General features: G+C 43.8%; 4 protein-coding genes across 4 annotated transcripts; 1 reads left to right on the top strand and 3 right to left on the bottom strand.

Moving 5' to 3' along the window:
* Positions 1 to 1,244: 1,244 nt before the first annotated feature.
* On the bottom strand, positions 1,245 to 14,766 carry LOC128055399 (glutathione S-transferase A4). Its single transcript, XM_052647941.1, has 7 exons — positions 14,718 to 14,766; positions 13,656 to 13,761; positions 8,128 to 8,179; positions 6,426 to 6,558; positions 5,438 to 5,579; positions 3,312 to 3,443; positions 1,245 to 1,803 (listed from the first exon to the last, which is right to left on the bottom strand). Exons 2-7 carry the CDS (start codon positions 13,740 to 13,742, stop codon positions 1,681 to 1,683), a joined length of 669 nt encoding a protein of 222 aa, XP_052503901.1. The 5' UTR covers positions 13,743 to 13,761; positions 14,718 to 14,766; the 3' UTR covers positions 1,245 to 1,680.
* Positions 14,767 to 19,720: 4,954 nt separating this feature from the next.
* CILK1 (ciliogenesis associated kinase 1) lies at positions 19,721 to 64,735 on the bottom strand. Its single transcript, XM_052649004.1, has 15 exons — positions 64,689 to 64,735; positions 48,390 to 48,662; positions 46,420 to 46,474; positions 41,631 to 41,752; positions 40,553 to 40,632; positions 33,838 to 33,970; positions 32,840 to 33,011; positions 32,258 to 32,425; positions 29,712 to 30,023; positions 28,455 to 28,645; positions 28,194 to 28,342; positions 25,886 to 26,014; positions 22,755 to 22,877; positions 21,849 to 21,984; positions 19,721 to 19,742 (listed from the first exon to the last, which is right to left on the bottom strand). Exons 2-15 carry the CDS (start codon positions 48,488 to 48,490, stop codon positions 19,721 to 19,723), a joined length of 1,893 nt encoding a protein of 630 aa, XP_052504964.1. The 5' UTR covers positions 48,491 to 48,662; positions 64,689 to 64,735.
* Positions 64,736 to 68,151: 3,416 nt separating this feature from the next.
* On the top strand, positions 68,152 to 88,772 carry FBXO9 (F-box protein 9). The gene is made up of 13 exons (XM_052648742.1): positions 68,152 to 68,367; positions 71,781 to 71,870; positions 73,064 to 73,219; positions 75,407 to 75,464; positions 76,889 to 76,988; positions 79,002 to 79,132; positions 79,917 to 80,031; positions 82,248 to 82,366; positions 82,565 to 82,655; positions 83,323 to 83,418; positions 83,901 to 83,994; positions 86,291 to 86,442; positions 88,153 to 88,772. The coding sequence occupies exons 1-13, from the start codon at positions 68,365 to 68,367 to the stop codon at positions 88,259 to 88,261; spliced, it is 1,314 nt and encodes a 437-aa protein (XP_052504702.1). The 5' UTR covers positions 68,152 to 68,364; the 3' UTR covers positions 88,262 to 88,772.
* Positions 88,773 to 104,415: 15,643 nt separating this feature from the next.
* Positions 104,416 to 121,808, bottom strand: GCM1 (glial cells missing transcription factor 1). The gene is made up of 5 exons (XM_052649568.1): positions 121,737 to 121,808; positions 110,154 to 110,406; positions 108,990 to 109,102; positions 107,261 to 107,389; positions 104,416 to 105,150 (listed from the first exon to the last, which is right to left on the bottom strand). The coding sequence occupies exons 1-5, from the start codon at positions 121,806 to 121,808 to the stop codon at positions 104,416 to 104,418; spliced, it is 1,302 nt and encodes a 433-aa protein (XP_052505528.1).
* Between the last annotated feature and the right edge of the window lie 607 nt (positions 121,809 to 122,415).

Here is a 122,415-nt window from a genome sequence, read left to right as displayed (position 1 = left end):
GATTCTTTCCGCACCCCCATCCCCACACCTATTCAGTTTCTTCTTTTTGTTCCTTTGCTCCCAGGAGGCTGGTGGGAGCATCAGCCTGGACACCAGTGCTGCCCAGGCCTGCCCGGTGAGGCACGTGCTGCCAGCCCTTGCTCCTTCAGCAGTCGTAAGTATCTAGTGATGACTGAGTGTTCAAATTGTGAAAATGTGAAGGCAGAAAACCATCTCCACATCTGTGTTGGATTTTCCTCTAATAAAACTCCAAGGGGCTTACATTGATTGTGACAGGCATGAAGGGTCATCTTGGGACTGTTTTTTCACATCTGGGCAGAAATCCTTCTTGCAGTAAGAAATGAGTGTGTTTTCTTTATGAGACATGGATCAAATACTTGCCTTTCTCCAGTTTTTAAATTCCCAAGTATTAGCTCCTCTCGAGCGGCAATTTTTTCTTTCATAAAATTACTTCTGCTATTGATGTATCTATCTTGCCTACTGCGTGGTGGCTTTTTTCTAAAGCAGGGCTCTGTTTTAAGGTTCTGCCTTCTGGCACCCTGCCTGGCACATAATAGGAGCTCAATTAATATTTAAGACACAAGTCAACACATGTTTAAAACAGTACTAATAAGTCATACTTTTAGTTCTGAAGTGCAAAAAAACTAGAAGCCTCTAAATAACCATTTGGGTAATAACAGGATAAAAGTTATATATATATTCATATTTTCTTACAGTTATGTCAAATATAACTGGAAGGATATACAAATGAGAATGATGTTTACCTGCAGGGAGCAGAACTGAAAACAACTGGGAGGCAGGGCTGGAAACACTTCCAACAATATAAGTTTATTTATTTTTGGCTGTGCTGGGTCTTTGTTGTGGCGCATGGGATTTCTCTAGCTGCAGCGAGCAGGGCCTACTCTCTAGCTGCGGTGTGTGAGATTCTCACTGAGGTGGCTTCTCTTGTTGTGGAGCATGGGCTCTAGAGCACGTAGGCTTCAGTACTTGTGGTGAGTGGGCTTAGTTGCTCCATGGCATGTGGGATTTTAGGTCCGGGACCAGGGATCAAACCTGTGCCTTCATTGGTAGGCAGATTCTTAACTACTAGGCCACCAGGGAAGTTCTTGTACAGTCTTTTGTATATTTTTGATTTTTGAACTATGTGAATGCATTATATATTCTAAATAATTTAACTTAAAAATTCTAGCAGCAGGGCAAAGATTTGTAAATCCTTTATTTTAGTGAATATCAAAGTCGTTCATCACTACCACAGATCTATTATAGCTCAGAGGAGAGTTACTCGCTATCTAGTAAAAACTCCATTGTTATTAGACACTAAAAACAGGAAGATACTGGAGGGGGTTGAGAATGGGATAAGGAGAGGACAAAAGCTCAGAGGACAGACGATACAAGGTCCTACCTATCCTTGTACCAGGAAATGAACAGACAGAGCAGATCTAACTTAAAGGCTGACCTCTCCAAAAATTTTTCAGAAGAGGTCCTGTAACACTCACTCACTGGACAAAAAAACCAGGTGGATGTTTCTCAAAGAGATATCAGGACATGAAAGACCAACTTAGGAACAATATACACAGCACCACGACAGAGCTGGATCACGGCAGCCTGGCTTCAATTAAGACACTACTGCAGACACAGCAGTCTCCGGGGGCAGTGCTCACTCACAGCTGTACTGCTGTCCTACGGCATGAAGATGTTGTACACGGTTCTCACGTAGATGTCATCGGGGGGAGGCTTCTTCTTGCTGCCAGGCTCAAGGAACTTCTTAATTGTAGGGATATTACTGATTTTCACTGTGTACTCCTGAAAAGAGAAAACGCAAAAGTTCAAGGATAAAAGCAAAGGCGTTTGTTTCTATGAAAATTGAACTTGAACTTGAAAGTTGCTCAGTCATGTCTGACTCTTTGCGATCCCATGGACTACACAGTCCATGGAATTCTCCAGGCCAGAATACTGGAGTGGGTAGCTATTCCCTTCTCCAGGGTATCTTCCCAACCCAGGTATCAAACCCAGGTCTCCTGCACTGTAGGTGGATTCTTTACTGGCTGAGCCATTCTATGAAAATATGGTGCTGCAAAATGGCCCATCAAAATGTCTGCAATAAATATTTGTTACAGGCATCCAAACAGAACCATAATCCAACATCTGCTGAGGGGCTGATCTGTTGGTATGATTATTTACAATTTCTGCCACAGTGGTTGGGATCTAAACCAGGCTTTATGCAAATTGACACCACGATGTCAACTCTCTTCAGAGACAGCAAAATAAAAAAGATACTTAGGATGGGATTATACTTGCTTAAAGAGAAAAAGAAGAAGCACAAAAAAAGACATGAGAAGTACCTCAAATGTATTGCTTAAGAAAAAAGTTTAAATAAAAATACTTTTAAAATTCATCAGACATTACAAGTTACATTTTAAGGTTCAGCTTCCTTGGACATTTTTACTCCTATTAACAAATGAATTCTCTTTCCAGCTATGTGTGGAAGAAGGCCAGTTGCATTTTTGTAGCCTAGGGTTCAGACACCAGATATTCATGTAAATGGCAATGGAAGAAAAAAAAATCTGTTTTCATTCATAGAGTCAAATCTTAACAATTTTCAGTAATTGAGAGGAAAAATCCATTTGATCTGGTAAAAATTCTAAATTATATGGGAACTGAACATCCATTGTCTTTAATTATTCTAATAAAATCTTTCAAAATAAAGAGGTCATTTATTTAAAAAGCTACTATTTACCAAATGTCTCCTGTGTACAAAGCACAGCCTTAATTAAGCATGTTTACAGAAGTATTCACACATGTCACTGATATTAACAAAAATTCTAGTATGGAATTTGTTCCAAGAGTGTAGTCATGCAGCAAAATCAAGAGACAACTTGCTTCATGTGTAACAAACTGCTCAGCTCTAAGGGCCTGGGAGCCAGAAAACCAATTTCAAGTCTGTACTTTCGCTTCATTTTAGTAACTAGAATCTAGCTTCCCCGATGGCTCGGTGGTAAAGAACCTGCCTTCCATTGCAAGAGAAGCAGGTTTGATACCCGGATCTGGAAGATCCCCTGGAGAAGGAAAGGAAATAGCAACCCACTCCAGTATTCTTGCCTGGGAAATCCCATGGACAGAGAAACCTGGCGGGGTACAGTTTATGGGGTCACAAAACAGTTGGACCTAACTTCGAGACTGCACAACACCACCACCATAATGAGAACCAAAAAAATCACATACACATACAAATACAGAGCCAGTCAATCAACAGACATTGAAGGACGGCCCAAGAGTTGTGGGTCAATCTTCTAAAACATTAGTTTATTTACCTGGAGGTGAGGGAAGGCAGACAGGATATTAGGAATTTTCTCTTCTAGAGCCAAAATGGTCTGGAGTAGAATTATGTCTGCAAGACTCAGCTGATTACCAACAAGAAACCTTTGTCCATGACCCCGTAAAACCTGCAGGGTATAAATGTTTTATATCGGTTACAATAGTCGACATGGGGAACCTAATATAGCTATGGAATCAGTGCAGCATCTGAGAAGAGCTGAAACCATGGCCTTTTTCTTTTATCTTTTTACAAATAACATCAATTAAGAGGAAGTTCCCTAAGAGAGAATCAGCAAAAAAAAAGGTGTAGAAATGACAGCATCCATAGGTCTCTACTTTATAACAGAATGAGACCCTGAAAAGCAGAAGGAAGTATTAATTCTGGATTTAGCATCTGGTGCTTTAAAAGGATACAGCTGTAAACGTGTCTACAGAAAAGAATTAGTCCTCATGCATTCAGGAGATGGTGGGAAGGATGTAAGAAGTAAGCCACTGGTCCTGTCCAAGGAGTCTAATCTCATTTCCCAGTTCTGTGTTTCTACGACTGTCAGGACTCACAGTTGTAAACTAGACACGACAGTAAATAAAAAAAGCAGGCTTCCTTTAACATCTTCTAAGATCCCCTGGAGAAGGGAATGGCTGCCTACTCCGGTATTCTTGTCTGGAGAATCCCATGGACAGAGGCTAGTCTGTGGAGTTGCTAAGAGTCAAACACGATGGAGCGACTAACATTTTCACTTCACTTTCAAGACCAAGAAAATAAAAAGAATGAGAATTTATCCTGACTCCCATACTGAGGGTTAGGTGCAGAGATTCATAGGAATAGATGGCAATTAGAAAGAAGCAAGGAACGGGGGGAGACTAGGGGAGAGCCCCTTTGCAGATATGTGTATGTGCGTGCCTGCGTGTGTATGAGAGAGAGAGAGGGACTCTAAGATGATTCCAAATCAAACAGAGTGACTGGAGCCAGACTGGAGAAACACAGAGAGTCTGGAACTGTAGTCAGAGGCCAGAGTTCCAGTCCTGGCTCCCACCTTAGGCATGTCACCCAGTCTCTCTGTGTTTCTATTTCATTACGTGTAAAAAGAAGGTAACAGGACCAGTGGGTAAGAATCTGCCTGTTAATGAAGGGGACACGAGTTTGATCCCTGGTCTGGGAAGTTTCCACATGCTGCGGAGCAACTGAGGCCTCGTATCTCAACTGCTGAAGCCCACGCACCCTAGAGCTCCTGCTCGGCAACGTGAGAAACCACCATGATGATAAGCCCCCACGCTACACCTAGAGAGTAGCCCTCATTCACCGCAACCCGAGAAAGCTGGTGTGCAGCCACAAATACCCAGTGCAGCCATAAATAACTAAATAAATAAGAAAGTAATAACTTTTAGCTCGTATGTTTGGCAGAGTTCTGACGTAGTCTGACTCACAGGGAGACAGAAGCTGGCAGTGCCTTTATCCGAGACACCTGTTCCTCCCTCACCACAGCCCATTTCTGCATCATCATATTTACATTCACAAAGCTCCTGCAGGCAAGAGACCATGAAACCAAGGACAGAAACGCTCAGAAAGTACCTCTCTTCCTTCTTATCTACTTCCACGTCAATGGCCAGAGGAAATCTGCCAATTCCCGGCTTTTACGTGCTCTTGTTTTTTAACTGAGGCATTTAAAATAATCTTTCTCCACTGAGGAAAAGAGAGGAGGAGTTGAAGCTCAGAAAAACAGAAACGAGACAAGGAAGATAACAAAAGAGAACAAAAGGGAAGAGAAATAAGACAGCCACGGTTCTTCTCTTCATATGCAACTACCAAGGAGGATGGAACGAAAGAAGGGATGAAGGAGCTGGTTTCTGCTCTTCTGTGTGTGTCCTGTACAGGGTGGCACCTGGCGAAGGCAAGCAATGACAGTGCACACAGGGGTGAGCCTGCATCTTTGCCAGAGAGCGTGGAAGACTCTGGAAGAGTTGGGGAGGCTCCAGGACATGCTGGCTTTGTGCTGATGCAACTGTCAGCTCTTTGGAACCCAGGAGGCTGGTCTAGCAGGGCTCAGCTTTTACTCTGCCTGAGCAGAAGAGGGGTGTTTTGTGGTCTAGTGATGCTGTCTTCACAGGCTTCGCTGTCACCTACCTTTTCAAACACAGGAAAGTATCTAATTATAGCCTTCTGGGCCATATTAGCCACTTCCTTTTGCTGATCGTCTGGTTTGAGGAAAGGATGCATGATAAGCAGTTCCAGAAGATCCAGGGTCCCCTCCACATACATGTCAATCCTTCAAAACACACACAAGAAGCATTTTCTCAGTGGCCCCTCATTGGCCCCCACAGCTAAATATCCAGAGTGCTTTGCTCTTACAGCTCGGGCTACTTAAGTATCAAGAAACATTCATCTCCACCTGTCCCTTAACAGCAAAGATGCAAAGTCAACTCTAGTTATAAATCAGAAAACTTCTTCAGAGAAACCCATCACAAATCTTGAAGTACCAGAGTTATGGATGTCCTTTCTCCTGGCCCCTCACTCCAGCACCCATGCTCAGTATGTGTACAACTTCACATTTGTAAAAATACTGGGTACCATTTACAGAATACTTGGTGTGTACAAGGAGTGGTGCTAAATACCCTACATCTAACATTTCATTGAATCCTACAGCATTATGAGGAATATACTATTAGTAACCCCATCAGGACACTGGAGCCTAACACTTTGCCCAGGGGCATGATCCAGGAGGTACAAAGACCAGGCTCTGAGTTCAAATTATAAGCCAGTGCACAGTATTCTGGGCCTTGAATGTCACAACAGCTTCCGATTCCTAATACTCAGTGATAATAGATTTGCAAGAATGGTAAAAAAAAAAAAATAATATCAAAGCATTTAAGGATGTTGAAACCTGCACCACACCCCAGACACAATCTCTAATATCCGAACTCAATCCTTTCCTCTCATTTCACTCAGACTCTCTGTACTGACTTTCCAAGTGGTCTTGACCTTTCTGGAGGTTTGTTCCCTGTTCGCACTAATGATATAGGCCATGCGGTGGACCAGGGGGCTGTGGAGGATGGCTAATGAGCTAAGCATTGGTAGAGGTACAATTGAGGACACTCTGGAGGAGCCACAGTACAGGGTTCTCTCCTTGAGGTCTTTGCCGAAGAGATGGTGCTTGTCTGCGATGTAGTGGAGGATGCTCCGGGTCTGCACCAGCTTCATCCCGTCAATTTCAACCATTGGCACTTGCTGAAACAGCAGGTGGTTACCTGGGAACAGAAGCCTGGAGTTAGAAGTGCTCTCTCCCCTTTCCCCCATCCCTCGAAAAATGTTCTGCTGAATGGGGCCACAGCCTTAAGAAATAGTGTAAAGCTCCCTCAACTTCATTCAGGGGTGCTGATTTAGCCATAAAACAAGGCTTAAAACTAGCATGGACATAAACCTTTCATTTTCATCCCAGGAAAAACACTTAGTCTCAGTGTAAAGGGTGAGGGGTAACACAGTGAAGACATCTCTTTACAGAGCTGTGCTGGCCAATACGGTAGCCAGTAGTGACATGTGTATAGTTAAGCCTAAATTTAAATTGAACTTTTTATTTTCTATTTTTTTGTGGCTGAGGCATGCAGCTTGCAGGATCTTAGTTCCCTGATTAGGGATTGAACCTGGGCCCACAACAGTGAAAGCCTAGAATCCTAACCACTAAGCCACCAGGGAACTCTACAGCAATTAAAAATTTTTAAAGCTTAATATTTTTTTGACTGTGCCTGTGCCATGGGGCATGCAGAATCTTAGTTCCCTGAGTGGGGATTGATTCCAAGCCCCACTGCAGTGGAAGTGCAGAGTCTTAACCACTGAGTCACCAGCAAAGTCCTAAAACTTTTGAAAAATTTACAAGTCACTTCCTTCGTCCCCATGGACACAAGTGCTCAGGAGTCACATGTGGCTGGCGGCTCCTGCAATGGCCAGTGCAAAACAAAAGAACCCATCCGTGTAGAATGTCTATGACTGTGTCACTTTGTCAGTCTGATGACAAAGCCCAAGACACCGACTGATATGTATAGGCATCCACTGCCACAGCCCAGCTACTGCCAAATATGCAGTCACTGGTCAAAAAGTCACCCCTTACTTTCTTCAAGAAGACTGTCTCAAACACTTTACCTACAGCAAACCCCAGGAACAGTCACAAGTATAGCACACAGCCCAGTCCTGGAGGGCTTGAGGCGGGTTGAGGGAAGATGAATACTCAGCACATGCGCAGTGTCACTCATGATGGAGACATCACAGCCCTGCCGACCTGGTACCTCTCCAGGGATCCTTGAGTTGGACCTCAGGACCCTTCTGATGGCAAGGAAGGAGGCTGCTTACAGGGGTCTGGATGTGGAGGGAGGGTGTGACCAGGAGTTAAAGGCAGGCCTTTCACTGCTGTCTCATCTGTTTGGTACTTACTTGAGAAAGCAGCCCAGTGTAAACGGGGACTTTTATCTGCACACTTCAAGCAGATGCCTCAGGTAATATGTAGGAGGTGGAAATTGAGGAGAGAAGGGATGAGGAAGTGGAAGAAAGAGGGGTAAAGGTGGAGGAAGGTCGGGGAGGAGAGAGAGATGGAGAAGGGCTGCCCAGTGCACAGAGGGAAGAACTACTCCCCCTTTGATTGGCTTTTATAGAACTACTGAAAATCAAGTGACTTTCTAGCAATTTTGGCCACTGTTCCCCCTTGCTTGTCTGGTTTTAGGATACTGTTCTGGATGTTTAGTGTCAGCTGGATCTTTGTCCTTCCACTTAAACATCGTTTCTTTAAAAAATCAGCATTATCGACAGTAATACATTTTTATACTCACCATCCTGCAACTTCTGCAACTGTTCTTTTGTTTCTAAAAATTCTTCATCGAACTAAATTTAAAAAGACACCCCCCCAAAAAAAGAAGGGAAATGTCATTACGGTTTTAGGACCAAAAATACCAAGTTAAACTGCCCAAAACACAGACAGGAGAACATACTCAGTACCCATATCTTGGTTTCTAAATATCCTTGGGCTCCCAGGAGTAAAAGTTGATTCTGTTATGTCAAAAAGTGAGGAAGTACTCAAAGACTAACAGATATATGTCAAAGGCAAAGACACGTGGGATCCTACCCAAGAGGGCTTCCCTAGCCACATTTGGGACAATTCAAGTGATATCAGGCACAGATGAGAATATCATCAACCAAAAAAATCCTTGTGTCCATAAACGATGATTCAAAAAAAGGAAGAAAGAAGGCTCTCTCTTCCAGAATGAGCACTAATTAATGCAGAATTGTTCCTAATTAACAATAAAATTAGAAAATCACCAATTTTCACCCTATAATGTAATAACTGACTCTGATAAGGATCAAGATGCTGAAATCGTTGGGTCATTGGGCATAGAATATTCACACAAAGCATCATCCCGCAGGTTACTTATTATGACCAAGAAAAAATGTCTCTGCAGATGTGGGAATCCCACCACCCACCTACCCAAGTGGTCAAGCTCAGTTCCCCACTGGGGCCACCTTGAGGCATCTCACAGTCCCTGCTGTGACAGTGAAGACACAGCGACACTGCAGAAACAGCATCCCAACCAATTCAACCTGGACGGAGGTGCAAGGTGAAACGGGGGCGTATCCAGAACATGCGACACTCTGCAGTATACAAATGGTCTGCACTCTTTCCAACCTACAGAACTGTTGTTTTTGAGCTCCTCCAGGATGGGCAGGTTTGGAAGCCAGTTGGGGGGACAGACTTTCTGCCTTTGTGGCTCCTGCTCCGTGGTCTTCATCACTTGTCTGGCTCCCGCTTCCTAGACATCCATCCACTTCCCGACTGAAAGCATGAGCCCGGCTCTCAAGGGCAAATCTTTATTTACAAGGGATTCGGCTGTAGCCAGGTAAACCGCCTCTGAAAATTCTCCAGGCCATTTGGCCTCCAAGTCACATTACTGACTATTTCTCTTGGCAGAAATTCATGCAAGAGATTCAATCCCTCCTTCACACACTCCTTCTCTGTTAAGTGAAGAGTATGAAAGAAAAGAACAAAATGTAGATTCTGTTCTAGATGAAAAGAGACTAGAGACATAACCACCAAGCGTCTAAATCTTGATTAGATCTTGGATGGGGGAGTGGTAGTTATAACTACTAAAGAGATACATTTAACAGTTATATAGACATTTGCAGCACAAGAGGCAACTTCTGAATTTGGATTGTATATAAGATGTTGTAAAACTGATGTTATTTCCTTAGTTGTGACAATGTTATTACTGTTATGGGGACAATTTTATTTTTTTCTTAACAGGAAGACACACGCTGATGTCTGCAACTTACTTTCAAATGATTAAGAATTAAAAAAGCAGAGACAGAAGAAGGAAGGAGGCAAACAGCAAAATGTTAGCACCTGGTGAGTTTAGTTGAAAGGTATCCATTTTACTACTACAACTTTTCTGTAGGTTTTAAAGTTTCCAAACTAAAAGTTTGGGAGGAAAAGAAACACTGGAAAGTCCCTTTTCTTGTGACATATACAGCTCGCTCGAATACACTGATGTCCTTCTCATGCCCACCGAGGCCCCAAGTCCCTGGGTGGTTCCCAGTTGAGCCTGTGCCCTGCGCTGCCCCTCACCCCATGTCATCCCAGGAAGGTCAGAGGCATAGCACAGACCTGGCCATTCTTTCCTCTACTTCACCTAGTCGACCAGACGGGCATCAAGATGACGGGGTGAAGGCATGGCTTCTCCTATTCCCAGCCCTCCTGTGTGAGGAGAGGGCCTCGGTGCCCCTAGAGGCACTCCATCTGGGGCCCAGGAAGCAGTAGCCTCAGGGTAAGAATGTACTGGGCGTTTGTCCAAACGCCCAGCCGGTCAGCTGTGAGGCCAAGGTGTTTCTATTGCACCACTGCTCTCACACTTTTATGACCCTGATCATGTATGAAGCACATGAGAAAGCGTGTGAATGTGCCAGACCCCAGGCCCATCCCTCAAAGATCCACCTCCAGTAGCTGGGAGAGACCAGGAATGTACATTAAAGGAAAACAAGCCTTTCCAAGCAACATGGATGGACCTAGAGATTAACATACTAAATGAAGTAAGTCAAAGAAAAATATCATATGACATCATTTATATGTGAAATCTTGAAAAAAAATGCCACAAATGAACCTGTTTATAAAATAGAAACAGACTTTCAGACATAGTACACAAACTTATAGTTACCAGCGTGGAGGAAGAGGGCGCAGGAGGGACACATTAGGAATTTGGGATTAGCAGATATACAAAATATTAGTAGTATTAGCAGATATACAAAATAGATAAACAACAAGGATCTAATGTATAGTGCAGAGAACTACATTCAGTATCTTGTAATAACCTATATTGGAAAAGAATCTCAAAAATATAACTGAATCACTTTGCTGTACACCTGAAATAGTATAAATCAACTATACTTCAATAAAAATTTTTTTAAAATTCCTTCCAAATGGTTCCAATTCTGAGTTCTGACTCCTGGAAACATGTAACAAAATGCATGCTCTCTCTCACTAGAGAAACTCTCTCATGTCAAACTTTATAAAACTATTGGTCTGTAAGAAGAAACTGGCACCAGAACAGGAGATGAGACGGTGGGAGATGAAGGAAGGTAAAAAGCGCACGAGGCGGAGCTTGGAGGAGCTGGCGACTGTCTGGGGGCTGCCCCGGGGCTGTAAGGACAGACACTGTGCAGTTTCTGTCCACACAATCAGCGGTCTCTGTTCCCTGACGGGGTGCTGGTCCCCCAGGGGACCCTCTGGAGAAGTGCCCCCATCCACGTCATGCACTCCCTCCCTCTCCACACACCCTCTTCTTCTGAGCGAACTGCCCAGAAGTCCTGAATGAGGAGTGTGTGGCCTTCATGTTTTCTCTCTCTCTTTTTTTGTTATTTTTTAAATGTAAATTTATTTATTTTAATTGGAGGCTAATTACTTTACAATATTGTATTGGTTTTGCCATATATCAACATGAATCCGCCACAGGTGTACACATGCTCCCCATCCTGAACCCCCCTCCCACCTCCCTCCCCATGCCATCTCTCTGGGTCATCCCAGTGCACCAGCCCCAAGCATCCTGTATCATGCATGGAACCTGGACTGGTGATTAGTTTCACATATGATATTATACGTGTTTCCATGCCATTCTCCCAAATCATCCCACCCTCGCCCTCTCCCACAGAGTCCAAAGGGCTGTTTTATGCATCTGTGTCTCTTTATGTCTTCTCTTTTACACTGTTCATTCCTCCTCTTCACAAGGAGGATCTGACCAGGTGTGGGGGGTCTTTGGGCAAATGAAGCTCCAAGCAGCCAAGATGCAGCATCCAGCACACAGCAGGGTCTGAGGACTCAAACCAAGTATGAGTCGGAAGATGCTGACGCCTGCAATTAGGCCAGGCTGCCTCTCAGCAGGTGTGAGGCTCCTGGTTACTGGGATGTGCGTGCTTTACATGTCAGGCTCTACCTGACACTGTGACCCTGGAAATCACGAACTCACCCAGCTGCTGTAGCCCAGCTCTCCCGCCTATTGAAGATCTGACTGAACACAGATGTGGCTGAAAATGCCTTTGGGCGCAGACATGGGAGGGATCCCCGGTACCAACTCTGGGGCATTGCTCATGTAAACCACGTGGTCAGCCCTCATGAGGGAGGCCAGTCTTTCTCCTGGTTAGAGAACCTGGTCAGAGTGGACTTGAGACCCACGCCCCACGCTGGGCTAAGTAAGTACTCTCCAGAGTACTTACTACCTGCCTGCCTGGTCCGGGGGAGGTGGATCATAGGACCCATGTTCCCTTCTGTTTAACTTACTTAGGGTTGGGTTGCTATGACTGTAACCAAGAATCCTGACCCACAGCTGAGTAGGAAGCACAGAATGAAGCTAGGGAGGAAGGGATTCGGACAAGGGCTTCCAGTATCTACACACACAAGACAACAACTGCAAGCTCAGAAGCCCACAGGGTTAGACAGGTGACATAAACAAGCTGAACAGACGCAAGTCAAGGGATCAAGAACTGTTGCACTCTCTTCTTAACACAACTAGAGAAAGTGTTCTGAGATCATAGGGAATGGTGGAGACTACGTAAACTAGAAAGGTCCATCTGTAGGGGCTGACCCTCTTAGAGTCAGCAACGGCTGCCCTATGAAAATGAGGCCCCAGGAGCATCAGACCTTCCAACTTCTCAAGTCAGAAATCAGAAACTGTATATAAAAATGGTATTAACTAACTTAGAAAACTGTAAAATGCTATGTGGTGAAATATAATGACAGGCAAGGAAAGCAAAGCCTAACCAAACAAATAAAAAACAAAACCCCAAACCCAACTATCTTCATTTATCACCTTTGGAGGTTGGTAGGGTAATGACTCATTATTCTGAAAATTGACAGAGAGAAAGAATCAAGCATTTATCCTGCTTTTCTTAAGTGAACTGTAATGTGCTTCAAGGTAATTAAGAACATAACCAGTGAACAAATACTCATAATTATAAGAGAATCACAGTTAAACTTAGGTGAAATAACAGAAATAGAAAAATCACCATTTTGTAACCCCTAACAACGGTGATGATCAAGGCTGCAAAGACAGTCGCTGAAAGGTTAACAGAGCAAAACTTCATACTGTGGGAACAGACTGATGTCACGGAAACACAATGATCACACTCAGCAACGCTGAAAATGAGACAGGCTGACGTCAGGTGCCTGTGATGTCTCATAAGAGAAATATGTCCATACTACCACCTTTGCTGCAGTCTGGCAAGGAAATAAAAAAAGAGACAGAAGGAGGAAAAGGAGCCTGGATTTGATCAGACTTCTGGATCAAATTAGTAGTTTACAGGAAACAGAGAAGAGGGGAACAGGTTAAAATGAGAGTAAATCCATCAAATTCAGAATGAGGGGCATTCGACAAGCAGTTACTTCCACAAAGGGCCCCAGGCACAACCACAGACACGCACCCAAATCGTGACTACTAATACCTATTTTATGTTTCTATCAAGAAGCAGCTCCAAGAAGGGAGCAAAAACAAGACCAAAACCACTGTGGGCCAAAGCATAGGGGCATGCAGGGGCTTCAAGCCTGAAACCACTCAAGTAAATAGGAAACAAACTTGGCAAATTGCAGGTTCATGCCTGTTTTCCTCATTATAAATATTTACTGGTGCTAGGTCAGAAGCAAATGATTAAGGCTGAAAGTAAAACAGAATTTCATCAACTACACTCCATTTAGAAAAAGAAAAATTCTTGAGAGGAAGGACTCTTCTGACTCACTGAAGCAGGTCTGTAATATTACTGGGAGAGGACAGAGCTCAACATTATAAGACAAATCTGTGCAGAAACACCAGTATAGCTAGGGTACCTCGACTCCGGCAGCAGCTAACACCCATCGCACAGATTCCATCCGGCCTCGTCCGTTGGGATAGTGGAGCTTGGGTTTCGTGGCCATCACGGCCTTTTCAGGTTTTCTGAAATACAAACGCAGCACTCCTCGCAAAAGAACAGCCCCAATTTCGCGTTCTCAGCCCAGTATTCAGGGGCTAACTGAATATTCAGGGTTTTGACAAACTGGGGGGTTCTGTGGGGGTTGGGGGAGGAGGGATTTTGTGGGGGTTTTGTTTTTAAACTGCGTTTTCCCTCAATCAGTAAAAACAGACCACCATTTTAAAACCTTAAAAAACAACCACCACATTTGCCTTTCAAATAGTTTCATAGCTTTATGATTTATTATTCTGGATCTTGGAAAGCGTGGGGGGGGGGGGGGCGGGCTATTTCCTGTTAAAGACATTTGGGCTAGCAGCACAGGACTTCACAGAATCAGAACATCATATACTTTGACCTTGAAAATCTGAGATTTCCCAAATTCGGCCTGTACAGGCCAGACTAAGGACCGCGGAGGAGACGTCCACACCCATGGAACCTCTGCAAAAATTCACTTTCACACGCATCAGATTCGAGCCTCACAGCAACAGAAGGAGGGGTCAATTATTACTATTGTCTGCAAGACGTGCGTCTGCGGGCAGGCCCGAGGTGGTGGCCCCGGGCCCTGCACACCCCCGCCCCGCCCGGACAGAAGCCCCCAGGCCCTTGTTGCGCCCAGGCCACCGCTCGGCACCGGAGACAGGCTCTTACAGCTCCGCGCGGCCGCTCAGTCCGCGCTGGGAGACCGTCAGAGCCTTCCACCCAGGGCTCTGAACTGCACAGGGCGGGTTAATAAGGATACGCACGCCGACCAAGCAAGACCCCCAACCCCAACCCAGGGGGTTCCTCTCTGCTCCAACAGGGACAGGGCCGCAGGAGGGAGACAGGGATAGGATGAATGCAGGGGTGATTCCAGGATGGGGAAGGAGCGTGAGAGACTAGGAGCCGGGAGAAACAAGAAGAGCGCGGAAGGGGAGGTGGGAGTGACAAGAGGGAGACAGACCTGGCTCCACTTGGAGTGACCAGAACCGCACAAAGGCGCCCAGCGAGCGGTCTGCAGCCCGGGGACCAGTGGGCGGTCCGAGGCGCCCTCGGTAGGCGAGGCTCCAGAATATTTCACCAATAGAGACGGCAATATTTAGCATGCTCCACCCATCTGCAAGGCATGCGGGATAATACGCAAACAACTCCAAATCAAGCCCTTTTTAATAGCAATTTTTGCAATTTAAGGGAATAATTTTTAAGTGTTAGTTAGGTTTGAACCTTAGTTTAAGATATAAGTTAGAGATCCGGCATTTAGAAAGCAAAGAGAAAGTCGACATATGCAGAAAGATCGAAATTTCTTGTAGTTTATATACTGCGTGCACTACCAGAGTCTCTCGGATGTGAGGGCGATCTGGTTGCGACATCTGTCACCCCATTGATCGCCAGGGTTGATTCGGCTGATCTGGCTGGCTAGGCGGGTGTCCCCTTCCTCCCTCACCGCTCCATGTGCGTCCCTCCCGAAGCTGCGCGCTCGGTCGAAGAGGACGACCATCCCCGATAGAGGAGGACCGGTCTTCGGTCAAGGGTATACGAGTAGCTGCGCTCCCCTGCTAGAACCTCCAAACAAGCTCTCAAGGTCCATTTGTAGGAGAACGTAGGGTAGTCAAGCTTCCAAGACTCCAGACACATCCAAATGAGGCGCTGCACGTGGCAGTCTGCCTTTCTTTTGACAATTCTACAATTTTTATTATTATAATACTTATACATTATATACATACACATCTTCTTGAGCCTCTTCATTTCCTACACTTTCGACAAAACTGGTTTAATCCACAGGCTAGGAAGTGCGGGCCTTGGGATAGGGGTGTCAGTGGGGCGAAAACTATAATCTGGGTGGTAATTAAGCTGGAACCTTAAAAATTATTTTAAGACTATCAAAATTATTATAGAAAAATTCACACAAACTTTAAGGTTAAAAATATATGCCTCCAAAAGGACTATTTCTTGTTTCCTGAGGCAGCCTCTCCTATTTCGCAGGCTATGCTGCTGCTGCTAAGTTGCTCCAGTCGTGTCCCTCTGTGCGACCCCATAAACGGCAGCCCACCAGGCTCCTCTGTCCCTGGGATTCTCCAGGCAAGAACACTGGAGTGGGGTGCCATTTCCTTCTCCAATGCATGAAAGTGAAAAGTGAGAGTGAAGTCGCTCAGTCGTGTCCGACTCTCAGCGACCCCATGGACAGAAGCCTACCAGGCTCCTCCTCCGTCCATGGGATTTTCCAGGCAAGAGTACAGGAGTGGGTCGCCATTGCCTTCGCAGACTATGAATGTTGATTATTGTTTTCACCCAGGAGGGGTTCTTGAAAATACCTGGCTTGAGAAGCCTGTGCTGCTGATCAATTACAGCAACTGACAAGATCAGATTCATTTTCTGTAGATTTCTCTGGCAAAAACAGGGAGAGTGTTCAGGGTGGTGAAAGAGAAACCTGGAAATATCCGTGTGTATTACAGTAGCATCATAAATTAGAAGAAGATAGGTAAGAAAAGGTAAGATATTAAGGGGGTGGATGGGAGGAAGAGAAGTCTAAACTGATGCCCTCTCCCTAAGCACACACGCTTTTCCATCCTTCTTGTTTGCTTTTTGTAACATTTATTGTCATATAATATACTATATATTTATCTTGTTATCTATCTGGAATTTTGATAGAATGTAAATTCCAACAGGTTAGAGGGTTTTCATATTTCCTAAAATGTACCTTTGTATACCCTGATCCTAGAATAATGCTTAGGGCAGAGAAGACATTCAGAGAACACTTGTGGAAAGAAACAATGAATGATGCTTTGGTTTCTAGCTCCATAAAGATTTGGAGGACATAATAATGAATGGGTTTGTCTTTTATTCTCAAAAGCCACACACTTGTAAATGTCACCAGACAGTTAAAAGGCCAGTGGGAGGTTAGGGTTAGCAGATAGAAGCTATTACATATAGAATCGATAAACAACGAGGTCCTATTGTACAGCAGAGAACTATATTCAATATCCTGTGATAAACCATAAGGGAAAAGAATAGTAAATAAGAATTATGTGTAACTGAAGTACTTTGCTGTATAGCAGAAATTAACATAACACTGTGAATCAACTATACTTTAACTAAAAAAATAAAATTCCTTTTTTTTTTACATTTAAAGAAACAGGCCAGTGACAACTCAGAAGAGAGGACTGAGATGGATTAATCTGGCAGTAAAAGAAAGTATCCAGAAAAAGTATGTAAATAAGAAGAAAAGCAAATAAGAACAGCTGGGCACCCCTAGAACTGGAAGTCATTCTCACACAGGGATAATAGTATATATTCAATTTCATCTTTCTAATTCTGACTTAACACAGACATTACTCAGTTTGACATAGGTAGGCAAGCCATATTTTTCAGACCTGCTGGAGGTGGTGATCTTTATCAGTTTTTTCCTGCTCACCTTTCTGGAAAGATTCACTTTCATTGAACTAAACAGGAAAAACACTATTATCAACTTTGTTGATCAGTTAAACTTCTATATCTGCTTCTTCTAATTGGTTGAACCATATCAAATTGCTGGTATTTTACTATTTTCTTCTAACCAAAAAAAAAGAAAAAGGACACTTATATGTCCAACTTAATAAATTAGAGGTTACATCATCCTAGCAATCTTGTTTACCTGAAAGAGAAACTAAGGCAGTGTCATAAGACTCTCATTAAACAGGTTTGTGGAGAAATAAAAAAAATCCTGTTATAATTCTGCCATTCTATGAAAGTACCCTTAGGTCATTCTGCTCCTTGGAAGCCCCTGAAATTATTCTGTTCTTGGAGACCCTTGGAGTTGTTCTCAACCTGGGACAGTCTTATTCATGGTGTCTTTCTACCTATTGGATATACATATTTATATTCAGAGACCATGGGAACTTGTCTCAGCCTTTGACCCTTCCCCCCAGTAGCAGGTAACATTGCCTTAACAAAAATCAAAAGCTTTAAAAATCAGTTTAAGAGGAGCTTTTGTAAGTAAACAATAGAAAGAGTCACAATGGTTTAAATTCCGTCTCAGCTGTTCTAACAGCAGGCTTTGATAGCAGGAAGGATGACTGAGAGCTTGAATCTATGGGGCATCTGAAAAGGTGGAGGGAGGGCTGAGGGGAGATGGGGGGATCACTAGACAAATGGGGTGATGACACACTCAGGTTGGGGGTGTTCTGATAGGCTAGGGCACATCTATGGGTTCACCAATACAAGGTTGATTGGTAAATCATTTTCCCTCAAAATTCTTTCAAGGACTCAAAGAATGTTTGGCAAATGAATTTCCTGTAGAATCCTGTATGGAATTCATGAAGGTATGAGCTTCTTTTGAAGGTCTATACTGTACATGTTTATACTGTACATGTGAGTGTATTGTGAAAACTAGAAAAATACAAGGTAGGTATTTATCATGATGAAATCAGTAACAAGCAATTGTTTTGATGTGCTTTTTGTTTTGTTAAAATATTCCTAGTCACCTAATCTGCTAAAAGCTAAATTTAAATAGTCTCCTCATTGCAAAATACCGCTTCCTACTGCTGGTCTAAGCATATGCTACCAATTTCATAGCAGTAAACACGCTAATAGGTGTTAATAAGTTATAAAATATGAAAATTTCAAATTAGGAAATAGTACTGTTATTGTTTGATGGAAGAACATAACAAGAAAAACAGAACACTCAAATCAATTTTTCTTAAACTGTAACTTTATTTGGAGCAGAATTTTCCTTAAGTAAAGTTAACGTTTTTAAACACCTTAGGACAAACTATTCAAAAAGGAACATTTTATTTCAGAAGGGGCTTGAGTAAATAGTTTCCGGTCCTCCTATCTTCTCATCATTATGAATATTTGCTTTATAATTAAATATATTCTTAGTTGCTCCCTTGTAATCAAGTCAAGTGACGAAATTGCTGTCAGTACTGAAATGTCCAAGATCAGAAGACTAGTCAGGCCATTTAAAATTCACATTAGCAGTGTCTGTAAGAAACTGATAATACAGATTAATGTGATATTTGCCCCCCAGTTTGTCTTCGGTTGGTTTCCATGAGAAGGTCCTCACAATAAATTATATAAAATACAGTACTTTGGTTGGAAATTGTAAAAATAATTCTAAAAATTAACCACATATCTTAAGTTGCTACAGTATGCTTTAAATGATAGAAAATAATTAGTACATCAAACATTTTCTTATAAACATATTGCTTTGGATCACACACTGAGCTAAAACATACAGCCTGTATTCTTTTTCTCTCCTAAATGGCACAAAACAATGGCTTGCTGCCACTTCGTAAGAAAACGTGGTGCCTGTGAACTCCAACCGTTCTGGTGATTTGTACTTAAAAACAATTCTGTTTTACATGGCTTGTCTGGAGTCAAGTGTTTTTTATCATTCCAGAATATGACACAGCATCCGTTTACTAGATGTTTATGGTCCTTGAAGCAAGAGATCTGTAAGAAACTGCTTGAGAAAATTGGTTTTCTTCCTATTTAAATCATATATGAGCTGGGTGAGGGCTTAGTAATTAATGGCAGCTTACTGTGAAATGAACAATCACATGAAGAATAGCTTTTAGCTCATGCAACTTTCCCTGCAGTTCACACACGTACCCTTTGGCATAACCACTGTCACCGAACCCTTGGGCCCTATACCGTCTCCTGACGTCCCATAAAACTTTATGCCTGACATGAGGTACAGTCGTGGATAGGTATAGTTAAACTTACCATTCCTCTTGGTGTCTTGTAGTAGATTTTATAATCTTATAATAACTAAAAATACAGGCAACAGGCAGTATTTTCTTTTTACTTAACAAAGTATTGGTGACTTTTCCCTTTCTACAGTAAACAGCTTGTATGCTCAATGCATCCTTTACCCATTTCAGGGTGAGAATCAAAGAGAACTTTAGAGGATTTTGCTAGTTCTTTAGAACTGACCTTGTTGTTTTTCAGCCTTCTAGTTTACTCAATGCAGTGTCAGCTTCTTGACTTTCAAATGAATAAGGGAAATTGTCTGCTGATAAACAAAGGAAAGAGGAAGAGGACGAAAGGAGAAATATTTTCTGCATTGAGGCCCTACAAAAGTAATAGAAAAAAACTGTATAATGTATAGTAACCAGGTAAGTAGGTTTTTCAATTAAAATGTAATGACCTTAACATAAGCTAGAGGACCAAGAATATGGCATTCATAATTCATCTGGTTCTCTAGAGGGTATTTACGATTTTAAACCAGCTTTCTAGCAAGGTGGGTAAGCTTTCAGATTAATTTACTTTTTATTCCTAATACAGAAAGGGGAAATAAATATTAACCACATAGTAAAGGACTCATCTCTGAAAACACATTCTCTGTTGATTGAGATAATGAGAATATAATACAGAAATAAATTCAGCTTCAAGTTGTGCTTACATATACATATTTATTTCCTGAAGCTTTGCTGCCAGTTTGTTAACAGGAAAATATGACCTCTCAAATCCACATCCATCATTTGCTTTTTGCATGCCCCCAGCAATCATGGTGCTTGGTCAAGTACCTTTTTGAGTCAGATTCTTGAAAACACAAATTGCTCCCTGATTTTAGGTGAGGGCCCTTTGGGAACCATGGGCTGCAACATATTATTAATACATCAACACAAAAATTTACCCACTTATTAGGCTGAACCCTATCAAAGTACCAATATTCATTTTCACCTTACATTTTAACTTACAAAAATGACAATTTCATTGACTCCACTTGCTATATCCTAGAACCAAACAAAAGTGACTTGAGCCCTGGGAGAAAGTGAGTCTATGCACTCTAGAGATGACGTCACATTCACTGGCTGTGACCTTCTTTCTTGTCTTTCAGATAATCACGAGTGGAGGCGAGTGTGCCTGACAGAGGTGGATCAGAGTGGACTTCCTTTTTCTGTCTCCAGACTAGCTTTGTCATTTTCAAAATTGCTGTAAACATTCCTCTCAATGGAACAGCCTCTGCCCAATGGAGTTCTCACTGTTGAAAGAAACTACACAAGGGTTTAGAGTTCTTTAAATGCGGCACGTGATGGACACTTGACATATGGTAACTGTGGCTTCACAGACCAGTGGGACCTCTGCCATCTATTTTTTCTTGCTCCCCAAATTGCCCTGATAATTGGACCAGAGGACAGACAATGATTATTCATCGTCTATCTCTGGCCAGGCCTGGAGAACTGAGCTAAATGCAAATTCTAAGGGTTGTGCTACTTTGAAACTTTACTTTTGGGTCATGCATCTTGGCAGGGATGTAAGTTTAAGTCACTGTGTTAACCTTTATGTGGAGAACCTTTTGGCTTCAAAAGCTTCCCTTTTATGGGTACTTATAGAAAGTGACTTCAAAAATGGAAGAAAATAGAATGTGATGGCATAGCTTGGTTTCAGCTGGATTATCACCAGCCACCAAAAAACGTGTTGTAAACATTTCTAAAAATATTTACTTAGAGTTCTTTCATCTGGGGAGTAAAAAGAAAACAAAGTGAATTATGTAATAGTACGTTCAGAACATCACAGCGGTATTTAAAAGTCAAACCAATAACACGGTATTGAGAAACGGCAGATGGTCAGTTTTCTAGCACTGACGTCAGTCCAGAAAAGCTTAAAGTACCGAATGTGCCACATTTAAAATTTAACCACTTCACAAATATCCACACACGTTGAGGAAATAACCCTTTATCGCATAGCTGTAAATTGCACCCCTGTTGCAATACTGCATCAATATTATTATATTTTTAAAAATCTGTATAAAATATTATCTGGAACCCCAAAGGAAAATCAATTAATCTTTAAAAAGTTCCTTACAAAGTTGACTGTATAAAATGCTACAACATAATCCATATATACAAAATGCTGCTGTTTAAGAAAATAATGGGACCCAGTTTTAGAATAAAATAACTTTGTACAAAAAAAAAGTACTGCATTCAAATCAATATTAAAAAAAAACTTTAAAAAAGAATATTGAAATGTCTCAGTTCAGAAGAATAACTATAAAGTGTTTGCTTTTCCACCAACTGAAAGTCTCTTGCAGGTGGAATACCAGCTGGCCAAGGGACAGGGTCCTACTGTTCCCTACAAAAGGTTTCGTGACAGTCATCGCCGAGACGCATACTTAGCGATCCAGTCCGTCCTGCCATGTACAGGCTGGGCGGCTGGAGGCCGGGGCAGCAACCCAGGAGTGCTTCTAGGCTGGGTGTGGAAAAATGGTCGCCCAGGGTGAGGTCTCACAGCCTTCAAGGAAGAATAGCCTGTAGGGAAAGAGAAAGGTGGGTCTGACTGATTGGGTCCACATAAAGTATAGCAAAGAGCATCTCGGTGACATAAATATCAGAAAAGCAGAGCTCAAGAGAAGCCACGTTCTTGCAGTTGGCCCTCCCAATTAAGGACAACCTCGTCCTATAGCAGTCAGGCCAGAAACACCAGTGTCATTCCTGCGTGTGCTCAGTTGCACAGTCATGTCCAGCTCTTTGCAGCTCAATGGACGGTAGCTCCCCAGGCTCCTCTCCCATGGAATTTGTGGTGGTTTAGTCGCTGAGTTGTGTCCAACTCTTGCAAACCCTTGGACTGCAGACCCTCAGGCTCCTCTGCCCAAGGAATTTTCCAGGCAAGAATACTGTAAGTGGGTTGCCATTTCCTTGCATCTGCCAGGCCCGTTCTGCCTGCAGGCCCATGCACTAACAGCCCAAAATACAGAGTTTGCTTGTTCACCTCCTGTAGATTTTTACCCGATGGCTCCTCTGCAGTGAGGTCTCCCTCAGCCGCCCTGTGTAAAATGCCCGTCTGCACCCTACACTCCTGCCCCGTGCTCCCTGCTCCCCACTTTCTTTTCCCCTTAGCACTGTGGAGCATCTTATTTGGTTTACTTGCTGTCTGTGGAGTACAGGTTCCAGGAGGACAAGGAATTTTGTTGTCTCCTTCATTTGTGGGCCCTAGGCCTACCATGTTTGGCACAAAGCACTTGTTTAGTAACTATTTTTGAATAAATTCACAAATAATAATAATCCCAAATAGAACTTACCCGGGGAAGGGTCGGGAATAGGTGCCAAGTGGACCCTCTGCAGAGCAGAACTGATTTCTTTTTTCAGAAAGGAAGGGATATAGTTTCCAGCCAGTCCACTAGAACTTGTAGAGCTGGAACCAACTGATTTGCAAAAGAAAACGCTCATTACTGCAAAGACATGCACAGGACACCAACAAGGGTAAAGGACAAGGGCACAGGGCAACAGAGAACTGGGTTTTGATTTTCAAGGGGAAAAGCATTAGGATAAAGAGTAAATTCGCAGCAGAACATTCTACCACACCACACTGTTAGAAAGACAGGGGGATGGGGTGTGAGGTGTACAGACAGTGTTGAGACCATAGCCTGTACCCACAAGGAGGCTGGTGGGTTGGTTTGTTAAAAAAAAGGAGACATTTAGAATTTTCTTGCTGTTTGTAATAATCAGTTTAACCTGTTCTGGAATTTTCTTTTTTCCACTCAATAATATAGAAGAGTTAGCCTTCCATGTTAGTATGGACGAATTTCAGAGTATGGTTAAACCATAACTCATTTAACCGTTCTCTTATTGATCAGCATATAGGTTTCTCTTATTGATTAGCATACAGGTTATGTTAATTGTTTAGCCACTATAAGTAATTCTAACCAGAGATATTCTTGTCCAGAACCAGAAAATTAGTCATTATTAAAATTCACTAAATACATTCACTTTTAATGTCATTTCTGCCTTGAGAGTGTTTTAAGGGCAGGAACTGAGTCCTACTCATCTTAGTGTTCCAGGCGGTCCATGGAAAGCCTTATTCATAGCAAGTAAACAATACATGTTGTATGGGTGAGTATCTATAATGAGCCTTATTACGAAGGCTTAAAGGTGCATGTGGAATAATGAAGGATGTTATACAAATAACACAGATCCATTAGGAAGTTAGACCCGATAGGAAGAGCACATGAGAGGAAGAGTTGTTCTGTGTCTTCCCAACACAGAGCATTCTTGGCAACTACTTAAGGCAGAGTGGAAAAAACAGTCTGGAGCTCATGTATCGGAAGCTGTGTTGTCAGCTGAAGCACCTTTTGCAACTCTGGTGACTAAATAAGAAAAACGGAAAGAGGGTCAGAACAAGGAAATCACAGACAGAAAAAAGGTAGAGTCAGTAAACACAAGAGAAAATGCTCAACGCTCGTTAGTCAATGGGGCATGCGGGTTGACGCCATGGTAAGATGCCATTGCACACCCTCAGATGAGCACACATCTGCAATCTTGACGGTATCAAGAGGCATCAAGGACCCGGCACAACTCCTGCACCCTGCCAGACAGCAGTTGGGCAAAATCTGTGAAGTCAAAGATGAGCACAGCCTTTAACCTAACGTGATCGTGTCACAAGTGCACACCTATAGGGGGCGACAGGGTTCACTCCAGCACTCTTTCTAACTGTAAAAATGATCAACAGCCTTCATGTTCACCAAGAAGAGACCGGATGAGTAAATTATGTTCTAAGTGTCCATCAACAGATGAAAGGATAAAGATATGGTACATATAATACCATAGAATATTCAGTTCAGTTCAGTTCAAACGCTCAGAACAAAATCTTGCCATTTGTGGCAACATGGATGGACTTGGAGGGCATTATGCTAAGTCAGAGAAAGACAAATACTTTATGATTATCACTTACACATGGAATATAAAAAATACAGCAAACCAGTGAATATAACAAAAAAGCAGACTGACAGATATAGAGACCTAATCATTGCCAATGGGGAGAGGGAAGAGGAAAGGGACAAGAGAGGGGCAGGAGATTAAGCAGTATAAATTAAGTATAAAATAAGTCACAAGGATATATTGTACATGACAGAGAATATAGGCAATATTTCATAATTATAAAAGGAACATAACCTTTAAAAATTGTGAATCACTATAACACACACCTGTAACTTACATAATATTGATCAGCAACTATACCTGAACTTTAAAAAAAGTTATATTCTAGTATAAATAATAAATGGTATCATACACATATACATTGCATGTCATCTTACACAAATGTGAAATATATTCTATATGTGTATAATTTCTGTATATATCATTAATGTATATATGCATTATAATGCATTATTAACATGAGTGGAGATCCAGGATTATATGCATATAAATTTTAAAACATGTAAAACCATGCTAGGTATTTCTTGTATTCTAAAAAAAAAAAGTCATGGAAATAATAAATACCCAATTTGGACAGGGTTGGGGTTGGAGGGGAAGGCCACAAAGGAAGGAAAGGCAATCGTGTGTTTGCAGAGTCTGACTTTACACGCTGGGTGGTGAGTACGTGGGTATGGATATGTTCTTTCTTTCCCTTTCAAACTCCTTAAAATACATGAACACGGAATGGACAAAGGCAGAGAGAAGAGAAGCCCAGGGGTTTACTTGGCATGTGAAAGGGGAAGCCGCACATGGTAGGGGCTGCCTGTGTGAGGTGCATCCGAAATTCCTTCATCTACTGAAAAAGCGTGGGCAGCGCCTTCCAAACTGTCTACCTTCCAATGATGCCCTGGGCTGAGGCTGAGCCGTGAGATGGAAGGGACAAGAACAAGGCAGACCCTGTGATACCCAGAGGTCGCAGACCACAGAGCAGGGCCTCAGAAACCAGACTCTGTGCATGCGTGTGTGCATGTAAGTCACTTCAGTCACCTTCGACTCTTTGTGACCCCATCGACTATAGCCCACCAGGCTCCTCTGTCCATGGGGATTCTCCAAGCAAGAGTGCTGGAGTGGGTTGCCATGCCCTCCTCCAGGGGATCTTCCTGACCCAGGGATCAGACCCAAGTCTCTTATGTCTCCTGCATGGGTAGGTGGGTTCTTTACCACTAGTGCCACCTGGTAAGCCCACCAGACTCTGTAAGACTGTTTTTCCCTCAAGCCAGGGAATTCTGCTGTCCTCCCCTGCTACTCCCAATGGCAGAGCCCGAGGGAGCTGGTCAAGCCCCCAGGGCCTGCTACCACGTGAGAGAAAGGGGCACAGGCCTGGAAAAAAGGTCAGGGTTTCCACACAGAGAGGCCCTCATGGTTCCACAGCTTGTCATCCTGTCTCTCTGCATTCACCCAGCCACACCGGGAGAACCTGATTCTTATCATTTAGGGAGTAAACGTCATTACTCACCTGAAGTTATTTTGCTGATCACTGATACGGTCCCTGAAGATTTTCCAGACAAACCAGAACTGGACCACGGATTAGGTGGAATAAAATCCTTGCCTGGATTCGGGAGTACACCGTTTCTTATATTTATTCCTAATAGGGCAAAAATGTTTTTTCAAATGCAAAATTTATATTCAGTCTTGTACTACATGTCAGAGATGAGATGAATGCAGAGTCCAATTTGTCAAAGACCTCCTATGGTTCAACAATCAAAAACTAACCATGATGATGCCACTGGATAGGTGGCAGAGGAAAGATGCTGTCTCTGGGGTGAGTGGGTTGTCTCACTGGTGGGTGGCCTGACAGAAGTGTCTTCACCATCTACCAACAGATCTGTCCACTTCTGCTGTCTTGACCTCCTGGTGCCTTCCTGGGCTTCAGTGCCCCATGGCCTTCCTACTCACCTACCTTCGCAGACCACTGCCTTTCCATCAGCTGCCCAAGTTCTTCTCTGTCCCTCCAGAACCCCACGCCTAGCTCTGCAGACCTCTGCTCGCCTCTTTCTGAATTCTGAGATTCCACCCCTCACCTCACATGAACCATCATCACTGTGCTGATTCTGGTCTCTACCAGCAACCATCACTGACTCCCTCACTTCTCAGGCTGCCTTGATCTCAGCTGCAAGACAAACCGCTGCCCCGCCCCGCCCCCGACCACCCACTTCCCATGGCCATCGGGCATCACAGCCATCTTTCAGAACAGAAAGACTGAATCCGTCCTTTATCCTTCTTCTTCCTCTAGAGTCAAGAAGAAATAGGTCTCCCTTCAGGCCAGTCTCCTAAAGCCACAGTGTCATCCCTGACGAGGTCTGGCAATATTTAGGAGGCCTGTTCCCAATCAAGGCAGAAGGCGGGGGGAAGCAGTGAGTCAGCCAGGCCTCCATCCCCTGTCCTGGGACTCCACGCTCTCAACCTGAGCACCACTGCGCCAACCTGGATGACAGTGACAACCTTTGGGTCCCTCGCCCACAAAGCACACAGACGTTGCTAACACCGTGTCACTCCTCCAGTTACAACCCTTCAAGAGCTTCCTGTTGCTCATGAAATAAAATCCAAATTTCTTACAAGACCCCAAAAATGCCTCCTATGTCCTAACACATCCTCCACCTGACAGTGATCGGGCCATGCGGCCTCTCACAAGCCAAGCCCTTTCCTGCCCCCTGGCCTTTGCACTGGCTGTTCCCTCGGCCAGGCATGCTGTTCTCACATCCCTCTGCACATGGAGTTCCCTCCTAATCTCTGAGGCCCAGCTCCTGCCACCATTACATCACCCTTAACAACCGCTGTCACCATCTGCAACTACTGTGTACCCACTTATTTAGGGTCTGTCTCTCACCACTAGAATATTTGAGGATGAGGATACTGTCTACAGGTTGCTGGCTAAAGTCACTGCATAGACTGTGATGTGAACAGAGACCCTGGAAGAGGGGCAACCCAGTGGCCCCAGTTGGCTGTTTTGTCCACCCTATTCTCAGCGCCCGGCACAAAATGATGTCAATACAGATTGACTGATGGGATGAATCTGTGAATGAACAGTGGGCTAATGCTATATGTTTAGAATACAGAGAACCTGGAGAGAGGCTTGGGCACTCTCCAACTAGAGTGTCTTCACTTAACCCCTGTGGTACATAAAGCCAGATGGGGGCGCTAAGCTCCCATCTGGTTTCCTGAGAGCACTCAGGGCTGGAGAGACCCCAGGCGAGCTGCCTGGCTCTCCCTGGTTCCTCACTTGCTCCGACTGGACCCCATTTTCTCTACCGAATTTCTCATCTTAGGCAAGAAAAGAAGGGGAAGCCTGGGACTTCCCTGGCGGTCTAGTGGTTAGGACTCTGAGTTTCCACTGCAGAGGACACGGATTCCATCCCTGGTCAGGGAACTAAGATCCCACATGCAGCGAGGTGCAGCCAAAAAGAAAAAGAAAATATAAAGCCTGTGTGTACTAAGTGGCTTCGGTTGTGTCCATCTCTTTGTGGCCCTATGGACTATAGCCTGCCAGGCCCCTCTGTCCATGGGGTCCTCCAGGCCTGAATACTGACGCCAGGTTGACTGTGCCCTCCTCCAAGGGATCTTTTCCATTCCAGGGACTGAACCCGGGTCTCTTACATCTCCTGCACTGGCAAGCGGATTCTTTACTACTAGCACCACCTGGGAAGCCCAGCAAATATTTCTACGGTGGTGCCACCACCGTTCAAAACAGAAGCTTTGCAAAACTCGAGATTCCGGGGACACGATTTCTCATCAGTGACCAGAGCACAGGCAGGAAGTGTTATTACCAGGCAGGTACCGAGAGTGCTTCAGGTAGTGTTGCTTGGCCGCCGACCTCAGGGTGGGAGTGTCACGCCGGGGATAGGACGTCTGGGTGGGGGCGCTGTTTCCGGTGCCCACAGGCTCCGAGGGCTTCAGGTCCAGAATGCTCTCAAATCTGAACGGGGAGAAGAAGGTTCTGGTCAGCATAAGCTGGGCAGTGCATGGGATGTGAAGACAACCTCACAAACCCAGAGACAGTCAGTGTACAGATGGGAGCCCACACTTGCCTGCACAGTGTCTCGTCGCTCTGTCTCTTCTTGTTTTTCAGGTCAATCCTGGTGAAGGATGGACTGAAGTCCGAGTCATCCAAGTCAGCCCAGTCATCGGAATCCTTCGTTGACCTGGAAACGAGACCCCACCTTCTCCTACTCTTTGGCTTGATCTCACCATTTTTGTGCTCCAGGCCAGTGAGAATTTTCTGTGTATACAAGGGGGTGGGGAGGTGGGGAGGAGAAGCGATACTTGGCATTAGTGAAGCTCACCCATGAGTAAGCCCCATTGTGAACTTCCTCGGTTGTGTAGAGGAGGGTCTTGGGGTGTAGTCTTCCCCAATATGCACTGCTTATTGGCAAAGGCAATGGTGGAAAACAGTCCCTGACCTCTCTCACTTATTCTGCACAGGTTACATCAGTTTCCATTCAATGGGGACACTAGGCTGTGTAAGTAAGGCTTTAAAAAAGGACATTTAGGGTACTTCTTGCATACGAGGAAGGTAGCTGGATTCTCATCCAGGGCTCATCTCTGAAAGAGTTAGCATGATTGACACTGTCCTAAATAGAATATAAGAGAATGTAACTAAAGTGTCAATCACCTGCTCTTTTATAGAAAACAATGCAATTAATACCTTATTTGCCTTCTCAGCAGACCTGGATCCTATTTCACTACCGAATTAGCTACAATAGGAAATTTATAAACACACAATGCTGTTTTAGGTGGGTTGGGGTCAAGTGGACAGTCTGGAGACACCACCCCCATAATTCACAAGCAGAGCTAGAACCTGAATTTAGACCCTTAACTACAAAGCCAAGGCTCTTTCCACAGTTCCATGATATCAAAAAGACCAATCTATTATAATTAGACCTTACATGCTGAAAAGAAAATACTGCATGCAAGAAGTACGGTCAGGGCCTTCCCTGGGAGCTCGATGATGAAGAATCCGCCTGCCAATGCAGGAGACGTGGGTTGGGTCTCTGATCTGGGAAGATCCCACATGCCACAGAGCAGCTAAGCCGTGCGCCACAACTACTGAGCCTGAGCTCTAGAGCCTGGGAGCTGCAACTACTGAGCCGACGTGCCTAGAGACTGTGCTCTGCCAGAGAAGCGACTGCAGTGAGAAGCCCATGCGCAGCAACTAGAGAAAAGCCCACCCAAGCAGTGAAGACCCAGTACAGTCAAAATGAATCAACAAAATTATTAAAAGAAGAAGAAGTGGGGTCAGCAAAGGAACAGCCAGACAGGGCTCCTGAGGGAACTGCCCTGCTTACTGCCTGAGGATGCTTGGGGTGGAGTGACGGCAAGAGCAAAGGGCTGGGCTTGTCCTCTGGTAGGTGGTCCGTCCTGGGAGCCTCGGCTTTATAGGGATACACGAGATGCTGAGGGGGCTGGCTGGCTTGATGCTGTCTGGAAGAAATGCGTGTGTGTGGCTTGGCTGGGGGCTGGGCAGGAGGGACCGGCTTTACGTGAGGCGGTGCGGCTGCCTTTTCCAGAACGTCCTTCTGAGATTTTCCTGACTCCTGGAGGCTGTGCGCGGTGCTGCCCAGGGGATGCCCCACCTGGAAGTAAGGATATCGAAGAGCCTGGAATGACACATGAGGCTGTTTCAGAAGAATAATCTGACTGGGAAGGTTGATACCATTCAGGGTCACAGGCTAGCTTTCACATTAACCAGTCTGCTGCAGTAGTTTGCCCAAACCAACTAGAAAACAGCATCCTGAATCTGTCACACCCCTTGCGATTCTCCTTGTCCTAAATAGTGTAAAATGCATGGACTGGTTGCCACACTCAAAATTATCTGGGTAAAGCAGCCAGGTTCACTGCTATGCCCTCTGCTACTTCTGCCAATATTCTGGCTTTGTAACTTATTTGCTCTGTGTCTTAAATACAATATTTCACCATTATAAGTCCATTTCTTCATTCCATAGAAAGAAGATAAATAAGATGGAGAGAGCCAACATAATGATCCAAGAGGACTCTGAAAAATCAAATATAAAATAAGAAGATACAGCAGACCACAAGGGTTTGCTGTGTATCACAGGGAACTGTCTCCAGTATCTTGTAACAACCTGTCATGGAAAAGAATTGAGAAAAAAAATATGCTAAACTATCACTTTGCTGTATACCTGAAATTAACACAATACTGTAAATCAGCTATACTTTAATAAAAATAAAAATAAGCAGGTACATCCGCTTTAACATCAGAAATGCCACGAGTGTCAAACATACTATAGTTAAACCTTGTCCATCAAGATAACTGTGCTTTCTGCATCACCAAGGAATAAATCGTAAAGTGCTGGGGTTTGCAATTCTCTCTGAAATATTCCCTAGTCTTTTTGAGTGGAAGTCACTGAATATAACGTAACCTTTCTCAGTGACTCTGGGACCTAGCCATAACCACCTGTAATGATGATAAGGAAGTACAGATATAGATGCGAATAACATGGACACTCCCACAGAGGTCCTGGACTCTGACGTCTAGCTCAGGAAGTCTTCTCTTTAGTCCCAGGTATTTTTTGCAAGTCTCAACTGAATTCAGGGTATTTTTAGCTTTTCTGATACTATTCCTAAAAAGTAAACATTCTCTCTTGGTTCCTTGTTACTGAATCTTTTTATTTTCATAGCCCCTGTGTATTCTTTGGAAAGCTGGGTTCATCAGACAGCTTCCTTCCGTGGCCTGAAAACACTTGTGAGTTTCATCACCGGAAGTGCATTTCTGAGCACTCTCTAACCTTCTTGAGCCATCTAGAGTTCTTGGCTCTTTCTTCTTTGAACCATTGGAAAGCTGCTTTCCCCCCATACCTCAATCCCCGTCAGCTGTCAGCTCTCAGCTCTCGCAAATTCTAACATCACATGGGCCCTGTCCTCAAGTGACTCCGTCCGTCACTTTTGCTCAGCCAAGTCGTTGAACCTGATTACAACTGGTCTCCTTTTTCATCCTCTGGGTAATGGATTTATCAATAAGACAAGCTGAGAAGGGGCCAGGTACAACACAAAAAGAGGCTGGCAGGGGGTCTAGGAGTGGCTGAAGTCCACAGCACCACATGCTTCCTTTGGGTGTGCTTTATACTCTAAGCCAAAATGGCCTGAAGGAGGACAGGTTGGAAAAACAGGAGCCAGAGGCATGTCAGCCGCATGATGGAACTGTTGTTGATGGTACACTGTCTGTACTAGCTACTGGTGGAGTTAATAAGGCAAATCACATTAACTTCCTTTTTTTTTTTTTGCAAATCACTTAAACTTTCTGAGATTTAATTTTCTCTTTTATAGAATGAAACCAGTAACACCTATCTCATGGAGCCTTCAAGGGATTAGTATCACAGAAAAACAAACAAAAGCATCTGCAAACTGTCGAGTGCTATAAAATGCTAATTACAGTTATTTTCCTAGCTCTCTCCCTCTGTCATCTATAAAATGAGTGATATGGATCTTACAAGACATTTTCAAACTACCTTTCAACAACCAGTACTGCCTTATAAACACACTGTTACATATCACCTTAACTCAGAATATATTTGAAAACATTTGCCAAAGACAGGTGGATATATCTGTTTTCATTTCCACGTTTATTGACATATGATGTGAACTGTACAGCAATTTTCAAAGGAACTATGTTGTTTAAACCTTTACTGCTTTAGACATAAAGAGTTTCAAAGTATTTTGAATTTTTACACCTTATATAGTTCACGATTACTGGTATTCAGTACTATTTTTCACCTATATTACCTAATAAAGTGCTTCCCATAATCTATATAGGAATCATTCACAATTAGACATGAACTTCATGCGAATGCATCAGAAGAAAATGGAAGGAAACCTGACTAGCTGTTGGCCGTTTCTTGGGATCCCACTGTAGCATGTCTCTCAGGAGCTGAACTGCTTCGCTGCTGGCATTTGGAATGAGGGTTTTCAAGTTATTGGGCACACACTGGGGCCAGCGGAAGTTCATCGCATTTGACAGTTGGTAGCCTTCAGGCCAGTCAGTCTGAAAGAAAGAAAAGGTAGAGAGCGTTCCCCAGCCAACTGCTGAAATAAGGACTTTATATTCCGGCACATGTGCCCATAACAGAAAGGTGACTTGTCATTACCACATCCCTACTCACTATGGTGGGCCATCCCAGAGGCAGGTGTAAATTTGTGACTGGGGTTATAAAGGAGCGGAGGAGGGCTATGGATCACATTAGGGGACTTCTGCATGGATAAGAGATGTGGCCATGAGCACACAGCAGGGAGCAGAGGTGTGGGGAGAAAAGCAGAGGGAGCCAGGAAGTTTGCCACTGCGGGGTAGGAGGAGGGGGCGGAAGACTACCAGGGTGAGGAAGACTCCAGAATGAGCCCGTGCTGCCCAGGGAGGCGGCCGGGAGCACGGGAAGCTGCTGCTTTGGCCCACATCATTTACCTTTTTGGGTGTCCCCAGTACTTGGCAGATTTTGAAGATAGTATCGATCTCACTGGCCCCGGGGAAGAGTGGCCGGAGGGTGTACACCTCTGCCATGATACAGCCCACGGCCCAGATGTCGATGGGCGAGCTGTAGCTGGTGGACCGCAGGAGCACCTCCGGAGCCCGGTACCTGCAGGACGGAGGAGAAGCTAGCTCCCATCCAATAGCCAGGAGAAAACTAAACACACAACGAGCTTTCCAGGAGAGCATTTGTGTATTTCTGTTGTCTGTTTTGTTCAGGGCGGTGCGTTAACTTGTAAAGCCAACAGCTGTGGCTGCAGCATAAAGCTGGGCTCTTCTGTATCACAGAATTTTCTGTTGAGCATTTCTTAACAGGTCTCTTCACTACAGCATCTTTGAGAAATACAGATAGTGAGAGAGAGCAGGCCGAGAGCGGGCGAGAGAGAATATAGAGCTCGTCATCTGTAGGCTCTTCTTGGTCATGGCCAACTGCTTAAATCAGATGCTTAGGGTCTGAAAGTTTTAATAACACCAGTTAGCTAATTTTCCAACAGGCCTTTGCAGAATCTTTTACACAACTCTTTTAGGAAACAGTCTTTAGGATGCTCTATATACAGACTATTTAGATTATAGAAAAGCATAATGGATTTCCTATAATATTTTTTATTGAAGTATAGTTTATTTACAATGTTGTGTTAGTCTCTGGTATACAGCAAAGTGATTCAGATACATATACATTCTTTTTCAGATTCTTTTCTATTATAGTTTACTACAAGATACTGAATATAGTTCCCTGTTGGACTTGCTTCTAAAATTATTTACAACACAAGCTTTTAAAGCTTGTACAATACCAACATTCCTACACATAGGTGTTTTCAAATGTGCTCTTGGTGGAAAGTTAGTATCTGTGACATTAATACTCTCCTCAGTATAATCGCATGGTCTTTAAATATAAGAAATGCAATTAAATCCTCTTTGAGGAAGAGTGTACTCACCATCTGGTAGATACATAGTCTGTGTATGGAGGTCTTGATCGGATTTCTCGGGCCAATCCAAAGTCTGCGATTTTCACAAGTTCGGGTCCCATACAAAGGAGGTTCTCTGGCTTTAAGTCCCGATGGAAAAAGCCTGCAGAGGTAGTAGAAAAGGAATTCAGAGGCAAGATCGTGTCTGCATCACTCTTTGCAGCTTTATTGCTCTTTTCATGACAGTGATAGTTTGATATGACACCGAAGGCTCAGTACATTCATCCCAGTGATAATGATAATACAAAGCCCTTTGGGCCATTCATTTTCCTTGGATGAATTCAAAATGTCAAGTCCTTCAAAGTTGTCTTCATAATTTTTTTTTTTCCCCCAAGAGAACAAACTTCTTTTAAAATACCAAAACTCCATTATGGGCTGAGATAACCCAGCAAAAAGAAATTGTCACTCTAGGGAAACACAACATGCGTACGTTGCCCAAGTCAGCCGGAAAGAATCTGAGATTAAACCCATTAAAACCATGGTACTGGGATACTAGGAGTTTACACTGCTGCAGAAACACAATCACAGTTTTTGTTTAAGAAACAAGGGATTTATGAATATGACCTACTCATATCTGAGATCATGATGTGTATTGCAAATATGTTTAAATGTCAAATACTGATTACTTTGCCCAGTGAAAAAGCACAGTGTGGATCTGTAATCCACAGTGTAAAAGGCAGAGATAACTCATCAAGTGCGAAGCCCGTCTTAGCTACAGCAGGGCTTCAGGGGTACAGGCAGGAGAGACCCAAACACCCACTGATCAGCATCACATGCCTTCCTCCTGCGGAGAGTATCACTGGCAGACATCATTCTGCATGAGTCTAAACCTGAATGGGTCACCAAAACAGGGAATACAACTCTGTCAGCGCTGCTGATGGGGTTATTTGTCATCTACTATCACAACCAATGCTGAGAAGCTGGATTCGAAGTAGCAGATTATGGGAGGAAGTAAGAGCCATCCCTGACATGCTGACTGTTCCTCAACCACCTCCGTGTTCACGTGCTCACGTCTCCATCTCTAATGTGCCTGCTGCCCCTCTTCAGACTCCTATCTCTGATAGGAGGGACAACAGCTGATGTCACCCCCATATTAACCTGTCCCAAACCACTCTTCTCCTCTCCCAAATCATCTCTCATTCTCAAACTTTTGATACGACATCCAGGTAGCTTATAGTCATGTTGGATCGATCTTTCCCCAGACAGTAACAGACTTGGGTCACAGTTTTCATCAGAATACTTCCTTTGGGTCCTTTCTGCCCTTTCTCTGACTTAAAAATGTGTAAATATGCATGCAGTTATGAGAATGGGATCTTTTGCCCAGTGCACCCAGGAAGCCTCCACGACCCCTGAAACATACGATCTATACATGATGGTTTCTCTTCCTAAACACTCAGAGCATCAAAAGCATGAAAAAAAGAGACCACAAACATCATTTTCTTACCGAACAGATGGGGAAAGTGAGTCACAAGGGGATGAGGGCTGAATTAGTCACAATCCCACCAAGCAGTGTGTCAGAGCTCTTGTACTATCTGGCTCTGTTCTGTCCCTCTCAATCCAGATGGCAAAACCTTGATTTGTGGGGCTGGTCCTTTCAAGTCCAGATTAACCCTGTTTCTGCTCTTAGACTGCCCTTTTCTCCTCTAGTTGGGCTACATTGTTATTTCCAAACTTAAGTGGCATTTCTCTGACACTGAAATGTCCTCCACATCCAGGTGCCACTGCCACCTTCCCTGCCACCAACCATAACACTCACTCAACAATCCTGCTTCTTCTCTTATCCAGTGCATCCTATCATATCAACTGTACTCAGATACAAGCATCATTCCTGCACTCCAGACCCTGTAACTTGCTTCCACCCAGGTCATGCTCCGGTACACACTGACAAACTGCTCCCATCAGGCAAGCTTTACCCTTTCCTGCTAACTGGTCTTTAATCCTACTTCCACAGAGAAGGTGAGCACTAATGAAATGAGGAGGGGTAAGATTCTGGTTCCTCATATCTCCCTCTAAGCAGCTTTCCTTTGATCCTGAAGGATCAAACTTCAGACCCCAAATAAAGTATCAGAGAAAAAATGGCTAGGGAAAAAGTTTAATTGCAAACAGACTCTTAAAAATGACTAATGAAAACTGTATTTGTCAGTTGACATATGTCATCTGTCATACGGTATTTGAAGATAAGCCTTTATAACTAGGAAGCATTTGTGAATATGTCTGTAGAATATCTGGCCTGAGTAATATCAACAACTATGATCAACCTTAAACTCATGAGTTCTATTCATTAAAGGTCTAAGGCCCTCTTGTCAGGTACCTTTACTTTTCATCTCTATTTTAACAAAGCATCACTATTTGATCACTATGAGAGGCAATGCTTCGTAATAGTGTGATTGGGTTGCCTGATTTCAAATCCCAGTAGTGTTCACTGGCTGGCAAATGAGTTGCCCCCTATAAAATGGGGACATAACAGCATCTACTTTGTGGGGTTGTTTTGCAGGATTCATGTGTTAATATTTTGCAGAGCGTTTAGTGCAGTGCTTGGCACATCAGCACCTTGCAGGAGCTTGTCATTGTTTGTGGTACCTCTCCTCTCATTTTATAGTCTCAACAACCTGGCAAAGGGGGCAGGCAGACACCCTAGCTCCATTTTTTTGCTAAAAGAATTAAAGTTCATGAAGCTGGTGATGTGCCGCACCATCCCCGCCCCCCACCACCACCTGTGAGGAGGTGGCGCTAAGCTCTGATCTGATTCTTGGCCCAATCCATGTTCTGCTGATGTGTGCACTCAGGCTTGTAACAATGAGCCCACGTCTTCCTCTGCGCTTCTGATTCACAATGAAAACACTTATAGCTGGGTTGTTCACAGATCATGAAACAGCAAAGTGCTATTCACACAGAATCTTCCTGTTTGAAATTGTTTGGCTTTCAGAACACAGGAACAGACCTTCAATTTAATTTCAGGGTACCCCATGTCAGTTGAATAACAGAGGGATTTTCTCTTTCATCCTGGCAGAAAATGTGTCGTGCTTTCTTTTTCACTAACAACCCTTGGGCAAGAAAAACATCAAGCCACAAAGAAGGCTTTCTCCTCTCCACATTCTGTTCATGAGGAATCTGATAGGAATACACGAAAATAACCGGAGAATACTTAAACACTATGGATTTCTATAGTGCACTTTCCTACTGGGGAAGTTGTAATTTCACAGATATTACTGAATTTAAACCAGCAGTGCTTTTATCAAGAAGGCCGGGAGGGATACCAACACACAGAAAGGCCAACGGCTGACTCAAGGCCATGTACAGAGACAGGGGTGAAAAACGAAGCAGAGAACCACCTCTTTGGGCCAAACATTTTCCTTTACGCCACCTAAGGCACTTCAGATTTCCTGCAGGGATATTTTTAAGTACAGGGCAAGGATGAAACTCACTTTGCATTCATTATTTAACTTCTGCAAAGTACATATGCCTTGGCATTGCTCTCAGCACCAATGGAACTGTGTTTTCATTCCCAGTAGGGGGAGGTAGTCACTGACACGGCCATAGCAACCACCTGCGGCTCTGTGCTATGCTCCCCAAGGAGTCTGCTCCCAGGGACAGACAGCACCTTCATACAGTGAAGAGCCTGGAACTCACAGAACAAATCTGTGAAGTGCTTTCAATTATTTTTTTTTCCATGACTGGGTGAAAGGAACAGTATAAAGCTCCAAAGTTCAGTCAACACCACACAAAACCATTCAAAAGTTTTCAAAAATCATTTATGAATGAAAATGAGATAGAACCCGCAAAATAAGTATCTATGCCACCTCCAATTATTTTTAATTAATTTAAAAAATCAATTAATTGATTTTATTATTTATTTTTGGCTGCACTGGGTCTTCATTGCTGCGCGTGGGCTTTCTCCAATTGCAGCGAGCAGGGGCTACTCTCTAGCTGCCGTGCTTGCGCTTCTCACTGCGGTGACTTCTCTGGTTCTAGACAGCCAGCTCAGCAGACACATGGTCTTAGCTGCCCCGTGGCATATGGAATCTTTCCAAGTCAGGGATTGAACTGTGTCCCCTGCATCGGCAGATGGATTCTTTACCACAGGACCCCTGGGGAAGTTCCCCCACCTCAATTATCATCATGACTTCCTTCACCTCCGATTCTCTGCTCTCTGTGAAAGCAGGCAGGTTTTTCTAGAGAAGCATGGCAAATGGACACAGATATGGGAACTAGTCTCCACTCTATTGCTCTAAGGCAGTGGGGCCTTTAGCAGGTCTTTAAACCTCTCTGAACCTCTTCCTCTTCTTTGAAAGGAAAAGACGCCATTTGTTCTCTCTACCTCAGAACCTGGCAAGGAAACACAATAGGCAATGGATGAAATAACATTAAGCTCAAACCAGAACTGGCAGGTAGCTGAGGGAGAGTGTCCACGAGAATCTGAGGAAGAAGCATGGTGCTGGGATTGGAAGAGCAAAGGAGGTCTGACCACCATAAACTGAACCTTCCCTTGCACCATTTCCGAGTACAATCCAAGTGTGTAAGGCATGCAAGGGAGACTGATAATGCAAGGTTCCAAAGAGCTGTTTTCACACAATCATTTATGGATGCTAAATTACTGGATATGAATATGCATTGTGCGTATGTGCATATATGTGCCCTGGTGGGTGTTGGGGAGAGTATATATGTAGATGCATGTGTGCTCACAGATGTGTGCATGTGTGTGCACATATGGGTGCATGTATGTGTGAGCATATGCATGTTGATTTGATGGGATTTGGTAGAGACCTGAATAAAAGGATGTAAGTTCTTCCTGGCAACAACCAAGCCTCACAAAAAGCAACAAAAAGGAAAGGAAGAGAAAGCCAACACATGTTAACTTTCTTACAGACCCACCACGCAGTCCTCTGAGCAAAGAGCCCCAGTAACTGAGACACTATGATGGGTCCCTATTGGAACATGTCTAGTTGACCCTTCTCTTTGGAGATTCCCTTTGATTTCTCACCATTTCTTTCTCCTGAACTCTCAAATCTAGTAAGTACTCCTTCTCCTCCTATCTGTCTGTAAGACACCACACCAGAAGTTTTCAGCATTTTGCAAACTCATACCATCCCTTGGGAATTCTTCTCTCAAAAGTGTTCCTTCAACCTGTGTCAGTGGAATCAGAGATGATACCTTTTAGCAAAGAGTTTTTATAGATTTGGTTCATGGGCTTGCATATCACTCTTGAATTATTCAGCACATACCCATGGCTTCCACAGATGGACAGCCTCTGTCTGTCTGTTTGTGTTTCGTTTGACCTCAAGTGTGAGGTGCTGTTTAGGGGTCATAGAGAAGACTGGGAAGGGTCCCAGACTTACTATGTGGCACAATGTCTTTTCCCCTCGCTGCCAATTTGCGTCAAATCTGAACTGGCTATCATCATCGGGCTTCTGCCCAGCTTCCTTGTTGGGTAATGAATCGGTAATATTGCATTTGCTGGTACAGTATCTGCAATGGCAGTGATACCTTTAGACTGGGAGGGAACAGATTTCTGCCTGTGTAACATCAGCCTGTCCATCTGTCTGGACGTCAAAGCCACCCCAAATGGCCTCCTGAGGGACTCCTTACTCCCCTGGTAGACACATATGTCCATCCCAAGGCTCTGTGTTCATAAGGTATCAACCCAACTTCAGCTGGGTCTGTGGCCAGTTAATAACCCAGACTAGTAACGCCTACTAATGACTACTAATCCTACTCAATACTGTGCAAAAGCCCAGCTAAGAACAGCAGTGATAGAGGATTTCCTGACGGGTGTGTGACCATCCATTCCTCTGGATGCTCTAAATCTCTCCCTGGACTAACCAGACCATCACTAGAGTGAATCATACCGGGCCCCACTAGGACCATTTTCTCTGATCAGGTGATGTAATTGGCCTATGTTGAGGGAGATGACCTGGAACTATCTCATGCAACCCATTGCTGCGTTTACTGTGAGGGTAACGTTGTGTAAAGATCCATGAGAGAAACCTCTCTCATGGATCAGCACCAGGAATAGCTCTGCTTCTCTTGGGCAACTGAACCGTTTATACCTTGGAGAGACCAAGTAGGTTGCAGTTGGTCATGTTTCATGTTCTGCCTTGTCTAACAAACACAGACTCACATCTGTAGCCTGTTTCTTCTACTTAAATAAGACTTGCTGACATGTATTTCATGGAGTAACCTCACCCCTGGCTATATGCATGCCTTGCTTTGCTTTTTCTTTGCTTATTTTAAGTGTATTTTATTTTCCTGGATTGCATAAATCTTATTAGACCACTTTGCACCCTTCTGAACAAGCTGAAATTAAATATACTAAGAAAATGAGAAACCACAGTAAAGCAGTGCTAGGTAAGGGGGGTTAAACATCATATGTGGACGGAGCTTGTCTGAATTCTAAATGAGGCTTCTCATTAATACGCCCGTTCATGGTCAGGAATAATTCTTCAACATATAACTAACAAGCTTGATGTTAAAGCCTAGAGAATAAGAACATGCAGAAATGATAAATAATGAGGGAAATTCAGAAATCAAGCTACAGAAGATAACATATTCCAAAATCCATTATCAGCCTCACAACTCTTCAGCTTCTTCTGGGAGTCAGTTACAAAAGACACTGATGCATCCTACACCTTCTACCTGAGGACAGCATTTCACTGCTATTCAAAAGCACAATACTCCAATCACCTACCGTGTTTGTGAATAAATGCAAGTCCTTGCAGTATCTGATACATGATATTTCTTATAGCAGACTCAGGAAACAACTTATTTCTGTGTGGGGCAGAGGAAAAAAAGTTATAAATCTCGATTTATGAAATTTGTTTATCAAAACAAATCCCCTGTCCTCAAATTCTTAGCATAACCAAAAGAATATAAGAAAACACTTGCTCACATGCTAATTTGATCAGATCCCTGGATCATAAAGACCAAAGAAAAGCAAATGTTTATCCATGTAACAGAGCATACCTTATAAGTACCAAATATATTCAGTTATGTTACGAAGAAGAAACGATTAAACATTTAATATTAAACCTAGAATTCCTTCCAATATATCTTACAAAAAATCGCCTCTCTCCATAATATAATTAAAGTGTAACAAATTTTTGATGGGGAAGATCTGAGGTCTTTCACTTGAAGGTCTTAGGAGATGCAGTGAATAGTGACATTTTCCCTTGGTTGTGTAAGCCATACAGCTTCACTGCTATTCCTGACAATGAAAATGATATTTGTTCACTGAAATTACTCAGAGGGATGCTCCAAATGGCATTCACCTGCTACCAAGAATATGTGCCCAACAGGTTCCACACGGTTCACTTTCAAAGTTCAAAATGACCATTGCAGGTAAATTTTTTATTTGTTTCTTTGTCTTCCCAGCATGCGAGCCCTGAGCATTGTAGCAAGACAGGCACTGAAAGGGGCCTGGAAGTATCCGACGGATGGCTCAGAACGCATGAATGTGCTGCACTTATCACCTGTAGTCACTCAGCCCACACTATCCCGTGGAAAGGAGACCCGCAGAGTTAGCTGCAAAACCTCTGAGTCTGTTTGGATAAATCACCCATTAAGACATTCATAATGACTACTCTGAAAGCAGTTTTCTCCCCAGCTATCCCAGGGCCTCCCAAGCGGGATTGCAGGTGGGGGCCCCTCATCTCCTGGCAGCTTTAAACAGCCAAGCTCAAGCAGCATGCCCACGATAAACAAAAGAAGAAGGAAAACACATGCACATTGCAACATTTGTTTCTAAGAATATGATGACCACCCTGTACCTTTCTTTAATGAGCTGGTAAAGATTCTCCTTCATGTACTCAAAGATAAAATAAAGATGATCATTTTCCCTGATAACTTCTTTTAATTTTACTACATTTGCATGGTTGAGCTTCTTTAAAGACTGAAAGGCAATAAAAAAAAAATAAACATTAGAGTTAATTTTTGAATTTTAATGTTGTTGAAAAAAGAAAAGCAATCCCACAAATCAAATCCAGAGTTGGACTATAAAGAAAGCTGAGCACCAAAGAATTGATGCTTTTGAACTGTGGTGTTGGAGAAGACTCTTGAGAGTCCCTTGGACTGCAAGGAGATCCAACCAGTCCATCCTAAAGGAGATCAGTCCTGGGTGTTCAATGGAAGGACTTATGTTGAAGCTGAAACTCTAATACTTTGGCTACCTGATGCGAAGACCTGACTCATTGGAAAAGACCCTGATGCTGGGCAAGATTGAAGGCAGGAGGAGAAGGGGACGACAGAGGATGAGATGGTTGGATGGCATCATCGATTCGATGGACATGGGTTTGGGTGGACTCCGAGAGTTGGTGATGGACAGGGAGGCCTGGTGTGCTGCGGTTCATGGGGTCGCAAAGAGTCAGACATGACTGAGCAACTGAACTGAATCCCACAAACAGGAAGAAGCACCTAATTCTAGAACTGCAGCAAAGTGGCACAATTCATATTATACTGACAATATTTTAATAAATGGTATTTCTCTGAATTGGTAGTAACTTTACATAGAAAAACTTTCAATTGATGAACCAGGAGATGAGAACGTGAGAATAACTGGAGCTGCTGGCTTCCTCTAGTACAAGGTACAGGGCCAGGGCTATTTTAGGTATACTCCCTCCAGGTGATGGAACTCACGCCATGAAAGTGACCAGAGAGGAAACCACTGAGGCTGTGATTGATATTGGAGAGGCAGCTGCTGGGAACTGAGGTCACCAGCCAGCAGTCTGCAGACATGCTGAGCAGGAAATTGCTCAAATAGACAGAGGCTGACAGCCCAGTTTTCTCAACTTTATTCTGACTCATGTGTGTCCCTGGGACGTATAGCTCTTCTTACAAGGTAAGTGTTAAAGAAGAAGGCAAAGAAGGAGGGGAGAAGGAGGAGAAATTTCACTGGCAAGACCGTGAAGTGAGATGAGAGAGACCTTTGCTTCCAAGAACAGCAAAGGCAAAAAAGTCAAGCGAGGGATGAGGAACGGAGTGAGTAGCTCAGAAAACGATGAGTGACCTTCTGATTATTCCCCATGCACGTGTGTGGTTTCCTCTTCCTGGAACATACATGTGAGAGCAGCCATGTGCAAGCTGCTTTCTGTTTGCATCACTAGCTCTGTCTACAGTGAACAAATACACTTTCATAACGGTGAGCAGCAGTCCAGTTCATGTGCGATGACCAGACACCCAATTGCAGGTTTGCTCACCAGCTGATCTGAATTTGACAGACCGTCTCTTTCAAGAATGCCTCACGGAGTCACTGTGGCAATGGGTTAAGCCCTTTAACTCAAAAACCCTTTTCCTCATGGAGACGTGAGTCTGACAATAATAAATTGTAAAGCCCTCTTTATCTCTGAACTTCCTTCAAAAGAACATTCCTTCTATAAAACAAACAACCAGGATGTTTGAAGATGAAAGTGTTAACGTGAGTGTCCAAACCTGGAAGGGCACTCAATAACAAGGCACCCAAGGGGAATGTGTAATGTGACCGAGTTACTTAAGCAGCTGGGAAGAGGGAGGAAATATGGCCAGTGAACTAGGAACAAAATAAGACGTCTGGAACCTCTTCCCTGAAAGACAAGCTTTTGCCAAGCGCCTCTCTGGCAGGAAATCCCAGCTGTTTTGGCCAAATGGCCAGATCCTGATTACTGCTTCTAGTTGTGTTGGATTTCTGGTTCTCCGTGAGTAGCAAACATTGCTAACTCGTAAGCATTCACCAGACTCTCATGGACTGCAGTGGCCTTTCCTGTCCCTTTGCTTAAAATGCACCACCAGCCATGGCTGAGGCCTCTGATGGACGAGCAGCAGGATGAACTGGGCAGATTCATTCAGAGGAAGACGAAGTCGGTTTTAGAGCTTTGAGAGAAGAGACTTCCAGGCAAGGAGTAGGGTACCTTCTGCTTTTAGCCAGATGTTTGTTTGAGCGTGAATTACCAGTCCAAGTCTAAGAGTGGCTGCAGCTCTCCCATCTAAGTGAGGTTCAGGGGCCAATTAAAGTCTCTATCAGTTTAACAGAAAAAGAAGTAATATAAAAAAAGGACCAATTTTGTGGAGGACCTCACGTGACTCATTTTCGAGAGACATACTTCCAGAAAGAAGGCATCTTGTTTTGGCTTGGCAAAGGCTTCCAAAGAGAGAGAGGCAGGTCAGCTGCATCAGGCAGAGAAGAAGGAGCACAACAGAGATGCTTCAGGGAGGGGTAACCTGCAGGCTCTGAGTGGTCGGTGTGTCTCATCCACATCACTTAAAGAAAGAGTCAGGCCCAGATAAGCTAGGTAGGGGACAACGATGTGTCAGGAGGGAGACCCTCAGAGGTTGGGTGAGGGAGCAAGTGGCCACCCAGTGTCTGACGGAAGAGAACTGCCTGGATGCCAGACCCTGGGCTTGAGACCAAGCCTCGCTGCCAAGAGCTGTGTTTCCCTCCAGCAAATGACTGAGTCTCTGGGTCTCAGGTCTTGTCATCATGAAACTCAAGATGCTAAGACCTTCCTCATCAAGTCGTTGTGGGGATGAAATAAGACCGAGTGTGTAAAGCATCTAAGATGCTGCCTGGCCCATAACAGCTACTCAGTAAATGGTAGATGGTGTGTGAATAGCTGAGTGCTGGGGAGACGAGATGTGTGGGGAGTGGGGTCACACAGGCCATGCCATGAGCTGTGGTTTCCGAGTGGAGGAGTGAATGGTAATTACGACAGAAGAGGGAGCAATGATGAGCCCTGGGGGAGGCAGACAATCTAGAAATTCAGGCACTCGTGTCCACTAAGCAGTTGGATATACGGACCTGAAGCAGGGGTCGGCAAACTTTTCTGTCAAGGGACAGACAGTATATATCTTAGGCTTTCCTGGTCATATATAGTCCCCACTGCAACTACTCAGCTTGGCCAGTGTAGCATGAAATCAGCCATTGATAATATGCAAACAAATGGACATGGCTGCATCCTAACGATTTTTTAAAATAAAAACAGGCAGTAGGCTATTTATTGACCCCTGATCTAAACGCATAAGTAAGATAAAAGATGTGAAGGGGCTGCTGAAGGAAGGGGAATGAATAAAATCCCTTGGGAGGAGAAGTCAAAGCAAAGGAAAAAGAATTGCTGAGAAGAGAGTGTGAGAAATTATCATTATTTAAAGGGTGAGCCCATACAACCATTGGTGAAAGGCAAGAAAGAAGGAGAAGAGGTGGGTCAAAGCAGAGTCCACAGACATGGGAGAGGAGGGGAGGAGAGGAAGTGGTCCACAGACAAGAAAATGCCTGAGAAAATGATCCTGGACTTGGCAGCTAGGAGAGCAGCTTGTGGCTGTTAGGAGAGCAGCTTCAGCAGAAGGCCTGATTCAGTGAAGTGGAAAGTCAGTGGTGGGGGGTAGTAATGGCAGAAGGGGAGCCTGGAAAGTGAGGTCAGGAAGAGGGATGGGTGGGAGGTCCAGGGGAGGGAGGGTTGAGTCTGGTTAGAGAGAACAATGGGCACATTGATGGATGGAAGACAAGGAGCCAGTGGAAAGGAGTTTAAAGATACAGGAAGGTTCACAATAGCCAAAGGAGTCTCAGTGTCCATCGATGGATGAATGGATAAACAATATATAACAGATCCACACGATGGGCTGTTAATCAGCCTTAAAAAGGAAGGAGATCCGGACACGGGGATGAATCTTGAAGACATTCTAAGACATTCTGAAATAAGCCAGTCACAAAAAAGACAAATACTGTATGATTGCACTTATATGAGGGACCTAGTGTAGTTGAATTCACATAGATAGAATGTAGAATGGTGCTGGCCAGAGGCTGGGGGGAGGGATTCATGGGGAATTTTTGTTTAATGGATGAAGAGTTTCAGCTTTGCAAGATTAAAAGAGTCCCGGAGATGGATGCTGCTGATGGCAGTACAATAATGTATATACTTAATGCCACTGAACTGTACCATTTTTAGGTCAAATACACAATTCTGAATCTATTTTGAGCCCTCTGGGTTCTAGCATGGGACACCTTTGTCATTCCAATAGTGTCCGCTATTTCTCTGACTATATACCTGGCAACCTGCCATTTTCCTTTGAGTTTCTGTTAACCTTAATGCACAGGCTTTGTTTGTGGAAAATGTGCAAAAAAGCTTTCCTCTGAGACGACTATACAATATGATTACTGCATATTTCAATTTCTGGATGGTACGACAGATTTTCTAATACTGTTTAGTTTTTACTATGTAAACAAAGTGGTGCAAATGTTTTAAAAAGTGTTTAAAAAGGAAAATATTATGTTATGTACATTTCATCATAACTTGAAAGAAAAGGGACATTAGTGAGAAACTAGTGAAAGCTGAATAAATCTGTGGTTAACAGTCTATTACCAAGATTTAAACAAAGTACATGAATACACACGAAAAAAAAGTTTTACAAAAAGTACACGCACTAATAGAATACCACAATCTTCTTCTCTTAGCTGTTAACTGTATTGTTATCATCTGCCTCCTTTTTCAGCTTCAGTGAAACAATTCTAACTGTATCAACTATAAATCTACTGTGTATAAAGCAATTTTAATCAACCATATGTAAATTATTCCCTTATGTGTTAATAAATACCTTGACCTCCCGAAGGTTCATGCATTCTTCCCAGGAATAAAACTTTCTTTTCATTCTAAAAGAGAAGAGAGAAACAAACAGCATGCTTACTCCCAGTAACAGGCTATGCTTTATCTTAAAAAAAAAAAAAAAAGTTTTCATTCTGGACCTAATGAACAGTGCTTAAAGTGGGTTCCAATTTCTACCAAATAGTATACTATCCAAAACAGCACTTTAACTTAGAAACCTGGCAGTGCAATCAATTTTGCAGCAGAAAAGTTCCCCAGGAGAGTTAGTAGAGGGTACTGCAAAGAGGTCTGGACTGATGTCTTGCTCTGTCACTAATTAGCTGACCATGGGAAAATTCCATGGGCTTATTTTATCTAGACCAGAGCCGTCCAATCAAACTTTCTGTATTGGTGGGAATGTTCTGTGCTGTCCAGTATGGGAGCCATTAGACGCACGTGACTACTGAGCAGTTGGAGTGAGGCTAGTTAAACACAGAAACTGAATTCTTAATTTAAATTTTAAATTTAAATGACACATGATTACTTGCCGCCATGTTGGACTGCACAAGGACAGGCCCTCTGGTACAGGGGTTGGCAAACTATGACCCATGAGCCAGCTCCCCCTGACCATCTGATTTGATACAGCCCACAAGACAAGAAGGGCACTCATCTTTTGTTTTATTTTATAGTAAAAATATGTATTTATTTGGGTCTTAGTTGCTGCACATGGGACCTTCACTCTTCACTGTGGAATGTAGGACCTAGTTCCCTGACCAGGGATTGAACTTGCATTGGGAGCAGGGAGTCTTAGCCACTGACCCACCAGGGAAGTCCCTCACCGATGTTTCTAAATGGTTGTAGAAAACAAAAGAAAACTAGAAAATCATGACATGTGAAAGTGATCTGAAATTAAGCTTCAGTTTCCACAAATGAAGTTTTGCTGGAACACAATCACACCCGTTTGTTTCTATATGATCTGTGGCTGCCTTCCCACTATGACAGCAGAGCTGGGTTGTGACGGAGACCGTATGGCCTACAAAGCCCAAAATATTTACTGCTTGGCCCTTTGCAGGAAAAGTGTGCCAACCCCTGGCCCAGAGCCTGAGGAGAGAGACAGAGAGCCCAGTGAGCTGGCCAGAAAGCTAAGGGTTCCTGCTTTCACAGCACTTCAACCACATCCTCTCATTTGAATCTTATGGCAGCCCCATGAGACAGATGGGATGGGAAGAAACTAAGAAAGAGAAGCTATGCCATTTCCCCAAGGTCTCGTTGCTGGCTACTGAAAGACCAACTCTCATCTCTCCTTCTCACTCTGACAAGTCTGTCCCCAATGTCACATTGCTCCTCAGTTGAGTGACCAGTCCCTTTATTCATGCCCTAGGTATTTTTTTAGCCCCTACTACGTGGCAGAGGCCCAGGAACTAGAGAGACATTCCTCATGGCACCGACCTCGGAGCAGGAAGGCAGGTGATCAACCATCTTCTGTGTTGAGTGCTATGGAGGAGAGGGTCAGGGCATCGTGAAACTGGGCCCCAAAGTGACCTAACCTTGTCTAAGGTATCAGGGAACAGTTGTCCAGGGAAGCGGTATTAAACCAAGACCTGAAGCATCAGGGGAATTTGGCCCAGTTGGTGCATGGGGTAGGGAGTTGCATAGGAAGGCACAGGGCAGAAAGGGATCTGCTGAGTTCAAGAAGCCAAAGGCCAGAGTGGCTGCGATGAAGCAGACAAAGTGGTTAGTGGGAGGAGATGCACCAAGGAAAATAGGGAAGGGCAGATTTGTAAAACTGGGGGTTTGATCCTACAACTGATAGGAAGAGATTAAAAGCTCCTAGTTTGGGTTCTTTGAAAGCACAGTCTGAGGCAAGGACTTGGATGCAGGGAGTTTACTGGGAAGTTAATTCCAGGAAACCAGGGCAGGGAGCAGGGAATCTAAGAACAGACATCTGGGGTAAGAACCTCGAGCATGAAGGATAAAACTCACTTTTTAATAGCAATCAGTTCCCCAGACTCGATGCTTCTTCCCAGCAGGACGGAACCATAGGTTCCATCCCCGAGTTGCTTGATGGTTGTGTATCTATTCATGGTGTGCCCGCTCAGGCCGGACACTCATCTCAGGGCCAAGGTGGATCAGTCCTGCAGCCGCAGCCGACCTCCCCAGAGTGTAACCAGATTTTTCTATGGCAGCACCAGCACAAGGTATTCAATAGAACGTGACTATCTTCCAAATACATATTTTCCAAGATGAGTCTTCTGCCTGTAGAGAATGATAAGAGACAAGGATAAACGTTAATGGACATTTCTGAGTCTGTCTAAATCAGGAACCGGCTGTAACCCCCCAGCTCACCATCCGTTATTTGTAAATAAAGTTTTATTGGCACACAGTCATGCCCACTGCATATTACTGGCAGCTGTTTTCATGCTGCACAGCCAAGTAGCATGTGACATGGATTGTATAGTCCACAAAGCCTAAGGGACGTATTACTATGCCCTTTACAAAAAAAAGTTTGTCCACTTCTGGTCTAAATAATGCTCTTTTCTAACTTTTTATAAAACAAGAAATAGAATTCTTGGAAAGTGATTTCACCACTGACTCAGAAATTAATCAGCTGCAATTTAATATCTTTCTGCTGACTAACCACTGTAAGCAAACACTACATGGTAACTACAGCCGATGGAAATTGCTGATCTACAAAACTCCATGCTAAATATGCTGTGTTCTGTGTAATTCAGCTACAATTAACAATGTAAACACACAAAAGCCAAGAAATGCTTAAATTAAGGTTCTCCTGATATAGAACTTACATGTGCTCCATGAACTGTTTGTGGCTAGGCAAAGATAGTATTTTAATATTTTTATTACTAGACATTCGGAAGCTGAACAAAGAACTAGTAATTTTTTTAAGGCCTGCATGCTGGGTGTGTCTCTTTTAAAGTCATTCATTTGTGTTTTTTTAAAAAGATAAGTCATTGATTTGTTCATTTATAAAACTAAGTGTCATTCAGTCTGCCTATAATGAAGAAAATGTAGTACATAACTTAAGTGATTGCAATGTCTTTAATAATAAAATGTAAATACTTTAAGAGTACTAAAGGCATTAAAAATACATCTGTCAAACTAATAATCTGAAAATTCAAAAGATCAGAAAAGAATGGTTAGAAGTACGTGACATTCTGCAACTAAATCCAGTCAATGCAACTTCTCCTTCCAAAAGAATTCCAATCAATAAATGTAGAAGGAAAGAGGGAATTAAGAAATTCACAATTTGTTATAGACAAGATTCGCAGATGGATGCAAATATTGGTCGATGAATGTTTGGGGAGAAACAGGGGACATAAAATCAGGTGAAATAAGTCCAAGAAAGATAAAGACTGTATGATATCACTTAAGGTGAATCAGGGAAAAGGTGTCTAGGTATTCTTTGTATTGTTCCAGCAACTGTGTAGTATGTTTGAATTATTATAGACTAAAAGTTGAAAAAAATTCTCAAAATGGTAGAGGAATGAAATCTTTAAAAAGATAATATGTATCTTAAGCATTTTTTTGGCCTAAAATATTTTAATGTAGATTTACTTAATAAAACCTAATATGAACTTGTTCGTAAGACAGAACACATCATACGTCATGGCTTCTCCTCGTCATGATTAGTGCACTATGGACTATTTTGGATTCAAGCTGTGTCTCAACATAGAAACAGCATTTGGGCCACAACATAAGCAATTTGGGGCTCTGTATTTTTCCTTCTTGTTTATATTTATCTCCATCTATTTTTTATATGGGGTTTCCCAGGTGGCTCAGGGGTAAAGAGTCTGCCTGTCAAAGCAGGAGACACACGAGATTCTAGTTCAGTCCCTGGGTTGGGAAGATCCACTGGAGAAGGGAATGGCAACCCGCTCCAGTACTGTTGCCTGACTGGCAGGCTACAGTCCACGGGGTCACAAAGAGTCAGATATGACTTAGAGACTAGACAACATTTTTGATATGACAATATGGTTTTCGCATTATTCATAATTTCATTTTCCAAATTAAAATTCCCAAACCATTGTTGTATGTCATCTTCCTTAAAAAAAAAAATCACTGGAACTTTGATCTGTCACAAATCAGCTAACTAACAAATTACATGCTTTTTTTTTTTAAAGTAGCCTTTGACCGAGAACAGTGGGAAACCATTTTTTTAACAAGAAAATAATATGATCAGATTTGCATTTAGTAATCCAGTTAGTTAGAATATTCTTCTTAATGTCCAACTTAAACTTGACTATTCCAATTTCTTCATGCTGCATTTTTTGTGGACATAAAAAAAAAACTGTCATGAAAATGTGTATGATCATCAAATTAGTAATCAGATGTGTACCTCTCAACCTCCTCTTGCTGTAATTACACAACCTTTCCTCATAGGACCCATTTTTGCACTCCTTTAATTATCTTTGGCATCCATCTCTGAATCCTCACACATTTTTCCATCTCCTTGATGAACTATGGTGACCAAAATTTAATAACGATCTACATTCCAGTAGCATGTGGGCTTTCCCTTTTTTGGGGGGTGGGGGGACAATGGGCATTATACTATAATAATTCATATATATTATTAATCATAGAAGCCTTTCTTTGATAGTTACTTCCTCATCGACTAAAATTGTATAATTGGGAAAATGTCTTCCTAGATTACCATTGAGAAAGCTCTGGAAAAAATTGAGAGCTTTATCAAAATCATGATAGAGTGGGTCATTCATTCAGTATACAGTTCCCCTATGATTCCTCCTTGCTACCATCAGTCACATTATCATAGAACAAAACTCAATTACTCTGGCAAGGTTTGACCCTCAACACACCATAGCAGTTGCTTTTTAATTTTATTTCAAGTAATCACATACTGTTGTAAAATGGATCCGACTAGAGTCTCTTCGGGCACTGAAGTCAGGTTGACAGAGTCTAATTTTATTCATACCGAGATGTCAAGCACTATGCAAGGCTTCTAGGGTACATTATGGATAAGGGAAGGTCCTTCCTTTAAATGACTCACAACTGTCACGTACGTGGAAGTTGCCGGAAACACTGTGAGCCCGCAGTAGAGAGAGCAGCCAATTCTTGGGAGGAGGGAGAGACCTGACAACCCTTCAGAGCAAAAGCAGTATTGAGGTTTGAAGAATGAGGGAAGTTTTATTATACAGAAGAGAGAGAAAGGAATTACAGATGGAAAAAAAAAAAACTCTGCCAAAGGTTAGTATGCTCACAAGGCGGCAAATGCCTAGTCGTTCCTACCCTGTGTAAACTGTAGAATCACTTGGGAAATTTTTAACAGATATTGATGCCCAAGTCCCATTTCTAAGGGAAGGTCAAGGGTAGGGGCTGAGTTCTGGTAGTTTAGAAAGCCCTCCAGGGGATTCCAATGTGCAACCCAACTGTGAAGTACAAGGCTAGGGCATAAAAGCCACGGAGGGCAGTAAGGAAATGCAGGCTACTTTGAGTGGGGTCTAGTTGTGAAAAGGTGTATTTGTCATGCAGGAATTTGGTCTTTACCCTGCACAGGGGAACTCTCTGGGGGTTTTTAAGCAGGGAAATCACATGAGGAAGATCCCCCCTTGACTATTCAAACTGATGTTAGAATAGAGAGACTTGAGGCAGACAGACAAGTTTGAGAGTACTGCAATAGTTAGGTGAACTATGTGGAAGGTCTGAACAAAGGTACTGGACAGGATGAAAGTTAGAGTAGGAGATACTATGGGATCTATTTTCTATGGTGTTGAATTTGAAGTGTGCACAAAACCTCTCACTGGAGATGCTCTTAGGCTGTTCTATTTTTTTCCCCCAAAGATAGTGTATTACTGGAGTTCTTAGGAGGACAGCATTCAGACAAGGCTAATATATTGCAAAACCTGGGGTATCATAGAGCACTACATGAATGGTGTCCACTGGAGTTTTGCAACATGGCAGCCGTGGGTCCAGAATAAGGGACATGTGACAGTCTCAACATACACCTGAATTACTGTTCAACTCTGGGTGACAAACTTCAAGAAAGATATTAAAGAACATACTAAAGGTCTAAGTGAAAGCATAAGAAGAGTAGCTGGAAAAACAACAGAATACAGAAGAAAAGGAGACTTAGGCAGCCATGCTGATTATTTCAAGTATACAGAGGGGTACTGGAGAGAAGGATTAGTTGCATTATATATGAATCCAGAGGACAGAACCATGACAGCTATCTGAGTTGTCTATGCTCTAGTAAATTATTTCCTATCCTAAAAAAAAAAAGAAGTGGCATTATGCAACTTAACATTAGACAAAAAGTATCACTTGACCACAGTCAATTCTGAACATAACCTAGCAAGAAGTGGTTAATGACATTTGAGATCAGTATTGCTCAGTTGTTCATCATTTTTGTGGTGGCCTGAATGTAATGACTCACGTTATGCTCTAAAAGGAAACGATAAAAACTCACTGCCGCTCTGGGAAAGCAACAGGGTGATGGACAACACTCTAGGAGAAAGAAGGACCGTATGAGATGCCAACACCCGACAGCCATGCTCCTCTTGCTGCTTAATTTATAGAGCTCTGATTTTATTCAAGATTCAGTATAATCAGGGATGGCAGCCACCTACTACAGCCTCAAGGCATGAACTAGGATCAGTCGAAGCCAAGCCAAGCAATTCTACTTGCTACTGAATGCTGTTTAGGAGTGGGACGATGGGAAGGGAAAAGTGAGCTGGTGAGGGAAGAGAAAGTCTTCTGAGGGGGAATCTACTCCCTGATAGACACAGCTGGGGCTTCCCTGGTGGCTCAGCGGTAAAGAATCTGCTTTAGAACTGGGTTTGATCCCTGGGTCAGGAAGATCCCCTGGAGGAGGGCATGGCAACCCACTCCAGTATTCTTGCCTGGAGAATCTCGATGGACAGAGGAGCCTGGCGGGTTACAGTCCACGGGGTCGCACAGAGTTGGACACGACTGAAGTGACTAAGCAGCAGCAGCAGCAGAGACAGTTGACTAAGAGGTTGCCCTGTGTTTCTGCCTTGAACATGGTTGTATAAAGCTGTGATGTTTAGAGCTGAGACAGTCTTCTGGTGACGATGAAATGCCAGCTCTCAAGATGAGAATCCCAACTGCTGAGGATGGATGCAAAGAAAGAAGCTGAGTCCTGGACGACACCACTGGGCTGCTGCATGATCCCTGAAAACATCTGCTTTACATTCCTTGTTCTATGACCTAATCAAGTCTTGGTGCTGAAGCCACCATCAGGTATTCCATCAAGGACAAATGAAAGCATTCCTGTGGAACGCGTACAGTGACAGGGGCACGGCAGCTGGGGTAAGTTCCTGGCGGGGTGGAGACAACCACGGTGCTACAGCTGCACAAGGAAGAAGTCACCGTGTGGACCACTGGCCAGGAACCTCAAGGAAGGCACAAGGCCACTGATTTCTAAATAATGGCTCATTTCTTTTGTCAAGGACATGTCAGTTACTGATCCTTGCATGACTGACAAAAACCAATTTTTAAAAATTTTCCTTACCAATGATATTAGTTTCCCACAGCGGCTGTTCACAAATTACCATAAATTTGGTGACTTAAAACATCAGAAATGTATTCTCTCACGTTTCTGGAGGCCAAAGCCTGCAACCATGATCACTGGACTGAGGTCAAGGTATTGGAACTTTCTCCAGAGGCTCAAGGAGGAATTCATTCGTTGTCTCTTCCAGCAACTGGCGGCTGCCGGTGCTCCTCAGCGCACGGCCACATCACCCCAATCCCTGCCTCTGTGGCCACACTACCTTCACTCTCTGTGTCAAATCTCCCTCTGCTTCTCTCTTATGAAGACTGCTGCTGCTGCTGAGTCACCCCAGTCATGTCTGACTCTGTGCGACCCCATAGATGGCAGCCCACCAGGCTCCCCTGTCCCTGGGATTCTCCAGGCAAGAATACTGGAGTGGGGTGCCATTTCCTTCTCCAATGCATGAAAGTGAAAAGTGAAAGTGAAGTCGCTCAGTTGTGTCCGACCCTCAGCGAATCCCATGGGCTGCAGCCTGACAGGTCCTCCGCCCATGGGATTCTCCAGGCAAGAACACTGGAGTGGGGTGCCATTTCCTTCTCCAATGCATGAAAGTGAAAAGTGAAAGTGAAGTCGCTCAGTTGTGTCCAACCCTCAGCGAATCCCATGGACTGCAGCCTGACAGGTCCTCCATCCCTGGGATTTTCCAGACAAGAGCACTGGAGTGGGGCGCCATTGCCCTCTCCACTTACGAAGACTAGTGTTTGCATTCAGGGCTCACTCTGATAGGGCTTCTTCGGTGGCTCAGTGGTAACGAATCTGCCTGCCAGTGCAGGAGACACAGGAGAGGCGGGTTCGATCCCTGGGTCAGGAAGGTCCCCTGGAGGAGGGCTTGGCAACCCGCTCCACAGTATTTTTGCCTGGAGAATCCCACAGTCAGAGGAGCCTGGCGGGCTACAGTCCATAGGGTCGCAAAGAGTCGGACATGACTGAAGCAACTAAGCACACACACTCACCCACTCAGACAACCGAGGCTTATCTCCCCATCTCAAATAATTTAATCACATCTACAAATAAGCCAAAAGGTTGGTAATGATAATTCTAGAACTTACTATATACACAGTAGTATGATAAGTGCTTTTATATATTATTCAGTCCTCACAATGGTGCCAGGTAGGTACTATTATTATTGCCCTATTTTACAGATAAGGAACCGGAGACACAGCTACTTGTTCAAGGTTATGCAACTAATCAGCGATGGCATTGAGACAGGAACCCAGGCCGACTGCACCAAACTCAAGGGAGCGATTGCAAAAGATCCAAAGGTCATGAAATCTTTTGAAGATCTGAAAACGAGAGGAATTAAAAGGAGCACTTTGTAGCTCAAAGTTCAAATACGGAAAGCACTGATGTGGCCATGCTCCAGTTGGCCTCATTCTACAATCAAGCTTCGGCGGACCCAGCGGGGATCTTGCCAGCACCCACTGCTTATAGCAGAAGTGACTGATTGTGGACAAAGAGGGACTGAGTTCCAGTTTCCACTTGGCTCAGACCCCCTGTGCCTCAGAGCATCTCTCGGTTCTCGGGTTAATTTCCGTGAAGTTAGGAAGAGAGACTTGATGAAGTGAGGTTGTTTCCTGCTCTAATGCTCTGTGGTCCTATGACTCTCTGGGTCAGGAATCAAGCTAGCACTTGACTAGGGGGAAAAAAAAAGGATCGACATTTCCACTTTTCCAATCACACACACAAAAAGCTAGCGAAGGGCAGATGATTCCCCAGAGGAAACCCATGTCATCTCCCGTCCAGAGCGGGACAAGAGTCCCACTGCCTCAGACAGACCCCAAAGCTCCGAATCTACTCCTTCTCCCCCTCCGAGTCCTGAGACTCCTGTCATATGCTACGACGTGAATGAACTTTGAGATGTTTGTGCTCAGTAGCTCAGTTATGTCTGACTCTTTGCGACCCCATGGACTGTAGCCTGCCAGGGTCCTCTGTCCATGGGATTCTCCAGGCAAGAATGCTGCAGTGGATTGCCATTTCCTCCTCCAGAGGATCTTCCCGACCCAGGGATCAAACCCACGTCTACTGAGTCTTCTGCATCGCAGGTGGACTGTTTACATCACCTCCTCAGGGCCTCCTGTCCCAGCCCACACAGACACAGCCAACAGCTCCACGAGAGGTCACAGCACCCTGTCCCCCACGTCCTCAGTGGTCAGTAACACACAACCCCACCCCAGACACTCACCATACTTCCTTCATCTCTGTTCTCACACCTCCTGATTTGCTTTCACCAGCAGGTTCTCATGGTTTGAATGGTCAGAATATGAATTTCAGTTGTTGCTAGGTATGTCTTATACCACCCTTGATAAGTACCTCAAAACACAGTGCTTCTATTTCTTCATGTGCAAAGTCATGGCAACCAGAGGGTCTGCCCTGAGCAGAAATGTTCTGAAGTTCTGAGACAGGAGCATAGTAAATACTGCAGAAAGATTGGAGAAGGCAATGGCAACCCACTCCAGTGCTCTTGCCTGGAGAATCCCATGAGTGAAGGAGCCTGGTGGGCTGCAGTCCTTCAGGTCGCAAAGAGTCGGGCACGACTGAGTGACTTCACTTTCGCTTTTCACTTTCATGCATTGGAGAAGGAAATGGCAACCCACTCCAGTATTCTTGCTTGGAGAATCCCAGGGATGGGGGAGCCTGGTGAGTGGCCGTCTATGGGGTCACACAGAGTCGGACACGACTGAAGCGACTTAGCAGCAGCAGAAAGATTAAAGTAGGCAGGCTGCCTGAGACCTCCCATCACAGTGCTGGAATTACTGGGTCACAGAGAGTCACAGCAAAGTCCCTGCAGGGTAGTCAGGTCAGGCCTGTGGCCTCTGGGCTAGGCTGTACCCAACTCACAGAGTGATACAGCTATATTTTGATTTCAAAGGGTTCCAGTCAAACTTTGAAATGAATGCTATGGATTTGGGGGCTAGGTGACTTTGGGGAAACCTCCCTGCAGTCTGTCCCAATTGCCCCTCACCCCCGGTTCCATCCTCAGAGGGACACTCCATCTGCTCATGGCCAGCAGTGCATGCCGGGTGCCCTGCTCATCCCCAGCCTGGGACACCGTCTGGACACAGGGTGGTCCACTCTTTATTTTTGAAAACTTGAGAACCACTGAGTAAATGACACAATTACTCATTTTTTAAAGATAGGAGGCAACAAATTGTGTGCACAAGTGGGCATCTCTGGAAATTGCAGTTTACCAGCCCCTCTTCCCCCATTCAGACTTGTATGGCATGCTTTTCTCTCTGAGCCTTGATTGTTTTCCACTGAAAAGATGCCACTGCTTTCACCTGTCCTCACAGGAAAACTGGATCATGTGCAAAATAACTCAAGGGCCCTCCTCCTGGAACCTCTGAGTTCCGTTTTACCTCAAGTGGCATGAAGTCTAGGTTCACACGAGTCCTAACTTTACAAGAGTAAAGTTAATACTGTTACATTTCTTTTAAAAAGGTACTAAAAGTAGTACATCTATTTCTTTTTTTTCCCCCTGGGACCTAATTCTGCTCCTCATATATATTTCAGCAAAAATGTCCTTTGGGTATTTTGCCTCTTGGACTAGTGCTTTTTTCTGCACTGGGGGCAGCAGCTACAAGGCCAAAAGTGGGTCTTGCTGTCCCATTTCTGTGCCAAGGAGCATATCAGAGATGCTTCCGGGTACTGTCTTGAGCCTCCCTGGTGGCTCAGTGGTAAAGAATCCACCTACAGTGCAGGAGATGTGGGTTCGATCTCTGGGTTGGGAAGATCCCCTGGAGAAGGAAATGGGAACCTGCTCCAGTATTCTTGCCTGGAAATATCCCATGGCCAGAGAAGCTTTGTGGGCTACAGTCCATGAGGTTGCAGAAGTCAGACACGATTGAGTGCCCAACCATGCACGCACTGCCTTTAGCTGGAAGGATGGAAGAAGAAAACCGTTACCTGGGTTGCCCTCTGCTGTTCCACAGAGGCTGTTTCATACCCTGACCTCCCTTTCCTCCTTCAACCTGAGCTCCTGAGAGAAGAACTCACACACCAGGTCTTGGGTCCCAGGAGAAAGTTCTAGAACCTTCTATCACTTCTCCTGTAAAGGGCCAGATGCCTTGATCCCAAAGGAAAGTCTTCCACTGCTTGTGGATTCTTTCTAGATTAGGACCCGTAGAAGCTCCAATACTTTGGCCACTGGATGCAAAGAGTCAACTCATTGGAAAAGACCCTGATGCTGGGAAAGATTGAAGGCAAAAGGAGAAGAGGGCGACAGAGGATGGGATGGTTGTTTGGCATCACCTACTCAATGGACATGAAACTAAGCAAACTCTGGAAGACAGTGAAAGAAAAAGGAGCTTGGTGTGATGCAGTCCATAGGGTTGCAAAGAGTCGGACATGACTTAGCAACTGAACAACAACAGGAACCTTCATTCTATGTAGGTTGTGGGCTGTGAAGAACCAAAGAGAAAGGAAATATTGAAGACCCAGAGGAAGAATAACTTGCCCCTGACTAATGGGAAATTGTGTATGAGCCCGGGTGACAGTCTCCCAGCTTCATGGAGGTGGTAGTCGTGGTCTGGGCCTTAGCTGCTCACGTGTTGACCACCCTCTGTTCTAAGGGTGGGCAAGAGAGGTTGAGGTGAAGATGAGGGAGGGAGTCATAACATGTCTCATATTCAAGCTATACTCAAATATCACAGCACGTTTAAATCATAGCAGAGCTCATGCAACATTAAGATGCTTCACAATCATGCATAATAACAAAACAAATCAATGACACGTGTTAAGGAAGAAAACGCTTAACATAAAAATAAAACAGAGCAGTGGTCTGCAAATGTTTTCTGTGAAGGGCCAGTAAACACGTTGGGCTGTGAGGGTGACATGTCTCTGTCACAAGTCCTCTGCTGTAGCACAAAAGCCATCACAGGTGACACGCAAACCAATGGGCATGGCTGCATCCAGCACAAGTCTGTTTTCAAAAACAGGCGGCAGGCAGGACATGGTGTGCGGACCCTTTAAACACAGGGAAACCCTGCAAGGAGGCAGAGGCACTTGACCCTTTTCTGCATAACCCGCGTTTACCCCTGAGTCACAGGGTTACATATTTAGACTGTGTGTATCTTGGGAATATAAGCTCCCTAAGGGCAGAGGTTTTGTTCCTTTCACAACTGTATTCCTAGCACCCAAATAGATACCTGGCATCCAGTTGGCCTGAATAGGTACTCATAATAAAGATGTGTTGAATGGATTAATGAATGAGTGAGTAACTTGCGGGTTTGTAAAGGGTCATTCTGACTGTTGTAAATTTGGGGGCGCTAGTGGTTTCCCTGGTGGCTCAGATGGTAAAGAATCTGCCTGCAATGTGGGAGACCTGGTTTGATCCTTGGGTTGGGAAGATGCCCTGGAGGACAGCATGGCAACCCACTCCAGTATTCTTGCCTGGAAAATCCCCATAGACAGAGGAACCTTGAGGGGTACAATCCATGGGGTCGCAAAGAGTCGGACACAATGACTGACCAAGCACAGGTCACAGTGGTAAAGAACCCTCCAGCCCCTGCAGGAGACGTAAGAGATGCGGGTTCAATCCCCGGGTCAGGAAGATTCCCCTGGAGGAGGAAATGGCAACCCACTCCAGTATTCTTGCCTGGAGAATCCTATGGACAGAGGAGCCTGGTGGGCTACAGTCCATAAGAGTCTCGAAAAGCTGGCTCTCAAAGAGTTGGACACGACTGAAGTGACTTAACACAATTTTCCTATACCATCAACCCCACTTCTGCTGCCATCCCTCATATATAATTTGCAAAACTGAACAGCTCTGTAGAGACCAGGGCATAAAAATTATGAATCCTTCTCAAAAGTTTCACAACAATTTAGGAAAACATGTGCTTTCTAACAGCCAAGGTAATATGTATGTATATATGGCTTACTTTTTCCTCACTCTTGTGAGTTAAATCGATCATTAATAAATTCACTTTCAAAGCAAAGGGTGTCCAGGAGGACACCTGGACACTGTTTCCATAGGCGATTAAAAATGCCTACTTCCTCTTTTGTAAAAAGTATAGGAAGGCTGCTGCTGCTGCTAAGTCACGTCAGTCATGTCTGACTCTGTGCAGCTCCATGGACTGAGGCCTACCAGGGTCCTCCATCCATGGGATTTCCCAAGGAAGAGTACTGGAGTGGGTTGCCATTGCCTTCTCCGATAGGAAGGCTGCTGCTGCTACTGCTGAAAAGTCAATTCAGTAGTGTCCAACTCTGTGTGACCCCATAGACGGCAGCCAACCAGGCTCCCCCGTCCTTGGGATTCTCCAGGCAAGAATACTGGAGTGGGTTGCCATTTCCTTTTCCAATACATGAAAGTGAAAAGTGAAAGTGAAGTCGCTCAGTCGTGTCCGATCCTCAGTGACCCCATGGACTGCAGCCTTCCAGACTCCTCTGTCCATGGGATTTTCCAGGCAAGAGTACTGGAGTGGGTTGCCATTGCCTTCTCCAGTTAGGAAGGCTACTAACCCTGAAATGACATACAAAAAAAGTGACAGCTCCCCAAAGATGTGTTTTTTTTCAAACTCTGAGTTGGCTTCACAAGTCAGCGCTCCCAGGATCTGAAGCCAGCTGCACACATGAGTTCAAACCCAGGCACCCTTTCTATGAAAGTTTCAACTTTCAAAGCATAGTGAGCCAGGTACTTAATGCGCAAGGATGCTTGTTTTCTTTCAAGGAATCAAGAAAGGAAGCTCTCTGCTTGGACTGAGAATTTCCCTTGGGTTCTAGTAAGCAGCAGAATTTTCCTAGCATTGGACAGCACCTCACAAAGAGCAGAGACAGTGAGTGTGAATTTTTCATCAGCCTTGGTTACCATCTCGAAAGGACTCTCTGCTGCAACTTCTACTTCTTGGCTACCGGTAAAGCTGTTTCTGATTTCTACCTGCCATAACACTTCGCATTTCAATGTAATTTGCCCCTGAAATTGATTTGCTTCAGTAAATTGTTTTCACCAGGTAATTTTCTCAAACACTCTGTACACATAAAGATGTTAAAACTGTTTCAAGGTAAGCACAGTCAGTCTAGGACCCAGTTACACTGTGTAAGTCACCTGGCACACATCTCTGTTTGTAAATTTTCCCAGTCACCCACAGAAACCACAAGCACTGAGGTCCCCAGATAGGAGGTTTCTGATGCTCTAGTTACAGGCCTTTCTCAGAAGGCCATGGTCATCCAAGAGAGCTGATGAAACAATTTATGGTTAAGTAAGACCCTATCCACAGGCTGACAGATCAACATGCACAGAAAGGTCACTTTGCCCAAAATCCTGCCCAGAAACCGCTAGGCAACTCGCCCTTCCATAAATACACACACTCACACATACCCCCACGATCAGAAAGACAGAAACGCTATGTACAACTCCAACTCAGCAAGATCCTGCAAAATGAAATGGAGGAGCTTGCTGCAAAGAAGCAGTGAAAAAGAAGAAAAAAATTTAAAGGAGTCCTTGTTCCTGGCAAGGTTCACATGGAAAAACAGCAGCAGATCCCAGAAACAGAGCTGTAGCCAGGAATAACCTAAGCTCAAGCCATTTTAAGTAAGGGCAGGATAACACTTACTAAGGATTCTACATGGTTGTCATCATCTAGGCCTCCAAGCCGAGCCATGACTTGACTCCAAGTCAGTCGATAAACATCTACCAAATACCTGCTACCTGTTCAGGGCTCTTCGAGTCACTGTGGAGGGATGAGCAGATTTTTTGTCAGGTGTGTTCCAGGCACTGTTCAGATACCTAGACCATCTCCACACTGCAGCCAGATGGGGAGGCATCTCCCCTATCTTACATACGACGACTGGCTTCCCAGGTAGCTCAGTGATAAAGAATCTGCCTGCCAAAGCAGGAGATGCAGGAGACCCGGGTTTGATCCCTGTGTCCAAAAGATCCCCTGGAGGAGGAAATGGCAACCTGCTCCTGTATTCTTGCCAGGAAAATCCCAGGAACAGGGGAGCCTGGAGGGCTACAGCCCATGGAGACACAGAGTCCAACACAACTTAGCAATTGAGCATGAACATCCAACCCAATACTTGAAGAATCCATAAGGCCACATGAGTACAGAGGATGAGCCCCAATCTCAATTTTGCTTGAGTTCAAAGCCCACAACCCCACCTTACCATGCAGAAAAATACCACTCCAACCCTAACGAGACTTTCCTGGTGGCTCAGATGGTAAAGCATCTGCCTACATGGGAGACCTGGATTCGATCCCTGGGTCGGGAAGATCCTCTGGAGAAAGAAATGGCAACCCACTCCAGTATTCTTGCCTGGAAAATCCCATGGACGGAGGAGCCTGATAGGCTACAGTCCATGGGGTCGCAAAGAGTCGGACACGATGGAGTGACTAAACTAAAACTAACCCTAAAGAGGCTTAAAATAACCTAAATCAATTAGAGATCAATACAGTCAAAATAACGAAGGCCTAACAAACAAACATCTGGAAATTTGCTAGAGAAATGAACAGAGAAGATGTTATAAAAGAAGTGAGGACTTAGGTTCTTTCCCCAAAGAAGGGTAAGATTTGCACAGGAGAGAGGGGAGAAGTGTGGGGGTTTCTAGGTTAGTGATCTGAGCAGGGACCACCCTGGCTGCCTTTAGTAGAACAGGCCAGTAAGAAGACTGTGCCCACAGAGTGCAAAGATGTATGCTGACCTGAAAATCACTTAGATGGGAAGGGTGAGGCCTGGTTATGAAAGGGTTCAAAAAATCAGGCAAATTATTTTAGACTTGGGATTGTTGAGAAGGGAGAGAACCTGAGGGTTGCAAGGCAAGAAGAGACATGAGGAAGTGATAGTTTTAAGAGACTAGATGGACAAGAAGCTGAAGAGACCAGAATGGGGGTGGTGTGTCTCATTCATTCATTGATTCATTCACTCATTTATCCATCCACCCACCTATCCATCCACTCACTCAGCAAACATTTAATGAGGACTTACTAAGAGCTGGGCTTCCCTTGTGGCTCCACTGCCTGCAATGTGGGAGACCTGGGTTCAATCCCTGGGTTGGGAAGATCCTGCGGAGAAGGGAAAGGCTACCCACTCCAGTATTCTGGCCTGGAAAATTCCATGGTCCATGGGGTTGCAAAGAGTCAAGTGACTCTTACTTTTACTTTACTGAGCCAGCTAGGGAGGCTGCCTCCATCTGCTGGGGAGGAAGGGTGAGGCTCTGGATTAGAATATGGAGGAAGGGTTCTATATAAACCACAGGTCAAAGGTCTTGATGACTCATTGATAGGATGAAGGAAATGAAGGAAAAGATGGCTAAAGATAATTCCAAATGTTCAAGACTGACAGGATTTCCACCATTACTAGGAACCTCAAAACACAACTAGAAGAAAACAACGGGAATAGAAAAAAGAGCTTTGATGATGTGAAATAGTCAACAAATAAAACCCCCAAAGGCTGGTTTTTTTTAGCTTCTTTACACACAGTCTATAGGTAAGAAGTCTCAGTGAGAAAAATCATTTCTCTGTGACTAAATATTGAGTTCCCTTGACTAGGACAGACCTCTGCCCACTCAGACAGGCTCCACCAACCCTCCAACATATCCTTCCATCATCTGAAATTAAATTGGTCTCACTTAGAAATGTGGCTGCCCATTCCTGCTCTGCCACTAGTTTTAACTTTGGAGAAGGGGACAAGGCAAAATGGACAGGCAGGGTCACTGTAGAGGGCTGGACCTTAGGGAGCAAGCAGTGGTATATTATTTTAAATAAAGAATCCCAACACGGCTCTTATTTCTACACCCACAATTACTTGTTCTCAAACAGACAGGAAGGCCAAATTCTTTACCAAATTGCAGTGCTTTGTTCAGAAACTATTTCAAATGTGCATATTTATGAATACATTAACTTCTAGCACAGCTAACATATGGTTCAGGCACAAATTCTTCTTAATAATTTATATGTTAACTACACAAATTTAAAACTCGGTTTAATTTTATATTCGGCAATAGTACAATTCACTTTGGAGGCACATCCTGAAAACCCACTCACTGGAAAATGTGAGAAATGAAAACTATAGCTATCAAACTGTACAAAAAGTGCTCCAGGCTAAAATAAAAAACACAAGTGCCAATACCTTAGAGAAATCTAGCCCTGGATGCAAAATTCAGGGTGATATTTTCTCTCTATAATCCAGCTTCAGCAAGAGCAGTTCTTTATTTAGTTATAAGTGGAAACGAATACTCTTTTCCGAAAAATAAGGCATTCAGCTACTTTTTTATTTAAAAGTAAAAGCCCTCAATGCTACTGTCAAACTTTAAAAGGTGCATTACAAAAGAAACGGCGGTTCTGAAAAATCCTTCAACATCTCTCTCATAAACATCTACTCAGATTAGTAAGAAAGAAATCAGAGCAGAAAGAAACCCAGTGAAAAATGGTTGCACAGAAATATGTGAAGATTTGCTCAGACCCCTTGCGGGACAGCCATAGGCCTAGTCGGGTAAATTCCAAAAGCAAGTCCCTCCACCTTCTACTAAAGGGGCTTCAAATCCGGCCGGGATCTTTCCCCTCCTTTAACGCTAAAAGGTAAACACCCAGCAAAATCTTCCAGACTCGGAGGAAATGGGAGTTTTTCTACCAAGAAGGAGAGACCCACAGGACCGCGGAGAAAAACTACAACCCGAGAGCCTCCCTCTCGCCCTCCATTCCCTCGTGGGGCCACCGCAGGGGGTGGGGTGGGGACCCTCGCGGCTCGGGTCCCTCACCCCAGTGACAGGTCACCCGGCGGAAGCCCCTCATCCCCGACCCCACTTACCGGCGCCGCGGCACAGGCGAGGGCCCGCCCCTGCGGGGAGCGCGGTTCCTCGGAGGGGCAGGCGCGGGGCCGGCCGGGGAGCTGAAGCCTGTCAGGGCGACCCCCGCTAGGACGGGCCGAGGGGTCCGCGCAGGGACGCCCGGGGGCGCCGGCGAGGGGCGCGGGCCGCCCGGCGCATGGTGAGCAGCGGGGATCCGGCCGCTCTCCAGCCTCCGGCAGGAAAACAAACAAAAGGCTGAGAGGCTTGTGGTGGGGACGACCGGTCGCTTTCCCTGGGAAAAGTTACCCTGCAGCTCCCCTCGCTGGCCCCGCGCGTCCCTGCACCGCGGCCGGACCGCCTGGGGCGCCGAGCCGCGCGCTCCGCTCTCCACCCGGGCCCGCGGTAGCCCAGGGGCCCTGTGTCCCGCCCACCGCCGAGGAGCTCTCCAGCTCCACACGGCCGCCTAGGGCATCAGGATGGAGAGATGCAGGCCGAGGATGCACGTTCGGACATCCCATTACAGATGATCATGGTGGACACGCTTTCCTGGCTTTAAAAAACATATCTGTAATGCCACCGAAACGTGGTTAAAGATGGCAAATGGCACCATACTTAACCATAATAAAAAATATTTAAAATAAAAACCAGACTGCGTGTTAGCATCCATTGGAACTTCAAGAGTTTTTATGTTGTGAGCAACTTTAGTTTGGAAAACTGGATTGTTACTCAGGTGGAAAACACACTAGGTAACGCTCTACAGATTGGTCTCAGAGTGTAACTAGTTATTTGAAATTTAACACTGCTTAAACGCCATCACTTGTGTCGTTAGTTATATTGCAAAGGCAAATCATCCCTGTGAAGACTGGCTCTGAACCACTTTGAAAAAAGAAATTGCTTTGAGGTCCTCGATTTAAATTCACATAATTGCCCCAAGCCAAGGGGTCTCACACTTTTAACTGGAGGCATCAGAATCACCCCCAAGAGCTTGTGAAAACAGATTGCTGGGTCCTCTCCCCAGATCAGGAGAAACGCACTGCCCTAAGTAACACAATTTAAATTAATAAAGCAGTAATCCTTTCTCTGAGTTTAGATCTCCCAGCTCATATCAGTTTTCTCTCACTTTGTTTTTAAATTCTAAGAACTGAAAAAATTATTTCCAAAAAGAATCTGTGCAAAAGGCCCAAATCCCTCTTTTCTCTTGCTTCTGTTGAAGAAACAAGATACAAGACTGCTAAGCTTCCTTAGACTTCCTGTCCCAAATGGGAAAGGGTCATCTGTCCACTTGGCAGTTGTATAACATTTATCTACACTCATGTTTACCTACATAACACCCAAAACATATGGCAAATGAGAACTGAAAGTCATTATCAATGAAAAGATATGGAGACAGGAGGCAGCCTAACAAATCATATAAGCATCCCTATGAAAAGTGATTTTTGAAGTATTTAAAATGATCAGTTTTAGTCAAACTCAGTTGATCAAGCAATTGGCAAATGGACTGTCCTGATTTACCTTTAACAAGGGTCCACTGGGCTAGTAAGTGGCTTAGGTCAGTAGTCCTAGCCTAGGGAAAATTATAACCATGTGAGTATTACATAATATGATGAAATAATACAACCCTGTAAAAAGGTCCAGTGGATAGAGTGGATACTTATCTAAAATGTTAAGATAACAACAGCATTTTAATAAAGTAGATGCTCAATTTATTGTTACAAATACTAATTATTTTATTAAACTTTATTATTTACTAGAATAATAGAAATAATGTCATGAGCCTTCAGTTTAATGAAATAGACTAGTTCTGAAAATATTTCAATATCCCATTCCTCATTTGCAAAACCGATCTTTTGTATTCATGAATCACATATAGCATTTCCTTCTACTTCTTGACTACATCTAGTCTTTCTCCCATTTTAATTTCAAAATATGATTTAGAAGAGGTCATGGGGTGGAAAATCATCATTAAAAGACCTAAGCCCTAGAGTCTCCTTTAAAAACTACAAACTGGTAAATTTTTAGACTCCCTTAAGTAAGAATGTACTTTTTACAGGTAGCTGACTTAGGCAAATGAAAACATACCCAGCAGAACGATGGATCCTAATATTAAAAGATAGTAGTTGGGGCTTCCATAATGTAGCTCACCATTCTGCACCCCTCACTTTCTTTTGCCTCTGTTTTTCTGCAGAAAAATGTACTGCATTACTAAGATCTAAATAAACAGAATAAAATAACGGATAAGAGATTTAAACTTGTGAATTCGTGCCATCACGAGTAGGGTCTTGGAAACCTGGTGACTGCTAGTAACCCACACCTAGTAGACACCTCAGAAACTCCATAAATATTCGCTGAAAGAAGGTAAGACGCTCCAAGGCTAGGTTTACACATAGCATGCCAAAGTCAGTATTTAAAACAATGTCAAGTGTTGGAAAGTAATATACCGCCGGCCAAACCGGAATGCCTTCTGCGGAAGTGAAATCCCCTGTTTGGGCTTTAAGAGGCGGAGCCAGAATAGCGTGTGACTACAGGCGCTCTACGTGGAACGGCTGACTACAAACCCCAGTGTGCCACGGGAGCCGTCGCCTCAGTCTATCGGGACTGTAGAGCCCCGGCGTCCTCCTCGCCTTGCATGATGGGGTTTGCAGTGCGACGTGCGTTGCGAGGGGTGGGGGCTAAGTTTTCTCTCCTGCTTTTTTCCTGAGCGCCTCTTTTTCTCAACCTCCAGAACCGTGTTTTTGAGAAGCTTAGTAATTATGACAGCCTTACGATAGCGGAATTCCACTGTTTCCTTGCAGTTCTGGATTGGGATTCTAGCCACTGTCGCCGAGAACCATGTAGCGACCATCCCGAACACCCAATTCGATGCCTTAGGACCGCTTGCCTGAGGGTCTTAACTCGAAGTTTGAGCACCCCACTCCAGTACTCTTGCCTGGAAAATCCCATGGATGGAGGAGCCTGATGGGTTACAATCCATGGGGTCGCTAAGAGTCGGACACGACTGAGCGACTTCACTTTCACGCATTGGAGAAGGAAATGGCAACCCACTCCAGTCTTATTGCCTGGAGAATCCCAGGGACGGGGGAGCATGCTGGGCTGCCGTCTATGGGGTCGCATAGAGTCGGACACGACTGAAGCGACTTAGCAGCAGCAGCAGCAAGTTTACATAAGTTCTCTGAACCGAACACTAGGTCGAGTTTGGCCTTCGGACACCCGATGACCTAACCCGGGCTGTGCCTCGCGCGCAAACCAAGCGAATGTCCCTCACCCTCCACCGGGCAGCGAGCGGGCCTCGGAGCCCTGCGACGGCGGATCGGCAGTGCGCATGCTCGCCGCGCCGGCGCAGGTTTCCGCAGCAGACGAGCAGCTCCGCTGCGGCGTCCCGGGTTTCCAGCAGGGCCGGCACTCCGGTTCGCGCAGAGTCCTTGGCCTCGGCGGGCCCCCGGCGTCCCTGCGCTCCGCGAGTCCCCGGCCGCCGCCCAGCGCGCCACGATCTGGCCCTCTGCCCCGCGAAGATGGCTGCCGTACGCCGGGCCCGCAGTTACTGCCGATGCCTGGTGCGCTTCTCCGACCGAGAACTCTGCTAAGCCCCGCTGCAGCAGACGGCAGGAGTAGACACCGGACTCCCAGCGCACCTCCTCGCGGGGGCGGTGCCGAGGGGGCGCCGAGAGCCCCTCGGCCGCGGCCGGCCGGCCAGCCAGCATGGTAAAGCGCCAAGGGGCTCGGGCGGGCGGCGGACGGGAGGACCCGGGCCTGTGGGGAGCCCCAGGGAAGTGGGGAGGAGGAACCTGCGATGGGTGGGGTCTGCAAGGCTGCCACCATCCTAGGGTCCTGGCCTGAGGGAGAGGGAGAGGATGGTGCCAGCCTTGCTGGATCCCCGGAGTTACTTCTGCAGAGACCCCCCCTCCCCCCGCCACACACACACCGGTGGGGGCTCCAGGTTAGCAGAGAGGGATTGCTGGACGGCGGAGAAAAATGCCTCTCTTCGGCCTGATGAGGACATTGAACCAATCTCATGCCTTTATTAAAAGCAGCGAACATAGATTGAGGTGAGCCGTCGCAGTATCTGAAATCTGGAGGGAGCTTTGGCAAGTGGAGAACACTTGTTGATCGCCGCCCCTCCCCGCAAAACACCAGAAACAAAACCTGCCCAGGGAGCCGCCGTTCTAGCCTTTTAAGGCGTCTTGAGTTCAGGACGCACTTGTCCCAGGACGCGGCGGTGCCTGGGGCAGGGTTTTGGCTGGCGGTTTGAGGGATTCTGTCGCATTTCAGGGCCATGGAAGCCCGAGTGGTCCAAGTGGAGAGACTGAAAAGCTCCAGAAATTGACAAAGCAGGTTCCATGGAGCTATTGCGTGCTGGCACAGGTAGTCTCTGCCCCATGCTACTTTGCTTTGGCTTCCAATAAATTGTCGATGCGAGAAACAAATCTCTGGCCAAGTTGAATCTTCAAGAGTGAAATGATGCCAAACTCATTAGTTTATAGTAAACACCCAAGTGTTTATGAATGTATGAATGGTTGAATGAGTTTATGAAGTCAATTTGGAGAGTAAAAAACACTAATTAACTCTGCTTCTAAACTTTTAGAGAGTTCCCTGACCAGGATTAAGCACTTAACTTTGGGTATTAACCCCATCTGTGAAACAGTAAAATGATGAACACATGAGCTACTCTGGTGAAAAGTGGTGTTAGGTCAAACTCAATTATGTAAAACAAAGTGAAAATTTCTGCGTGATAGCCGAAGACCTACTTATTTCAAGTGGTATTTGAGTTGAAAAATGCAGTAAAACCCCAAATTTGATTTGGTTTTGTCATCGTACTGTCAAAATCAAAGTCACAGTGGATTAGAGCTCTATTATAACACAACTCAGGGAAGAAGATGCTGTCTGTATTATCCATTTCCTGTCTCTTTACCTCATCCTTGAGATATGCATTATATATTTTCATGGCATTTTATTTGTTAATTCAGCCAATATTTCGAGCACTTATCAGCATGGCATAGTGCTAGACCCCAGATCTTGTTGCCAGTGCACTAATTCTAGTGAAAGAGATGAAATCTCAACAAAATCTTCAGTGCTGTGATACCAGCACAAGTGTAATGGGAAAACAAAAGAGGCAAGTAAAGGGATCAGAAAATGTTTCCTACTGGGATAGTCCTTGAAGGATGAGCAGCAGTCGCCAAGTGGGAGGAAGAGGACACTGGCATTCCAGATGCTGAGAGAAGTAACGTGCAAAAATTGGGTGAGGAGTGGCAGGAGAGAGAGCAGGTGGAGCTCTTGAGGGCAGTTTGGGAGGACTGTTGGCTTGGAGGTAGAGGCTGAATTACTGAGATACACCAGGGACTAAGGTCCCCTTCCATTAGCTGTCCTTAAAGTTTACAGTAATAAAGCAGACCCTTATTTGGGAGAGAAATACACTTGTTAGATCTATAAATTCAAACTCTTTTATTGTGTAATTTGCATTAGCGATGTTCTTAGTAAGGGGCTTGCCTGGTGGCTCAGAGGGTAAAGTGTCTGCCTGCAATGCAGGAAACCTGGGTTTGATCCCTGGGTCAGAAAGATCCCCTGGAGAATGAAATGGCAACCCACTCTAGTACTCTTGCCTGGAAAATCCCATGGACAGAGAATCCTGGTAGACTACAGTCCATGGGATCGCGAAGAGTCGGACACGACTGAGCAAGTTCTCAGCTTAAAGAGACCAAAAAAAAAAAAAGTATTTGACAATACTTATATTTTCCAGTTTTCTGGAAGTTCATCTGAGTCTCTAGCCTTTCTCGTTTATTTCTTCACCAACTCAGCCTTCCCAGAGTGCCAAACGCTTTAGCATATATTAACTAGTTCACCTCTTACAGGCCCCTCTGTGGTAAGTTCTGCTTGCAAGAGATAAGATGGGAAGCCAGGCTTGTTTGTGTTGTGCTGTGAAGTAGTGCAAGTGTATCTCGTTGCTGTGCTTAAAGATAGGTGCTAATACAAACATCGTAGTCCCAGGAGCAAATTAGAACCCAAACTGTCAACTGTAAAACTTACTGTGTTTGAAATGAGTAACATTAAGTAGATTGTATTATTTTTATTTATAACTTTGTAGATCACTTCCCTGATTGCGGCATTTCTTTATAGGATTGAACACTTAAAGTGTTGAGCAAGTCTCATTTGCTAAGAGGTGTGTTAGGTAACAGACTGCCCCTGGGCAGCATTTCATTTTCAGTGGAAGGTAGGATTCAGTTTTATTTAGCAAACATTTATAGAGACTAAAAGGATAAAATGGAAGGATACTGACCTGGGGCCTCTATTAAGTCCTAAGCCAGGCACAGTAATTCCAGCCCTTTATTCCACTTTAAGTCAATCCAATATATAATAAACCTGGATTAATTTTTTAAAAAAGGAAGGGTCTTCTTTATAAAAAACCTTCACTGTTAACATGTCTTTGATTTTAATGAGTTTTTCTAGTACATTTAAGATATTAACAAAGTCATTCACACATTAATAACATTCCTGTTTATATAAAGAAAGGACAATCATATATGGGCTATATGTTGTTGTGCAGTCACCCAGTGGTGTCTGACTCTTCGCTTCCCCATGGACTGCAGCATGCCAGGCCTCCCTGTCCTTCACCATCTCCTGGAGTTTGCCCAAGTTCGTGTCCATTGCGTCAGTGATGCCATCCAGCCGTCTCATCCTCTAATGCCCTCTTCTCCTTCTGCCCTCAATCTTTCCCAGCATCAGGGTCTTTTCCAATGAGTTGGCTCTTTGCCTCAGATGATCAAAATATTGGAGGGCTGTATATCCTCTTTTAAATGATCCAGGAAACAAAAGCTGTTTGTTGAACTCTGCACTGCCACTAACTGTTACTTTCTGAAACAAATCTGAAACAAAGTGTTCTTTCTAACCAACTACCTAACATTTTAAGCTGGAGACCAGTGAAGTAGTTTATTCTACAGTATTGAAAAGTTAGAGTACCAGATTTTTCCAACTGGAATCATTTTCCTCATCTGTGAAGAATTTATCTAGAGAGAGACATCTATGTGTTTCACTGGGCAGGTAGCTCAGTAGGCAGTGTAGGTTACCCAGGGAAACTGGTGTCTTGCATGTTCTTCAGCTTTGTTTGTTTCCCTTCTCCTTAGGCAGAAGCTGAGGAAGATTGTCCTTCCGAAGCTGTCAGGGAAGGAGATGATGATGATGAAAACGAAAGCCCTGCTGAGACGGATTTGCAGGTATGTTTCTTCATTTGTGCTTCAGTTCTTATTCTGTTGGTTTCCATACATAAGCAGGAGTTGGTCATAATTACGAAGATTCTTAGGTCCTTATTTGCATTGACTGTAGCTGTATTTTCTTACTGGTTTTTGAAATGCTTCAATTATAACTATGTTATGGATTTCTTTTCCTGTAAAAAGGAATATCAGTGGCTACTATGTCATTCAGTATATAGATTTAAAGTGTTCAAGGCATAAGCATGAGTAACACCCATCACCTTAAAAAAACTGACAGATTTGACCATCTAAAAGTTTGAGACCTAGATATAGCAAAAGATCTTATAAATCAAGAGAAATAATTAGCTGGAAAAACTATTTACCATGTAGAGAGAGAGGGTTGATATCTCTCATGTAGATATAATATCCTTAAAAATTAGTAAGAACATAAGATAGATGAAAATGGACAACTAATGGACAAACTATATAATTAATTTATAATATATATAATATATAATTAATATATTAAACATTTATTAATTAAACATTTGAAGAGATAATCAGCCACAAAAAGAATTTTATCAGTCACTGATCACTTTTATTGATTAGTCCTTGGGTGGGGCCCACCTGGGAAGAAGGTGTGGTCTTGCTGAGGCCTTAACCACAGGGCAGACAGCTGAGGGCTGTTTTCTGGTAGCATAGCCAACAGTTCCAGATGTGGAGGTGGGTATCTAGGCAGCACACCAGAGCCCACCACACTAGAAGGCTTGACTTATTCTATATTAAAAAAAAATTTTAATGATGCATATTTAGAAAACAATAATTTCTTAAAAAAAGAATGGTTATTACAGAGTTGAGGCTTACCCACAGAATTTTGAGATGATGTATTCCAAGTAGAAAGCTTGAAAACATCTAAGTTTAGACTCTAAGTGATGGCTTATATTTTCAATTCCAGTTAAAATTTGATTTCCCTGTACCATTAGATTTCTCCTGTATAGAAAATCTTATTTTAGCAAACTTTCACTATTTTTTCAAAGTCTTAAGCAAAAATTATCTTGGAAGAGAACAAGTATTTAGTGGTAGTAATTTAAAGACCGTGTTTTCTCATCCAAGAATATGTATGTGTGTGGACATTGGTGTTGGACTATTGACAGATTGTTCCAGAGGTGAGCTCCTCTTCCTCGGCAGGTCCTAAGGCATCCTTCTCCCTGTCCCAGGCACAACTCCAGAGGTTCCGAGCTCAGTGGATGTTTGAACTTGCCCCAGGTGGAGGCTCAGGCAATTTAGAATCTCGACCGTGCAGAGCAGCGCGAGGCTCTTTGCTGAGAGCAGCGGACACCAGAGGAAAGCAGGAGCTGGCGAAAGAAGAAAAGGTGAGTGTTATGGGCGTTGTACATGGAAAGACGTCGACACATGTGCCAGTGTCTCCATCCCTCAGGACTTCTTGTAGGTCTTTGGATGATATGTTACTCCTCCTTTGCTACAGGTACACAGTCTTGCTGGGACTCTTTAGTAATGCATACACCCCTGAGATTCATCTGGTCTCTAAAAGATAGATTCCTTTGAATTTATTCATAGAAGCCCCAAAGAGGAAAACTTTGTACAAATGCTAACACCTTCCCAAAGGCCTTAATGTAGTATTTGGTTATATTTTGAATTGAATAAATTTAGTGATGCAATGATCACTTCCTTATCCTGGAAAATTTCAGATGCTTTCTAGTGTTTCACCTCTTTCTCATACTTGATCACACAAAGCACACACAGCCCACCGTTTCAGATTTCACCACGTTGGTCCCCCTGTGTCCTTGATTGCTCACCTTCCTTGTATGATACAGTGTAGTGTTTGTGTGTAAGCTTGTAAATCCTCTAGTATATGTTAAATCCTTTCTAGCTTACTTGTAATACCCAGTGCAATGTAAATGCTCTGTAAATAGTTACAAGTACAATGTCAGTGCTACATAAATAGTTGCTAGTGCGCAGCAAATTCAAGTCTTGCTTTTCAAAACTTTCTGGAATTCTTTTCAAACATTTCTGATCTGCAGATGGTTGAGCCTGAGAATGCTGAGCCCAGGGATGTGGGGGGATTACTATATCCTGGTACTCCACAGGGGCTGTCATCGTTACACCCTTAGACCCAAGTTTTCATTTACAAAAATTTGCTGTTAAATAATCAGCATTAATGTGACAAGAGGTCCATATTTGCTTTATTTCAGTTTAGTTTGGACATACTCACAGGTTCATGACCCAGGAGAGTCTTGGGCACGCCTCCCATCCTCCCTTGACGATGATGCCTTCCTCAGCTAGACTTATTGGAAGTAGGCAGAACCTTGGTACAATCCAGAGCTTATTCAGATTTCCAGGCACTTGACTGTGGGAGTGTATATATAGTTCTCTGCAACTTTTATTACACATGTTGCTTTATGTAGCTACCATCAAAATCAAGATACAGAACTGCTTTGTCACCACAAGGCCCCCTTTCCCTTCCTCCTTAGTTATATGCTGTCTTCCTCACCTCCCCCACAGCCCTTCCTAACCCCTGGCAACCTCTACTCTGGCCTCTATTTCTGTAATAGTCATATGATATTCAAGAAAATGTGTAGTTCCTTTGCGGTCCCTCCCAGTTGTTGTGTGTGTCAGTAGCTTGCCACTTTGTTACTGCTCAGTCGTGTTGCATGGTGTGTACATACCCCACTTTGAGGGACCCCTTCACCTGTTGAGGGACCCGTGGGTTTCCAGCCAGGGGCTGCTCTTCCTGGAGCCACTATGAATATTCATGGGCGGGTTTTTGCATGAACATACGTTTTCACCTCTCTGGCCTACGTAAGTGCAGTTGCTGAGTTTTGCGGAAAGTGCCTATTTGGTGAAAAGAAGCTGCACTCTGTTTTCCTGGGCTTCTGCACCGTTTTGTGTTCCCTCCAGCTGTGTATGAGTGACTCAGTGTCTCCGCATCCCCATCACCCTTGGTGGTGTCATTACTTTTTAATATTAGCCTTTCTGATAGGTCCTTGTGTCTCCCTAATGGCTAATGATGTACAAAACTTTTCATGTGCTGTTTCCCATCTTTATAGGCCCCTCTGTGAAAAAATGTTTGTCCTTTCTAATCAGATTTGCTCATGTTTTTACTGTTGGATTTTAAGAGTTCTCTATGCATGCCAAATACAAGTCCTTTGTTGAATATGTGGCTTGTAAGTTCTTTCACTTTGTAGCTTGTCTTTTCATTTTCTTAAGAGAGCATCACAGAGCAAAAGTTTTTAATTTTGATGAGGTTTAATTTATCAACTTTTCCTTTTATGGACTGTGCTTTTGGTGTCAAGTATAAGAACTCCTCGCCCAAGTCTCCCAGGTTTTTTCTTTCTAAAGGTTTTTAAAGTTTTACTTTTGAGGCCTTGATCCATTTTTGGTTACTTTTTTCTGTAAGCTGTGAAGTTGAGGTTGAAATTCACTGTTTTGCTAGTAGATATGTAACTGCTGTAGCATGATTGTTGAAAAGGCCATCCGTACACCACTCAAACCCATTTTTAATACAGATTTTCGAATATTGTTTTCCACTGTTTTTATAGGCTCGAGAACTCTTCCTAAAAGCAGTAGAAGAAGAACAAAATGGAGCTCTTTATGAAGGTAAAAAATTCAGACCCCAGGTCATCTTGTCATGACATTTCTGAATAACATCTCTTCGTTACTGACCAGTTTTTTTTAAAAACTGGGATATATTTGCTCTTTGTTACTGACCAGTTTTTTAAAAAACTGGAATATATGAGAACATCAGTCTCTAAATTTGAGATTTTTTTTAAGGCATGAAAAATAAAAATTGTACTTTTATGTAACCCATCTCTTTCCAAAAAATATTGCTAAGAAACATTGTCATATGGGTGGAATGAGTAAAATAACCTTTTCTAATTTAGAGTTTAACATTTATTAATTATTAAAGTCTTAAAAATATTGTTACTCAGTGAAAAATAGGATATGCTTATTTTATAGGTAAGTGTTTCTTCAGAGCGGGAGAATATACAGGACAGGTTGAGGAACGTGTACCTTTTTTCTCAATTTTAATTTACATTATACAAAAAGGAATACCCATCAGCCTTTATTGTCTGTTTTGTTGGGTCTGTAGAAATATGTAAGTAAACCAAGAGATGAGGCTGTTTACCAGATTAGATTTGTAATTAGGCTTTCATTTTGTGATAGAAAAGCTATTAACTGGGGCATGGAAAAAATGCTTGTGCTTGAGTCGTTGGAAAATGCCCCCCAGATAACATTTTCAAAATTGTTGCATTTATTTGCAAGTTTCTTCTAGTGGTGTTTTCACTCTGACATATGAAAAGGGCCCAAATGATGACATCCCTCCTCAGTCTTTATTAGCCTATGAGAGCCCTATCTCTGTGTAGTGTACAGTAACTCACTCCAAGTGGCAGAACACGGCAGAGTGGATGAAATGAATGGGCTTGGTCTGAGGGAAAAGAACTAATCAGCTTCTGCAGCCCCAAGTTATATGATTTCTCACTGGTCTAGTTCTAAACCACCTGGCCAGGAGATTTATTTAAAAACAAGTTTTATAGGTTATTTAGCTAAATAACAGGCAGCTGGAGTAAAAGAAGATGGAGTTGAAGGATAAATTAAAAATAAAAAAAAAACCTTATCCTACTCAGGAGGAAGCATTTGATTTTCCTAAGCTCCACACACCAGAAAGTAGTTTGCTTAAAGTTGTTTTTGCTGGGGCTACAGCAGTGGCATTTTCAAAGCCCAGAGAAAGACAACTACATATAAAATCACTTCTGACAATATGTGAGAGGCTGAGGAAAAAGATGGGCTAAAAGGGTAAAATGCAACATCTTAAGTTTCTGTAATGTGAGTGCTTCAGAAAAAGACTATTTCTGAACTAGTAGGGTTTGAAAATGAGTTTGTTCACTGCTCATGTTGCATGTAGAAAAGGGGAATTTGACTGTTTGTAAAGAAAGTTACCAAATTAAACCACAGTTAGCGTAATCAAAGGAAATGACAAAAATGTATGGTCATAGCTAATTTAGCTTTATTTCTTCTTTTAGCCATCAAGTTTTATCGTAGGGCTATGCAACTTGTACCTGATATAGAGTTCAAGATTACTTATACCCGGTCTCCAGATGGTGATGGCGTTGGAAACAGCTAGTGCGTATATAATTTGATAGACAGTAATATATAGAATTTGTTAAAGTTAAGTGTCTTTGCTCTGTTGACTGTTAGTGTGATAAGAAGACAGTGCTAATTCTGTTAAGTTTCATAGTCTTTAGTATGAAGACTTGTTTGTAAAGTTGTAGACATTTTTTAATTAGGGAAATTTTAAGATTAAAGTATAGAAATGCACATTTTAAACAGATATAACAAAAATAAGGTAATAAGAGGTTTTTTTTTCTTTTAATAAAAGCAGTGATTACTGAAAAGAGTAAATTAATGGACATGTTTTAACTTTCTGAAATCTATAAAGTCAAATGATTAAAATGTAATCAGGCCAAAGCTGAAAAAGGTTAATAATGGTTGAAATTGGGTACACGGGGTTTTATTACACTAGTCTTTCTCCTTTTGTATCTGTTTGAAACCATACATTTTTAAAAAGGTTTTTTATTAGGAAAATGCTAGACTCTAGTCAGACTTGGTTGTAGATAGAATATTGTTAAGACTAATATCTCTTTAAAAGCACAAGGGCCAGATATGCTTTAGTATGAAGACTTGTTTATAAAGTTGTAGAAATTTTTTAATTAGGGAAATTTTAAGATTAAAATATAGAAATGCACATTTTAAACATATAACAAAAATAAGGTGATGAAAGAGTTTTTTCTTTCTTTTTTCTTGTAATGATAGCAGTAATTACTGAAAGGAGTAAATTAACATATTTTTAAGCCAATACTTTGAAGTTGCTCATAAAAGAAACCTAGAAAAGTAGAATTTTTGTAATAAGGTATTATATCAGTCAGTCTTACGTTACCTCTGGCATGAAACGGTTAAGAAGTTACCTTTATCAATAACTTATGCTGACTGCCTTTTTTAACTGCTTATAGTATTAACACTTAAGCTTTGACTAAGCCATATTAAAAATATCCCATTGAAGTCAGCATTTGTTGCCTGTTTGAACTTTGGTGCTAATAATAATTGTTCACCAAATTAGATTTAACAACATGAGGTGGTTCATACTCAAAAAGACTTGTTCAGGGTGTTTTAAACCTTCTTTAAATTTAGGGAGAGTCATTTAGACCCAGGTCTTAGCCAGTTTTATAAATAGATGCCAGGTGCTGTTAAGAAAGGTTGTATTAAAACATTAAAAGAGCATTTCTTTCTCTCATATCCTGTCATACAGACCCAGATATTCTAAAAATTCTTTCAAAATAAGTTGTTTCTTATCAGACCTAATAGGCCCTACAAGCCTTTGCTGGTTTTTTGCCTCCTGTAAAGAGCTGGTAGCAGAGCCCTGCAGTCCCTCCAGCCTCAGCCACGTGTCCATTTTGTTGTCTTTTAATAAGCCCTTCCTGGTTTTCTAACTTCATCCTTATCCAGCTTTTTTGTAAGTCTGATCATTTTTAATGTTACCCTCAGCAAAACTGGAAAGCTAGATATTTTTCTAGAACTCTTAACTACACATTTGTTTATGTTGATAGATTACTCATGGACCCTGCTTTTTAAAATTATATATTTTCCTCTAAAGGAAGGGTTATAAGGTACATATATTAGAAAGCCTTCCTGGTAAGTAAGTACCTCAGGTGACATCTGTATATGTTATTTTTATTCAATTAGAATGGATTATGGTCACTTAAAAGGATATATTTACATATGATTTTTAAAAAATCATTTGAAATTATCTTTTTTACTAATTCATGAAATCTCTACCTTATCATAAAACTAATTAATTAAATCTCAACACCTATATCCAAAAATTTTTAATTCTTCCTCTGTGGGACTTAAAATTGCTGAAGCTTTTTTCTTCAAAAAGTTGGTATGGTATCCCTTTGCAGGGCAGGGTAAACTTTTACCATTTTTTTTTTTAACCATATTTTTGAAAAAGAGTAGTAAGAAGTTTGCTTTTAGATGACTTTTTCTAAAGCAAATTTGAAAGTACTGTGAAGAATCAGTTTCAAAGCTGTGTTGTATAGACTGGGGCACTGGGTTTATTCACCTCCCTTCTCTTCTTAGCATTGAAGATACTGATGATGACAGCAAGATGGCAGACCTCCTGTCCTACTTCCAACAGCAGCTCACGTTTCAGGAGTCTGTGCTCAAACTGTGTCAGCCTGAACTCGAGAGCAGTCAGACCCATATATCAGGTGTGACTTCATGCTCCTTGTAACTCAGAAATACTTTTCCTTAGATTTAAGTTTTCCAAACTTATAAGGTCAGATAACTGTCATACAGCTGCTTTAGTTCCAAGGATAGTGGGGAGTCTAATTATAATTAATTTGTGTAGACAAAGAAGCTTCTCAAGGTCTGAGGTAGAGTGGAATTTGTAGTGTAGTTGATCGAGGATGCCGTCCTCTTTACGGTGATGGTCTAAGAGGGTGAATATCTTGAGTTAGTGGGGCAGCCCTAAGAAAACTGGAGAAATGCTGGTATCTTCAGGCACTTCAGCCAAGTTGGACAGTAGTTCTGAAACAGGCTGAGTGTTTAAAAATGAATGTTTTCTCTTTCTTTTCATGTGTTGAGTGTTGTTTAATTAGCTATGGGAACTTTCAAAGGAGGACAATTGAAAATTTTCAAGGAGATGAAAATAATTTTTTAATGTTAGCATATGCAGTGCAGCTCATACATACGTATACATACTAGATTATTTTTTCTAGCATTTTTATATATCTTGACAATGAAATGATCTTCCATGGGAAAGAGGAAAGTAGCTTCAGAGATGTTCTGTATTGAAAAGACAAAGATATTTGTGTCTTGATGTTAGGAGCCATTATTTGTTTTAGGTAGTTAAATACACTTCTCAGCTCTGAGACAATCTGAAGGGTGGTTTATAAAATTTTAGGAATAAATGTATCCGCACCGAGAATGTGACAGTCAAGTGACAGGTAGGAAGGAGAGAAGGAGAGTCACTGAGGATGGTTTCCTTTGCAGCACTGCCGATGGAGGTCCTGATGTACGTCTTCCGTTGGGTGGTGTCCAGCGACCTGGACCTCAGATCATTAGAGCAGTTGTCACAGGTGTGCAGAGGATTCTATATCTGTGCCAGGTATTTACTTTTTTTTTTTTTTTGAGCAGCTCTGGCTGTGGTGAAAACCATGAAAAAGTAACCAGTGAACTGGGAAAAAATATTTTCAAACCAGATAGATATCTGATGGGGATTGATATCCAAAGCATATAAAGAACTCATACAACAGTTGCAAAAATCCCCAAGGAGCCTAATTAAAAAATAGACAAAAGACCTTAGATGTTTTTTCAAAAAAAGATATTCCATGGCCAGCAGGTATACGAAAAGTTGCTCAACATCATTAGTCATTAGGGAAATGCAAATCAAAACCATAGTGAGATATTAGTTCACACCTGTTTGAATGGCCATCATTCAAAAGACAAGAGATAAATGTGGATGTTGGTGGGATTGTAAGTTGGTATAGCTACTATGGGAAACAGTATGGAAGTTCCTCAAAAAATTAAAAATAGATTTACCATGTGAGCCAGCAATTCCACTTCTGAGTATATATAAAAAAGGAAATGAAAACACTAATTCTGAAAGGCATCTGCACCCCTTATTCATAGAAACATTATATATAGTAACCAAGACTTGGGGTTGTGATCAACCCTAAGAGTTGTGATCACAGGAGACACTTTCTTTTCACTGTAGCTCTATGAGATGATGGATGTTCACTAAACCTATGGTGGTTTATTTCACAATAGATGTTAATCAAACCATCATGCTATATACCTTAAATTTTTACAGTGATGTATGTCAAATATTTTTCAATAAAACTGGGGAAAAGTTATCCTGTACTTTTGTGAAGAATAATTGTAGTTGAGTGTAACATTTAAGACAGGTAATCTTTTATGAGGGCCAAGTGCCTTATATAAAAATATATACTTTATCCTTAGCATCTAGAACATTTTTTAGATATTTATTTGGCCGTGCCAGGTGTTAGTTGTGGCGCTCAGGAACTTTGGTTGTGGCGTGTGGGATCTAGTTCCCTGACCAGGGATCGATCCTGGGCCCCCTGCATTGAGAGCTCAGAGTCTTGGCCACTGGATCACCGAGAAATCCCTAGAACTTTTTATAATTTTGGTTCTTAAAATTCAGATGCATTGTTTTAAAATAACCTAATTTCAGTTGAAGTCCTGTCTTTTGGGTAAAACATTTGAATTGCTTGAAGGCCTTGTTTTTTGATAGTCCTGTGTGTATTTCTATTTAACAAGTACCTGTCAAGCTCTCTAGTTATTCCATTAATTTTTCTTTTAATTATACATCAGAAAACATTGTAAAAAGGGAATTAAAACAGATCTTCAGGGGTAGGATAAAACTGGTTGCAGAAGTACTCATTAGAAAAAAAAAGTACATTGCAGTGTGTGTTTGGGGAATGTCTCTTTTTGCAGTCTGGCTTCTGTATAAATAGTTCCTGTGTCTTATTTCAAGTTACAGATGAATTTAAAATTATTTCGTGTTGTGTTAGAATCAAGTCTGTTGCTTTGCTTTTTGCAGTAATCCTGTAACAAAGTCTTGTTACGATTAGGGTTGGCGCCATCTTCAAAATCTACCTCCGGGCTGAGCATTTCACTGTTTCTCTAAGTACCATTTTGGCTAAGCCACTGTTAGGCCTGCTCTGGATTATGGCATTGGCATCCGGTGTGGTCTCTGGACTTCCGCTCTTACACTTGAGCTCATTCTCCATAGACCACTAGAGTCATTTTTTAAAAGCATCAGTTGTACTTAGAACCGTCTAGTGGCCTCTTCGCTCAGACAGCCACTGCCACCTGCAAAACCTCCACCTCCCCGTCCCTAACCACCTCTCCACAGATGCAGTCTGCACTTCACCCGGTCACTTTGCCGCAGCCACACCATCCTCCTTGCCTCTTGGTGAGCACGCTGGCCACACTCCAGCCCTTGGGCCTCTCCTGCTGTGGCGTCTGCCAGGATGCCCTTCCTCATCACTGTAGACACCTGCCCGGAAAAGAGAGTGTTTCCCAGCCCCTTGTCCTTGTCCTTTACCCAGCTTTGTTTCTTCCCACACTGAACACACTGCCTAAAACTTTCCTCTCATTTTCTTGTTTTTCGCTTGCTTTCCCTGTAAAAAGTCAGAGCGGTCGGTCCATCAGTCTGTCCCAGTGCTCAGCACGATGCCTGGCTGGTGCGCAGCCAATGTCACTGAAGAGAAGATGCCTGTTGGCAGAAATGTTTCTCTTGTCTGAGTGCAGATAGGGCTTACCTGTTAAATATATTGATGTTGTGCTGTTATTCCCTAGAGACCCTGAAATATGGCGTTTGGCCTGCTTGAAAGTTTGGGGCAGAAGCTGTATTAAGCTTGTTCCGTACACCTCCTGGAGAGAGATGTTTTTGGAAAGGCCCCGTGTTCGATTTGATGGTAAGTTGAACTCTTTAGAGCAACAGAGATCTATTGTGCTGATTTTGATAAATACATAAGTCTTCATTTTCTATACCAGACCTGAGTACTATCAGCATATTTAGAGGAAACTGCAATAAAAATAAAGCTGGAAACATGTTACATGATGGTAAAAGTTTTTTATTAAGTTCTTTTTAAAAAATCTGTTTCTTTCTATAGGTGTGTATATCAGTAAAACCACCTATATTCGTCAAGGGGAGCAGTCTCTTGATGGTTTCTATAGAGCCTGGCACCAAGTGGAATATTACAGGTACAACTGTAGTAATTCAGTGAGTGAAAATTTTCTCTCTCCAAGTGTTAGTGCATTAGTTATCAAACATTGAATTCGCGTGGCTTTTGCATTTATAGACAGAATGGCCCTCGGTGTTTTTATCCAGTTTATAACAGGAACTGCAGTCAAAGAGCCAACAGGTTAAGATAGATCAGGGAATTCCCCTTGGCCTCCAGATCTAGAATTACTTTGTATTTTGGAGCTCCTCCTTATCTTCTGTCTTTTCAGAGCCCTTGGGCTGCTATTTAGGCCCATCCTCACCAGATATCCATGTCACCGAGGAACAAGTCGGCTGTGCTGACTACCGTGGAGTAGACAGCATTGGGCCTCACTCTTGTATGACATTAGGTAGTGCTTTAAGGAGAAACGTGCAGAACTTTAACAGAGCAATCTTTAATCCAATTTATTTCTATTCAGTGAGTGACACTAAAAGTTCTATGGCTCCCTCTAAGGAAAGTAATAAAAGGCTTTGTTTCTCTGCTTCCGGCCCCACGGGTCACATTCGTGTCAGTGATGTTTGCCAGTCCTTTGGCCCGTGGTATCTCCCTTTTGGTTTCACAGTAGTGCAGGAGTAGGTCTGGGGACCAGGAAATAGGGACACGTTTCACGTTCGCGTGCGGTGTTCGGCGTCTGCCTTGTCCCGCAGGTACGTGAGGTTCTTCCCGGATGGCCATGTGATGATGCTCACCACCCCCGAGGAGCCCCCGTCCATTGTTCCGCGCTTGCGAACCAGGAATACCAGGTAGTGGCTCTCTGTAGTTTTCTGTCCACTTCGCATTTTAGGTAGTAGCTTGCAGATGATGTAACTTAATACTGGATGATTAAAGAAGCAATCATCTGGGGCACTTGTGAAAAATAACTGATTCTGGGACTTACCTGGCAGTCCTGTGGTTGGGACTTGGTGTTTTCACTGCTGAGAGCCTGTGTTCAATCCCTGGTCAGGGAACTAGGATCCCACAGACAGCACAGTGTAGCTCCCTGCCACGCCCCCACCCCACCCCCACCCCCCACCGCCCCAAACAACAACAAATACCAATCCCTGGGCCCCTCCCTAAAGGCACCCTTCAGTAGTAAGTCTGAGGCCTTGGAAACTAGGTTTACTCACATCGTACCTGATTGTCCTCAGGCTAATTGAGTGAATACTTCTAACCCATTACTTTCTCAGTTACTTAAATATACATGACAGATAAATAGATTTAAAGTGTTTTTTGTTTTTACGTTTAGAACTGATGCAATTCTACTGGGTCATTATCGCTTGTCACAAGATACAGACAATCAGACCAAAGTATTTGCTGTGATAACTAAGAAAAAAGAAGAAGTAAGTATGCAAGGTGGAACCGGCAGTTTTCTTTTAATTTCCTTACCCTGCTCATTCAGGTCTTCTTAAAATTTTTTTCTTAAAGTATAGTTGATTTACAGTGTTGTGTTTAATCATTCAAGCATTCTCAGTTAAAAAGGATGAAATGAACTCTTTTTTACTATTACACAAAATGAGCGTTGACTTAACAGCGTATCTCTGAAGAGAACTGGAAGGTTTCTAAAATGTGGTTATTTTTTATCAGATCAACTTATTCTCCAAGTTTCCTTTTTTGGCCCAGGTTTTTTACACGTAAAATGTAAAACCAGGATTTCCTGTGAAATAACTAGTACGATTATATATGACTGTGTTTTTGGCTTTTCTCATTTTGAATCATAGGAGATTTTCTTTCTAAATTGTCTCATATGGATAGTTCTTTCACAGAGATATTTTTAGAATTTCAGTTTCTACTGGAAATAAGCTAAAGTGAGATAATTTCCTTCTTCTTGCAAAAGGAAAAAAATGCCAAGCAAATACAATGGCAGAATCATGACATTCCAGAGTATTTTAAACTCTCTTATCAGATTAAGGGACTGATTTTTCCCAGCTTTTCTCCATGTGCATTTTTTTTAACCCTGTTTAAAAACCACAATGTGGACCCAAGAAGTTGTGAGGTAGTTGGAATAAATATTTCTGCATTGTTCTTATAATGAATATAGTTTCTGAACGAAGTTTTGTCTTTTGTTGAGTCCCACTCCCAGCAACCACATATGGAAATAGTTGTTTTTTTGTTCAGTTGCTCAGTCATGTCCAACTCTTTGTGACCCCATGGACTACAAGCTTCCCTGTCCTTCACTATCTCCTGGCATTTGCTCAGACTCATGTCCATTGAGTCAGTGATGCCATCCAACCATCTCATCCTCTGTCACCTGCTTTTCCTCCTGCCCTCAGTCTTTCCCAGCATTTGGGTCTTTTCCAGTGAGTCAGCTCTTTGAATCAGGTGGCCAAAGTATTGGAGCTTCAGCTTTAGCATCTGTCCTTCCAGTGGGAATAGTTAGTCCTTCATCTGTGAGTCCTGTGGCCCTTGGCTGTGGCTTCTCCAGTTCCCTCTGGCTCCTGGAATCGGGGGCTACAATCTGAAGGGCAGAGATTCTTACTATCACGGTGATCATGGACTTGAGTTTCTTGAGATCAGAGCTGGGGAGTTCTGAGGCCCCCACTGTTAAAATGTTACCTAATAAGAGAGTTTAGGCACTCCCATGCTGATGACCAGTTTTCACTCCAGACTATGACACAGTGAAACTGTATGTAGTGTTGACATTCTTATGTTTTAGCAATATTCACAGAAGTGTGGTTCCAGTGAACCTTGTCACATCTGTTTCTCCGCAGACTAGTTTTCTGTTATTGCAAAAGATAAGTCATACTCTGTGCTCTTTCTGCCTCACTATTTTCGAGTAGAAGGAAACATTAGGCCTAGAGATGGATGGGATTTGAGTTCCCATCTCCGACACTGACCCTGGGCTGCCCATCCTGGGTCCTCATCCCCTCAACCGTCACACAGCTACCATGTGGTTACATGTCATACCTAAGGTCATCATCTCGATTGAGATAATGTGATGGAGGCAAAAGCCTTCTGTTTTTAGAGGCTCTCATGTATTTCCAGGCACTCATACACATACGCTCATACACAAAGGTTTGTCTAGTCAAAGCTATGGTTTTTCCAGTAGCCATGTATGGATGTGAGAGTTGGACCATAAGGAATGCTGAGCACCGAAGAATTGATGCTTTTAAACTGTGGTGTTGGAGAAGACTCTTGAGAGTCCCTTGGACTGCAAGGAGATCCAACCAATCAATCCTAAAGGAAATCAGTCCTGAATATTCATTGTAAGGACTGATGCTGAAGCTGAAACTCCAATACTTTGGCCACCTGATATGAAGAATTGACTCACTGGAAAAGACCCTGATGCTGGGAAAGACTGAAGGCAGGAGGAGAAGGGGATGACAGAGGATGAGATGGTTGGGTAGTATCACTGACTCGATGAACATGAGTTTGAGCAAGCTCCGGGAGTTGGTGATGGACAGGGAAACCTGTCATGCTGCAGTCCATGGAGTCACAGAGTCAGACACGACTGAGCGACTGAACTGAACTGATACACATTGGCAGTTGATAACCAGTATAGCTGTTTATCCTCTGTGCAGATAACTCTGTGACTTAACACGTTGCTCAGGTATTTCCATATAGATGCAGCTCCGTCCGTCTCTGTGTCTGTCCACGAAGTGAGACTCCACTGTTGCTCACGCATCTCCCCTCTTACAGAAAGCACTTGACCATAAATACCGGTATTTTCGCCGTGCCCCTGTGCAAGAAGCCGATCAGAACTTTCACGTGGGGCTACAGCTGTGTTCCAGTGGCCACCAGAGCTTCAACAAACTCATCTGGATACACCACTCTTGTCACATTACTTACAAGTAGGTGAATGCTGTAAAAACCTCAAGGGTACAGATTCCATGTGCCCTTCCTGTCTAGCTGAGAACTCAGGGAGGGTTTGATTCCTCACAGTTAATGTTCGATCACAAAGGAAAACCACAGTATAATCTTCTGCAAACCAAAGAAACAGCCAACCTGAAGAAAACTAAAAGTGGGCCAGGTGAAGTGTCCAGAGCTCCCATTAAGGGTCCATGGACACGTAGGTGGGCACCTCCTCTGTGAGGTTGAGAGCAGCCCCCAGGAGTCTGTCGGTGCCTGGCCACTAAGCTGCGCAAGTGTGGCTTTAGGCATTGGCTTTCCAAGGCAGCTGTGAAACACCAGAGCGTCTTTCTTCTCCCATGTTTCAGCCGCATCATTTTTCACCTTATTTCCATTCGGTTTATCCTCAGGGATTATGCACAGATTTTAAAGTAAATTGTAGTTAGGAAAGGAAGTCTGCTGAGATGATCACCAGTGTTTCAAAGCCAAATTAGTGGTTCCTGTTTAAAGCCATTAGTGGTTCCTATGATAAACTTTTTATCCTGTGAGTTAGGATTTACTAGTGTGAAACAGTGAGTGAACAGATGAGAATGTGTGAGAAAGGAACAGTACAGAAATGAGTAAAATGTAAGAATTAGGAAAGTGAAACTCCAGTTCACATAGATACTGATGTTAGCTGTTGTGAGGTTTGAAAGAATATTGGTGTGTGCCCGAGGGTCATTCCGTGCCAGTTGAGTCCAGAGTTCTGAGAGGCAGGTTAGAGGTTGGTCGCCTTCCATCAGCCTCTCTGACGACCTCAGTCAGGTTGCTGAAGTCTTTCTCAGTCACGTTTCCACCTTAGGAGTAACTCTTCCCACTCATCTGGGAGGTCTTGACAGAAAAACCATTTTTTCTTGCTTCTCCCCCTTATCTACTGGTCCTCCTGTCTTCTTTCTGCTTCTCTGAATAATTGTGAAGTTCTTCTTTTTTTTCCTTTCCAAAGAAACCAAACCCAGAAGTAGAGCTAAGCAAATGATATTTATGAAGTCACTGGAATTTTCTGTTTTTATTTCTTTTCTTTTTTTTTTTTTAGGCGAAAAATAAAAGGCTGTGGTAATATATCACCTCCTTCCCCCTCAACCTGAAATTATGCTGTTGACTATGCAAATATTTAATCACTAAATTCTCTTCTAGAATTATAATTCTTTCTAAAATACATTTTAACAAGAACCATAAAATATCTAGAGCCTTTGACTTAGAAATTGTTCCTTGGGAATCTTTTCAAAGGGTATAATGAAAGATATCAAAATCATTTACAGTTGCCAAACACTGAAAACTAAATCCTCCAGCAAAGGGGGAATTAAGTAAATGTGGTAAAAAGCAAACAGTGAAATATGCAGCCACGAAAATGGCTTCTGAAGAAGATTTAATGATGTGAGGCAATGCTTTATGTCATGATGTATAAAGGAGCAAAGTATGACCTCAGCAGTGAAGCTCAGTATCAAGGTTGAGGCCCTATCTGAGTGGGAATGAGTGATTTTTCTTTACACTTTTCTAATATTTTTCGAATTTTCCAAAATGCACCTATTTTATTTAGAATTGACTGAGATGAACTAAAAATGAAAAAAAAAGGCTAATGCCTAAAATTAAACTACCCCCCCACTAAATGTAGACAAGAATTTTAAATGAGCTGAAATCTCCTTGTGATGAGTGACTGTGGGCTCTCTTTCCAGATCTACTGGAGAGACTGCGGTCACAGCATTCGAAATCGACAAGATGTACACGCCACTGCTGTTCGCCAGGGTGAGGAGCTACACCGCTTTCTCCGAAAGGCCGCTGTAGCCCTCACGTCTGCCCCCACCGCGTTGCATGAGTAAAAGTATATAGAGAAACAGAGCAACCTAAGTTATAAATGTATATATATATGATATATATATATATATATGGAATTGGAACTTATTTTACATTGTCGGAGTTCTTTCAAGAAGAGTATTAAATTGATTATTTTTTTTATTTAAAGGGAAAGTTGATTCTTGGGGTGTTTGTTTTGAAATTAAGTTGAAATTGTTTTAAGTTTCAGGACACTTATGTTGTGAAGAACCACATGAGGTTTTAAATCATGCCTTTTTTCAAGCAGACCTCAGGGCAGGCTCCTGTCACATAACATAGGCTGTCTTCTGACCGGTCAGCCCAGTGTCGAAACGCTTCGGGGGGGCACCCCCGTGGGATCAGCATCTATTTCACGCATGACGTAGCATCTTTTAACTAAAAGCTCAAAATGTGAACCCCTGTTCTGAATTTGTTTGAAACTGTTTGACCATTGAAGATCATGAATAAAAGGTTTCTTTCAAGAAAATGTATTTGGATAGCCTTTTTCAAACGTCAGAGTAATGAACGGTCCTAAGGCAGCCAGCGAAGGCTCACAGATAAAGGAGTCATCTCAGTCTTTATAGGCAACTACAGTCTGTAGTGTCTGTACCGGGACCCCCTCCAGGCTCCCTGCATATGTGTGACATTAGGTGAGAAGGGAGGACTCCCTCGGGGCCAAAACTCTGAAAGAACAGAAAGTGAAGTGAAAGTTGCTCAGCCGTGTCCAGACTCTGCAACCCATGGACTGTAGCCCACCAGGCTCTATCCATGGAATTCTCCAGGCAAGAATACTGGAGTAGGTAGCCACTTCCTTCTCCAGAGGATCTTCCCAACCCAGGGATCAAACCCAGGTCTCCTGCATTGCAGACAGGTTCTTTACTGTGGGCACCAGGGTAAGAGCAGGAAAGGATCCTATAAACCCAGGCCTAGCTCCTCCAGATCTCAAGCTGAGAAAAGAGCCAGCCTTGACCGGTATGTTAGCACCCTAGCTGCAATGCTGAGTATTTCATTTCAGAGTTTGTGTCTGGCACAGTTCTACCAGGTTCAGATTTGGTTTTTTCTCAAATACAGCTCAAGTCTAGTATTGTGTACTTTCAGAAGTTGACACCTACCACCACGGTTACTTTCCGAGTTCAGAGTGGCATTAAAAGATTCTTCATAAGTTCCTACAATTCAGTGTGGGGACAGCCTTTTTAAAAGCTAATGTAGTATTAAACATGAAAACCGGATTTCCCTGCCCTTTCAGTGGTTCAGAGATTTCATGCTTCCAATGCAAGTTCAATCCCTGGTCAGGGAACTGAGATGAACATGCTGCAAGGCACAACCGAAAAAAAAAAAGATGAAAACCATCCATCTGGTTGTGTTTAGGGAAGAGCATTCCATTTAGGTTGGCTTTCTGCAGTGGTCTGAGAAATGAGGAATGCAGGCACATTGCAAGCAAGTGCAAGCCAGTGAATTCTGTTCCAAGCTCAACCTCTACAGGAATGGGTGAGCCAAGACTGGAGCTAATTAACAGTTAGGCTCAGTGCCTTTGTGACACATTCCCTGATTTCACCAGGGAGGGTCCCTGTTTTGTTTTCCCAAAATACCCCATATTCCAACTATCCCAGCAGTTATCACACTGGTTGGTTGGTTGGTTGTTTAACATGTCAGCCTCCCTCCATAAAACTGGATTCTTTGAGAACAGAGGGCTATTTCTCTTAAATTCCTGATCCCAAAGCACCTCTGTGCTGTGAACATTTAATGAAATAATCCCTAGAAAACGGTACACATTCCAATGGGGCTCTAGATCTTTCAAATGAATGAATGCACTTTTTGACACTAGGGGGCGCTCTTGTCCAATTGTTTTGTTAGTTTTTTTTCCTAATCAGGGTGAGGGAGGGAGCTGGTTTACACATTCACAGGAAAACAGGGGCATCCCAAATCCTTCTGATTGGCCTCCAAAGCTTCATATGATAGGAGCTAAGACAAGGGGTGTGTCCAGAATGAAACTCCATCCTGAGGACAGAGCCCTGACTCCGGCTATGCGTAACTCCTCAATCACCAGCCAAGAACCCCCAGTTTTCTTGGCCAGTGTTTATCTGGCAGTTTGTCTTGGCTGTTGGAGGAAACTGAATATTCTATTCGGAATGAATACAAAAAGAATCCTGGGATAAGTCATCTTGGGTCAGGTTAGACGGGGTAGGCAAGATGGGAAGGGGCACAGAGTGGCCAGCCTATCCCCATTTCACACACAAAGGGCCTGATTGATAATTATTGTGTACTTGGAAGGCCCTGAGCCCTACTTCCCAAAGTCTTCTGCCCAGTGCATCACCCCTAAATCCCCTTAAAGCTTCCATAGCTGTACCTTCTGACTCTGATAGACATGTGATTGTGGAATTGAGATTCACAAAAGTTTGCAAGAGAGATCTAAGGTTTGACTGATGCCAGAGTCTGGGTGGGCGTGTATGTGGGCACAGCAGAGTGAGGGGGAGAGTGTGAAAATTTCCTCAACAGTATAGGCTTCTTCGTGTGTGTGTGTGTGTGTGTGTGTGTGTGTGTGTGTGTGTGTTTAGTGTTTAATTAATGATGTTAATCCCCTAGCTCAGACCTTTGTTACTCTCTTTTATGGTTTTTTTTTTTTTAATATACATTTATTTTGGTTGCACCACACGGTGTGTGGGGTCTTAGTTATCCGACCAGGGCTCAAACCCATGCCCCCTGCGATGGTAACCACTGGATCATCAGAGAAGTCCCCTAGGCTTCTTGCTAATGAAATGGATTTCTGTGCAGACTAACTTTTATTGCAATGCTGGAAATACATTCAACCCAGTTAACTGTGCACAGGCCAAAGGGGCAGGAAGTTGAAACCTGCTATGGAAGCAAAGGTAACTATATAGTCATTTTATCGTCAAAATCAGGACACTTTTCAGGGGAAAGGAGAGTGTGTTTTGTAATTACGCTGAGACAACCAGCTAACTCGAGACTGTTCTGGGCAAGTGGGGATGGATGGTCATTCTACATACCAGGCATTGCCAAGGCTCTTCCACCAGCTTTTCATCAGATTTCACTTGTAATGAGCTTATTTGTCCTTATCTCTTTTTCTTCCTCTTGACAGAAAAGATGCTAATGGTTTCCTAGTATGTGAAGTGACTGCTTTGGGCTCTAATAACTGCTCTCAGAATGTCACCAATGCCTGCATTTGATTGATGGCCAGGAATCACTGACCGCATGAAAAAGTGCTGAGTCTGTTTGTCCGTTTCCACTTTTCTCACATCTAGGATTCTGTTTGGAATCCCAGGTTACTGTGAACAGCTGCCAAAAGATGTCTTCTTTTTGCCCTGTGACTCGAACTCCCTCCAAGTGTCCGGCTAGAAGCCAGGTTTCCTGCCTTGTCCCTGCCTTCTTCTCCCTTTGTTCCCGTCTGTGTGCCCCTGCTCTGCATGACCATCGGGAGGAGTGGGCTTATTGGGAGCGCTGTGACATAGTGTGGTGCACAGACCGCAGGCTGGATGGAGGGCTTGAGCTCAGAGTACCTGGCGCAGAGCCTGAGGCATAGTAGGTGCTCCACAGCCAACTCCCATCAGACCACCCTCGTCACTGCAGGACCAGGGAGCAGGGGAGGGGCGGCCTCTCTGGCATCTCTACCAGCACCGTGTCAGAGGACAAGTTCCCTGCCCAGGGCCCCCAAGTCAAGCCTCCAGGAACAGATGCTTGTACCATTCAGAGCAAGTGATAGTTACAAACACCCAGGCTTCTCTAGATTAAGGGTCTTTTGGTTAAGTATCCTTCAGACTTAAACGATTGCTTTGGGTCCCTGGGGTCTCAACAGGAGGGAAAGGATCTTATTCCATCAAATGAGAAGGCATAACGTTTCTCCCTAATTCAGAACTTAAAGGAAGATGTAAGGAAATAGTGTAAAACAGTAGAAATGCCCTGGACTTTGGAGCTGGATAGCTCTGAGTTTGAACATCACTCTTACTAGCACTTACTATCTTAGTCAAAAACACTTAACACCTAGAGCTTATTTGTAAACTAGGGATAATGGTAACTAACCTGCAGGGTTGCCATGACAATGAAGTACTACACATCTTAAGCCTTGGCACAAAATAGGCTTTTATAAGTGGAAACTATTATTACCTAGGATTATCTAAAAGAACAGTAACACTCACATAGGTGGGGAAAAGAGCTCTGCAATTGTGAACCCCCAGAAAGATTCTGAAACCATCAATCGTGAAACAAACAAAGCCCAAAGACTATACTTGTGACCTAATCTCAACTGGGCAGTTTATATCAGAAATCCTCTTATCCTAGGGGAAGTCAACTTATGACAAATCCATGACTGGACTTGATCAGTTGGTAGGGTTGCCTGGAGCATGGTCAAGAAAGATTTTGATGCTGAGTCTCAACTCAGGGAAGCATGCTGTGACTGACTGATTAGTGATACCTGCCTGGGTGCAGGACTGGGGGGGCATGTGGTTACCCCCTGTTCCTCACTGCTGCTGCTGCTGCTGCTGCTGCTAAATCGCTTCAGTCGTGTCCGACTCTGTGCGACCCCATGGACGGCAGCCCACCAGGCTCCCCCGTCCCTGGGATTCTCCAGGCAAGAACACTGGAGTGAGTTGCCATTTCCTTCTCCAGTGCATGAAAGTGAGAAGTGAAAGTGAAGTCGTTCAGTCGTATCCGACTCTTCGAGACCCTATGGACTTCAGCCCACCAGGCTCCTCCGCCCATGGGATTTTCCAGGCAAGAGTACTGGAGTGGGTTGCCATTACCTTCTCCGGTTCCTTACTGACTGATGCATAAAAATGCTCTTAACACAGGCAAGAGTCTGGACATCTAGAGCACTCAGGCTTTGGGCAGCTCAGGGGAAGTAAATGGAAGGCAGTGATGCTCCAGAGGCTGATAGAAAAGGAATGGTATGAAGATCGTAGGAAATCCTTGACAGTATGCTGGGCAAATTTTCAGTGGTTTCCTAATTCCATCCACGAGCAGCCCAACAGAAGTAGGCAGAAGAGCCTGAGAAATCACCTGGGAGAGACAAGAAAAAACAAGTTTATATTACTCAGCCGTTAAAAAGAATTCATTTGAATCAGTTCTGATGAGATGGATGAAACTGGAGCCGATTATACAGAGTGAAGTAAGCCAGAAAGAAAAACACCAATATAGTATACTAACACATATATATGGAATTTAGAAAGATGGCAATGACGACCCTGTATGCAAGACAGCAAAAAAGACATAGATGTGTATAATGGACTTTTGGTCTCAGAGGGAGAGGGAGAGGGTGGGATGATTTGGGAGAATGGCATTCTAACATGTATACTATCATGTAAGAATCGAATCGCCAGTCTATGTCTGACGCAGGATACAGCATGCTTGGGGCTGGTGCATGGGGATGACCCAGAGAGATGTTATGGGGAGGGAGGTGGGAGGGAGGTTCATGTTTGGGAACGCATGTAAGAATTAAAGATTTTTAAATTAAAAAAACAAAAACAAAAACAAGTTTAGCGCCCATGATTATCCCAGCCGGCATCACGCAAACTTGCTTGGCTCTCCTCTCTCTGGCAGGGTCCCCAGGAGGGCATGAATGAGCCACAGTGGGCCAGGTGGGCATATAGTGGCTAGTGGGTCTCTGGGTGGCTTGTCTGAAAGGAATCAGCTACTGGACTCCTGCTGACTGTCTCCAAGAGGCCAGATCTTCCCATGTCTAAAGAAGCTGGGTTATTTGTGAAATATTTATACCTTAAAAATTTGGATCAAATTAAAAAGAAGGGAATGGCAATCCACTCCAGCACTCTTGCCTGGAAAATCCCATGGACAGAGGAGCCTGATAGGCTACAGTCCGTGGGGTCGCAAAGAGTCGGACACCACTGAGCAACTTCACTTTCAAAAAGACACACAAGTGCCATATAAGCCAAACAAAAACCATCTGCAGGATGAATGGAAGCAACCAGTATTTGACCTTTGGGGCTAAATCCAAAATCATGAGCTTTGCACTCTAGGCTCAGATGACTTCACAGTGACCTGCCTTTCCAGGAGCCCTTCCTGCTTACATCCTCAGCCAGCCAAGAGTATCTCTGGTTCCCAGGACACTCGAGGCAGCTCCCTTCCTCTGCATCTTTGCTCTGCTGGCTCTGGAACGTCTGTTCTCCCAGCTCCTGCAGCTCCACCTTGAAAGTTCTATTCCTCTTCCTGGAAGTCTTCTCTGATTTGCCTCCAGCCAATGAATGATTAAATAATTACACACAATCTACTTGTGCTGGATGCTCTCAAAGGGTAATATTTCATCTCTGTTGTAGTTTCTATCACCCAGGCATGGCCTACCCATCAGAATGCTTCAGAGAAAAGGTTTGATAATTATAAGCGACTTATGGGCAGAGCTCCCTACTCCAGCTCACCCTCCAACCACCACCACCACCATTAAACCCCAGGATCTGCCATGTGAGTGCCAGATGAACATCAAGGCTTCTTGAGAGCTTCGACTTTGAGGGACTAAACTGAGTTTATCCCAGCCAGGCTGAACTTGAACCTGGAAGACCATGGCTGATCGCCTCACTGGGCAACCCCTCCACCCCACCTCTCTGCCATTCCTCCGTAGTGCTCCACTCTCCCACAGCATGGCCAGCATCTCTTAGCTGTGTCCTTGGTCACTCAGGGGCTCAGGCCAGGGAAGGTGACTGAACAAAGCACCACCCCCCACCCCAGGAAGTAGATCCAGGTGCCAGTCCTGCTGAACTGATGGTGGGACACCAGCATCATCAGGAACAGGAAGAGATGCCTGAGGGAGCAGATCCTAGATTCGGTTCATTCAAATTAGTACTGATGCAACCACCTTAAAGCATTACACCTGGACTTCCATGGTACTGTGGATAAGAATCCGCCTGCCGACACAGGGAACGTGGGCTCAGTCCCTGGTGGGGGAAGATTCCACATTCGCTGGAGCAACTAAACCCGCGCACCACAACTACTGAACCTGTGCGCCTAGAGCCTGTTCTCTGCAACAAGAGAAGCGACCACAGTGAGAAGTCTCTGCCCTGCAATGGAGAGTAGCCCCCGCTGCAGTTACAGAGAGCCCACGGGCAGCAACAAAGATACAGCGCAACCGAAAAAAATTAGACCCAAGAGGGCCCTAGACATTAAGATCAAAGGAAGAAACTGAGGCCCAGAGATGTGTGGCTTGCCTGACGAAGGACAAGGCAGAGAATGTCTTCAATAGGACCCAGGATGCCAAACTCCAAACTTGAGGACCGTTTTCCACTAAGCCAGAGATTTGCCACTAATGTTTGAAACGTTCTGATAAAAACACAAGTGAGATATTTTAAGGCCACATTTTCCAACAAGTCCATTCTGCAGCTGTGCAAAGCTGGGACGCTGATTTGCTTTCTGGCCTTGGTGAATGGAGCGTCTGGAGAGTATCGTGTGCCGTCCCAGCCATCCCCACCCTTGGGCCATCTCCTTACCAGAAGGGATATGAGTGTGGCCTGTCTGCATCCACACGGTCCAAACTCTGAGCCAAACCTCGGTCACAAGAGTGGACAAAATGAGAAAACGCTCCCAAGTATTTTGTTGTGATGAGTCTTGCTCTGCTCTCCATCACATCTTGCCATGTTTCCCTGGGAACACTCAGATAAGGAAGAAGTGTCTTATTTGCTGAGTTGTGTCTGACTCTTTGCAACCCCACGTAGCCTGCTAGGCTCCCTTGCACAAGGGATTCTCCAGGCAAGAATACTGGAGTGGGTTGCCATTCCCTTCTCCAAGGGATCTTCCTGACCCAGGGATCGAACCCAGGTCTCCTGCATTGCAGGCAGATTCTTCACCCTCTGAGCCGCCAGGGAAGCCCCCATCTAAGGACGAGCTTCCATTTAAATCAAGAAAAAAGATTAAATTGTTTCCCTCTCGTGACCAACCTGGGAACATCTGCTGCAGAGTATATCAATGCAGGAAGGGATCTTTGGATGCTAAGACAAGACCTTTATGTTCGTCTTCTTGTTTTAGTTGCTAAGTTGTATTTGGCTCTCTGAGACCCCAAAGACCAGAGCCTGCCAGACTCCTCTGTCCATGGGATTTCCCAGACAAGAATACTAGAGTGGGTTGCCATTTCCTTCTCCAGGAGATCTTCCTGACCCAGGGATCAAACTCACATCTCCTGCTTTGGCAGGCGGATTCTTTACTGCTGAGCCACCTGGGCAGCTCTATCATCACCTTACAGACAAGGAAACGGAGGCTCAGAGCAGCTCAAAGCCATTCATCCATTAATTAGCGGTCAAACAAATGGGCCAGGCCCTGTGCTGGGGTCTGGAGAACAAACAGACCCAGTCCTACCCTCAAATTGCTTCCAGCATAGCAGGGAAGAGACTGTCAGTAAGTTACAAGAAGCTGAAGGAACACAGACTGTGCCTCCCCAAATATGCCACTTTGACATAAAGATTGCTTTGAGCTGAATGCAGTTGAGAAACAATGGACTGCAGCAAAAGCTCTCTGCCTTCCCCCTGATTACCTGAAAGTTGGGCATAAATTTCCCACGTGAAGGTGCCACTCTCCCCTCCAGCACCAGGAAGAGCCAAATGACTTTTCATCACTGGAGAGGACTCTAGACTCTCATTAGTTCAGGGATGTCACGGAGAGGAATCCACATCACAAACCTTCCTAAAATGACCCTCATCTTCCATGAGTTTTCCTGTATGTCTACCACCCCATAAAGCACCGCACCTGGAAGCTCAGAGCCCTTCTCTGTCTCGTCGCTTTTCCACAGATGTGTTGTTCTTTGTATTAACCTCTGGGTCTGACCACCTTTTTGGGGTTTTCCTTTCATTCTGTGAGGCCGTCAATATGCACTTGAAATAAGTCACTTTATTCCGTTCAACTGGCTTCAGCAGTTTTATCTCCAGGTCCCCAGCAAGAGTACTGGAGTGGGTTGCCATTTCCTTCTCCAGGAGATCTTCGCAACCCAGGGATTGAACCCAGGTCTCCCGCACTGTAGGCAGACGCTTTACCATCTGAGCCACCAGGGAAGCTCAAAGATCTGAGAGGGTAGAGGAAAAAGTTCCCCTCCCCCATGGAATCTCTGACACCCACTCCTGTGTTCTTTCTACTTCTCCAATACACTGACACCATACTCCTGAGTCAGGAGAATGGGAGTGCCCAGATCCGTTACTTAATCTTCAGTCTTTATCTGCTTCTTTCCCCCAAAACTGACCTTGTCACCACCCCAGATGCTTCCCCTAAGCGTGCTTTGTTTCGTGAGGCGAAGATGAAGACCTAGATCTCCATGGCCAGTGTTTCGTGGGTTTCCCAGCAGCATCTTTCAGGGCTACTAAGAGCCCAAAGCACGCTGCTCCGCCTATATCTCATCTATGCCACGATGATGTGACTTGGCCAAAGAAACTGGAAGCCGAAGAGGGAGACAGCTTCAGATTTTGCTTATAAGACCGTCATTTAGCCATGCAAACTATGCCAGCCTCTGATGGCTTCTGAGAAATGCCGAGCATTTCTAAAAAAAAAAAGCTATCATGAAGAGTCATCCTTTTGGTCGCTATTCACCTGAAGCATGTTTCCACACCCTGCCCAGAATTCTTCACCTCGACCCACGGAGTGCCTTGTCTCTATCCCATGGTTAAGCCCTGGTGGCTTTCGCTACCACAGAACCAATAAAATGCTGCTGGAGGAGCCACAGAGATTCTGATGAAACAGCAGCCAGCATGACAGCTGATGTGCAGAGGTGTGTGTGTTTGTGTGGGAACCTCGGCGACACTGAGGAGTACTGTGGGGGGGGATGGTTTTGCCAGGTTCTCATGGCCCTTAATGAACGTCACTGGATGTTGTGAGTGTTCAACGGCAGCCCTGAGTCCTCTCAGCACTGAGTGACTGGTGCAGCCCTGATGCGCCTTAAGCTCACAGGCTTGGGTATCAAGGATGCTGATCACATTAGCAGTTTGCCCTGAAGTCTACCTCGCCTGCTGTGGACCGCCTCCCCAGAACGTATCCATCCTTTCTCTGCAACGATGACCAGCATCTCCCGATCCCCCACCCCCCTTGGAAGCTCCTTCTCCTGACTAATGCTTACTCAACACTGTCTCCTGGGTGTCCTTCTAAGTTACAGAACATCTCAGAGCTCAGTTCTCTTGTTTGTGAAATGAAGACAATCACACTTTCTGCATCGTTGTTTAAAGGAATAAATAATGTCTAGAAAGCATTTGGAACAATGTCTGGCACATTCTACATTCTCAATAAAAAAAATCTCAGAGTATTTCTATCAATAGATGAATGGATAAAGAAGATGTTGTTTTCCAGTCACTCAGTCATCGCTGGTGTGTATACAAACACACACAATGAAATACTACGTGGCCATAAAAAGAATGAAATCTTGCCATGTGCAGCGACATGGACTGACTTGGAAGGCATTGTGCTAAGTGAAGTAAGTCAGAAAGGAAAGTACAAATGCTATATGATATCATTTATATGAGGAATCTAAAAAATACAGCAAACCAGTGAATATAACAAAAAAAAAAGAAGCAGGCTCACAGATAATAGATGACAAAATAGTGGTTATCAGTGGAGGGGGACAGGCAATAGGGGTATGAGCCTGGGTGGTACAAGCTATCCGGTGTAAGGTAGCTTCAAGGATATATTGTAAAACATGGGGAATAGAGCCAATATATTGCAGTAACTATAAATGGAATGTAACCTTTAAAATCGTATAAAAAAATAAAAATTATGTTTAAAAGTCTCAAAGTATTTAACCTCTCTCCCAGCCTTCATGAAAAGCTTTCAGCATCTTAGGATGGAGTCGGATGCAGTCTGGACAGTTCAGAATTGAGTTCGTCTCAAAGCGGTTTTCCATCTGCCTTATAACCGGAGCAAAACCAAATGGTTCCTAAGAGGTGGGGAAAAGCAGGTCCATGGAAGGTCTGCTGGGGGCATATGAGGAGCCTGAGCTGATAGCAAACTAGACACAAGATCTTTACTCTCTTGGGGAAAAGAGAACAGGGTTCTGTTCCATTGTGTGCACAAGAAGAAAATGCTGACGTGAGGTCACACAAAAGGAACATGAAGGAATGAGAACGCCAGGCTACGCATCTCAGCCTGCGTCAGCCTGGAGGACTCTGTGTCTCCCGGTTACTGTCCAGTTCTTGTATTTTATTTTGTGCCAGAAGGAGCACAAGCTCCCTGTGACAGCTAGATAAACAACCCCGAAGCTGAGCAAATGATGCTCAGATTTCCAAAAGAATTTTTTCTTCGCAGGGCAACGGAAGCTAGGAGAAGAGACCGGTCAGATATGATTCTTCTCTCCTGGTCAAGGGGAAAACTTCCCTGGAGAAAGTGTCCAGATATTTGTGGGATGGGAGGATAAACCACTGAAATCCCCTAGGCCAGTAGCCTCCTCTTCTCATCGGACAATGCTCTCAATTTGAGGGAGGGATTCTGGTCAAAATCCTTGCGGACGATGAGTCTCTCTATTTGAACAACAGAATGAAAATTTGAGAGTTGGTTCTGGTTTTAAAATTCATTCCCTTCTCTGTTCCTCAATCCCACATGCAATTATTTATCCTCCATTCCATCTCCTCTAACCCTCCCCATCACCACGCTTTTAATTGAAATTACAGTAGCTCAGTCACCTGCCAACACAGGAGAACTGGGTTTGATCCCTGGGTTAGAAAGATTTCCTGGAGAAGGGAATGGCTACCCACTCCAGTATTCTTGCCTGGGAAAACCCGTGGACAGAGGAGCCTGGTGGGCTACAATCCAGGGGCTGCCAATGAGTCAGACGTGACTGAGCTACTAACACTTTTACGTTCACAGTTGATTTACAATGTTGTGCCAATCTCCATTGTACAGCAAAGTGACTCACACACACACATACATATTCTTTTTTAAAAATATTCTTTTCCAATATGTTTCATTCCAGGAGATTAAATTGCTATACAGTAGGATCTTGCTGTTTATCCATTCTAAATGTAATAGTTTGCATTTACCAACCCCAAACACCCAGTCCATCCCTCTTTGGCAACCACAAGTCTGATCTCTATGTCCCCCTCACCCACTCCTGAAGATTCTCTGCATCTCACTCATGCTGTGAGCTTGGAGATACCCAACTGGCCACCAAGACAGTCATCTTTCAACCAAGCCCCGATGTCCAGGTCCAGTTCACCTTTGACTTCTACTGGTAGGGTTGGTTGACAAAAGAAAGCAATGGCTGATAAAAACATTGTCTGGAGTCAAGGCCACCTAGAAGCAGGCAATACCTAAACCAAATGCCATCAGCTAAAAAACTAAAAGCTATGGGGCTTCCCTCATAGCTCAATTGGTAAACCATCTCCCTGCAATGCAGGAGACCCAGGTTCGATTCCTGGGTGGGGAAGATCCCCTGGAGAAGGGAAATGGCAACCCACTCCAGTATTCTTGCCTGGAGAATCCCATGGACGGAGGAGCCTGACAGGCTACAGTCCATGGGATCGCAACAGTCGGACGCGACTTAGCGACTGAACTACTACTACCACTAAAAAGTGAAGCATGGAAAAGGACTTGGGATTGGGGTGGGTAGGGATGGCCGTGATTTGTAAAAGGTTTTTTGGTCCCGTCTGATGTTTCAGGCTCTGTTCTTGTTTTGCTAAATATCAAGATTGTCATTTTCCAGAGATAAGGTTTGGGGCAGGGGGTGGGCAGTGTGCCTAGTTTGGCACATGTGAACTATCTGAAATATCCAGAAAGCCTTGGGCCAAACGGAAACTAAAGTCCCACCCAGGTAGGGGCTGTTCCTTGACAATTTCTTGAGGTGCAGGGGGAGCCTCCCAGACCTAAGAGTGTACACCATGCCATGGCCTCACCCCATACATAGCCTGCTCCACCCTAAGCCTGTCTTCTTTTTCGCCTTTTGAATATCCAATGCAGCCTAATTTAAAAGGCCCGTCTTTGCGATAGCTGTGGCTGCCAAACAGTCCCCAGTCTAAAATGTACTTTGGATTCTGTGCAAAAGTTTGAAATTCCATGTATTGTGGTCAGTGCCTGTGTTAGGCTGTTTTGACCACTGCGTCGTTGTAGTAAGGACTAGCCCTCAGGGCCTTCCCTTGCTTTTGTGAGTCACACAGATTCAGATGTCTCGCTGCTTGGGTATATATAGTAGGCTCGTAATATTTTTCAACTGAAGACCTAGTCCTTGTCCTCAGGGAACAGTAAGGCATCCTTGAAATGACCTGAATTCAAAGCACCTGATGAAATTGTGATTCTGATTGTGCGCTGAAGGAAAGAATTTCTCTTCTCTGCAAAGATATAAACACGGGCTGGATAAGCTTCTATTTAAGAAGTTATCAAGTAGATTCATGTCTGTTCAGATACTTGCACAAGCAACCTTTAAACTTTGTTCCAACCCTTGGATCCAACGGTTACATGTCTCTCATTGGTTGTTTACACTCAAGGACCAGGAAGGATGGGGGGCTGCAAACTCCTGGGGCTCTCCAAGTAGTGGTGAATTTCATGAGATACTTCTTCTTAGAAGTTTGAGCCAAAATGTTTCGCGAGCAGAGACACCTGTCTTAGAGCATGGAGGAAAGGCATTGTAGGTGCAAATAAATAAATTTAATGCAGCAATGAAAATATCAAAGTTCAGCTACACACAACAATATGATCCTTCTGGCTTCCCAGCCAGGATGTGAATCACCCCTCTGTCCAGGGCCTCCACACTGTGTATCCTCCCCACCTGTTAGTCGCCATGTTGGTTATCAGATCAACTGTTATACTATCACCATCCTTATGTTCAAATAACCCTTATTTTACTTAATAATGGTCCCAAAGTGTAACAATAATGATGCCAGCAATTCAGATATTATCTTACTGAACCTAATTTATGATTTAAGCTTTGTCATAGGTATGTATGGGCTTCCCTGGTAGCTCAGTTGGTAAAGAATCCACTTGCAATGCAGGAAATCCTAATTCATTCCCTGGGTCAGGAAGGTCCCCTGGAGTAGATAATGGCAACCCACTCCAGTACTCTTGCCTGGGAAATCCCATGGATAGAGGAGCCTAGCAGACTACAGTCCATGGGGTCCAAGAGTCAGACACGACTTAGTGACTAAACCTCCACAGGCATAGAAGTATAGGGAAAACTTAGTATATATAGAGTTTAGTACTCTCTGTGATTTCAGGCATCCATTGGGGGTTTGGGAACATACCCACACCATGGATAAGGGAGGATGACTGTATGCAGAGAGTATCTCTAATCTTTGGAAAGCAGAGAATAGTTGCCTTAAGAAGGACACTAGGAGTCCAATTTTGTATCACGTGCATTTGTTACTATTCAAATAGAAAAGAGCATTTATTTTGAAAATATTCGCTGATTGCATGGTTCTTTCCTGATTTTGTCTGGGCGCACCTTTATTGTAAAGTACTTCAGCAAAAAAACGATCTGGCATTCAAATAAACTGCCTGACCGTGGCCATGTTAATTATACAAGGACTCTTCTAAGCAAACATTTTCAAGCACATATTTGGAAACTGTGCTGTTCAACACTGTAAAAATAAAGACAAATGGGACAAAAGTGGAGCCCTCGTGGAAGGGGAAGACAGGGAGGAGAGGAGGGAGGAAAGGGGACTGTCTGGTGCCCCTGGAATGTCTCTTCATGCAGCCGTTTAACTTTGCTGCTCTTTGTCTTTAGGAAATAGGGTTGGGTCTTATCCCTTGTCTTGATGAGTCTTAAAAATCAACTAGGGGACACATCTTATAAACCAACTCTGTATGTTTCATACTAGACAAAGTGCTAACTACTTCATCTTTCTGCTCCTCTGAAGCTCTTTCACTCTCTCTGGTCCTTCGTTCCATTTCCAAGAAGGCTTAGCTGAGATCCTGGGTAACTGGCTTTTCATATCTGCTTGGTTTGAGGTCATTTAAAGGACATTGAAAATGGAACAGATAATGCAGCTTAGGTGCTGAGATTCCCAAATATTGTGGAGGAAAAAGGAGCAGAGGAAATAGCCTGCCACAGGTTGGACATTCAGTCCTCACTGTGGAGCACTCTAGTACTCCTGAGGACTCCCCTAATACTCTAGTACTCCTGAAGACTACTCTAGTACTCCTGAGGACTCCCTTAGTACCCCACTGCTCCTGAGGACTGCCTTAGTACTCTAGTACCCCTGAAGACTCCTCTAATACTCCTATTAGAGAGGAGGAGGACAGGCCAAGATTTTACTCACAGTAAGAAAGAAGTCTTGCCTTCTGCTTGCCATCATGATTCTGACTTATCTGCAGTTGGTTGCCTTTTGAAAACTACTTCCTACAGAAATTCTTTCAGCTATCCCCTCCAGTTTTTTAAATGGCTATAAAAGATTTCAGCCATTTTTCTCCCCCAGTTTTATTGAGACATAATTTTATTGATATAATTGACAAATAACATTGTATAAGTTTAAAGTGTACACCATAATGCCCTGATACATGCATATGCTGCAAAATGTTTACCACATTAAGAGTGGTTAATAGTCATCACCAGACAGTTGTATTTTTTTTTCCCTTGCGATACTTTTTAAGCTCTATTCTCTTAACTTTCAAATATATGGTACAGTCTTGTTAACTATGGTACAGACTTGTTAACAGTCATGTTGTACCTCACATCTCCAGAACTTATTTATATTAAAACTGGAAGTTTCTCCCTCTTGATCACTTTCACCCACTTTTCCCACCCCTCACCCTCTGCCTCTGAAAATCACAAATCTGATCTCTGTTTCTTATAAATTTGGGTTTTTTAATATTCCACATGTAAGCGAGATCATACAATATTTGTCTTTCTCTTTCTGGCTTAGCATAATGCCCTCAAGGTCCATCCATATTGTTGCAAATGACTTGATTTCCTTTTTATAGCTCAATGGAATATATATATATATATTTGTATATATATACACGCCCCACATTTTCTTTACCCATGCACCTGCTTGGGTTGCTTCCATGTCTTGGCTACTGTAACTGAGGCTGCAGTGAGCACGGTAGTGCAGATGTCTCTTCAGGACAGTGATTTGGTTTCATTCTGTTATTCATCTAGGAGTGGGATTACTGGATCATCTGGTATAGTTCTACTTTTAATCTTTTGAGGAAGCTCCATACTGTTTTCCACAGTGGCTGCAAATGACACTCCCGCCAGCAGTGCACAAGGGCTCTGATTTGGATCATCTTAAAGGACAGAGATTTAGAAGCATCTCATTGTTGCAGTGATCCAAACCCAGGCACCCCATTTCTTCATCAAAATCCCATTTGTTGCTCTTGCCAGACAGGGCATATTGATGATAAGGCTGAGAGGTATGGCTGAGGAGAAGGGGGTCTTCCTGCGGTGAATGGCATGTGGTGGGAGGGTGGTAGCTGTTAAAATCCACAGGCACCTTCTCTTCATAAAGTTCACCCCCTTGATTTGGCCATATGGGTGGATAGCTGGATTTGACTGCTGGTGGTTCCACTGGAACCGGCTGGTGGAAGGGTTCTGAAGAGCTCTGGGAAGGGGAGAAGTCATAGGGCCAGCTGGTCAGAGGAAATGGGTAACTGGGACAACTGTTGTCATTCAGAGGACTTCGTCCCAAAGCCACATTCTTATTCCACGCCTGCAGATCACTGTAATCAGAGAAGACTCCAGAGATGGAGGGCTGGAGCAGGTCTCCACTGCTGGAGACCCGACTGTGGGACAAATCCCATTTGTCGTAGAGCTGAGGGGGGCCCAGGGTGGGAGTGAGGTTTGCCAGCTCAGAGGTACCCCCCAAACCATAGCTCTCGGGGAAGGATGAGCCATCATTCCATGCCTTCTGCTGGGGAGTGTAACCTATCACATGTCCGCTGTAACTAGGAGGCAGTTGGACAGCTTCCTGGAAAGACCAAGTTAAATTTTCCCAACTCTGTGTTTCACCTGGAAGAGGCTGGAAAGACAAAAGCTCGTGTTAATAAGTTAAACTCACCCTACTACCCCAGGCACCCAGGAGTGACCCTGCACAAGTAAGTGCTCTGTGCATTTTCCTCATTCCCTACATACTCGAAGCACAAACATACACAGGGCTTTGCACAAGCACACGAGGCCTGCAAGAACTCAAGGCTGCTGCCATTTCAATGCGAGATCTGACCAACCAGGAAGGGCCGCATGGGCCTTCTTTTACTCAGACGGGAGAATGTTTAGAACATTCCACCTCAAATGCAAATCTGAAACCCTAACTGCCTCTGTGAGAAACTTGTAAGGGGCTATCTAAGACAAATCAAACCACAGCTTCAGAGTTTTACATTATCCTCAGGGGAATCTCAACTTCCTCCTTGACTTTTCTACTTTTTAGTGGATTCCAAGAGTTTATTTTTTTTTTCCTCAAGAAACTCCGAGCTCACTTTGTTGAATCACAGACCTCTGGCATATGACGTGGTCAACTTCTTTTCCTAAATGGAGAAGGTATATCATTCTCCAGTTAATCACAAGAAAAGAATCTGCTTAAGGACTCAGTTATCTTCTTGTTTATGTAAAACTATTGCCTAATAGGGCTTTCCTGGTGGCTCAGTGGTAAAGAATCTGCCTGCCAACGCAGGAGATGCAAGTTTGACCCCTGGGTTGAGAAGATCTCCTGAGAAAGAAATGCCAACCCATTCCAGTAGTCTTGCCTGGAAAATCCTATGGACAGAGGAGCCTGGCAGGCTACAGTCCATGGGGTCACAAAAGAGTCGGACATGACTTAGCAACTACACAACCACAACAACTGAGGAATAAAAGGATGGAGTTGGAAAGACTGACCAGGAAGGGTGAGTGAGAAGGAAGCCCCTGCAACTTCTGCCAGGGTTGGTAGGTGGGATTCAGGGGCTCCTATTTCCCTGAAATTATGACTCAAATTATGACTTTTTCCCCTTAAGGAACATTAGAACCTCCAAGGATGGAGTGGCTCAATTTCTGTGCTCCTGAAACGTGGACCATAGACCAGCAGAAAAAGTATGCTGCATGCTTGTTCAGTCACTTCAGTCGTGTCCAGCTCTTTGTGACCTTATGGACTCTAGCCCACCAGGCTCCTCTGTTCATGGGATTCTCCAGGCAAGAATACTGGAATGAGTTGCCATGCCCTCCTCCAAGGGATCTTCCCCACCCAGGGATTGAATCTGCATCTCCTGCATTGGCAGGCGGATTCTTTACCACTAGCAGCACCTGGGAAGCCTAGGAAAAAGTATAGGAATTAGTAAAACACTATTAAGGAGACAAATCCTACCTACAGTATGACACCCAGAAAGCCGTGAACATCACAGCGCTGTTTGACTGTGGGGAGAAGTGGGCACCCCTACATCCCCAGATGATCACTGTTTTCAAAAACTGCCTGGTTATATCATCTTGGTGAAGTGCACTAAGGAAATCATCGGCTTCGGGGGAGAGTAAAGAAGTATGAGGCTCAGATTTTATGCAGATCATTTCTTTTTGGTTCTAGCAGAAATACAGAGAATGCCAAACATCGGTTAAGTACTAATTCAGGTCTCTTTTTAACTACAGTAGGGAAGACGATTCTGAAATTATATGGACTTTATGGTTGAGAGCATACTACAAAGATGGTAGACATTAAGAGGAAAAGTATTCATATTTACATATTCAGTTTCTTTGCCAGATGCTAGCTCATAGGTGAGCCTGAAGATATATGATTTGGGGCTCTCCTTTGTAGGTTCAAAGACCTGCTAAGAGCATGCTTAATCCATCACAGATAAATTCTGCCTAGGAATTTGTCCTCAGTCGTGTCTGACTTGCAACCCCATGGACTGCACCTTCTAGGCTCTTCTGTCCATGGAATTTTCCAGGTAGGCATATTGGAATGGGTTGCCATTTCCTATTCCAGGGGATCTTCCTGACCCAGGGGTAGAACCCGTATCTCTTGGGTCTCCTGTATTAGCAGACGGATTCTTTACCGCTAGCGGCATGTGTGAAGCCCTCATTTGTAGGTGATGACAGGGAAATCTAAGGCTGCCACCACAGGGATGGCAAGTCCCCACATATTTTGAAGATGCATGGAGCAAGGTTACCTTTATCTCTGGGCTCTGTTTCAGCTTCGAGGAGACTGAGGAAGACGCTGAGTGTGTTTTCTTCACTGCTCTTCTGGCCTCAGCTTCCAATTTGGTTTCTGGCTTTGGATGGTCATGCTCTCCCTTTGACTTAAAGGAGAAGAAGCAGTGAGATAAACAACTAGATGTACTTCACGGTACCTAAAGTCTTATCCTGTTCTCTGCTGTCGGACTGGGTGCTGTTGCAGTTGACTGTTGCCACAAGATCAGAGCAACCTTTTACGATCCTCCCAGGGTTGGATAGCATCACCGATTCAATGGACATGAGGTTGAGCAAACTCTGGAAGACAGTGAGGGACAGGGAAGCCTGGCATACTGCAGTCCATGGGGTTGAAAAGAGTCGGACACAACTTGGTGACTGAACAAGAAGCCCACCCACCCACCAGTCTTTGCTGATGGCACGCCTTCTTTGCACGGTGCTTCTCCCCAGCCCTGCCACGTCACACTCATAGTGATAATGAGTAACACTGATTACACATATCCTTGAATCTTCAGTGCAATACTGTGAGGGCCACACCATTACCATCGTCCCCAGCTTACAGAGTAGGAGGAGATAGAGGCATGGAAACCTCCTCTAGTAAAGTGGGGGAACTGGGATCCAGAGTGTGCCAGAGCCAGCCAGGTGGAGAGCCAACTGTTGGCCATTCAGGTATTTTGTGAGCTGGTTGTTAAAAATGTTTTGACACTTTGCTGTACATCTGAAATGAACACAACACTGTAAATCAACTATGGGTGTGTGTGCATGCTCAGTCATGTCCGACTCTGTGACTCCATGGACTACTAGGTTTCTCTGTCTGTGGGATTTTCTAAGCAAGAATACTGGAGTGGGTTGCCATTTCCTCCTCCAAGGTACCTTCCTCCAGGGATCAAACCCGTGTCTCTTGTGTCTCCTGCATTGACAAGCAGCTTCTCTAACACTAGCGCCACCTGGGAAGCCCCCCTAAATCAATTATACTCCAATAGAATTAAAAATTTTTTAAATATATTTGTTGGAGATACTGAATGAACAAAGAGGAAAGCAAGGAAAGAAAATTTCAGGTCGTCTTACACAGTTCTACCGAAGAGCTCTTTCCAGAGAATTTCTGTCAAGCTTAATATCTTCATTCTCTATTACCTTCAATATTAATTTCTGATATGCTTTTGCCATGAAACCCTGTATTCAACCTTATGATCATGTAAGTATTATGAAAAAAATGCATACTAAAATAATTAACTTAAAGAAAATCAACTTGAAATCACCCATGATGAGAATAGTCATATTCCAGAAGTTGGCAAACCCTATACATTCAGAGCATTTTCTTTTCAGAGACAGGTTTAGCAAGGACTCAGATCCAAACAGTCCAGCTCTCAGAGTCTACCACCTCCCTGGAGAGGACCCCTTAATACCACATTTTACCAAAAACTAGGGCTTAGGGGAGTAAAGCAACGTGTCCATGTTTACAGAGCTGGGTCTGCGGAAAGCCAGCGCACAGGGGCTCATGTTGCTGACAGCGGTCGCCCCCTGGGAACCTGGGCTCCACCCTTGGCTCCTCTCGAGGTTCGGGGTACAGACGTTCGTTTGCCCAGAGGGTTCCCCCAGGGAGGGTGCAGACTCCCCTCCAACTGTTCCTCTCCCGGAGGCAAGTCTCCCTCATGCTCTGGGAACAGTTCCTGAAGTAAAAAGAAAAGGAATCTCTAACGTAAATCCAACCTGGAAAAATATGAAGCGTCCATCGTGCCTCCAGAAGTTGGTGACGGGAAAGCCCCCGTGGCCCCGGCAGGGAATGAGCTTCAGGGGCCCGTCGCAGTTGGGACAGCGTTTCCCTACAAAAGAGCAGAGGAAGGTGACCACGCCCGGCAGAGCCCGGGCCAGCGGACCCCTGAGTCTGTGCAGCTCTGCCTGGGTCAGACTTGACTCCTGCACAGCAGAGAGTCCACCTGGGCACAGTGTTACAGACTTTCACCCACTGGGCATGACTCCTGGGCCTAGGAGACCAGACCACTCAAGCAGCCCAGGTCACTCTCACAGGCGGTAGAGGAAGCAGTTATTTACTCAGTGGAATATTTTACAGGTTGGGGGTGAGCAGGAGGTGGGAGCTGTTTTAAGCAAAAAAAAAAAAAAAAAAAAAAAATCCCTCTCTCCTTATTTACTGATACTTCAAATTCTTTATAAAGAGGAAAAAATTCTTTCATTTCACAATTTGAACTAAGGGTCAAGGAGCAAAACCACACAACAGAGAGAATGCAGCTACTAAATTTCCACTAACGTGTAAATGACTGATACCGCCCTGCCCTGAGAGCAAGTTTGGAAAACAAAGGACAAGGAAAGAACATGAAGTAACTTGAGGTCTGAAGTGGGCAATGCACAGGGAATGGTGAATGCATCTATTTCACAATCTGATGAATATGATTAAAAAAAAAAAAAGAATTAGCATGTGATGATGGCCTGAACCTAAATGGCATGGAATTGAGTCTAACCTCAGATTTAGTCCTGGGTCCCCCTTCGGATCAAAGCACTCACTGAGATCATTTGGGGGACCCCATTCCCCAAGGTGTAGGGTGGCAAGCCTGATGCACAACTTTCTCTTACACTATTCATATATGTGACTGCGCTGATGAGTTAATGCTTGTCCCCTGAGTGATGCATCCTCCTTTTAATAGAGGCCCCAAATCAGATCTTAACCCTAGGGAGCAGTGTTAGCGGTGGGTGCAGCGGGCACGGCAGATCTATGGGGATACAGGGGCCCGGGGGGCGGGCTGGCTCGCCTTAAAATGATCTCTAGAAACGGCCTTGGTCTCGTCCACCCTCCAGCACAAAGGCTGGACCCCGGGAGGAGCGAGAACTTTAAGGCCCCTCGGCGGGAGCGCCACTCACTCTGCTGCTTCTGTCGGGCCTTGTCGCAGATGGCTGGCCTCAGGTAGACCTTGCGGCCCTCGGCGACCGAGCAGTCGCGTCCGCACACCACCACGCCCAGGCAGGACTTCTTGAGGATGCGGGAGTTGTGGTTGTTGGTGTTGCGCATGGCCCAGCTGCTCAGGTGGCGCTGTGCGTTCCTGTCGTCGGAGCTGTAGATGTGTTTCTCGTAGGCGTCGGGCCACTCCTGGAACCAGTCCGTCTTTTTCACGTTCTGATGAAAACACAAAGGAGATGATTATAGTTCCAGCTGAAGTCACCACTGGGCATAAAGGTGGCCTGGTGCGCAGCTCTTCTGGGCTCTGTATCTCTGGCAAAGACCAAGCTGGATCTTACCACGTGGTCTGAGCGTGCACAGCCCAGCTGCGGCCATGTGACCACTGGGTCCATCCCACATCTGCCCCCTGGACCAGAATGGCTTATGATGCAGCCCTCTGCATGACTGATGCTCCTCTAGCCTTTGGTGATGAGAGTGAGGACCACTGCTCACTGAGAATGTTGGAGGGTGAAGCAACACAATGGTACTCTTGCACAGTGGCTATGGACGGCACTGGGACAGGGCAGTGAGATAGTGTCACGCTCCCCGTGGTGGTTAGCTTGTTGAGAAAGTAGAGGGTTTAATGCAAAACCACCTGAGAATCGCGGTGGAAGGCTGGAGAGCCACTTCCTCCTCTGCGGAAACTCCCTCCCCTTTGCTCTACTCTCATGTTCATGCGCCTCAAACAGGGTGGAGGAGTAAGGACAAGTTGAGCTCGATTGAAAACTTTCATGTTCCTGCCCGGGACTGACACAGTTCCCTGCCCATGGTACCTAACTAAACAAAGCTCTCCTCTTTAAGTGGGCAGGGACACAGGATACTCAATCCTCATAGCATAAGTTATTTGACTTTCTTTGCCTCTGTTTCTACATCTACATAATAGAAATAACTAGACCTACCTACCTCGAGTGGGTCTGAGTTACACAGGATAACATATAAAAAGTACTTAGCGTATCACCTGGCATGCAGGGAGCTCTGGCTGAATGTTAGTGAAGTTATGGCTCATGGCCACGTTTGGCCAGTTCTTAGAGTGAGAATCATTAGCAATCTCAGTGGTCAAACTTAAGCAGTGCCCATTCTTGCAGCTTCCAGAGACTTGGTATAAGAAACATTTTTCAACAAGAAGCTTCTGGAAGGTTAGGGTTTAGATTCTAGAAGCTCCAAAGGGTGCTTCTCCTTTGCTCCTCACACAAGAAAACACAGCATAGAATATGAGAAAGGAAAAACAAGATGTTTGAGGAGGAAAAGCAAGCATCAGGATAGAAGGGAAGTTCCAGGAGGTCGTGTCTCTCCAAGTTGGAGTTCAAGTGTAGAAGACGCCAAAGAACTTTGTAACATGAGATTCTGGGTAGGCAGCTGTCTCCTAAGACTCATTTTGTTCTTCTCTTAAATCAGGATATTGATAAAACACTCTTCACAAAAGTACTGGGAAGAGCAGATGTGTTGTAAATTGTAAGTTTTATATTGTTAATGATAGTTGTCATTTGTATGGAATTTCATGGAGATTGAAATGGGTCTAAGGAAATAAAAATGAGAGGTTTTATGTACATGACAGGTAGTACTAATTAATAGCGAAGAGCTAGGGTCTGCAAGCTAGGACCATGGGCCAAATCCAGTCCAATGCCTATTTTTTTAAAAAATATATTTATTTATTTGACTGTGTCAGGTCTTAGTTTTGACATGTGAACTCTTAGTTGCAGTATGTGGGATCTAGTTTCCTGACCAGGGATCGAACCCAGGCCCCCTGCTTTGGGAGCAGAGTCTTCGCCACTGGACCACCAGGAAGTCCCCAATGCCTGTTTTTGTAAATAAAGTTTTATTGGAACCCAGCCATGTTCATTCATATGTGTTGTCTGTGAAGACATTTATACACCATGACAGAGTCCAGTAGGTGCACTCAAGACTGTATGGCCCACAAAACCTAAAATATTTACTATCTGGCCCTTCACAGAGAGCTTGTCAGCTGCTAGTAGGAGCGCAACTTGTGGAGGCCAGGGTGTGGGCCTTACCCTGAGAGGGTTCCTTCTACCCTGAGAGGGTTCCTTCCCGCTCAGGGCTCCTCTTTCTGCTCTGTGAGATGGGGGCCGTGGGAGTACCTGCCCGACAGGGATGTTTGAAGACTGAACGGGTTAACATACACAAAACATTCAAAACAGTGCTTGCTACTCACAGCAGCCAAGACACGGAAGCAACCTAAGTGTCCACTGACAGATGAATGGATAAAGAAGTAGTACATACGTATCATGGAATATTCAGCCAGGAAAAGGAATGAAATAACACCATTTACAGCAGCATGGATCGACCTAGAGGTGACCATACTAAGTTGAAGCGAGTAAAAAAAAAGACAAATATCATATTGCTTATATGTAGAACCTAAAAAAAAAAAGATACAGGGAATTGCCTTGTGGTCCAGTGGTTAGGACTTAGTGCTTTCACAGCCGAGGGCCTGGGCTCATTCCTTGTTCAAGAAATTAGGATCCTGCAAGTTGTGTGTAGCAGGGGGGAAAAAAGGAAAAAAAAAAATGATACAAATGAATTTATCTACAAAATGAAAATAAACTCACAGACATAGAAAACAAACTTATGGTTACCAAGAGGAAAGCAGAGAGGGCTAAATTAGGAATTTGGAGTTAGCAGATGCAAACTACTATATATGTAAAATAAATTAAAAAAAAAAAGGTCCTACTGTATAGCACAGGGAACTCTATTTGATTTCCTGTAATAAACTGTAATGGAAAGGAATATGGAAAAGAATGTACATTGATAAATGTGTAACTGAATCACTTTGCTGTATACCAGAAACTAAAGCAGCATGGCAAATCTACTATACATCAATAAAAAATAAAGCCAGTGCCTGGCACACAGCAAGTTCCACATCAGTGTTAGCTGTTAGTCTTCTGATCTTGGGCAACACACACCAGCCGTTGGGTGTGAGGGCCAGCAGCTTTCAGGAGATGACCCCCAGAGAAGTCACTTGACACTTTAAACCTTGTTTAGACAAATGTAAGACAGGAGTCCAGGCCCCTCTAAAACCAAAGTTTCATTGGCACAGCTCCTGGTTTTGAGCTTCTGTCTCAGAACAGTGACAACAATAGCTCCATTGTGCCGTCCAGTGGTGAGGAAAGGGGACACTGCTCCAGAAGGGCAGGGGAAAGGGGGTGGTGTCTCGGGGTGGGGGGTCCCCTCTGCTCCAAAGGCGACTGCTTCTAGTTTCTAGGAGAGAGGCAGCCGGGCCAAGATGCTGAGTGAGCTGTATTCTCCAGTCTCTCCCCAACTTCTCTGGTAATTCTGAGTGGTATTAATTCAACACACAGCCTCGGGCAGCCCCCGGAAGCGGCCCCCTCTTTCCCTCTGTGTCTCCTGGTTCCTCCACCCACCTTCTCTTCTCTTCCTTCTGATCCAAAGCTCTAAACAGTGCTCTCTTCTGCCACAGACATGCCGCCAAAAGCATAATATTTTATCTTCTGAAGTAATAACAAGGTAGGTTAAAACGTTAAAATGTGGACCTTTAACAATCTGGGCTGCAGAAATCTATCAGTGGATTTGAATTATTCCAATACAAAGCACAGGTGTCAGGGCAGCAGAGATAAGAACAAGGTGGTCTTGAAGGAAAGCTGAGATTTCCGTGTTTTAAAGGTGTGGGATGGGACCTCTCTGGTGGTCCACTGACTAAGACACCAGGCTCTCACTGCAAGGGGTCTAGATTCGAACCCCAGTTGGGGAACTCGATCCTACATACTGCAACTAAGAGATCCCATGCTGCAATGAAGATGCAACTAAAGACCCAGTGCAGCCAAGTAAATACATAATTTTTTTTTAAATAAATAAAATAAAGGTGAGGGGCCCCTTCAGTCTGGTCAGTGGCGTAGACACCACAAACCAGAAGGAACCTACAGGGTTTGTGAGAGCAATTCAAATATTCCAATTAAAGCAAGGACTCCCTGCCAGTGGAGCAAGAAATGCTCTGGACTGTCTTTTCTTTCTCTCTTAGTTTAACATATGTTTTCTCTTCCCTATGAGTTTTCCTCTTTGATGAGTTATTTAGAAATATATTGTTTAGTTTCCGTGTATTTACAGAATTTCCTGTTGTCTTCTGTTATTAATGTCTAGTTTGGATCCACTGTAGTTGAACACACTCTGTGTTTTTGATTATTTTAATATTGTTGAGGTTCATTCTAAAGCCCACATAGTTTGTTCTGCATTCCACGGTATGTTAAGCTTTTTTTCCCATCAGCTCCTCCACCAGTACCTTAGTTTTCCAATTCCATTAATAAGCCAGTAATAAGTCTGACAACGTACAACCTCAAGAAAATTACCAGGAGCAAGAATATTTACATCAAGATATTTTCTTGGCTATTTACATATGACCAATCTTGTGACTTGGACTTTTGTAGGATTTCTGACATTTTTTGACATTGCAAATATGAGAAAACCTAGATTCCAGTGATGCAAAGGAATCCAGGTATCGAATGATAGGGAACTCTGAAAATCTACTAAAATTTAAGGCACTAGAGCATAACTTTTTAAAGGAAGAACGATTATTTCTTCATCTTGTTTAACAATTCCTCACAAAACATTTCCCTCTTTTCAGATCTTCTGTTTATTTTTATTTCTAAATTTTCATGAGTAACTCTTTGTTTTTCCTCTTGGTTAAGAAGTTTATAAGTTAAAGGGAATATTCTTAAGGTTTCCAACATATAAATATAACAAATTTATATTGTATTATATCGTGGGTAATATCATTGGTGGTTTAATGAATATTTCTGTGACTTCTCTATGTAATTTTTGTCCCTAAGAGACTTAGTCTTCTAAGTCGCTCAAAACCTTTGAAGCCATGCAATGATAGCACCTTTCATTCCTCCCTCATTCTCATTTATTTAACTACTTGAAGTTTTAATGGGTATCTTAAGAAATATACACTGTTACATAAAACTAATGAACTAAAATCAAAATTCTGAAATGAGATATCAAAAATATTGATATTAGCATGCTATTATATTAAAAATGATTTTCCCTTGGGATATAATCCACTCTAGTGTAAAACAATTATCTGCTAGGTTTTCTTTAATAAGAATAACTTATAAATTCCTCAGAAATAAATGTTTCCAAATAAAACAGGGTTAGCAAACAGATACATGTTTAAACAAATCAGAGAGGGAAAAATTAGATATTACTTATGGAGCACAGAAAAAAAAAATTTATCCAGCATTTTGATTTACCTTCAACTTTTCGGGAACTTACCTATCTGAACCAACTGGAAACCCAACTCCAAATGTTTTCAAAGAGAGAAATTCAATTCGACTAAATGCTTTTGAGTTAACTTAAGCATTACTGCCTTTGGGTAATCTTGCAATTCCCTACCTTTATTAAAGGTCAAGATGCAGGTTAAAAGTTCTATATTTGCTGGGACAACACTAAGGTGGGACAGAGTGCCCCAGCTTTCAAATTCTGTCACCCCCTACCTTTTCTTTTCTCCCTTTCCTTCCCAATTCCACCCGGCTAAGCAAGGGACCTCCTGGTAGGCACCCAATGAGAGTCTCTGCTACCATCTCCACCACCCCAGAAGCAGAGGGCAGCAGAAGAATTCTGGCTCCCAAAGTGGGGGGATCCAATGACCATATAGGGTCCGTATAGGTGGAGATGTCCCAGGGAGTTCAAATGACATTGAGAGCAAGCAGAATGCCAGGCAAAGAGGACAAAGTCACGAGTGTCCCCGTCAGACCAACAGCAAGGTGACCTGACCATCCAGTCAGATAATAATTCACCAGAAATGCAGACTCATATTTACCCCTTAGCTCCCTAGCACCAAGACACATCTGATTACAACTAGCTTGTTCCAATTACATTTTTCCACACAAATTCACAGAAGGAGCTCAGAGATTCACTTTTGCCCGTAAGACTGAGGCAAAGGAAATTATGCTTGTTAAAACCATGGTCCAGGAATGAACTCATCAGAGACATGGCCTCTTTGGGGTTGATTCTCCAGGCTTCAAGTGGCCCCGTATTTATGTTTAACCTATGTATAGTTTAAGATTTTCTCTACAAAAAGTATATTTGAACCTTGGAATTGTGTGAGTTAACAGCTCCGTGTGGCTTTGGTTGTGGGTTTAATCGGCAAACTGCTCATGTTCAAGGAACAAAATGATTCGGGGTGTTTGTCTGCTGTGGGGCTATTGGACTAGCTTGTGCTTCTGCTCAGAGAATCTGGCAGGTGCAGGGAGATAGCAGCCGCTCCCGTCTCCCTGTTCAGTGGGTACTATTGAGAAGAAAAAGGAATTGGTTTTCTTCCCGATTTTCAACCAGAAAAAAAAAAGAAAGAGATTTCTTTATCATTCAAGGCTCTCAAGTATTACAATCAACGTTAGTGAGAAGCACCCTTATAATGAACCATGTATGTACATGCTAAGTTGCTTCAGTCGTGTCAGACTTTTTGTGACACTATGGACAGTAGCCCGCCAGGCTTTTCTGTCCATAGGATTCTCCAGGCAAGAATACTGGAGTGGGTTGCCATGCCCTCCTCCAGGAGATCTTCCCAACCCAGGGATCAAACCTGCGTCTCTTACACCTCCTGCAATTGGAAGACAGGTTCTTTACCATGAACACCACCTGGGAAGCCCAATGAACCATGTGGTGAGCATTTTTAACAGAGGTAAGACTAACCCAACCCAGACTTTTGCGGCTTGGATCAAGCAAACCCTACAGCAATTATATTTGAACTTCTAAAGTAGTTTAAGGGAATAGAAAAAGAAAGCAAAATTGGTCTATTACATTGGACTGGAATAAATAGGCATTTATCAATGATGGTTTTGAGTAAGTTAAGTGCCTGCAGTTCTGGGCTGACTCCGTGGAGGCTGGATAAAGCAGAAGTGGTATCAAATTAACCACAAGTTAGACAAGTGAACAGAAATGAGTTCCAAGAAGATTTATAAAGACAAACATGCAGCTGAAAGAAGAGAGGAGGGCACATGAAACAATTCTGCCTCCAAACCACCTTTCAGGCTGCTTGTCTCCAAGATCTCCTTACTGAATGCCTGTGCATGGCTCCCCTGTAGGGAGCCTTTGAACTTCAAAGTGCTCTACTTTGCCTTGTTTGTCTTATCTTCATCTGACCTAATCCTCTCACCTTTTACAATATGCTTGTCCAGAGAGAGCCCTTTTGCCAAATGCTCAGCCTTTATCCCCATGCCTGAAAGTAAGTGAAAGTGTTAGTCGCTCAGTCGGGTCAGACTCTTTACGATCCCTGTGGACTGTAGCCCGCCAGGCTCCTCTGTCCATGGGATTTCCCAGGTAAGAATACTGGAGTGGGTTGCCATTTCCTTCTCCAGGAGATCTTTCCAACCCAGGGATCAAACCTGAGTCTCCTGTATTGGAGGTAGATTCTTTACCGCCTGAGCCACCAGGGAAGCCAAAGCCTGCAGCATTCAGTATTCCCATCCAAGTACTAACCAGGCCTGACACTGCCTAGGGTAATACGGCCATAGACATTTCGGAGTCATGCTAAATTATATACGCCCTCCTTCAGTGCCTCTGGCATTTTTTTATATGGCATTGATTCTCTGTTTGGACACTGATCTTGTTCCACTGGCCCAAGTCATCAGTCCTTCCATGAAAGTTAACATGGATTAACAGCCCCTGCATCCAGTGGTATCTGACACATCCCACTGACATCAAAAATCTCTGATGTCCTGATGAGGATGTCATTGTTCACTATTGCCAAAAATTAACTCATAGATCTTGATCTGTGATATAGAAAGGGCCTTTGGAGTTTCCAGGACCAGAAGATGCAATAAGCACTCAGGTAACCATCTTGAAACTTGAAGCAAGTCAGTGGATTAATAAGAAAGAAATTTATCTACAAGTTGCAGGAATTTGTAGGAACCGTGGCAAGAACATGCAAATATGAAAAATAAACTATAAATTCTTTGTGTGGAGGGGACAGAGAATGAAATTAGGGAAATGTATAATAGTAGTAAGCCAGTGCTTGCTATTATAGATGGAATTCTTTGAAACATATTTTTTTAACACTCAAACAGATGGTCTGAGGACCACTCATTGCCTAAGGGGCTCCATGGAAAAACAGAGAGAGCTTTGTGGTCAAAAATAAGTTAGGGCGACATTGCCAGCATGGCCTCCTCTTGGGAGAGCCATAATGCAGTAAGAAAGACACTATGTCTGCAGCAGAGAGATTGGCTTAGGAAATTCTCTAGTGGTTAAGACTCTGCATTTCCACTGCAGGGGGCATGCGTTCAAAACTAAGATTCCACATAGCATGGGAAAAAAAAAAGAAGAAATTGGCTTAACTTGGTTGAACTTAGTTCTTCTTTCCTTCCTCCACAACATCCATTAAAATTCCTTGTAACTTACACACTACAGAACACATTTTGAGAACACATCTGTTCTAAACAGCTTAGAGATTCAAGCAAGGTGTATGAAGAATTACTACTTTACTTTTACAGAGGAGATAATGAAAACAAGAAAACAGATTTGTTTAGCGTCACCCAGATGATAAGCCATGGACCCACTCATTCATGAATTTTATACTCATCCTGTTTTGTTTAATAAGTGCCAGGCCCTGTGATTGGCACCCAGTCCCTGTCCTAGGGTGCAAGCCACTTTCTGAATCTCAAGTCACCAGATCCTTGATTGTTAGAACTAAAAGAGTCCATAAGAGACTATTTAGTGCAACACTTCATTATCAGAAGAGGAAAGGGGACCTCAGAAATGCTAAATCACTCCATTCTACAGGTAAAATCAACTCAAGTTCTACAGGTAAAAGGAGGCAAGACTGGAATTCAAAGCCTAGGCCTGGTTTCCTTGCCTTGTGCTTCTCATCGTACACTGCTCTGCCTTTAGAAACACTCTCAAAATATAAAATCTACTGTGCTTGGCTTCAACATCTTCTATTTTTCACCTCAGCTGTGTCTTGATATGATTCCACAGCCCCATAAATCCAGATGAGGACTATGTCGACTCTGCTCAGAAAATGTGCGTGCGTGCTTAGTCGCTTCAGTCGCGTCTGACTCTTTGCAGCCCCGTGGACTGTGGCCCACCAGACTCCTCTGTACATGGGATTCTCCAGGCAAGAATACCGGAGTGGGTTGCCATTTCCTTCTCTAAAACACTAAGGCACCATTTGCTCTTTTAATCATTTCCCTGGCACATTTAACAAACTAAAGGACACTTATCTATTTCCATGAGCAACCAAAGTTTTTCTACAAACTGAAAATGGTACATTTCCAGAATTGAATGTGGACTTTTCTTGTAAATGTCTCTGGTATCTGAGAAGGCTTAAGTTTTGGAAAATTCATGTTGGAACATGAACCTTTATGAACCCTGAGATCCCCTCCAGGGACATGGTTCTTTCTTTTGTCTATAGATTTGATGAATGATATGAATCCTCTGCCCTAGAAAAAATACATGTTACTACAGTGTTCTTAGACCCCATTAAAGGTCCCGCTCTAGGATGGGAATTTGCGAAATCATCTATATACCTGCTTCCTTCAACTCTTGTTTTTGAAGATGTCCAGTTTCTCTATTTGGGACCTGCAATCATGAATTAGGAATATGGGTCTCTGAGACAGGAATAATTAAAATTTATCTGAAAGTTTACCCTGAAACAGCTACAACTATTGTAAACCAATTATAAGCAACTATAAACACAAACCCTTAAAGTAGATATTTGCATGATTTAGCTGTGGTATATTTAGCCGTTCTTAAATGAATGGCAAGTAGGGCATTCATTTAAGCACTTAGTGCTTCCTAGCTCTTCCAAAGCCTATCAGGAGAGAATGGGGGAGGAGGTTCAAGGGAAAACATAAAGAGAAGCACTTCACTAGAGTGAAATTTGGAGTGATCTGGAAGCCTTCTTTAGAGTGAAATCTGGAATGAGTATAAATCAAAACTGTGGAAAACAACAACAACAACAACAACTGTGGAATCTCCATTCCCTCTCCTCTGCTTGGGATAATTCGAATTTCTCATTCCCCAGAATCAGACCTTCCGCTAGATGGTTCTAGCAGTCTCGTCTTAGCTTTCCCAGGCACCCTTCCCAATAACTTCCAGGGAAAACCTTCTTCACTGGAAGAAAGACCAAAACGTGGGGTCAGGGAAATCAGTTTTAAACAACGAATGTTGGAAATTCCCTGGTGGTCCAGTGGTTAAGACTCAATGCTTTCACTGCTGTGACCTGGGATTCCGTTTCCAGTTGGGGAACTAAGATCTCACAAGCCATGTGGCTCAGCAAAAAAAAAAAAAAAAAAAAACAGATAAAATATAAAATTTTGTTTTCCACCAAATTAAGAGTTTAAAATGTCAATTGCCAGGTCTTCCCTGGTGGCACAGTAGACAGGAATCTGCCTGTCAATGGAGGGGAACATGGGATCAATCCTTGGTCTGGGAAGATTCCACAGGCCGCAGAACAACTAAGCCTGTGTGCCGCAACTACCAAGCCTGTATACTGCAACTACTGAAGCCTGCGCGCTTAGAGCCGGTGCTCCACAAAAGAAGCCACTGTAATGAGAGGCCAGAGCCCTGCAATGAAACGTAGCCCTGGCTTGCAGTAACTAGAGAAAGTCCGCGCAAAGCAAGGTAGACCCAGTGCAGCCAAAAATAAACAGAATAAAAAAAAACTTTTTAAATGTCATTGCCAAAGATGAAGGCAAAGAAAACATGAAATGGAAGCCACTCTGTTAGCTGGAGAGTAGCCCCATGTGCGTGGACTGTGTAGTAGTCACAAAGGTTCTAGAAGAGAACTCTCACCGGCACGTCCCAAAGACAGATTTAGGTTAAACCCATTACTACCAGCAAATAAGGTTGTATGGGAGCTCGTGTGTTACAGAGAGTCAATCTACAGACACGTTATCATGGATTTCACTCTACTAGCTAGCCAGGCGGGTGGCATTGGAGCCAAAACAACTTTGAAAGACAGGGGAAGTAATACTTTCTTTGCTTCAGTCTGTAACCAGGGGAGTCTTGTCTGTGAGGGCCTTCTCAAATCATGGGTTTAGGAATCTCCTCTTAAAAGTCCTCAGTCGGAGGCTTCCCTGGTGACTCAGTGTGAAGAATCTGCCTGCCAATGCAGGAGACAGTTTCCATCCCTGGTCTGGGACAATCCCACATGCCACAGGGCAGCTAAGCCTGTGCACCACAAGTATCAAGCCTGTGCACCACAAGTATCAAGCCTGTGCTCTAGAGCCTGGGAGCTGCACCTACTGAAGCCTGTACGCCCTATAGCCTGTGCTCCGCAACAAGAGAAGGCACCAAAATGAGACACCTGGGCACCGCAACTAGAGAAAAGCCCATGCATCAGCGAAGACCCAGCACAGCCAAAAATAAATACATCAAAGTTATACGCATGAAAAAAGTCCTTGGTCGGATGTCCAACTGAAACTCTGTAGGAGGGGCATTTACTCAGCTGGGACCCTCATCAAGTTCCTTCCAGGTCTTAGCAAGTTACGTTCAAGGCTTCACGGCCAAATGCTGAACACAGCATGAGAACAAGTACATACCTGCGGCAGTTTCATATCATTAATATCCCAGCTTAGTTCTTTGTCTGAAGATTCCGCGTTCTCAGGTTCCATGATGAAGTCAGGTCGCCCACAGGTTTCCGTCTATCCAGCTGCTCTAGAAGCACTTGAGAATTTTGCTCTCAAAGGCTCTTACAGTTGGATCAGTCCACCCAAGCAGTTTAGACCAGGAGACTACTTTCCAACACTAAAAAATAAATGACAGTGATACTGATCATTAGAGATAAAAATCAGTGCTCTTGGGTGGAGGGGGAGGGGAGGGAGGTTTAAGAGGGAGAGGACAGAGGTATACTTGTGGCTGATTCACATTGTTGTATGGTTAAAACCAGGACAACTCTGTAAAACAGTTATCCTCCAGTTGAAAATGACTTTTAAGAAAAGGAATTCAGAAGAAAATATTAAAAATACCAGCGCTCGTCTGCCAGAAAAGACTGTTTCACTGATATTTTGGGAAGCACCAACATACAAACAAAAACAAAATGTAGGAACCATTAGTGAGCCTGCTGGAATAAAGCTTGACCATGGGGAAGAACATCACTTTCACCCTCAGATTTGGGCTACCTTTCTGGTTGCTAGCCCCAAGTGCAAAGGCCTCTGTAAGCACCATGGTCACCTGTAGCCAATGGTTAGGACCTTTTCCTCCACCTACCGGGTTGCAGAG

Source organism: Budorcas taxicolor, chromosome 11, assembly GCF_023091745.1.
Source record: "Budorcas taxicolor isolate Tak-1 chromosome 11, Takin1.1, whole genome shotgun sequence".
In the NCBI taxonomy this organism is placed as follows: domain Eukaryota; kingdom Metazoa; phylum Chordata; class Mammalia; order Artiodactyla; family Bovidae; genus Budorcas; species Budorcas taxicolor.
Note: the sequence above shows the minus strand (reverse complement) of the source record. Positions and strands in the feature narration are given on the sequence as shown.

Coding starts and splice junctions, on each gene's coding strand:
- GCM1 (XM_052649568.1), bottom strand. CDS start 121,808: ATGGAACCTGAGAACGCGGAATCTTCAGACAAAGAACTAAGCTGGGAT. Junction 110,407..121,736: donor ATGATATGAAACTGCCGCAG/GTATGTACTTGT, acceptor TGTTTTCATCAG/AACGTGAAAAAGACGGACTG. Junction 107,390..108,989: donor GACGCTTCATATTTTTCCAG/GTTGGATTTACG, acceptor TTCTCCTTTAAG/TCAAAGGGAGAGCATGACCA.
- CILK1 (XM_052649004.1), bottom strand. CDS start 48,490: ATGAATAGATACACAACCATCAAGCAACTCGGGGATGGAACCTATGGT. Junction 28,646..29,711: donor ACCCCAAGCATCCTCAGGCA/GTAAGCAGGGCA, acceptor TTGTATACACAG/AAAATTCTCACTGGCCTGGA. Junction 21,985..22,754: donor TATTCCCGACCCTTCCCCGG/GTAAGTTCTATT, acceptor CTTTCCCTACAG/GCTATTCTTCCTTGAAGGCT.
- FBXO9 (XM_052648742.1), top strand. Junction 71,871..73,063: donor CTGCTGAGACGGATTTGCAG/GTATGTTTCTTC, acceptor TCCCTGTCCCAG/GCACAACTCCAGAGGTTCCG. Junction 83,995..86,290: donor TAACTAAGAAAAAAGAAGAA/GTAAGTATGCAA, acceptor CCCCTCTTACAG/AAAGCACTTGACCATAAATA.
- LOC128055399 (XM_052647941.1), bottom strand. CDS start 13,742: ATGGCCACGAAACCCAAGCTCCACTATCCCAACGGACGAGGCCGGATG. Junction 3,444..5,437: donor ACTTTCCTGTGTTTGAAAAG/GTAGGTGACAGC, acceptor TATACCCTGCAG/GTTTTACGGGGTCATGGACA. Junction 1,804..3,311: donor CTGCCTTCCCTCACCTCCAG/GTAAATAAACTA, acceptor TTCTCTTTTCAG/GAGTACACAGTGAAAATCAG.